The following is a 106119-nucleotide window of genomic DNA, read 5'->3' as shown; positions in this document are numbered from 1 at the left end:
CTGCCTAACCTTCCCAGTCCTGCTGGGCACCCTGCTGGGCCTCTCTGTGTCTTTCAAAGTGGGCCAAACAGGTTCCATGCCCCTGAACCACCCAGGGATGGGCCTGCTCTCTGGGTGGGTCTGTGAACAGGGCAGAACACAGAGCCTGGTGGTACTTAAGAACATCCCCAAACCTCACCCTGTCAACAAAAACGTGATTTTTAGTGTGTGGGACAGGAGAAATCTCTATTTCTCAAAAGCCAGTTATTGAGTTGGAGAGACCCCCATATTAATCTCCAGAGATGATGTTTTTTAACGCAGAAGCGTGAGCTCTATCTTTAGTGCTGTGAACTTCTTTTCTATTAATTTAGGAGAGAACATGAAGCGGCTCTTGCACATCTCAATCTTCCCTGTCACACTTGGTACAGGGACCGTTCTTTGGGCCTCCGCTTTCCCTTCTGTACGATGCATGCAGTGTTTCCCAACGTCTAGTCTACTTCTGTTCTGATGTTCTGCGTCCTTACTGAGGGGGAGTGATGAAATGGACTGCTCAACACTATAACTGGACGTGAAGGAGATCACTTGCGCAAATGGTGAGCCCCTGGTCTCGTTGGGTCCTGGGGTGGGTGTGAGGGCTGCTGTTGACCGGGAAGGAATCCAGTGATAGGCGAAGGCCGGAGCAGGACGTCTGGCTGCCGTGAAGGACTCCCCTAGCAGGGTGTAATTAACTTTTCCTGACTTCTCCTGTTGTGTTGGTCACCAGGGGTCTCTGGAAAGCCTTCATTACTCTGCAAGTGTCGATTTTCTTTTTTCCATTTCTTATTTTTTCCTGTTACCTTCAGACTTGGAAATTATCTCAGTGACTCAGCCATTTGACTTCTTATTAATTCCAGGATTCCATGTCCTATCTGCCCATTTTCCTTCCTGTTTCTCAGAAGCCTGGCTTGTACTTTAGTTCTTCCCGGCAGCCACAAATTAAGGCACTGTCAGTGACTCCCTGCTACCTTCGCCTCGAAAGTATCGCGGTCCAGGGTCACTTTCCACTCCTCATAGTTCCTGTGCTGAGAGTTCTAAGTCCCATTTCTAGAGTGGAAAGAGAATTCTGAAGTTTCTGCATATCTTCTAAAACAAAACAAAATCAAATCCCAAACAAACAAAAAACAAGACCCCAAATAAAGCAGGTCAATTGAACTGTGTCTAGTAAGATAAGTCACAGAATTTCTAGGATGGATGGAACTCCAGAGTCTGTCCAAAGTGATGCTTCTCTCCACCATATAATCTCCAAACGGTGGGCACTGAACGTGTGCTTGGATGCCTCCCACGACGGAGTGCTCATTTCTTCCAAAGGCAAGCGACTCCACCTTTAGACCTCTGATGGCTAGGGAGTTGTTTCCCTATAACTTCCACCTGCTGGCCATGGGTTTAACTCTTGGATCCTCACAAAAGAAGCTACTTCCCACCAACTGTAACAACCGGCGAGTATTTGAGGACAGGGATAACTACTCCCTCTCCCTCCCTTTCACCACGCCCTCGCACCTTGGGTTTTCTCTTCTCTGGGCCAGGCATCCAGCCCCAATGCCTTTAAGTGTGTCTTAAGAGACTGACTCCAAATCATAGCTTCTGGAATTGCCTCTGGAATTCAGCAGCTGCTAGGGACATCAACGCTAATTGCTTAAGAGGCCACACGACACATTTCTTCCCCTCCCAGCCCTTGACTTTCTCAGGTTTCCTTGATCCGGTTTGTAATGATCGCATCCCAGTGAAATGCAAACGTTCACACTGTTTCACTGCCCCAGAGAGACCTGCCCATTCTCCGCACCAGAGAAGGCCATAACCCTTTGTGATCACTTAGGAAGGTGCCTAAGGGCCACTAAAGCAGCTGTGGCCACGCACAGCCAGATGTCAGGGTGGATGGTGGAAGGAGTTAACCTCTGTTACAGAGCATCACCCACCAGTGCCTTTATGGGCCCACCTTGAGGTCCCAGTGTTTTACTTGGCCCACCCAGTGCTTTACAGATCAGGAAATTTCACATAAAAATCTAGGTCTCTGCAGAGAAAACAAACTTATTGTTATCAAAGGGGAAGGGATGTGGGGGGAGGGATAAATCGGAAGTATGGGATTGATAAGATGCACACTCCCATATATAAAATAGATATACAACAAGGATTTACTGTACAGCACAGGAACTATATTCAGCATCTTGTAATTCAGTATAATGGAAAAGAATAGAAAAAGAATTTGGATAACTGAATCACTTTGCTGTACACCTGAAACTAACACAATATTGTAAATAAACTATACTTCAATTAAGAAAAAAATCTAGGTCTCTGGCTTCCCATAAAGCTTGGGGAGTTATGTCTGGCCACCCTGAGTTTTGGAGAGGGCAGGAGCTCTCCAGATCACTCCAGACCCCTTATATCTTGACGGCCGTACTCACTTCCCTCTCTGCCGAGCCTCCGTGGCTTTTGAGTTTGCAACCACGGCCCTCGGCCCTTCCACTCCTTTGTCACCAGTGTTGCCCCCGCGATGTGGTGCTGCCTGGGAAAGAGTTATCGCTTTGCCTCTACACGGGGCTTTCCATGTGCACTGACCTCCCCAGCCATCGCTGGCCCTCTGTCTGAATTCCTACCTATGTCAGTGTTGCCAGGTGATTCCTGACCAGATCAGGTGCCTTTGGGCCATCCTCCTGGTCTAGCATTTGAACCTGATCAGATGTTCTGCTGAAATAGGCAGGAGGGATAGGGAAAGAACCATGGGTTACCAGGCTAATCTGAGTGTTAATTAACCAGTTGCCCTGAGAACGTGTGGTCACATGCTTCTCTGGTGGAGGCCTGGGAATCTGAAGGGCTGTTGCTGAATCTTGTTCAGCGCCATCTTTGGAAACAATACATTTACCAGAAAGGACTGTATGAACTTCCTAGGGCTGCTGTAACAAAGTACCACAAACTGGTGGCTTTAAACAACAGTTACTGTCTCATGATTCTGGAGGCTGGAAGTCTCAAATCAAGGTTTCTGCTGGGCCTTGCCCACTCTGAAGGCTCCAGGAAAGAATCCTTCCTTGCCTGAGGAAGTATGGGCCTTAGGTGTGGCTCAAGGGCTGTCATGTGAGGGATCAAAGCAAAGGAGGTCTCTTCAAGGTACCACTTCTACCCTTATGTGGACTTCACGAGCATCCTGAGCCCTCTCCCATCTCTTGTCGCGTCAGCTTTCTCCAAAGGCCCTGTGTGGTCGACAAAGCCATGATGATGATTTCCTTTTAGAGAGGCAGAAATTGAGCTCAGAGAGATGAAAGTGGCTTCTTGGTGGTGTGTGGGAATCAGAGTTGACCTACGAGTTAGAGGACTTGGAACACTAAACCAGCTTGGTCCCCAGAACTCTGCCCCCAGAGCTGGATCCGGCAGTGACTTCGCCTCATGGGGTCTCAGCTTCCTCATTTGTAAAGGAGGCCTAATGCTTCTTTTGAGACACTGCTAGTAGGACCCAAATAGGTAGCTTCATTTTGATAGTACCTTGAGGATCATTAAAAAAAAAAACCCCAACTTTCTGGACCCATCATTCAAATGATCTACTGATTCAATGAATGAATGGAGACAAAGTTAAGGTATATGTGTGACTATTATGAGTGAGCTCAAGGCAGAAAACAAAATCATTCTCCAAAAATGTCCTCTGAGGGTCAGGACCCCATGATCTGGTTCCTTCACTTCTGAGCCATTTATGGTTTACATTTGAATGTTCCCACAACTGTTCTGCATTTGCCAACATTTAATGCAGGCATTGCAGGGTGATGATGGGGAAAGGGGCAGTTCTGGCAGATTTAAAAGCAGCTTACTAGCAGGTTGGGTTTCTGTTTACACACAATTTAAACAAAGAGTCAAATTGTCACTGGGGAAAGTGACAGTGCTTCTCTCTCAGGATTTCTGTGTTTTGTTTCTTCACCAAGAAACTCTGAGGTTGAGAGTATTCAGTTACTTATTTGTCCAGAAATATCATGGCAGAGTTGAGGAGATAATGCGAGGCCCATAAATGTGGCAGAATTTGGATGAAGAGGAAATGTGCTATGTAAAGATGACATTAATACGGTACGGTAGGGTTGGGAGATTATTGAACAAATGTTGCATTCTATGGCAGGTTGAATCTATTGCCTGAGAAAACACCTTTGTTCAAATAAATTTCCTGTATCGGAAATCCGTTTTAGCCTCCTAAAATTTTCCCTGTTCATTTTATTTGACAAATCATTTGTTCTCCTCCACCCTGTGCATCTGAAAGGAAAGTAACCCTGAATGGAGTGAAAAGTGATTTCAGCAGGCCCCGTCAGTGCTGTTCATAAGGCCTGTGTTTACCTTTCAAAGGAAATTCCTTTTCCGTAACCCGTAACAATTGTGCCGAGCACAGAGATTTTGCTTCAATTATCTCAATTTAATTTGGAGCGCCTTCTAGTTTAAAACACTGACAAGCAGGTGATTGAATCTAAGAAACCTGGAAAAATTTGCAAGTTTATATTATGAATGTTTTTCACTGGAGAAAACTCTGTGTGTGTGTAAAATAAATTTAGGGGAAACTTTGGGCTTTTCTACTATAGAGAAGTGGATTACAATTCAGCAATGCTATTCAAACAACCACTTTGTAAGGGATTCTTTCCTTCCCCCACCTCCAGTTCCCCAAATTATCACTCACTCGAACTTTCTCCATCGGACACATATGCTTCATCTTTCTATATGGCAAAAATGCATCCAACAACTTGTGAAGCTATCTACTGGGAAAATCAGTCTGGGTTAAAACTTACTAATGTTAAGAATAAGAAAGTATATCATTAAGATTGTACAGACATCAAAAGGATAACACAGGAATATTAAGAACAAATTTATTGTAATAAATTCAACAACTTAAGTAAAATAAATAAATTCCTTGAAAAATGCAACTTATACTGACTCCACCAAATGCTAGTGAGAATGTAGAGCCTTCAGGGTTCTTATCTATTGCTGATGGAATGTAAACTGGTACAGCTACTTTGGGAAGAACGTCTTATAGTCTTATGCTTTTGGTGTCAAGTCTCAAAACTCTTTGCCTATCCATAGAGCCCAAAGATTTTCTCACACATTTTCCTCTGAAAGTTTTATAGTTTTTCATTTTACATTTAAATCTGTGATCATTTTGAGTTATTCTTTGTATAGGGTGTGAGGTTTAGGTTGAAGTTCATGTGATACTCTGCAAGTAAATTAACTACGTGGCAGAACAAAACTCAAAACTCTGTTAAGGATGATAGCCAAATCTAGACACTCAATACAGTGGCATCTATAATGTACAGGATATAGTACAAAATTACTTTCATAAATAAACTGTACACATTTGTGTACAAAATAATTTGTATAAAGACACGTGAAGAAGGAAAATATGACCCATTACCAGGAGAAGAATCAGCCAATATAGACCCAGGAATGACAGAGATGATGAAATAGGAAACAAGGACTTTAAAACTACTATTATAAGTATATTCCAAAAGGTTAAGAAATCTATGAACATAATGAGGGAAAGAAATATGGATTTCTCATTAGCCAGGTAGAAACTAAGAACCAAATGAAAATTCTAGAAGCAAAAGTTGCAGTATCTAAAATGAAACATCTGCTGTGCAGATTAGATGAAGAAGAATCAGTGAACCTGAAATAAGAGCAACAGAAATGACCAAAATTAAAGTACACTGAGAAAGACTGAAAAAAAATCCCACCATTTGAGGTCCCACTCAGTGACCTGTGGGATAATCCAAGCAGTCTAACATATGTGTAATTGGAGGAGAGAAAAGAGAAATATGAGGGGCAGAAAAGTTATTTGAAAAATATAATAGCTGAAAAATTTTCCAATATGATGAACTCTAAACCTATAGATCCAAGAAGTTCAATAAACCCCTAGAGGATAGCATAAAGAAAATCACACCAAGGCAAATCACAATAAAATTTCTCAACAGTAATAAAGAAAAAAATGTTAAAAGTAACCTGATGGTGAAAATACATTATATACAAGAGAGCTATGAAAAGAAATATTTCTAACTTTTATCAGAGACAATAAAAGGAAGAAGACAATGGGATCTTTAAAGTACTGAAAGGAAAAAAAATGTTAACCTAGAATTCTGTATCCAGCAAAAATATTCTTCGAAAAGGAAGGCAAAATAAAGACACATTTAGACAAAAGAAAGCTGAGAGAATTTATTGTCAGGAGACTTGCACTACAGGAGTTGTTTAAGGACATTCTCCAGGCTTAAGAAAAATGATGGAAAGGTGGAATTAGAATGCCAGGGACAGTAAATATGTAGATAAATAGACCTTTTTTTCTAAATTTTTAACTTGACTATTCAGAGCAAAAATGATAAAAGTGTCTTGTGGGATTTAAAACACATAGAAGATATATTACAATAGCACAAATGATGGGATGGAGTGAATTGGAAATATATTTGTAAGGTTCCTATGTTATAAGTGAAAAGTATACTATTATTTGAAAGTAAACTATATTAATTTAAAGATATCTATTGTAAGCTCTGGAGAAACCACTAAAAATAAATAAGTACAGCTAAGAAGGCAAAAGAAAATAAGATAATAAATGACCAAAAAATATTGATTAATCCAAAATAAATCAAGAAAGGAGGAAAAAAGATCAAAGAAGATCAAAGAAAGTCAGACAAAATATAAAAGCAAGACCCAAACAGACCACAAAACACTCACTTAAGAGATGCATATTAAATATAAAGTAAAAAGATAGAAAAAGGTAAACATGCAAACACTAAGAAAGTTGGTGTGGTTGAAGTAGCTATGTTAACAGAACAAGTATTACTGGAATTAAAGAGGAATATTCATGATGATAAAAAGGTTATTTTATCAAAACTATATAACAATTGAAAATGATTATAAACCAATGGCAAACTCCAGACAAACTGACAGTTGCTAAAACCACAACTACAGTTGGAGATTTCAACATCCCTCTTCAATAATTAATAGAACAAGTAGACAAAAAACAGTAAGAATAAAGAGGACTTATACAACACTATCAAATAACTGGATCTAACTTATGTTTCTAAAACATTACACCCAACAACTGCAGAATACACATTCTTTTCTAGTACACGTGGGATATTCACCAAGATATATCATAGGCTGGGCCATAAAATGAGTCTCAAAACATTTAAAAGAATTGAAAGTTTTAAAAAAGTTATCAGAGGAGGAGTTTTTCCCCCAAGCTAGAACCCAGGCCAGGACAGAAAATTTCCTCAGAGTCTTCCTTTACCAGAAGATGAATTTTCGCAGTTCATTATTTTACTGAGGGTGTAGCCCTTCAAGTGTCTTTTTTGTTTTTTCCTCCCCTGAGATCTCAGTTCCAAATCCCCACATCATATAAAAACCTTGTCTTTTGTTCCCCATAGCCACAAAATACAACCCTCTTTGTTACTAAGATTGACGAATATCCCCAGGTCAACTATAACTTATGCCTTCACACAGTGCTGGGGTCCAGCTCCCTTTTCATTTTTGGCCTTTGAGCATTTCCCTTAGTATTGTGCATGCTCAGCTACACATTTCAAATACGTTGGTGATATTTTGTTCAACATTCTAGGGGTTTTGTGGCCAGAGGGTTCTCAGATTATCTAGTTTCCACGTTTCTGGAACCTGAAGCTTGTCATATAAGTTTTTACTTACTTTATGGGTTCAGGTTACCTTGGCCTAATCAAAAGTCCCTTCACTTAGGAGCCAGGCAGCCTTGGGTTTGAATTCCAGCCCTGGTACTCACCAATTATGTAACTCTGAGCAAGTGACAAAACCTCTCTGAGCCTTATTTTCTATATTCGTTTTAGGGATCATAATCCCAGGTTTTCAAGTTTGTTGTAAAGATGATCTCTATTCTAAATACAATACAAGGCACAATAAGTGAAAGATAATGTTATCATTATTCATTCTTCAAATACTGAGTGTTCACTGTCAGGTACACCCTCTTAGTGCTATGAATAAAAGACAATAAATACATGAATAATACATTATATAAACATATTTTAATATATAAATATATATTTGTTTTATATATATATATAACAACAACAAACCCCCCAGAAGTTTAAGTGCACTACCAAAAAGGATAATGGGATTGAGACTGCCCATAGAGACAGAGTGAGCTTTTTGATTAGGTGATAGGAGATTCCCATTTGATGGTGTGACATTTGATTTAAAATCTGAATGAAGTCAAGAATAAAAAATTTAGATGAGAGGTGATGGTTGCACAACTCTGTGAATATGCTAAAAAAGCTGAATTGTAGGGCTTCCCTGGTGGCGCAGCGGTTGAGAGTCCGCCTGCCGATGCAGGGGACACGGGTTCGTGCCCCGGTCCGGGAAGATCCCACATGCCACAGAGCGGCTGGGCCCGTGAGCCATAGCCGCTGAGCCTGTGCGTCTGGAGGCTGTGCTCCGCAACAGGAGAGGCCACAACAGTGAGAGGCCCGTGTACCGCAAAAAAAAAAAAAAAAGCTGAATTGTATACGTTACATGGGTGAATTGTATGGTGTGTGAATCATATCTTGATGAAGCTGTTTTTCTTTAAGACTGAAGGAAGAAGAGAAAACAAGGTGAAAATCTTTGGGAAAGAGCACTCCAGCTAGAGGGAACGGCAGTACAGAGACCATGAGGTTGGAAGGGACTTTCATCAGTTGGAGGAAAAGAAAGATTGGGTGGTGGGAGTTTAGTTAGGGAGGAGATTGGAGATGGTGGAGATCTAGACTATGGTAGGGGACAGACCAGGCAGGGCCTTGTAGATCATGTTGAATACTTGAGATTTTATCCAAAGTGCAATGGGTAGCCCTTGAAAACATTTAACTGGAGAAGTGATATCTGGTTTATGCTTTCAAACAATAAACTTGTGCTTTCTGTATGGCAAGAGGATATATAGGAGGGCAAAAATATAAGCAGGGAGACCAGCAAAGGGAATGCTTCACAATAGTTAGAACGAAGGTCCTAGATATTGCAATTCTGGCTTTGTCCTCGGTCCCTCAGACTCTCCTTTATTGATCATAAACTTTATTCTGAGAGCAGAGATGTGACAGAAAAGGCCACTGCAGCAGAGGGACCCATGAAAAGTAGAGAATTCATGCTCTACCACTACCCACAAAGGAAAAAGGTTACTGTAGTACCCTGGCATTCACCTCACCTTTGGTTTACAGTAACTTGTACTATTTCTACAGGAAGGTTTCAGGGTTTTCAGCTGATCTATCCTGGGCCACAATGAAGAGGGTCAGGAGGGTTCACTTTTCTAGGCTGGGGTTGGCCAATCTTTTTCCCCATCTCAGCCACTGCTTGGAACCATTCTGAACTACCTCTGTCTCTCTTTAAGAACTAAGTCAAGGGCTTCCCTGGTGGCACAGTGGTTAAAAATCCACCTGCCAATGCAGGGGACACGGGTTCGATCCCCAGTCCAGGAAGATCCCACATGCCGCGGAACAACTGTGCGCCACAACTACCGAGCCTGCACTCTAGAGCCCGTGAGCCACAACTGCTGAGCCCCCATGCCACAACTACTGAGGCCCGTGTGCCTAGAGCCCATGCACCTCAACAAGAGAAGCCACCGCAATGAGACGCCTGCACATCGCAACAAAGAGTAGCCCCCACTCGCCACAACTAGAGAAAGCCCACATGCAGCAACGAAGACCCAATGCAGCCAAAAGATAAATAAATAAAAAATAAAAAAATAAAAAAAGAACTAAGTCAAAATTTCCCACAAGTAGAAAAATACACGGGCAGATGCTCAATCTATAAATTTTATAAATCAGGCAGCTTTGCTGCTTTATATAAATGATTAGAAGCATGGCCTTTGGAATCAGACAAAATTAGGTTTAATTGCAAGCTCCGCCACTTAATGAGTAACTTAGGGATAGTTCTAAATTTTGTTTAGTAAAACTAGGGACAACAATACCTATGCTTCATTGAGTGTTTAAATGTGTTGATGTCTGTAAATCACTTAGTACAATGCCTGATACATAGTAAGGATGCCAGATTGGTAGTATTATTATTATTACTTATTGTAATAATTAGTAAGTCTGTTACTTTTACAAAGGGAAAAATACCTTCAAAAAGATGAAGTCTACTTACCTTTAAAAGACATGAACCTGTTAACTACTACATGAGGTTAAAACTATGGAATCAAAAATAATCATTTCAATTTTTTCCTGTAATAAAATTAATTTAAAATAAAGTTAATAATTATAAAATCTTTAGCCAAAAAATTTTTCATTTTGGAATTCAGTAAGTATAAATAAGCCCCTTAGCAAACTATTCATAATTATAAACTATTATGGAGTATGGAGTTGATTATTTTTAATAGTCCCAAAATGAAAATCAAACTCACAGTTTCAATATTTGAAGAAAGATCACATATATTATGTTATAGCTATATACTATGTTATAGCTATATACTATGTTATACTCTGAAGGAGTATTAGGTATACTTTTAAAAATTTACATTTCCAGGTAATTTTAATGATACTGGAAAATGTTATATTGCAAGTGAAAAAGCAGTATATAAATACCATCTACATTGTTTATGATATGTATACGTGATATGTATGTTGGATATATGTCAAGAACTTTGTGAGGGCCTTCACCTCTATCAACTCACAGCATAGCATTGATGGAATACTCTGGTATAACAATTTACCAAAAATGGAAAAGTCCATTCAAGTGAACAGAAAAGAAAAAAAGAATTATAAACATGTATGCTTTCCTAGGGGATGGCTTCTTACTAGTGTCCTTTAATCCTCTTTAGTGATTCCTTGATAAGAATTCCACAAGGACCTTTGTGGTCGAGAGCCCACTTGTTCCAATACAGTCAATGGTGTATCAATTAACTGGCATCAACTAACCACCTTGCATCTGTAACAGTCTGAAAGGGAGAGCTCCTGAGTCTGGGAGTCAGATATCTGTACTGCTGTGCCTCATGCAGACAGCAGACCATGTGTCTTCTAAAAGGGGCTCTTTTAAATATCCATTAGAGGTAGCACTACTAGCGATCACACTCAGCCTTCCAACACTCTAAAAGCATTGGCAAAGGAGAATTAAATATGCATAATGCAAGCAACTTGTTCTATAAGCATTCAGTATGCTGTTATCCTTCAATAGAACTGTTCTGATGGAAATTTTTATGGTCTTTATAGGTCTTAGGATCCAGTATTTCTCATTTCAAGGAGTAACCTCGTTTTTTCAAACTATTATATAAAACCACAGTGCATTTAACTGATTTAGTTAAATTTAATTTCTTACTTTAAATTCTAAGAGGAGAAAAAACTCTTTGAAGGAAATCTTTGTTTAGATGGCATAAAAGTAGAGGCCTCGTTGGTAGTAGACTGACAGTCATGACTTGTGTTATTACATACACCCTACCAGTCAAAAGTCAACTTCTTTAGGAATAATAACTATTGCTGCTTTGGCTAAAATTTGAGTCTTTCATTAGAGTAAAATTATGTCTGACATTTCATAAGGCTTAAATGCAAACAAAAATGATTAATCACATTCATAAATATGCAAACTTACGTTCAAACCATGATATTAAAAAGGTATATTACATTTGAGACAAAATGGCAAAACCAGAATTTTTAATTGCCAAGAATTTTATGTAGCAAGTTTGTTCAGTAACATAATAAAATAGGAATATTACATTGGCAGAAGTGGAGTTAAAGAACATAAAATATTACTTTAAAACAGGAAAACAATGGGATCACTTTCAAGAGCCTCACAGCAAGCTTGTAATTTAAAATGCTACCTTTTCATGATTAATGGGATTAATATGTGGGTTTTCTGTGATAAAAATCATGGTACCTGAGTAATACATACATTCAATTGCATATGACAACCAATATTATAAAGATGTACTTTCCTAATTACTTAAGAAATTGTTTTCAGCTTATTCAATGCTCTGTCTAAATAGCTTAAGATATGTAAAAAGCAAACAATCATACTGTTTCATCCTTCATACTTAAGGATGAAACTTTTTAGTAAGCATGTGTGACTATAATAAAATAGCACTTGAGGGAAATTATTGCTTAACCTAAAGGAAAAAAATATCACCGTTAAATTCCTGCCTGGGGGTTAAATTGTGGTCTTGCATTAATAAAGTAGGTTTTTGGATTCCTTAGCTTTCGGTGATAATTTGGAACCTTTCGTATTTTCCCTGTAGATATTTCAGGCAAGCTCTAAAATTTGAGAGGACACAATAAAATAAAACTCCCACTTAGATGATAAAATATATTAATTCTAATAATATATAAATAAAGTAAATCTGATTCATTTACTGGGCAAGGGCTACATTCTAAATTACCCAACTCAAATTAAACTAAACTCTGTGGCAAACAATTTTTCTCGTTAGGCAATTAATGTTACCTTCGATAAGGCAATTCCCACACAGCCTTTGGCCATAGCTGTTGTCTTTAAAACAAAGTTCTCAATCTGTAGATCATGCAAAAGGTTATGATCTCCTTAGCAGGTGGTTAAGGAAATCTGCAATAGGGATGCATGGTCAAGAGAATATGAGTTTTTAAGAAGTCTCATCTAATTAGCGGAGCTCTCCCTTCCAATCCCCCCATGTTTAGTGATCCAAGAAACTGAAATGCAAATGGAAAAAATGAATCTGTGAAGTTAAAGGTATAAAATTCTGCAACGTTCCTCAGACTCTTCATTCTTATTTCTAGAATGGGAAGGGATTAAAGCTAACCTTATTTCTTTAGAGGAAAGTAAATGAAAAATTATTTATACTTTTAAAACTTTTTGCAGCATTGATTAATGCTCATCAGTAAATAAGGGAGACCATTTCATTCATTTGGATATGCAAATTAGCCTGGAAAATCCATAAAAACATCTTTATTGCCAATAAGCCCATCAGTATAGCAAAATATAATGTAAAAGAAAATGAATATTACTTGATAAACACATGTGAATAGAAGCATTTCAATAAGAAAATCTATCATTTTTTTATAAAAAAGCTTTCTATTTTAAACATCATTACTCAATCACAAATAAAATACTATGAGTAAATGCCTTTGAAATTTCAAGTAAAAGCCACCGCATTTTCCTTATTAGGAATGTTTGCTTTCAGTCGTCCTTTTTGTCTGAGGTACTCTCTTCATGACTTTCAGGGCTGACTTTATTACTTACGACTGAGGGAGTTGCTTGGACTTCTTCTGGTAATGAAAACACATGGCACGTCTGGAGGTCTAAGTAGGTTGTAAATATCTTAGCATATTCTGGATGCTTTAGGGCAAAACTTTTAAATTCCTCTAAAAGAGGAAAAAAAACAAAATCCAATAAATTGAGGTGAATCTTCTTTTGGCATGATGCAGATTAACATATGATCTTAATAATACAATGATCGTAAAAGTCTATTACTCAACCCCTTTAAATTATACAACCACTTTGGGAGATAGTTTTTTCCATTAGCTAGTCAAGTTGAAGATATGCATACTTTATTCCAGGGTATATAAGTGAGAGAATTTGTGCGTATTGTGCTCTGGGAGACAGGTATGAGAATGTTCATAGCAACATTATTCATAATAGGTAAAAAATGGAAACAATTCACATGTTTGTCAACAGTTGGAATGGCTAAGTAAATCATGGCATATTTGTGGAACAAAGTGCCACACAGCAATGAAGATGAATGAATAGCTGTGTTGTAACAATGTGGATGAATCTTAAAACCATAATGTTGAATGAAAAAAGCCAGATGCAAAGGAACACATATTGTATGAGACCATTATGTAAAGTTCAAAAACTTGGGCAAAACTAAAATATATTTAAAGATGTGTACTTTTGTGGTGAAATGCTAAAACAAAGCAGGCAAAGATTCCTTTTTAAGTCAGGTCAGCAGTTCCCTCCTTCAAGACAGAAGAAGGGGTTCTATTTGGGAATAGGCACATGGAGGCTTCTAGAGTTATTGAAAAGCTCTATTCCTTGACCTGAGTGGTAGTTACACAAGGGTTCATTTGTAAAACTTTGTTGTGCTCTATGTTTATGTTTTATGTAATTTTATTATTTTTTTGTAATAGAAAATGTTAACAAAATTTATTACCCAGGACTCTCTATCACTGGCTTTTAAAACTATTTTAACCTTTAACTCTGGTAAAGAAATAAACCATCTTGAAAAGCTGAGCCCTGACTTATGATCAGTAAGGGCAAGTAGCGTGTACAATATTCACTAATCATATCACAAGACCCCTGAGTAGTAGGCCTCCTTTTATCTCAGGTGTTTGAGATTTAGGAAGTGAGGTAGAGTATAGAAGGCTTACAAAATTAACCATCAGAATTTGAACCCAAGCCTCCGGTAACCTGGAGTTTCTGAAATATGATGCTACCCTCAAGTTTGACATTTCTCTCTCCTCTTCTGTTTGGACGGAGAAAACTTTATTGAGCTTATATAGCAAAGTGAGCTTGGTCTTTGAATCAGCTTGCTATTTGACTCTATAATAAAAGGTTTTAAACCCAATATCCTATTTCTATCCATTCACTAAAAAAAAAAAATCCTCTGATAACCAAGTGTCTACTTCATAGCACATTAGACTATCTAGCAACTCTTGAAGATAAAAACAGGTCTTAGTGATGAGGAAGTCACCAGATAGAGCCCAGATCATTCTTTGCAATTACAACATTATTTTGCATTGACAGAGCACTTTATATTTCCAAATCAGGCAAGTTATTAATTGTTCTTTCTTAACATCCAAAATAAAGATTTATCTGAATGAGTCTATTTCAATGACAAAGATACAGAGGACATAAGTGACTTCTAAGATACGTGGGCAGGAGTGTTGATCTACTGAAACCACGAGCTTTAATTTTAAGACTTGTGCTCTGGTCAAAAGATCAAGGCTCTCTGTCCTCTTTGGGGATGCTAGTGGCATTAAAGAGTAACTCATTTCTAGAAGTGCTGAGAGCTGGCAATAAGTAGAATTTGGGCATTAATTTGGCTAAAGGAAAACCAAGAATGAAAACAATTTAAACTACCACATTTAAATAATGTAAATGGATACATTCATGATACATTTCTATACCTATTCTTTCATAAAATCATACTTAAATACCTCAAACATTCCTGCAAAAAAAAGTGGGCTTGCATAATATTGGGGAAAGGGAGATATTCTGTGTATTCTAAAAAGAAAAAGGTTGAACTCCAAAAAACAGAGTAGATTTCCCTAAAAACATACTAAAACTGACAGGTAAAAATATGACTACCTACAAATAATTCTTAGTATTAGTTTCCATTGAAATAGCTATTCCAAATACTTTTTCAAAATTTGTAGTTTGGAGTAATACAGAGTATTAACTATGCAATGAAAATGGTCAGCGAATTAGTACACATGGGGTTTTTGACTCTTAAGTTTTTTTTTTGTGTGTGTGTGTGTGTGTGGTATGCGGGCCTCTCACTGTTGTGGCCTCTCCCATTGCGGAGCACAGGTTCCGGATGCGCAGGCTCAGCGGCCATGGCTCACGGGCCCAGCCGCTCCGCAGCAATGTGGGATCTTCCCAGACCGGGGCACGAACCCGTGACCCCTGCATCGGCAGGCATACTCTCAACCACTGCACCATCAGGGAAGCCCAGACTCTTAAGTTTTATATCAGTATCTACTTGCCATTTTATCTTTTTTTTTTTTAAATGAACTTAATAGATAAGTACACTTAATTACCTAAAATAGAATAAGGACAGCCAAAATGACAGTAATTAAAAACAGAAGAGTAGGGCTTCCTTGGTGGCACAGTAGTTGAGAGTCCGCCTGCCGATGAGGGGGACACGGGTTCATGCCCCGGTCCGGGAGGATCCCGTATGGGGCCCGTGAGCCATGGCCGCTGAGCCTGCGCATCCGGAGCCTGTGCTCCGCAACGGGAGAGGCCACAACAGTGAGAGGCCCGCGTACCGCAAAAAACAAAACAAAACAAAACAAAAAACAGAAGAGTAAGAGAAGTCTATGAACTAATTCCCCCATCCCATGAAAGTTATCGGGTTGAAACTCTTTGAACACCAGAAGGAAAAAGGCATTCAAGAGGAATCCCCCTCTGGTCCATGAGAGAAGACTGGGGAAGATAAGCCACGCTGACAACTACGACCATATCAAAGCTAAGGCAGAGGCCTCTCCACTGAGGTGTGTTTCCCAAGGACACTGTGAAACTGAGGAACCATCCCTTCAGCCCTTAGGGGACTGGTCTTCATGTGTGGACTCGAGCCATCAGGAGAAAGGCTGGTCACTGGTGGACGGACCTGCCACTTGGCCACAAGGTCTTCCTCCACGATAGTCCCTACCTCACAGGGGTGCCATCAACATGATGTGAGATAATGAACGTGAAAGCTCATCTAAGCCACTAACAGGAAACATTAATAGATGGTTTAGCTACTGTTATTACTGTGGGTGCCTCAGTCCATATCCCTCTACTGTGGCTACAACTCTGACATTCTCTAGTAGATGATCTTAGGTAAGTCACCTAAATTCTTTGCATCTCAGTAACATAAGAATAATGAAGAGTACTGATTGAATAGGCTTGCTATAAAGAATAAATGAATTAATACATATAAAATGTGTGAAGAGTGCTTAGCATACGGTAAGTCCTCAATAATTAGCTTCTACCATTACACCACTACTACTATTATTACTATCATCATCATTGTTACTATTACTTCTATTGTTAACGTATTAGTGGGGGGAAACAACACTCTTGTATGAGGGTCAGTCATAGTCTGGATGTACACTGTATACTGTACAGTACACCGAACCAGGAGCCAAACTGCCTACTCACCATATGAAACAGAATCCCCCTGGGCTATTTCCTTGAAGAGACCAGAAACATCAAGGTCAGGCACTCCAAGGGAAGCCTGCATAATGGTGGCGAACTCTTCCTCTGTTATGAAGCCATCCTCGTCAACATCAAAGAGCTGAAGGAAAAAGAAAATAAAGCCTAAGAATGAGCTCCTCCAGAGCAATGGTGGTATGTAATAATCTTAAAAAATAAACTGTTTAGTAATTCAGACATTCATTGTGTGGGGGGCTAGGGATATATGTCCATAAGTATGGTATCTGCTGCCTTCACAATACTTATAGTTTAGTGGTAGAAAGAGATAGGATTAAAATAGGGGCTATAGGGACTTCCCTGGTGGTCCAGTGGTAAAGAATCTGCCTTATAATTCAGGGGTGCAGGTTCGATCCCTGGTGAGGGAACTGGGATTCCACATGCCGCAGGGCAACTAGGCCCGCACGCCACAACTACTGAGCTCTCGCGCCTTAACTAGAGAGACCCCATGTCACAAACTACAGAACCCACGCTCCCTGGAGCCTGTGTGCCACAACTAGAGAGAAGCCCGTGCGCTGCAACAAAAGATCTTGTGTGCCGCAGCCAAAAATAAATAAAATAATAAATAAATCTTTAAAGAAAAATACGGGCTACGACCATAGTAAGTACAAAAGCACATGGAAAAAATAGGGGATATAACCATAGTAAGTACAAAAGCACATGGGAGTCCTGTGTAAACAAGATGAATCCTACCCGGAGAGGTCAGGGAAGGCTTTATGACATTTGAGTTGGGTCTTAAAACATGAAGAGATGTTCCCAGAACATACAAGTACTGGCAGGCAATTGCCTGGGGCTCAAGTCAGGAGAGAGAAAGACAAGCAAGGATCAGATCACGATGGCCATATAAGGCCTCATCTACCCCTGCAGGATTATGATGGGAAGGGCTGTGGGGTGATTGCCTGTGAACTGAGGGAGCTCTGAGGCAAAGTGTGGAGGATGGAGAGAGGGCAGAAAGTTGAAAGGACTAGAGGCATGAAAAACAATTAAGAGTCTGGGGTGGAGAAGCAGGAAGGGCAGGAAGAGACAGAATTTATAAGGAAGCAAAGACAGGACTTACATATCAGTTAGAGGTCTGTAGTGATGGAAAAAAAGGAGCTAAAGATGGCTGAGGGATTCTAGCTTGGGCAAATGGGTGAAGGAGGGTTATCTTACCAAGAGTGGGAAAACAGGTTCCCAATGAGATCAAGGGTTAGACCTGGAGAGCTTAAATTTGAGTCAGAAGTGCCAGGAGGAAGTTAAGATTGAGCACATCAGCTCAGGAGAGTGATGAGGCTTCAGATATGAATTCAGGTAAAGATTGAAACTACAAGTGTGTTTGAGCTTCTCTGTGGAAAGTGCACAAAGTAAGGCAGAGCCCTGGGAACAGCAAGAGTTGAGGTGTGTGCAGGGAAGAGGAACCGGCCAGAAAAACTCAGAAGCAGCAGCCAGAGACATGGAGAAGCAGAAAGAAAGAGCATGCATCTTGGAAGCTAGGGAAGGTTTTCAGCAAAGAGGAAGAAACTCTGAGTGTGGTAATGGCCAACAGAGTAAAATGGCATAGGAAGGCCAAGCAAGAAGCAAGAAGGTTTGCTGGATTTGGCAATTAGGAGATCCTGGCGACGGATGGTAACAGGAATCAAGCAATGATTAGAGAGGTGAGGCATGGAGGCAACAGGCATGGCTCTTCTTTTAAGAAATTATGGAATAAAGCACAGGAGATAAATGGGGTAATAACCACGTACAAAAGGAGGCTGCCTTCAGGAAGGGAGAGACAATATGTTTATAGGCAGAGGGGAAAGGGTGGGATAGTCTAAAAGTCAAGCAGCAATGCAGGGGTAACTGATAGATAATTAATATGCCATATTCATAATCCTCTCCAGGGTATTAACATTTTTTCATGATATCAACACTGACTCTTTGCAGGCACTGATCCAACATGTTCAAATCACTTTACACACTCATTGAACCCTAATAATAGTCTTATGTAAGGGGGGGTGTTGTTATTAGCCCTATCTCACAGATGAGAAAGCTGAGCAACAAGGAAGCCAGGTAACTTTCCCAAGGTCACACAGCTTGTAAATGGTCAAGCTGTCGCCCAAATGCAGGCAAATATCTACAGTTCCTGCTGTTAAGGTATCCACTTCTGACCAAATACACGATCAAAAACAGGCATTAGATGAGGTGTGATAATCATGAAAAGAACAATAAGCAAATACTGAATAGTGTTTTAATTGTTCACTAGGGTGGGGGGAGAAGAATATAATTCGAAGTTGTGATTTGCTGCTCCCAGATAAGAAGGCACTGGGACGCCTAGTCCATTTTCTACTACTCAGCCCCTAAATGGACGATAAGATAGCTGGAAAGCGCAAAGTGAATTAGCTAGCATTTGTTTTCACAACAGTAGCCCCGGGGCTCTTTATGGGCCTTGGACTTCAGGCGCTAACTGCCAGGATTCAGTCACAACCTCCCCCCACCTTCTCACAAACTCTAATTTTTCTGTAAAAGTCTTCCATTCCTAAAGAATTCTCACCAACTTATCAAATCATCTAAATTTGGTCCTTTGATGGCTCTTCCGTCTGTGTGTTTCCTTCACACGTCCATTCTGGGGACTTTTACTTCCTCTCCATTTGTCCTTTGTCACAACTACCCCACGAAAACCCCTCCATTTCTCTCAATTCCTCATCGCTCCCAATAGCCTCCCTACTACAGAGTTCCCAGATCTAAGGTAAATCTCATGATCTGGGCTCTGGTAGAAGTTTTAACACCCCATTTTCCTTGGAGAATGGGGGAGCGATATCTCCCCAGTGCACGGAATGCTGTGGGACTCTGCATCAAAACATCCTGTCTTTCCTAGCAAGCACATGGTCCAAGACCATTTGGACTCTGCCTGGAATTTGAATGATGAACAGCGTTGGAGTTTGCTCACTCTAACAGCAGTGCCCAAGGGAGATGTAGAGCAGCTCCCGCAGCTGGGACCTCTGGAGCTGCCTGCTTTGGAGTATTCCCTGGAGGCTGCTTGCTGTCCTCACAACTGATTCCTCCACCAGAGTCTATGCCGACTGCTTACAACTGAAGAATGCTGACTAATATTCTACCTCTAAAGGTCACCGTGATGATGAAATATGATCAAAGATGGGAAGTTAACTGTGAAGTGTTACCCAAATAAAAGGATGTGAATGCATTCTGTATATATACAAAATGATACTACTAAATGAAAAATAGAAGCATGCCAAAATAATTTTCAAAAACATCATACAGGGACTTCCCCAGTGGCACAGTGGTTAAGAATCTGCCTGCCAATGCAGGGGTCACTGGTTCGATCCCTGGTCCGGGAAGATCCCACATGCCGTGGAGCAACTAAGCCCGTGCGCCACAACTACTGAGCCTGCGCTCTAGAGCCCATGAGCCACAACTACTGAGCCTGTGAGCCACAACTACTGAAGCCCACATGCCTAGAGCCTGTGCTCCACAACAAGAGAAGCCACTGCAGTGAGAAGCCCGTGCACCGCAACGAAGAGTAGCCCCTGCTCGACGCAACTAGAGAAAGCCTGCACACAGCAACGAAGACCCAACATAGCCAAAAAATAAATAAATAAAATAAAATAGGCAAATAGATACTTAAACAAAACAAAACAAAACGAAAAAACCAAAACATCATACACCCCTGAGAAGGATAAAAAAATAACCAAAGTAAAACATGACACTTGCTTTACTGAAGAAAAGAGCTAATTATAGTTTTAGGTTCTTCTTTCCTCTCCCTGTCCCCCCTCAAAACCAAGGTCTAGGCAAGAGAAAAATCTCAGGACTTCTTTAAAGACAATAATTACTATGATTAAGGGCCAAATTTTCTATCAGGTCTTTCATTGGTAAACCCAAAGTGACCACTTGCCCAGCTGACCTTATAATCACACAGACAATCTCAGAACAGAAACAGAAATGTCTGGGTTGGAATAAGTTAGCTATGTGTATAATTTTAGGTTTTATGATGAATAAGTCTGTAAAAGTTTTCAGCTTGGAAAGAGTTCTGGCCCTTGCCTTGAGACCATCTGCTAAGCATCAACCTCTTACGTTCTTTATAGGCCTAGCAGTTAACTCAGTTGAAACCAATCTGAAATAAAAAGTCAACCTGGGGACTCCTCTGTCAAGGACAGAACACATGGAAATTCGTGAGGCTAACCCAGGTGGCCTCTAAGACGTGAGAAAGGACTCTGGGAGGAAGAGAGTCTTTCTAGATGATAGAGGGGAAAACACTTGTTGAGGACACAGTGGGATATTCTTCTCAGAGAAAATAAGGAAGAAATAAGAGTAGGAAAGAGGCATGGGGAAGGTCCTCAGCTGTTATGGTGGATGAAGCAGAGACTCAAAGAGCTGTATGATAAGATTCCACATACACAGCTTGGTAAGTGAGATCAAGTTTTTGTTTTACGTGAGAGCAGATCATGTAAGATTAAAATATGGAAGGGAACATCCCATTCAAATACTAATTAGATAAAGCACGTTTCATCTCCAAAGAACCAAAACACACTTTGGGAATGTACTCTTCCCTCTCCTTTTTGCATATATAAGTGATAAAATGGGATCTGAGTTCTCATAATTCAAACCTCCATTAAGTTCTGCTAGGGATGGGGGACATGGATTTTATTCATCTGCCCCTCAACCCCCCATACTGCTGTGACAATATATGTGATATACAGGAAAACACATAGGGTGGAAACTTGAGACATTTATGATGGTATTCACCTGACACCACCACAACAAAGTAAACTCCATCGGGAAAAGATCACCTAAAATATCTCTGACATACAGAGTGAGAAAATAAGGATGGATCAGAACTTTCTGCCTGGTGAATTGGGATGACTATAGACAGGTGGTGTTTATTTATAAACCTCACTTTGGGGCTCCAAAATGGGGAGGCTGAAAAGAAATAATTTTTAAACTAATTTATGAAATCACCTGCTCTTCAATTTTAATGCTGTTAACTAGGCTGCTTCCAAAGACTTTCTTTTTGCTTAAATGGATGCTTGTCTTTTCTTTATTCTCGGTAGCGATTGTCTTAATCACATTGCCCTCGTGTACATGTCACAGCAGATCTATAAACACTCGTAATAGATGCACTGATTTTCAGATAATACACTTAGAGTCAACACTTGTTTACGAGACAGACCAAGATGATTTCAGTGGGGCTGACAGTACCTTAAATGCCACCTGGATGATCTCCTCTGTGTTGGCAGGGTTGCACAGGACAGCCAGGCCAATTACATACTCTCGGAAGTCGATACTGCCATCATGGTTCTGTGAAAGGATGGTAGAAATCAGTTAGCAGGGCCACTGGTTGAATGACTATTAATCACAGCCCACAAGGTGAAATTCAGACATGCCACGCAGCTCAGCCTCGTCATGCACTGAGCCAATTTGGAAAAATGTTCGCACTGAGATAGAACAGCTAGTGAGTGGCCCACCTATTCCCAACTCAGAAGGAAGAAAAATATATTACTGTTGAGTGATCAATATAAACATTTTATCACTGAGGCTCATTTAGACTGGCTCTATGGCACTCATTGTGGGTTCTTGAGCTCAGCCTTGATGGGAGCCTCTCTGGGAAGCAGGATGGGGGATTTCATCCTAGGTGGGACTGAAGCCTTCATTCCACCATCGATGGTGGGCCTGCCATGATGGCCAACACCAGTGGGTCACTAAGAGACTCTCTCCATGTAGGAGATAGAAGGGAAAGGAAAGGGGCAAATTGAGGCAATAGTCACAGCTACATTCTTTCTCCTTTCTGTGCTTACTCTGCAATAAAGCAGGAGAAAGTAAGCAAACCCGAGCAACTTCAAGGGCCCCTTAGTGATATCGGGCCCTGGAAGATCCTGCACTTCTAAGCCTTGGAAACTAAACCTAATTCGTATGATGTTTATATCTATACACTGCAGCAGGTATTTCTTGATGGTATTATAAAAGAAGGGGTTGATAATTCTAATCCATGCTGACCGAATACAGAGTTTTTCCTACACATGAACTACTCACCTAGATGGGAACACTGAGAAGATGAAATGGGGAGAAAGGAGAGAAAGCTTAAGGAAGAGAGGAAGAAAGGGAGAGAGAGGCAAGGCAGAGAAGGAGGGAGGATGGAAGGAAGAGAAAGAAGAGAGAGAACAAGAAGGAAAGGGGAAGAGGAGAAAGGAAAAGTGAGATGGAGAGTGGAAGAGAAAGATGGAGGGGGAAAGAGGAGGAGGAGGAGGGAGAAAGGAAGAGGACAATAAGCTCAATGATTATAATCCCAGGTGTGGAATCATTTTGGCAGCAAGATCTTCATGTTGTCAGATGAACTATGAACTAGTAACAACAAAGCTAAGTGTGATACTTGATAGGTTAGCAGATGTTTGGCACTGATGAGAGCGTAATCTTTAACTGTGACTGAGTGTCTACATTTCAACCATCAAGAGTTCCTCTAGGGCAGGGATTGCCTTCCTCTGTGCAGTGTATTCCCATTGCCTAGCACACACAGGTAGGTGCTAAAAAACGATGCTACCTTTTCCTCACCTACTCTCACCTACTACTGATACTTTGGGTTCACCTTAAGACACTTAGGCAGTGTTTTTCACTGGGGTTTCACAGATGAGCTTGAAAGGGAAGGCTGTGAAGCCTCTGAAAGGGTATGCCTTTTTTTTTGCTTTTTTGTTTTTGGCTGAGCCACAGGGCATGCGGGATCTTATTTCCCTGACCAAGGATCGAACCCTTGCCCCCTGCAATGGAAGCGTGGAGTCTTAACCCCGACCAGGGATCGAACCCGTGTCCCGTGCAGTGGAAGCATGGAGTGTTAACCCCTGGACCGCCAGGGAAGTCCCAGCCCTTTTTATATGTACATTTTTCTAGGGAAAAAAAATCTTGTAGCTTTCCTCAGCTTCTCAAAGCAACCAAGACTCACTGTCACCATACTACTTTATCTTGCTGCAGGGTGGGAACTAAAAAGGAATAATTTACCTTCACTTTCTCATCGGAGAAGGTAGAAACAGAGGATTCAAGATTTCCCTAAAGTAACAGGGTTTCTTCCTAGGATTTAAAACTCAGGTCATCCGACTTCCATTTTTGTCTGATTACCAGCCTCTAAGACAGCTGTTTTCTGCCTTTCCTTTAATCGACTTTATTGAGGTATCAATTACAGTCAATAAAAAGCATCCATTTTAAGTGTACAGTTTGATGTTCTTTGAAAAAATGCAGACACCAGGGTAACCACCATCACAATTGATGGCTACGATATTTTCATCACCCCAGAAGTTTCAGAGTTTTAAGGGACATAATTTTCCTTGTGCCACTAACGTTTAATTTTCTTCTGTACTATGGAGGGCTGTTGTTCATTAGGCCTTAGAGGCTGAACAGCTTATGGTACCATGAATATATGCTCAATAAAGGTAAATTTATTCTGCAATTGGTTTTCTCCACTAAGCAACATAGAAGTCTTGAATAGAAGTTCTGAAGTATAATGAACCAGTTTGCAGGGCAGAAATAGAGACACAGATGTAGAGAACAAATGTATGGACACCAAGGGGGGAAAATGGCGGGGAGGTGGGTGGTGGTGGTGTGATGAATTGGGAGATTAGGATTGACATTTATACACTAATATGTATAAAATGGATAACTAATAAGAACCTGCTGTATAAAAAAAATAAAATTCAAAAAAAAAGAAGTTCTGAAGTATAGATATAAGAATGACCTATGAATATATTCAATATCCTGTGATAAACCATAATGGAAAAGAATATGAAAATAAGTATATATATGTATAACTGAATCACTTTGTTGTACAGTGGAAATTAACACAACATTGTAAATCAACCATACTTCAATTAAATAAATTAAAAAAAAAGAATGATCTATGGACACTGAAGATATGGTCATAGGTAATATGATTGGAAATACGCCTTTGATTTATTGTGAGGCATCCAGTTTTTATCTATATTACCGGACCCTATGTATAATACAGGTCAAGCATTATAGCTTATTTTTCAGATGGAGGAAGAGAAATGTAAAAGACCCTTAGTATTACTGCTATTCACGAATAAAGGTAATATTCTGGACCCCTGGTTTTCTTTAACAGTTTTATATGAGTGGCTTTGACCGACAAAAGAATATTAAAGCAGACTCTTGATACTCAATCACATGAGAAACTATATGTAAGTTTTCATCCTAGTAATGTGAAGGAAAAAAGGCAGCATAGAAATTATTCTGAGAGATTTCATTATAGGACTAATAAAATAATACATTTTAAGGTTCCAATTTCAGAATAATAAAATTTAGAACTGGGAGGAATCTTAGAAATCATCCGTTCAACTTCTTCATTTTTACTAATGAAAAATTGAGATGTAAGTTTTACTTGAGGTCACAAAACTCACTATTGCCACAATGACAATTAACATTTACCTAAACATTTACCTGACTCCCAATCATTCAAATTAAAGCAGGCAAGTTGATAAAATATATTCAAAAACAGATAATAAAAAAGTATACAGCAAAATACACTCCTTTAATTTTTCAAATTCAAATCAGTCCCATGGTAAAAAATTATTCCTCAAAGCTGTGGTTCTTTCCTTTAAAAACTAATGGAACTCCTCAGGAAGAGTATTATTATTCAAATGCAATAAACTCTCAGTTATCCAGGAGAGTCAGGGAAGAGGTGTTCTGTTTACCTCAATATTCTTATTTAGAGCATATTTCTACCCACCTGCATAATTGTATTATCAATTTTCTAGGGATTAAATTGTTTTAATCTACTTAGCATTAAAAATAGACATTTTAAAAAAAGTAATTCTGAAAGCACTTCAAGATTAATATGTACATTAAGTATCAGTGCCCTGCAGGTGCCTCAGCAAATATTTTTTAAGGCCTGAGTATGGGTTAGTTGTGCAATATTACTGATGAAATTTCTGATTGAAGTTGATACATAAATCAACTTTTTTTTTTTTTTTTTTTTTGCGGCACGCGGGCCTCTCACTGTTGTGGCCTCTCCCGTTGCGGAGCCTGCAGGCTCCGCGGCCATGGCTCACGGGCGCAGCCGCTCCGCAGCATGTGGGATCCTCCCAGACCGGGGCACGAACCCGTGTCCCCTACACCGGCAGGCGGACTCCCAACCACTGCGCCACCAGGGAAGCCCCATAAATCAACTTTTAAATCACATGCACTATTACTCAAAAAATATTTTAAAAGTGACCTTTAAGACGATATACAAATTTTGAATGTTTTTGGACATTTGCTGTTCTTAGGTACAGAACACACAGTTCTTTTTCCTGCTATTATAGGTTACAGAATTCAGTGTATTAAATCAAGACTAAGGTGTTTTTCAAAATCATATGGGATATTTTGAAATTAAAAAATGTAGCTGTATAATTTCACATTTAAACAAAATCATTATTATTTTCAACTTACTACATTGATTGTATTGCTTTTAGAAATTTGAAAATGAGATGGAGTTATATTAATGAAAGCCCTTCATCTTAGGCTATCAGTAGTCTTCCATGTAGAAAAGGCAACATTTGAAAAAAATTATCAGGTGAATACTCCCTCTTACACTGAAGATGTGTCTTTAAAACACCAACTAAAACAAACAAACAAACAACAAAAAAACCCATTGGATGGAAATTAAGAAATTCAATCACTTGTTAGGCTATTGGTTCTACACAATGCCAAAGGTTTGTTTACTTGGAAAAATCCAGATTTCGGACTAAATTTTCTGGGATCCACTCTAGTGCCTGGGGATATTTGTCAAATTTTACACAAATTCAGAAAAGAACAAGAGAAACTTAGGTAACTTCAGGATGTTTTGCCCTGTGCATGCAGGAAGAGAATCATAAAAGTAGGTAATCCCTTAACTTGAAGAGCAAGAGAAATACTTAATACCACCCCTAGTGTGAGATAATTGTCTTAACTTTCATAAAACATTTAAAATGAAGTGAGGGGAGAAAAGTGGGGCTACGTTTTCTTTTCCCCAACCATCATGTGGAAAGATTAAATTATAAACTTAATATTCTGAGACCTTAAAAGGTATCTTGGCAGATTTCCCCTTTCCTGGCTATATTACTACAGCCATGCCTAACATACTAGTGGCCATATTCTAAAACAGGGATCCTGATATTAATGTGCGGTTGCAGCCTCATTCTAATATAACCACACCTGTTTTAAGTAGCTCCCCAGACCAAGTTTAAATTACAAGTCCCTTGAGGAAAGCGGATGTGATCTCTGGGCTTGGCTCAATTCAGAATTACACGCATGTGGTATTTCATAAATATTATGTGACGGTGATAATGGTGTCCACAGAGGCCAAATGCCAACCTGTCCTATTTTCACTGGGGATTTCTAACAGGCAGCTGAGGGCTGTTAACAGGCCAGTTACATCATTTCAACAGTTACAGCTTTCCTCTAAATGACTCAAAAAGGAAGGATTTATCTTCAAACTCAGGATGATCCTCCAAAGTAGATTGGGAGAGAGGGAATGAATTAAAACCCAGAGAAGAAGGAGGGTAGAAACCAATTAAATAGGCAGATGAACAGAGCACTTGAAAATGCAGCCTCTCTAGCTGAGTCTACTGGCCCGGGATTCCTGGATTCTCTTTGCCCCGTTATCACCACCTGAATCAAAATGAAAAAGCCAAACTAAGGGCCATTCACAAGAAAGGCACAACTACCCCTGCTTTTTGGGTGGCAGTTTCTCCATACTCCTATCTTCTTTTTTTTGGAAGCTGGCAACACTGACTCCTGTGGGGACCTCAGTTTTCAGCTGAGACTAATATGAAAAATACAGTGAAGACAGACTAACCTTAAAGCTGTGGCTGTCAACCTTGGTTGCTCATCAGAATCACCCGGGGAGCTTTAAAAAATACTTATCTCTGAGCTCCACCTCTAAAGATTTGTATTTAACTCATGTGGAGTGGGACTCAGCTCAAGAGCTCTCCCGGTGATTCTAAATTGCAGTCAGGGCTGAGAACCACTGCAATAAAGACTCAGCAACATTTATATATATTTATACATCTCTCTATCGCTTTAGATAGCAAATAACTGGTTATGATTTGTGTACATTTTCTTTGTTTACTTTTTTTCCTGTCTGCAGTTTTCAAACAAATGAAAGAATATTCTTTGCTCTGAGGCAGGGCAAGACGTGACAAGAGCTGGCTAACATCAGCAGGGCGTGCCTGATTTTGAGGTACATGTAAGAGCGATCACTTTGATTCATTAAGGCAACCAGAGACATTTCAACTATAAGTACACTCTTTCATTCCCCAATGCCCTGATTCTCTTTACAATTATATCAAAACAAAACTGTTACATGCTTATTTTGCTAGAGAAAAGGGACTAAAGAATTCTAGATTTTAGATAGTTGTTCCACCATTAAAAAAAATACTACCTTTTATAAAACTGCTTAATTTCACATTTCTGAACCTGTTTCTATACAGTTAAACAGGTTACCAGGAAAACACTTTTTTTTTAAAAAATGTAATAGAAAGACCTGATGTGAATTAACAGAAAAACAGGTTTTGAATTTCCTGCCTCCTCACCTTTTTTAAAGGAGAAAAATATATCTCCTGAGAGCTTTCTTGATTTATTCCAGGATTTTTTTCAAAATTTCATTCTTAACAATAACAACAACAGCTTTCCTGCTCTTTGGAATTCATTCACCAAATAAGAAATGATCTATTAAAATCTACTCCATTACAGCCTGCCTTGCATTCCCATCACATATATAAAAGTCCATATTAATCCTGCGTCTCAAAAAGCCGACATACAAACCACTCAGAACATTTTTCATGAAAAATCTGTTTAATTAAGCAGTAAAGGGCAGCACAAGTTCAGAAATAGGTCAGGTTATGAAAGAACTCGGCAGGAAATGACAGCTTTGGATGGGGTAACCGCAACCGTGCAGAGAGCATGGCTAAGCTTCCAGCACTCCTGTCCCCCAGGGTAGTCCCGACTTAGTGCCCACTTTAGGAATACATGGTCAGCTGCAGCCATTCTTGGATAGACACCTGAATCAGGCCATCCGCATCTCTATCCAGGGATTTGAAGGCACGAAACATGGCATCCAGGCGAACCAGGCAGCTGATGAAGTTGTTAAAATCCATACTTCCATCCTCATTGGCATATCGGCGGACAATCATTTGGTAAAGTTGTTCCTTTAGCTGGAAGCCTGCTGCCTGCAGAGCCCCCCGCAGCTGAGAACTTCCCAGAGACCCAGAATGGTCCCTGTCATATTGCTTATAAACACGCTGCCATTTCTTGATGTTGCTCCAGAGATACTTAAATTCTTTGAAGCCCAGCTTTCCAGTTGTGTCACTGTCCATGATGGACACGATGCTCCGGCAGGTGTCAAGACTAAAGCCGTCAGACTTCAGATCCTTGTGCTTAGACAGGACTTTGTTGAGAATATTCATTAGGTGAGTGGCATCCACTTCCATGTCTGGTCCAGCCAGCTGTGCAAATTGTTGCCGAAACCGCCTAACTTCCTCACTTTCATTGGCCTCCACGTTGGTGAAATGCTGCTCAGTGGGTGGTGGTTCCGGGGTATACTGAGCAGCTGCAGTCTCGCTGATAAAATTCACAATTCCTCCAAGTATCCCTCCAATATTTCCTGCTCCTCTACTTTTCTGACTGCCTCCTCCAAGAAGGTCTCCAAGAGCTTGTCCAAGACCTTGACCTTGATCTCCTCCTTCCAATAGAGACTTTACAAGAAACATGCTTTTGGTTTACCGAAAGGGTAAAGGGTAAAGGCTGCTGAAATCTTGGAGGTGGTATGAGAGAGATGAAATGGAGTCTAAGTAGTTTACATGTGGAAGAACTGGCTTTTCTGTACTTGCTTGCACTGTACAACACCCTGGGTGCACCTCCTACCCTAGTTGCCTGAATTCCACTAGGTCCTAGCACCTGCCATTTTTCAGAGGGCGTCAATAAAATACTCCTAAGTTATAGTATGTCTGACAAATTAGAAGAAATCATATTTTTAAGTGATATATATTAAACTATACATTTCTATATGCTGTTAACTATTTTTAGTTCTCTTTCTCAGCACCTGAAAGATGATGTGGAGTTTCCTAACAGGAGAAGGTAAATGACTCAAGGTTATCAAGAATTTCTTTTCTAAGGAATATTTATTGTTAGGGTACAACTGAAGAATTCTGGGACACTGGAAAAATATTTACCTAATTCTCTTCCTTTAGCAAAGATCTGAAGCATCCAATGTTCTTAAGAAAAACTTGGAAGGGGGATTTTTAAAATGCAGGGTCCCCAGGTCCCATCCTCAGAGATTCTGGTTCTGTATAGTTTGCTGTGGGGCTCATGATTTACGTTTTTGGAATCTTTTGGAAGTGTAACATTCACATAGAAAACTGTACAAATCACAAATATATAGCTCAAAGAATTTCATATATATATATATATACCCATGTCATACACCCCGATCAAGAAATAGAACATCATCAGGACTTCCAAAGCCTCTTCATGCCTCTTTCCAGTTATTCTCCTCTCCCAAGGGTAACTAACCATTGTCCTGACATCTAACACCACAGATTCATTTTTGTACCTTAAATAAATGGAATCATATAGCATATACTTTTTTGTATCTTGTTTTTAAATTTTTAATTAAAAAATTTTAAAATTGTGGTTAAATACATGTAATGTGCAATTTACCATTTTAACCATCTTTTAAAAAATATTTATTTATTTATTTGGTTGCACTGAGTCTTAGTTGTGGCAGGTGGCTCCCTAGTTAGTTGCAGCAGGCGGCTCCCTAGTTGGGCTCCTTAGTTGTGGCACATGGGCTCCTTAGTTGTGGCACATGGGCTCAACACTTGAGTTGCAGCTCGTGGCCTCCTTAGTTGTGGCAGGTGAACTCTTAGTTGCGGCATGCATGTGGGATCTAGTTCCCTGACCAGAGATCGAACCCGGGCCCCCTACACAGGGAGCGCAGAGTCTTAACCACTGTGCCACCAGGGAAGTCCCCCATTTTATAATAGTTTTAGCTCTTATGCTTAGGTCTTTGACCCATTTTGAGTTAATTTTTATATATGGCATAAGGTAAGAGTCCACTTCATTCTTCTGCATGTGGTTATCCAGTTTTCTCAGCACCATTTGTTGAAAAGACTGTTCTTTCCCCATTGAATGGTCTTGGCACCCTTATCGAAAATCATTTGTATGCACACACACAGGTTTATTTCTGGGCTCTCTATTCTATACCATTGGTTCATATGTCTGTCTTTATGCCAGTACCACACTATTTGGATTACTGTAGCTTTGTAGTAAGTTTTGAAATCAGGAAGTGTAAGACTTCCAACTTTGTTCTTGTGCAAGACTATTTTGTCTATTCAGCATCCTTTGAGATTCCATATGAATTTTAGGATGGATTTTCTGACTTCTGTAAAAAAAATTTTTGTCGGGATTTTGATAGGGATTGCACGGACTCTGTAGACCACTTTGGGTAGTATTGACTTCTTAACAATATTAAGAATTCCAATCCATGAACACAGGGTGTCTTTACATTTATTTGCGTCTTTTTAAATTTCTTTGAACAACGCTTTGTAGTTTCCAGTGTACAAGTCTTCTACCTCCTTGGTTGTTTATTCCTATTTTATTCTTTTTAATGCTGCTGTAAATAGAGTCACTTTCTTAATTTCTTTTTCATATTGTTTATTGTTAGTGTATAGAAACACAACTAAGTTTTTTTAAAAAAAATAAATTTATTTATTTTTGGCTGCATTGGGTCTTCGGTGCGGTGCACAGGCTTCTCACTGCAGTGGCTTCTCTTGTTGCGGAGCGTGGGCTCTAAGCACGTGGGCTTCAGTACTTGTGGCATGTGGGCTCTAGAGTGCAGGGTCAGTAATTGCATTGCACGGGCTTAGTTGCTCCATAGCATGTGGGATCTTCTCAGACCAGTGATCGAACCTGTATCCCCTGCATTGGTAGGCAGATTCTTTTATTTATTTATTTATTTATGGCTGCATTGGGTCTTTGATGCTGCACGTGTGTTTCCTCTAGTTGTGGTGATCAGGGGCTACTCTTTGTCACGGTGCACGGGTTTCTCATTGTGGTGGCTTCTCTTGTTGTGGAGCATGGGCTCTAGGCTCGTGGGCTTCAGTAGTTGTGGCATGCAGGCTTCAGTAGTTGTGGCTTGCGGACTCTACAGCATAGGCTCAGTAGTTGTGGTGCATGGACTTAGTTGCTCTGCGGCATGTGGGATCTTCCCAGACCAGGGATCAAACCCGTGTCCCCTGCATTGGCAGGCAGATTCTTAACCACTGAGCCACCAGGGAAGTCCCCACAACTAAGTTTTGTGTGTGGATTTGTATTCTGCAACTCTGCTGAATTAGTTTATTAGTTCTAACAATTGTGTGTGTGTGTGTGTGTTGTCTGCAGGATTCTTTTACATATAAGATCATGTATTCTGTGAGCAGGGATAATTTTTCTTCTTCCTTTCCAGCTCATATTCCTTTCATTTCTTTTCTTGCCTAACTGTTTTGGCTAGGGCTTCCAGTACTATGCTGAATAGGAGTAGTGAAAGCAGGCATCCTTCTGTGTTCCTAATCTTAGAGGAAAGGTTTTCAGGCTCAAACCATTGAGTATGCTGCTGGCTGTGGGCTTTTCATATATGGTTTTTATTATGCTGAGGTACTTTTCTTCTATTCCTAGTTTGTTAAGTGTTTTTATCTGAAAGGGTGTTGAATTTTGTCAAATGCTTTTTCTGGATCGATTGAGGTAACTGTTTTTTCCCCTTTCATTCTGTTAATGTGGTTTATTACATTGATTGATTTTCATATGTTGAACCACCCTTGCGTTCAAGGAATAAATCCCACTTAGTCATGACGTAAAATCCTCTTTATGTGCTGTTGAATTCTGTTTGCTAGTATTTTGTTCAGAATTGTTGCATCAATATTCATATGGGGGACTTCCCTGGTGGTGCAGTAGTTAAGAATCTGCCTTCCAGTGCAAGGGAGATGGGTTCGATCCCTGGTCAGGGAACTAGATCCCACATGCATGCCACAACTAAGGAGCCCATGAGCCACAACTAAGGAGCACATGTGCTGCAATTAAGTAGCACACGTGCTGCAACTAAAGGAGCTGGCGAGCCGCAAGTAAGGAGCCCGCCTGCTGCAACTAAGACCAAAATAAATAAATAAATAAAAAATTCATATAGGACATTGGTCTGTAGTTTTCTTTTCATGTACCGTTGACACTTGAACAATATGGGTTTGAACTATGTGCCTTCATTTCTACTAGGATTTTATTCAATAAATACATACTACAGTACTACACTTGAGCTTGGTTGAATCTGTGGATGCAGAATCATGGATACATAGGGCCGACTATAAAGTTATATGGAGATTTTTGACTGCACGGGCTTTGGTTCCCCTAACCCCTGTGTTGTTCAAGGGTCAACTGTACTATCTTTTTCTGACCTTGGTATCAGGATAATGTTGGCCTCATAGAATGAGTTGGGAAGTATTCCGTCCTCTTCAATTTTTGGGAAGAGTTTGAGAAGGATTAGTGTTAACTCTTCTTTAAACATTTGGTAGAATTCACTAGTGAAGCCATCTGGTCCTGGGATTTTCTTTGTTGGGAGTTTTAAAAAAAATTCCTCATTCAATCTCCTTACTAGTTAGGTCTGTTCATATTTTCTGTTTCTTCATGATTCAGTCCTGGTAGGTTGTACATTTCTAGGAATTTGTCCATTACATCTAGGGTAACCAATTTGTTGGCATACAGTTGCTCATAGTACTGTTTTATAATACTTTTTATTTCTGTAAATTTGGTAGTACTGTCCTCTCTTTTCTGATTTTGTGTGTCTGGATTCTCTTTGCTCAAAATTACATTTGTGAGATTTTATATTTTTAATAAGTATCTTCCGAAGTCAGTCTATGACAGACAGTCCCAGATAATACTTTGAGAAACCTCACCCTTGATACTAGGTAGAGTCAGGATACAAGCCCTTCAGCAGTCTTTGGAAGTTCTATTGGTAAACTCAGGGAAAAGTGGCCAGGACATAACTAAGTCCTTATATCACTCAGCATTTTGGACCTTAATTTCAATCTGCAAACTGATGATAATAGTATCTCCCCTGCCTACTTCATAATGATTCAATTTCTTTTATTATGTTTCAGGACTTGGACTCAATGTTTAGGAGAGAAAGATGAAAACATCATGATTGCTGTCCTCAAGGATCAAAGAGACCCACAGAAAACTAGGTGTTGTAACTATAATCTGAGGTCTATTTTCACATTTATACTATTAATACTAAACTATTACATTTGTATATAATATTCTTTGGTATATCGATTTTATAGAATTTCCATGAAAGACATAAAAGCATTTGAAATAAGGAAAGGAAAACTCAGAGAAGTTAAGCTACTTATAAAAGGTCACACAGCTAATATATTGTATAGGATTATCAAACCAATATGGGTGCCCAAAAGGGGAACAATAAGTTCTGCTGAGGAAAGGAAAGGAGAACATTTACCTACAGAAGAGGTAATGTGTAGGCCTGACCATAGGCTAAGTCAGAGTTCTCCAAAAAGACAAGATATAGATATATATAAAGGGGTGGTGTAGTGAAAAGATAGAGGAAGTAAAGCATGTGTGGTATTCAAGAGATAATGAGTAGTTCAGTGTGATGAGAGTTTACTGCTGAGAATGATGGGAGATAAAGGCAACTCAATAGAATAGAATGAAATTGGAAAGGACTCTGAACTGCCATGTGACAAAATCTATCTCACAGGTTACTCTGGAAACTACTAAGGCTCAAATATGAAGTCAAAAGGAGATTAAACGTAAAATTACTTTATAAACTGTACAATTCTAGAATTAAATAATGATTATTCTAGCTATTATTAGGGAGAGAATAGTAGCTGGGAGACACTGCTCTGTGTAGGACATGAGAGCAATGTCTCCTGCCACACTTAGTGGTTTATAGAAAACTCTCCATCACCTGGTTTTATGGCACAATGACTCCAATAACTGGTCTCATGGGCACCGTGAAATGGTCTCTGTAAACACCAAAGGCCAAATGTCTGCCTTTACCACACTGAAGAAGCACCACAAAAGGACTTTCTTCCCTTTAGGGGATCACAAGGGGCCATCTGGCCTCAGACAGATTTAAATCCATTCATATAAGCTTCTGAGGAAATTACATGGGCTTTGTTTTTATAATATTGCAAATTAACTTGACAGCATCCATTGTCATATAAAATGTGCCTCCTTATGACCATCTGAAGTGTTTTTCGCTGAAGTTTAAATCCAATTCCTCTCATTTATTTTCTGCTAAGATGGAAAGCATTTGGCTAACAGTTTCTCATAAGCCATCATAGAATAAAAGACTGTTATTAGATTAACAAGCCTTTTCTTCTCTGGACTATTTAATCCCCTAAGGCTATTTATTAGAACATTAATAGGAACTTTGGTTGCTGTCTGGGGGAACTCTACTGTGCAGCTCTGGAGAAAAAGAGTAGGGGAAGAGGCCATATTCAATGGAAAATTTAACCTCAATTTGAGGGGGAAGAGTTATTGAACTTAAAAAGTTAACAGTGACACACGAATGCTACTAGCAACACTATTCATAATAGTTCCAAAGTAGAAACAACCTAAATATCGACTAACAGGTGAATGAATAAACAAAATGTGATAAACTCATATAATGGAGTACTATTTGGCAATAAAAAGGGATGAATTACTGATACAGGCAACAACATGGATGGACCTCAAAAACTTACAATAAGTGATAAAAGCCAGACATGATACTGTATATTATAAGATTCCATTATATGAAATGTCCAGAAAAGGCAAATCTATACAAGTCTCTATTCTAGTCTTTATTCTAGACCAGGTCTAGAACAACACAGGAGGACTTACTATAGTGGTTGCCTAGGGTTGGGAGATAGGTAGGTGACAGGAATTAACAGTTAATGACACAAGGAATCATAATGGGGTGATGGAAAAACTCTAAAACTGATTTATGGTGCTGGTTGCACAACTTGGTAAATTTACTAAAAAAATCATTGAACTGTATGCTTGAAATGGCTGAATGCTATGATATGTAAAATATGCCTCAAGAAAGTTATTTTTAAAAAGTCCAGAGATGGTTTGTAGTAAAAAGAATACTGAACTAGGAGTTCCCAGTGCTGCAACTAACCAGCTCTGTAGCCTTGAGCATACAACTTCCTCTTTTGGGCTGGAAGCTTCCTGAGAAATGAGGAAGATGGGCAATTTGACACTAAACATCCTTTCAGCTCTAGAATGCTGTGAGTCTAGATCTTCACGTGCCATGAAGTGGTGACTGCAGCTTCGTTCTTACCTTGCATTCAGTTTCCTTCTCATGCCCAAGTATTTTTATGTTATATATGACTGTAATTTAATCTTTTTCTTGGGTCTGGTTCTACAACTTTTAAAGACATACTTACATACCCTTATCCTCACTTTGACGTATTGTCTGGTTTTCAAAAGTATTCCGGTAACCTATCAAATATGTTGCTCCTCCAGACAGAACTCCAAGGTGGGGGGACTGAAGCAGGTCTCGAATAGCACAGGACACACAGCTCCCACTGTCACTGAGGGCTCTCTGTCAAGTGGGGCTTTCACCTAACTGCAACATGATCTGGACCAGACCTTCCTAATTTATTGATGAGAATGTCATGTTGGATGAAATCAAAAACCTTTCTAGAGTCCATATAGATAATATCTATTTCTTCTTCTCTATCATCTTGGACTGTCACTCTGTCATAGGAGGAAATTAAATTGGTCTGACACAATTTGCTCCTTATAAAGCCCTGTTCTTTACCTCTTTATGCTCTTGGAGGAGGCCACTGCTCACTTGTTCCAATAAAAAATCGAGGTTTAATCAATGCCCTCTCCTTTCTGTTTCCTCTAAGTGTCTCCTAGGTAGACTTGCATTGAGAAGCCAAAATGAAAGCGTACAATTCTCATGCTTAAAAGGATATTTCTAGTGTAAGAACACTCAGGGAGGGAAAGTATTATGCTGGACTGCATGGGGGAGTTAAGTCACCATGAGAATTGAAGAAGGAAATGGTCAGACAGATAGGCCATCAAACTTGCAGGATGACTGGTACAACTGGATAGGAATGTTCATCTAGCCCACTCAGAAAGTTATAGCTTTCTTCTGTTAATTATATCATATGAGCTTTAGATTTCATATAACAAATCCTGATTAATTGAGATTGGAATCAAGATGAGTTCTTTTCACGTGAGCTATGAAATACTAAAGTACACATCAAACCCGAACTGGAAATTTAAAGGATAGAAGAAAGGGGAAGAGGGGGGTGGAGGAGGGATAAATTAGGAGCTTGGGATTAACAGATACACACTACTAGATATAAAGTAGATAAACAACGAGGTCCTAGTGTGTAGCACAGGGAAAAATATTCAATATCTTATAATAACCTATAATGGAAAATAATCTGAAAAAGAATATATAAATATAACTGAATCACTTTGCTGTACACCAGAAACTGACACAACATTGTAAATCAGCTATACTTCAATTTAAAAAATAGGATAGAAGACTTCACTGTTGCAACTATTCACCTCTGGCACTGTATTATGAAAGCAGCCATAGACAGTACATAAACAAATGGGCATGGTTGGTGTCCCAATAAAGCTTTATTTACAAAATAGGCATCAGACTGGATCTGGTCTATCAGCTGTAGTTTGCTGACTGTCACCTGCTATATTTCCTAAACTGATGAAAATAAAGCATGCTGGTAAAATTTAAGGACTGATCGAAGGATTGCAGTCAAGGCTTATAGCCACCGTCGTTCCACGTCTGATTTAAAGGGGGTCATTCTGAATCTTTATTCTCACCAAATCTGTCTACTTCTTATTGACATCCTCCCCATTTCTAACTAGTGGTATATCATTCATCTTCACAGATGAGAGAGACTGATTTCTAATCACTCAGCTATAGTCTGGCATGAGCTCACTCTCTTTTTACCAAAACCATTATGCACACAACAGACCACAGGCTAAGAAAATTTAGATAGTTGGTTACTATTTCCATTCTCTAAAAAATGTGAAAACTGTCCTGATTTTTCCCATTTCGGCCTTCTAACGGGTACTTGGTTCTTCTGGCATTACTATGTCCTTTGTTTAAATATTAGAACAGGGAAGTGTGTGTATACTTTAGCACTTTGACAATCCATCATTTTTGGCTATTCTGGAGATCTTTTATTACTCTTTTGCATTGTGTGGAATGAATGCGTTTCTTTATCTGAGTTCTTCCTGTCTGCCCTGTTCTTGGCATTAGTTCAAGTGTTAAACCATGAGCAAATAATGAGCATATAATAACAAGCATCCTTGCTTGCCCTTCCCTGTTAGAGAAGGTAGGGTGCTGTATTATGCAGATTTTCAAGCTGAGAGTTAGGACAGGGCATTTATGTGGCTTAAGTGACTGAAAATAAACAGAGAAATCTTTCTGAGTGGGGTGGATTTACTTTTCTATTCAGTTGTACAAATTATACTGAAAGTTTAGGACCAAATGTCCCACAAAGTCAAAAACATTTACAATCCTGCTCTTTGCTGAAAAAAGCCTGCTGATCCCTGAAATATAGCTTCGCCACCAGCGAATATACATACCGTTATGGTGATGTGTGCCAGATGGAACATGACCCTGAATGTATCATGAGATGTGCAGATGAGATGACTTGCCACTAGTAAGAGGTAAGAGGTAGATAACATGGTATACTGTCAAACTAGCAACAAAGATGATATGTGTGCTGCAATATTTGAGGACTTTGTCTCATAGGTATGTAAGATACTGCTGGCAGGGCAGCACATGGCTCTGCTCAATAACACAGCGTTGAAGAATGAATGAAATAAGGTGATGCTGTGTAGATATTCTTATAACTGTACAAATGTGTTATAATTATTTCTGACTTAGCCAGTGTTGTTTCTCAGTCCCATTAAGTGTATTTAAATGCCTTCAAGAGGGTTGGCAAAAAAATCTAGTCTTGAAAACTGAATTATGAATATAAAAAATGTTGAGAAGCCACTGTTTTAAACTACTGTCTCAGCTCTCAACTGTCTCTAACTCATGTGGACTTTTGACTAATCCCTATCAGCCTCTGATTCAGAGAGTTCAGTGTACATTTGGGAAAATAAAGAAGTTGAATGAAACCTAAAGATGAAAAGGGTCTTCTTTTCCTTTTTTTCAGAGATGAGACCTCTCCACAAAAAACTATCCTAATCCAATGAGCCATGCTATGCTTTGGATCATGAATGTCACATTTCTGTTGGACCTTGAAATCATCTGCCATCGCATATCTGACAATCTAAAAGAACACATCAGATTGTCAGAAGAAACTGAATGGACAGCACATTTTCTTTTTTTTAGGACAGACTGAGATGAAAACCATTATGAAGTTTTTGCAGACTTGCCAGGAATGTATGTGGGAAGAAGGAGTAAGGGGACATGGAGAGATATACAGATCTCTCCCCTTCCCCAAAATACCAACCACAATTGCACCAGACCTGGGGAGAGATTGAGAGAAGAAAAGAAGGAAGGGGAAAAGGAGAATAAAGTGGGAAAGGCACATGGGAGGAGCCCTCTGCCCTGCAAAAATTTATAGCTACTGAAATGAAAGAGCAAGAGGAACATCCCACCCTCTCTTTCCCACCCTTCTTCCTCCCCACCCCTCATAAGTATTGAGTTTAGCAAGATAAGCTACTCAGAGAGAAATAAACTATGACGTTACTGAACTTCTTTGTCTTTTCCGTGGAACATTTCCCAGCTAAATCCCTCCAAGAGAGCATGGAAGTGGGGATGTGCACAGGGTGTGGCAACGATTACATAATTCAGCTTCTCAAAACAAAGCAAATCTTCACAGGCACAGACATGCAGGTACGTTAAAAACAAAAAAAAAGGAAAGCGAGAAAGACAGAGAGACAAAGAGAAGAGAAAAGGAAGAGGTAAAGAAAGGTCAAATGCATTAGTTGTTAATTCTCCAGATTATTTTCTCTACCTTCCAGTATGTTGGAGATCAAAAGTGTTTTAAAGACCAACTCATGGTCTATATCTAAAGCTAAGTCTATACACTATACAAAGAAGTGAAGAAAACTTAACAGTTACAATTGATACGTGAGCTGATTGAAGCAGTCCATGCAGAAGTGTGATTGACCACACTGGCCACAAAGGCTCACCAGTCTCCAAACTGCTTGGAGCTAACTGTATTCTTTCGTTCAGAGTGAGTCAATCTGGCTAACTAGGGCTTATTGTAATCCTTGGTTTACACTCTCTTCCCCACTCCCAAATCTTACCACATATCCCAGTGCTATAGAAACAATGGGGCCACTGGCAGGTATCATCAGTCATCAAAAGACAGAACTGGTGTCAAAGCAATCCTGTTATTGCTGTTATGACAGTTTGACACCTGAAAGACAGGGCAACTTCTATGGAGACTATTTTTTTTTTTGCGGTACACGGGCCTCTCACTGCTGTGGCCTCTCCCGTTGCGGAGCACAGGCTCCGGACGTGCAGGCTCAGCGGCCATGGCTCACGGGCCCAGCTGCTCCACGGCATGTGGGATCCTCTCGGACCGGGGCACGAACCCGCGTCGCCTGCATCGGCAGGCGGACTCTCAACCACTGCGCCACCAGGGAAGCCCTCTATGGAGACTATTTTTAATCTTGATTAAAAATCTTGATGAGCATAAAGTCTATGATGTGCTTTGAACTTCCCTCTTGGTCCCTGTTTCATGTCACTTCCCATTTCCCCATCTCCTGTTCTTATTTGTATGTCCCTGCCATATTCCTTCCTGTCACCAAGTTCATATTTATAGAAACTTTATTTAAAATTGCTTGCATGGTTTCCAGAGCCATATTGAAAAATGCTATACAAATCTCACAGAAATACTAGTAACAGTACAAGTGAAAAGTGCCTGTATTTTCCCAACTTGCACTGTTACATACCATAATTTACATCTCCTTTTCCCTAAATCTTCATTACACTTTAAAGTAGCACTATTGCAGTGACACATTACCATTTCACGGACAAGGAAAAAATATTTGTATGCTGCAACAAGCACAGAAGAGAGGCTTGTGCACTCCATACGGAAGAAGGTTGCTTACCTGTAACATGTTAAAGAATAGTTCATCTAAGGGACATCCCTGGTGGCGCAGTGGTTAAGAATCCACCTGCCAACGCAGGGGACACAGGTTTGAGCCCTGGTCCGGGAAGATCCCACATGCCGCGGAGCAACTAAGCCCGCGAGCCACAACTACAGAGCCCACGTGCCACAACTACTGAAGCCCGCACACCCAGAGCCCGTGCTCCACAACAAAGAGAAGCCACCACAATGAGAAGCCTGCGCACCGCAACGAAGACTAGCCCCCGCTCGTCGCAACTAGAGAAAGCCCGGGCCCAGCAGCGAAGACCCAACGCAGCCAAAATTAAAATAAATTAAAAAAAAAAAGTTCATCTAAGAGAATAAGTCACAGAATAAGTCATTAGGAATGTTAGTGACCTCTGGGTAAGAAGAAAAAGAAAAGCTCTGTCCTGGTTTCTGTCAGCAGGCTATAATTTCTTTGCAAAGTATCTTTTCCCAGTGGTTGATAGAGACCTGGGACTTCTGGTGCCAGCCAGGATGGAATGAGCTTAGTTTAGCCTATCTCTCCTTCTCACTACAATTAGAAACTCTGATCGAAATACAAAAAGCACTACCTCTGGATAAAATACCATGGCAGGAGGAACTTGAAAAACAACCAGATAGGCCTGAAGGCAGCAGGATGAAATTATTAAATTGTTGAAAGTGAAGAACTCTATACAGAATTCCATATATGTACAACAAAAATATCCCTCAGGAATGAATGTGAAATAAAAAAGATAACAATCCTAAGTATTTACCCAACCCTAAGTATTTACCCAAGTAAAAGGAAAACTATATTCACTCAAAAACCTATACATGAACGCTTAGAACAGTTATATTCATAATTGTCCCAAGGTGGAAACAAACCAAATGTTCCTCAATTGGGGAATGGATACACCAAGTATGGTACATCCACACAATGGAATACCACTCAGCAATAAAAGGAGACAAATTACAGATACATGCAATAATGTGGCTGAATCTCAGGTGCGTTATGCTGAGTGAAAGAAGCTGGACTCAAAAGGATATACTAAATGATTCCATTTGTATGGCATCTGGAAAAGGCAAACCTATAGGGATGGAGTGATTGCCAGTGGTTAAAGGTGAGGGAGGGGCTTGACTATAAAAGCCTAACTACAGGGAATTTTTTTTTTTGCAGTTGTATTATTATATTACTATTATTATTACTACTACTACTACTGCTACTACTACTATTAAGCTGAAAAACAAAATCATGCAATTAAACAATGGGCTCAGGCTTGCTTCTTCTAACACTGACCTAGCAAGTTTTTCTAATGCCTGCCATACTGATTTATACCCTGTGGGGACTCACGAAATAAAAATATTTGCATGTTAAAGATTAAACTTTAACCTACCCTGTCAAAGAGCGCAAAAAGTTGTCTCAAGACATCTGAAACAGGCAGCTTCAAATACTCCGCAAATTCTTCAATTCCGATTCTTCCTCCTTTAGAGGAACTTGCAATAGCGGCATATTCATCCAAATGCTTACGAATCCCATCCCAATCTAATCTAAACAAAGAGTTATGAAGATGTATTAGCGTTTTACAATCCACATGGACATTTTGTGAGTTTTGTTTTATTCATCTGTCTGAGGGAAAAATATATTCAGTGTTACATTTGAAAAGGAGAAGAAAACGAATTAAAAATTTTTTTTTTTGCAGTACACGGGCCTCTCACTGTTGTGGCCTCTCCCGTTGCGGGGCACAGGCTCTGGATGCTCAGGCTCAGTGGCCATGGCTCACGGGCCCAGCCGCTCCGCGCCATGTGGAATCTTCCCAGACCGGGGCACGAACCCGCGTCTCCTGCATCTGCAGGCAGACTCTCAACCAGTGCGCCACTAGGGAAGCCCCAAAAACGAATATTTTAAGGCACACTTTGAACATGGATACAGACTTCTAATTTTTTAAAGGATATTAACATAACTATAATTATCCCAAATATCTGAGGGAAAGAAAAGTAACTGGGAAAAGGAGCAATGTGGTAAGATAATAAATGACTCATGAGAAGAAAAAAAGAACTCACATTTTAATCTAAATATTACTTAGTAAGTCAACAGTACTTACTGAGTTGTTAAAAAAAATATACAATTCTTGCTTTCAAGCTTTCCGGATGATAATGAATTCACATTTCACAAAATGTTGTGATGGGGGATTCATTAGACTTTGTACACTTCCTCCAATATTAGTTATAGAACACTTTAAAAAACACTGGAAAATATACTGTAGCTTACATCACATCCTGTAGAGTTAAACAGGTGACTTAACATATACTTCTACATCCAATTTCAGTAACTATCTAATTTTTTCAAATCTATTGGAATATTGTAAAAATATAACATCAAAACATTGCTATCTAGAAGATATAAATAATGTTTGCTACATCAGTTATCAAAAAATATTTTTTAATATTGAACTTTAATACAGTAACTGGTTCTGCAGCTCCCTCCTAGGGAGGATGCTAAGGTCTACTGAGTTAATAAATTCTGCAGATCCCTGTCAGGGCTGAAAACAATGAACTGTAATCAGAGAGGGATGTGGGAGTTACACCTTCATACCGGGAAGTTCAAAGGGAATGTTCTAAATGGTTTAAACCAGATCATTAAAATCACAATTTTTTTTTTTTTGCCTTTTCAAAAAAATTATGTACCCAGAAGGAGAAGGTTGATCTAGGGAAGTATTTAAAATTCAATGATAGTCAGAATTGCTGCTCTACAAGTCAATTCCTATTTCACATGAGGAGTTCTGACCACCTCGTGCCAGTACCATATAATTATGCCATCTTTCTTATAAGAAGGTGGCAGGACCAACTACTCAGCTGTTTCTGGGTAGGGAGGCAGATCTGTGCTGACTCGTGTTTACTATCTCATTCTCCTCTCATGACCAACGCACATATTTCTAAGTTAGCTGTTCTTGAAAAAACAAAACTAGATGAACTAAATGGGAGATAAATTCACATCCCTGGCTTTCTTAATAAACACCACGTAGGCTCTAGAGTTTGAGCACTAATGAAAGCAGAGAAAATAAACATAAGAGGAGTTCAGGTCTCTTTTGGACACCTTTAGGAAAGCGTGGTAATTTTAAAATATGCTTACTTCAATTTCCGGCTGATTTTGGTAAATTCCACCAACCCAGCTTCCATAGGCAGTGTTAGCTGTCCTGCTGAAATCATCAATCTGCAGTCTTCATAGGTGTGATCTGTTACTGGAATTCTCAGAGCTCTAAAGTATTAAAAAACAAACAGATTCAACTTTTTTAAAAAGGTGATGGTTTTTCATTAGGCCTGAATTGGTCAACAAACGACAGTAAATGGAAAAGTATTTACTACTTTTTGAACCAGTGGCTTTGGCTTATTATTGCCAAAGAGACATATTTCTCTACTTCACAGACTTATTGTGGCTCGAGTTAATCTCCTTATGCCTGTGTGCTTCTGCCAGCTAGTCATTTTTGTTCTGTGTTTTGACTACAGTGATAATAATAGTTGAGTTCAGTCCATGGAAAGTAATGAGAAGACTTAGGTTCAAGTCCTATGGAGTCTTTTACCAGCTGGCACTTAACCTAAGCCTCACTTTTCTCATCTGCACATGGGAATAATCACTTCCTCCACAGGGTTATTTTAAGGACCAACTAAGAATGCCTGTGGAAGTGCCATTTAAACAGATAAATGGTACCTGTACATATTATAAGTGAATGGTCTATCCATATTGCTAGCTAGCTGCGTCTTTCCATCTTTTAAGACTGAAGATCACCTTCTTGCTACATAGCAATCTTCAAAAAATACTAATGAGGACTGATTATAAGATCATATTTCTTCCAAACCTAAACACCCTCCATCCTCAAAGGAGTGCACAATACTGACTACCTCCCTCCTGCTCAGAGATCTACTTATAGTGAAACAGATTTGGAAAAAATACATATTAACAAGAACTTGAAATAACACTGGAGTGACAAGAAGAAAATCTGTGCTGTACATAAAATAATTTCCTGCAGATCCCTCTTGGCTAAATTTTTATTCACACACATTCAGTGACAATCATAAAATTATGTCATCAACTGTTATTTGATTTTGTTGAATCATGGCTAAGAACATTCAATGAATGCAATATGAATAAACATTTTTTTCCTACCTGCCACTAAGCTGTTTTTGATTAATGACTATTTGGGTGTAAGAATATATAAGGAAAATAAAAATTAAAAACACTTCAGGAATTATGAGTAAATAGTAGAACAAAACAGTTAAGAGCTTGGGCTTTGGTAATAGGAAGTGTGGATTTGAATCCCAGCCCAGAAACTCTCACTACCTCAGAGCCTCCATTTTCTCACTTGCCTCAGAGCTGCTGTGAAGATTATGTTAGGTAACACAAGCAAATGGCCTAGCACAGGATTTGGTAAATATTTATTAGTGGTCGACCACCACTACTTACCTCGGCTTTGCTCTTTACCATTTTCAAATGCTTTTAACATTTCCTACTTGACTCTCATAATAACCAAAACTATGAGAAAAGCCAGGCAAGGATTAGAATTCCCACTTTACACATGAGGAAAGGAGCCTTGGAGGGGACTTATCCAAGGTTGTACAGCTAACTGAGGTCTTTCTTACTCTTTATCCAAGGCCCTTCTACCTCCACGCCTCCAAATCCAGGAAAAGGCTGCTTAAACAAACCTTTCCTGTTTTTAGGCAGGTTTTGGGAAGTCAAACTATCTGATGTAAATTCTCTCAGTTCCTAATACTTATCTTCCTTGCTAAATTTTGGACATAAGCTAGTATGAAAACATAATGGAAGAGGGAAGAAAACAATATCAAAGCAAATTTTGTAGCTGCTCTAGAAACTAGGTAAATCAAGTACATGTAGGGACACGTAGTAACAAAAGTTTTTCAGCCAAACACGTAAACATTTATTCTTTTTTGAAAATAAAGTTAGTCTCCTGTGAAATATTAATATATGCAATATACATATAATATATATAATCTTGCTTATAATGCCAAATTCAGCTATGAAGCTAAATTCAGAGTTCTCATTGCATTTTTACTAAGAGAATAAATACTGCTGGCTTATTAGCTCCAAACCTACAGTTGGGCATGACTGAGGGAGGTGGTGCTTGGGGAGAGGGTGCACACCTGGAGGGTTCTGAGGCTGCCTGGGTGGTGGGGATAGTATAACACACTCTTTCATTGCAGGAGGAGAGGTGATTTATCTAATCAGGATAGTGGCCAGTTCAAACTCCCTTAAGTGCAGGAAAATACTTGCCTTATGTTTTGCAGTTTCTAAATCCTAAATTTATAGCCATCCCCTTAATGAGGGTGACTTTCCCCCTTTTCTATGCATCTATTGCATTCCCTTGCAAACTTTTCCCTTTTTGGTGCTATAATCATTAATGCCTTTGAAACACGCGGCCTTGGCAGCTATATGGAGGCTGAGGGGATAGAAGGTGGGTCACAGCAGGAACCACTCAGACCACCATTAGCTTTGTCTGACAGCGACTGGCCAGCTTGGGAGAATTCACCCTTTGGAGGTCACTGGCTGGTTTCTCCTGGTTCATGTACCCTCCCTGTTCACCTTCTGGCAAAGCTACGTCTGCATTAGTTTGGGGTTACGTCAGGGAAAATATTTATAGATTGTCTTACTGACTGCATTCCTAGGCACATGATTTTTCCTTACCAAAATGAGTTGGGGAATGAGGCCCTCAGACAGAAAAAAACAAAGACAAAAAACAAAAAAACAAAAACAATGTTAAATGCCATTTACCAATAATTTTAAAACTATTTACTGATCATAATCACATATAGATACTTACTCTGCCATTAAATTCCGGACTGTACTGGCAAAAAGGACAGGATCACTTTTTTCTTCATCATTTGGTATTTGAACAGGCATAAACTGAAAGGCAAATATACCTTTCCATTACAATTGTGAGGCCTAAGACTTTAAATGCTAAATTAATTTATAAGCTGTCATTATATGAAATCCCCTGCCTTTCTAGCACACGGGTTATAGGATAGAATGTAAAGAGCACTGTGCTTGGACTCAAGAGATCTGAATCCAAGCTCTGGGTCTTTCTGTGTGTTAACTAGTATGACCTTTAACTTTTCTGAACTGTCTCCTCAACTCTGAAAGGAGGGCTATGACCACCTATGTCCCGGGTTGTGGTGAGGATGAAATGAACCAATGTCTGGAATTCTGGAAGTTGTAAAGCTGAAACTACTCAGATCTTACTCTCAAAGCTGCATTTTCTCCCACCTACCCTCTGTGTGAAAATGTTATTAGTGGTAGTACTTTGTTTTTTGTAGTTTATCTTCTCTATCCATTCCTATATCAGCCATATTTTTATCACTTGATCAAGCTTTATGTTTGATCATTTCTTCTGCTTGTTTTTGAACCCTTATATTGGTTTTCTACCATTTTTGCTTTATCATTTTAAATTTTACTCTTTTTTCTCCACTTGATAATCTGTGATACCTCATTTGTACTATTCTTGTTTTTAATTATAGTTTCCTAACATTAACAAGCTTTCAGTGCTATATTTAAGTCATTGTACATTTTTTGAGCACCTACTATATACCAGGCAAGATGAACAGGACCCTAATTCCCACTCTAAAGAAGATCCATATTTTAACAGGATAGACTGACACAACACACACTATCATTACCCCTAATGATAGGGCTTAAAAGCTTAATTAACTTACTTAAAGTTATATGGGTCACATGACTAGGATTCAGCTCAAGGCCTGTCAGACTTTAAAACCCTTGTTTTTCCCACTAAACCATCCTTCCTGGAGTATGAGCACAAGGGATAGCAAACGATTAATTTGGTCGGGGGCTGGGAAAAGCAACCAAAGAGGTTTTATAGAAGAGCTAATGCTTGATCTTGACTTTCTGAGGATAAACATGATCTTGCCAATTCCTACTGTTTATTAACTGAACCAGGCACCACGCTAGGTGTTTTATATGCATTATTTCATTTTACTAATCCTCCCAATTCTAGTCATAAGGAATTGGGGATCACAAAGATTAAAAGACGTGCTCAAGATTTCATGGCTCATTTCCATTCAACAAATCCTGCTTAAGCACACTGTTATATGCCAGGCATCACACTAAGCCTTGAAAACATGACAAGGAAGTTCTGCCCTCAAGGAGCTCTTCATGCAGTGGGGAATAAATGTGCGATACAGTGAGCTAAGTCCACCATTAAGGGCTACCATCCTTCAAGAACCTACTGTGTACTGGGTACTTTATATAAGGGGTTTTATGTGCTGAAATCTTGCAACAATTTCTTTTGGCAAATTCTACCATTTCCCTTTGATAGGTAAAGAATGTGGCTCCAAGAGGTTAAACGATATAGCTAAGCCACACACAAATGGCAGGGTCACAATTTGAAAGAAAAGTAAGTATCTGTATAAATAACACCACTTTCAGACTCACATGGACCTGTTTTCAAGCTTGTTAACCATGTTTAAGAAGCCTACGGGGGGCTTCCCTGATGGCTCAGTGGTTAAGAATCTGCCTGCCAATGCAGGGGACATGGGTTCGAGCCCTTGTCTGGGAAGATCCCACATGCCGCGGAGCAACTAAGCCCGTGAGCCACAGCTACTGAGCCTGTGCTCTAGAGCCCGCGAGCCACAACTACTGAGCCTGCGTGCCGCAGCTACTGAAGCCCACGTGCCTAGAGCCCATGCTCCGCAACAAAAGAAGCCACTGCAATGAGAAGCCCGTGCACCGCAACGGAGTAGCTCCCACTTACCGCAACTAGAGAAAGCCCTCGTGCAGCTATGAAGACCCAAAGTAGCCAAAAATAAAATAAATAAATATATAAAAAAAAAAAAAAAAAAAAGAAGCCTACGGGCAATAGTGACTCAGAGATGAAGTTTAAGCAAGGGAGTGAAATGACCCGGTCAAAGTTTTTGAGCAGTAACTTTGGTGGCAGGGAGTGGATAACCAAAGAGGAAGAGGCTCGGAGCAGGGAGAACCCCTGGAGGCAACCACAATCACTCTGTGAGTGATGGTAAGACCATGAATAGAGGGAGGCAGGGAGGGTGTACAGGCCAGCATGGACCCAACTGGCATTTTTAGGATAAAATGGACAGAAATCATAGGCTAATGTGCTATTTGTTATTTTACTTCTCACATTTATTTTATTAACATCCTCTCCAAGAGGACAGTGGCATGCTGCGGAGACAGCACTAGGCCTGGGTTGATGCCTTGGCTCTGCGATCCTGGAAAAGTCATTTAGACTTCATAGGCCTCAATTCCCTCTCTTGTCAAAGGAGAAGTTTGAGTAGGTGCTGTCTAAGGTCCTTTCCAGCTGGACTTCTAAGTCTATCTTTTCGCTTAGTATCCAGTCATTCTTTAAGATGGAAAAATAAACTAAGCCACCAGAGGTCCCCACATCACTTATATATCCAGAGCAATGAAAAATCTTTGCAAATAAATATTTCTAAAAATTCCCTCCATCCTGTTCTAGTAAAATCTCTTATAGTTGCTTAGGATGAAATCCAAGGAAGAAAACTATGTTAAAATCAATGTTCATAAAAACCTAACAAAATAATACAATCAATTAAAGTTTTAAATTGCCATTTAATTCTTCATTAAAAAAAGCTAAATACTCATTTATAATACACTTGATTGGTAGGTCATAAAAGTTCATACTGAAAACCCTAAAAAATAAATTGCTGTTACACTGTTAACCAAACACAATACAATGAACTATGGGTTTGGTTCCTTTTAGTGCAGGGAATATTTTCCATAAAATGATTTTTAATAATGCTTATATTGGCATGGCATCTTATTCTTGAGGAAAATAATTCCCCTGAGAGTTCAAAATAGTTAAAAGCCTGGATTTGATACTCACTGGTCTTGGAGGCCCCCATGCCTCCTGAGAAGCAATTCAACGGAAATTCTAATAAAAAGTCATCTCTCCTTGGATAAGATCTTGCCCTCTATGTCACATTTCCAATTTGTACAAAGTCATTCAAGGGTCACAGCATGAACATATCTTTTACTTGGGAAGGAAGATCAGCCAGAGAGAGGGGAACATGATTGTCATTATCTATTACTGAACGCTAATACACACCTAAATACCCCAATGACCCCAGGACCACAAGTTATCCTTTCTACCTTTATCTTCTCTCGTTATCCCCAGTATCCACATTGATGGCCCATCTTGATTTCACACCCCTTCATCTGGCCACAGATATTCTTCTCAACTCTACCTTGGCCATGGAAAAAACATGCATTCTAATTCCTCCTCTGACAAGTTCTTCCATGAGAGTTTCCCCTCATTATCTATTAGTGTTTACTTCACCCCTAACCTGGTCCTGCAGAGACCGCAAGAAACTGACGGTCACCCTCAGGAACTATTCATCCCTCTCTGCCACCCCCTGCTGACAACATCTGTCTGCCTATCTACACTGTACTTTGAGAATCAGACACTTCTCTATGACCCTTCTGTCACCTAGAATCTGTCACTTCTGCCACATACTCGGTCACCTCTCCTGATCCCGCCTCCCTAATCCTGTTAGAGAGTGATGCTAACTGAGAGATACTAAACAAAGGTACAAAATCTTACTGGCTGAGGCTACCACAAATTCATGTTCAGTTCCTTGGAGCTGCTTGAAAAATTATGTAATTTCCCAAGGTGACCATGCTGCCTCCAAACATAAAAAAATACTTTTTTGTTTCTGTTGTCGAACATCTTCTTTTATCCTTCTAATCTGTGTAGGTGGGCCAAAATATGTGATCTTAACATTGGGTCTATTTCTTTAATGTTTATGTGATAGGTGAGGATCAAGTTACTTAAATCGAACCTCACTGCTGCTTGGCAGCCCTCTTCTGTCCTTCTTTGACCTGCTGCCATCATATTTTCCTGTTTCAAACGTGTTCCTTGCTTCTCAAGTTGCAATTCCACTTTCGTCTCAATGATACTTCATTTTCAACTTCAGAAAGAAGACAGTGGAGGAGTTCAGGACATGCAACTGCAAAATGTGCCACTTGGGTATATCAATTATTTTGAGCTGTAGGCACTTAAAAACAGCACTGCAGGGAGAGGTTTTCTCTGAACTCCCCTTATCTGCCCATGACAGATCCTCCAAAAAGAACTCAATTGTCCTAAATGTGCTCCTGGGGAGTTTCATCAAACAGGGAAGACTGACTCTCATCAGAGGGGAGGAGACTAGAAGTCAACATCACACCCAGACAAACTTTATCACACACCATCATGTCTCCCATCTGTTCTAAGGGCCCACTCGTCTTTCTTAAAAATCATTTACTCCCCCCTAAGTGGCCTATGCCCTCCCTCCCCTGCTTCTTTTTTTCTTTTTCTTTAATTTGAAACTTTTATTTCTGCTATAAACTATGTGGAAGCTCTAATTCATTTTGTTTTTAAATTGGAGTAAAATTGCTTTACAATGTTGTGCTAGTTTCTGCTGTACAATGAAGTGAATCAGCTATATGTGTACCTATAACCCCTCTCTCTTGGACCTCTCTCCCTCCCCACCCCACCCATCTAGATTGTCACAGAGCACCAAGCTGAGCTCCCTGTGCTATACAGGAGGTTCACGCATATTTACGTCAAACCTAATCTCCCAATCTCCCTCTTCTTCCCCATGTCCATATGTCCATTCTCTACGTCTACGTCTCTATTTCTGCCCTACGAATAGGTTCATATGTACCATTTTTCTAGATTCCACATATATGCATTAATATATGATACTTGTTTTTCTCTTTCTGGCTTACTTCACTCTGTATGACAGACTCTAGGTCCATCCACATATCTACAAATGACCCAATTTCGTTCCTTTTTATGGCTGAGTAATATTCCATTGTATATATGTACCACATCTTCTTTATCCATTCATCTATCATTGGACATTTAGGTTGTTTCCACATCCTGGCTATTGTAAATAGTGCTGCAATCAACATTGGGGTACATGTGTCCTTTTGAATTATGGTTTTCTCAGGGTATATGCCCAGTAGTGGGATTGCTGGGTTGTATGGTAGTTCTATTTTTAGTTCTTTAAGGAACCTCCATACTGTTCTCCATAGTGGCTGTATCCCCTGCTTCTTTTAATATGGTATATAAGCTCTCAAATCTCACTTTTTTGGGTATTCACTTTTTATTCCCTGTGATGCCCTTGTGCATATCATATTAAAACTTAATAAATCTGTATATCTTTTCCGCTGTTAATCTGCCTATTATCAGTTTATTTCACAGACCCAGGAATCAGACCTGGGTGGGTAGAGGGAAGTCTTTCCTCCCTGACAGCATCCTGTGTAAACTCCGTCAATTCCCTTTCCCGTTGCACCTGAGATGGGCTCCACAGCTCCAGCCCCCTCCTCAGTGCAGTATCCCCTCTTCCCTCACCCTGCTTACTCTGTACCGTCCTGACCCAGATGAGGAGGAGACTAACTGGCCTGTCTCCCACACCAGCACCTCTAGTTTGCACTTTTGGTCCCAGAGCCTCCTACCTCTTCTTGGGCCTTAGACTGCACACAAGATAAAGCCCAAATTCCCCTGCCTATTGTTTAAGACTCTCCATTACCCAGAGCCAGTCCTTTACATGAATACTCACTACCAGTGAGACTGGTGTATTCATTGTTTACTGACCACATCAAGCACATTCTTTTCTATTAAATAAGTGATGATGAGAGGGAGAAAGATTGACGAGTGATGACGCTACAATCAACTTTTTCTTCTTCTAAGGAACAGAAAAGGATTTTAACAGGTGAATCTTAAGAAATGTGTAGTTCTGGGAATTCCCTGGCAGTCCAGTGGTTAGGACTTGGTGCTGTCACTGCTGGGCCTGGGGTTCAATCCCTGGTCAGGGAACTAAGATCCCGCAAGCCGCGCGGTTCAGCCAAAAAAAAAATAAGAAGAAGAAGAAGCAGAAAAGTGCAGTTCTAGTTCTGCTCGTGATTCTCCTTTACAGTCTTCAAAAGGAGAAATGCAAAAGAAGAAAGGTTTTATGAACATTAGCTCCTTCCTTCCCCAAAGAACAGGAAAATCTAGTTGATAAGGTGAATAAAGGTTAATGCCTAACTCACCACATACTACCACACAAGCAACCTGATTAAATCCTCACAACCCTATAAAATAGGTATTAGTATCCCCCTTTGACCAGTGAGAACACAGGCTTAGAGTGGTTTAAGTAATTTGCTCAAGCAAATACAGGTAAGTACTAGCAGAACTGGAACAAAAACCCCAGCTAACGCTCTTCTTGTAGCACTCTATTTCTCCACTTACAAATTCCAGAATTCTACCAAGTTCCAGAAGAAATTACCTCTGTTAGAACAAGTACCTATGGGGTGTGTTGTGTGTGTATGTATGTATGTATTTGTGTGATGGTTTTCTAAAAGGCCCGTTTTAGATTAAAAACTACACATCATTTTAGTGCATTCGGATATTTAAATAAACTATATAAATGTATTTGAAACTTCTCTAAGTAATTAGCTTTAAGAGATTTAAAAAGTGATATATTTCTATAGGTGTTGATCATAACACTCATTATTATAATCCTTTCCTACATCAGAAATTTTTTAATGAAAAAAAAAAAACCTCTTTCTATCACAAGGCAATGAATTACCTACCATTAAGTAATGCCAGCAGCCACTAGAAGCTCACTATAAGCTTTGCCAAGGAAGTTTCCTAAAGCAAAATATGTATGTCTACAGACAAATCATTTTTATGTATCTCTAATATAATGGATGGCTTTAAAGTCAACATATTTTGAATGCAAACTAAGACACAGCCCATGAAAAAGGAAACTGATTGTAGAGTCAATGTGAATGTCATGTTTCCATTCAGAAACTAGCTGTTATCCACAGAGTGCTATATAGTCTGACTTTGCTTATATTCTCTCTCATGAGATAAACTAGAAGGCTCTTTATTTATGTCATATTTTGGGATGTTCCCTACTAGCTAGCTTATTCCCTATGCCCCTAAGCCATATGCTTATTAAGGAATACTTGTGGAGTAGCTGGCTGATAAAAGTGATCACTAAAAGATGCTTTAAGTACACCCACTATGCCACATTATGATTCAAAGAATAACTTTCAGTAGAACCGTTCTGTAGACACACATGGCATCATTGTTCAAAGATGCCACAAGACCAATTACATAGGGCATGAGGTTTGGAACTTGTTGTATTTTTAAGATCCAAGAGTCAAGAAAATAATAACCTTTTCAAAAATAAGTCTTTTTGTTGGGGAAGCAGAGAAGGAGTGGGTAAGGAAATAGTCCTAAATACTATATTCCCTAGATTTTTAGATATCTGATCATTTTGGTAATTAAAGAGATTGATAATCATCATTAATGAGGGGAGACTTGTGAAACTAAAGGATACAGCCTTCAACATACTGAGAAGTCCTTGACTCACAAGAACAAGTGTGTCTAAATGGACATTTTAGTAACAATCCACTCATAGCTCATTTTAAAAACCATAAAGGTAAAGCTATATTCTTGAATAATACATCTTGAATTAGGTTTACCTAATTAATATTCAAGAAGGTCTAAAAACACATGTTAAAAATAATACCTAGGATTTCCATCAATTTTAAGAAAAAGGAAAGCAGAGGAGGTGCTTTTGAATAACCAAGACAACTGAAATTGTAGCAACTAAATGTACTGAGACTTCTGACTAAGCTGCATTGGGGCAGTTCAAGCTGGGCCTCCTTTGACGTGGTGGAAAAGCTGGAGCCTCAGAGCTAGTGCCCAGCCCCTGAGAGTCTTGAGCCAAGGTGTGGGTATACTTAGTGCCTGGCAGTCTGCTGGGATACATTTTCCAGTTACATCCCAACAGTGGGGAATTAAAATATTCAAAAATCATAAAGTAGTTAGGAGTCCCCTGGGTGAAAGGTAGACTCATAAATCTCAAATTAAATTACAGTTAAAATAAGAATACCCAATTTGAAGCCTAAAATTTCCATCTTCTTACTCTGCACCACAATTCTTATGTATCAAATCCCTACCTATTCAGCTTTTTTCAACTGGTTGAAAGCCATTTTGTGTGTGAAGTTATCGAACAAAGGATATATTCTTTTATTTGCAGAAAATATTACCCAAACAGGTCTGAGGACAGGTTGGAGAATGCAAATATTGTAATTGAAAAGAAAGAAGGACAGCCATGACATGGAAAGGAAATGTGGTAATAGTGGTCAGGGCAAAAGCATGAGGAATTTGCAACCTCTGTTGTAACACAATTTGACCACTGACACGCGTGCTAGACAAAAAAATGTACAGTTCTATGTGCATTTCCACATCTATTGCTAGATTTCACCTTAGCTAAAGAGGGGTAAATTCAGAGGAAGGAACAGCATATATATATAAACAATATCTTCCAAATGTGCAGAGAATATGGGTTTTCTTATTTATTTATTTTTTTTTAGAGAAAGAAAACAGGGCTAGCTATCTGAGCAGCTTTTCAAGAAGGAAGAGCAGTGCTCAGTCGAAGTACTTAGAAATAATAAGATATTTCTTTCTACCGGGGTTTCCCAAAATGTATTCTACGGAAACTGGCTCTAGGAGGTATCCAGAGAAAAAGGGGTTCAGTGGTCAAACATTTCAAAGGCACTGAGAAGTCTTGAGAAAAGAAATCTGATTCATTTTATTTAACCTGGTACTTCCTAAACTTATTAGGATACAGATTAGTTTTTTTCTCTAGAAACATCTAACTATATTCCAAGATTTAGTGTTTTCTGGTCACACTGAGAGATACTGAGCTGGTTTTAAAAGTGGGGAGGTGTGGCATATAATTAGTAAACAGGTATTTTCAAGGCAGGCAGACAACCTGCAAGTCTCAAGAAAAATTTCACTGAAGTTAAATTCGCTTTGACATAATTTGCCCTCCTACATCATTTGGTAGTGCTGACAACAACTAAATGGCTGAACAACCAAGCTATCCAACAAAATAAAACAGGATTCTTGTGACTTCCATTCCACAGTCCTGTCACCTGGAGAACTGGCCCCCTGCTCAGAACTCTGAATTACATATGTAAACTTAAGGTTTTCATTACAAAAGCCATGGATGCAATTGGAAAATCCAGGCAAGAGTCTGGAGAACCACTATTCTGACCCTCTCTCTTCAGAGGCTACCTGAGGGTATCACTGAAGCCAACGAGATTCTGAATTCAGGGGTCCATTATTCCATGTCATTCCTGGAAACTAAGCATAGTTCTTGGAATCAACCTTCAGAGTCTTAAAAATCTGGTCAGAATTTTCAGAACATTCTAATCACTCCTCCAGTGTCACAGCCTGCTACTGTGACTTAAACTGAAAAACTGTCCTGTGAACGATGATATGAGCTGCCTTCACGGCTCATACAACATGATTTCCTCAGGCTTTCCAATGTGCAGATTGATTCCAAAAGTGAGGGTTTCTCACTCTGTACCTCTCCCACAATCTCTCAGCTTTCACAGAACATACTTCTTCAAGAAGTTGTGGGGTTCTACCAGCTACTGTAGTCCTTTGGTCAGGATGTGAAGGCATATCATACAACTTGGCAGAGGTCAGCACTAAAAGGATTAAAAGATAGGAACGGGTGATGCAAATCTGGCCAGCCAGAGTGGTGACATGCTGGAAGTTCCCAGAAGTTAGGAAATTGTGTTTCCTAACACAGTTCTAAGGGCTAGGGTTGACAGATGGTTTAGGCACACAATTTGCAAAAGACCAGGGCTTATTTTCAAGGTGGCAGATTTAACTTCCAATCTTTCTACATCTGGTCTCTCTAGACTAAAAATTCACAATGAAAGGAAAGGCCAAATCTTAGGCTCCAAGGCTACATTTTGAACCACTTACCTCAACTTCCACCTTTGTGAAGGGCTGGCAGCAAGTGAGCACACAAAGTTGAATGCTGAAGAGAAAAAAAGAGAAGGCCATCTTTATGTGGTAATACAAGTACCATCTAATATTACTGAACAATCTTTTCTTTACATACAAGCAACCCCATGTCACTCTTTGTATGTATTCTGCATTTATAAATGCCACACTGTAGCTACAACACTTTTTGGGTTTAGAGAACTATTCTTGATATTCAAAAGTTAAATTGCTGAATGCAATACCAAATATGTATTTGTGGGTCAGAGCCACAGCTCAGCAGACTAAACCCCAAATTTGAAGTCTTCTTGACAGCTAAGACTCATAGGCCTAGAGAAACTAACCATGGTCACATCTTAAGGTACATTAATATGTTTATAGAAAAACTGCTGAGTAGAACATTACTAAATTCTTTTCTAATATTAAAAAAAACAAAAAACCAGTGGGCCTTTCCTTAAAAGCAGAAACTTTATCATCATTGTCCCAGTTATTAATAAATGTTTTAGCTATGGGGAAATTTTCTGAAAAGTTTCAGATTTCATTGTAAAGCTAGACGAAGGCTTTCTTTTTTTTTTTTTGCGGTACGCGGGCCTGTCACTGCCGTGGCCTCTCCTGCACGTGGGATCCTCCTGGACCAGGGCACGAACCCATGTCCCCTGCATTGGCAGGCGGACTCCCAACCACTGCACCAACAGGGAAGCCCGACAAAGGCTTTCTTTAAAGTGGTTATAATCAATCCTCTCAAAGATAATTTTTGAAATGGTTCCTATTTGCAGCTTTCCAGTGTATATTTAGACTCTCTGGCTAAGATTTCTACGAGATTTTTATTTCGCCTCATGTAGACGGATGACCCAGAAGTCAGGCAGGGTAAATTAGACTACATGTTTAAGAAAACAACCAACCAAGCTTTTTCTGCTATTAAGAAATTAAAATATGATTTACCTGTAAAAATTGCTTGAAGGGACTTACTTAAGACAAGGAATTTAGGAATTTAAACAAGGAATTTACTTAAAAGAAGGAATTTAGGAAACAGGCTTATTAATTCCATAATTCATTATAAATTGTTAATGTGTCAGTTCTCATGTCTTCTGTTTGAAAGGGAAAGAATCTTTTACTATCAACTCCAAGCCACAAAGCCAATCCATATTATCTATCATTAAGTAAATTGTTCTTTAATGATTTAAATTGAGCTTTGGAATTCAATGACTTGAATACATATTTTGTTCTGAAAATTCTGAATGCTGTTAAAGAAAAAAAAAAAATACACAAATGAAACCACACACAAGATCTCTTTAAACTTGACTTGTCCACACTACAGACAAACCAAACAACACTTCTTAGACTGACATGAAACAGCTTTTCCAAGGCTTTCCCTTCTTGATGGTTAGTCCCTGAGTCTCCTCTCCCCTTAGGACATCTGCTTTGGTGTAAAATCCCTTCCCTAGATCCTGAGTCAGAGTAGTACTTGGAGCCAGGACAATTGAGAAAACTGATTTAGAAGTAAGAGACACAGTAAATATAACATGAAGACCAGAAGATAAAGGTGGAAACAAGAGGTTACCACACGTAAGTGTGATGTGGCACTTGGATAAAACAACGTTGTATCTTTAGAAGATTTTGTGTTTGTTTATAAATCCTAAGAAAACTTTAACTCTGAAAATACTTTTTTTCCTCTCTTTCTTTGCTGAATTCTATTTTTCCCCCTCTGTCACACATTTCTCAGGTTAGAGCCTAGATTAACTCAACCACTCTATTTACCCCTGATCTCCCTTCCAGAAAAGCTTCCTATTTGACCTTCACATCCACCAGCCCAGCTGCAAAACCAAAAAAAGTCACAATGAACCCAAAGTCACTATCTCTATGAGGACTTAACTTGTAAAGGCCCCAAGGATGACACACCTCTGGAAATATAAATATGTTATCCCCTCAATTTTCAGGCACTTCTTTTTCTAAAATGCTCTCATACTACTTGTTTCTCCTACTTTCCCCTTGTATAGAAGTTGAAAACCAGGAATTCGTAATTAGTAATGACAGGAAATATGTATTCTAGCCAAGGGAATAGACTGATTTCCTGTAGGGTTAAAGATAGCATAATGTCTAGATACCTTTTACAATTTATGTTCCTTATTTTTGGTGTTGTTTACTTAACTTCAACTACCAGGGACTGAAGTATAACAGGAACATAAATGTCTCAGGCGTATCAATGTTTATTAACACATGTAATTGGCCCATCTATTCTGATTTAAATGTATCATTTCAAAGCAACTTACATACACAAAAAAATGGAGAAAATAAGTATGTTTTAGTTAAAAAAATCTAATTTTCAGAAGTTGTTTGGATTGTCTACAATGTACTTGAAGGCAAATGATGATTTCTTTTAAATATTTCCAAGTGATCGTCACCTATCCATCAATAATTTGAGCTCTGTGTATAACAGTACCAAAAGGCATTATTTCATAAGTCCTGGGAAAGTCCTCAAATCCAAAACATAAACAGGCTGTCTTTTTAAAATTTTTTTAAGTTTGGGGAAGGTTTATTATTTTTTTTCTCTTCTGCCACCCAAAGCCAGCCAGGCTCCTTGAGGTGAACATAGATGGGTGTCGACACTCTCCATGCAGGTAAAGGACCAAAGGAGGCACGTAAACAGGCAGGGGAGCCAAACAAAAGAACTTCTTGAGAGTAAGTAAGATTCTACATGTTCTGCTCTTTTTAAAAGGTCTAGTTCACTTCAGCTAGCTTAACAGTGAAACTGTATTCTTCTCTTCAACATTTATAGAAACTGCTGATCCTTAGGCTCTTAAAATCCAAGAGTGGAAGTGAAAGTTTGGTTAGCTATTTCCTCAACTCAAATCAGACACATCACAACTATTTCAGGCCATATGACTAAAATGCTCTGGACTGTTTAAACGAATACAGTAAAATAAAGATGGAGACACCAGATAATGCTAAATTTGCAATGGGAATGAAATTACAAAATTTAAGCTGAGTAGGATTCAAATGAGATCACTGGAATGTTTCTTAAGAATAGGTAGATAAACACTTGAGACCCATTAGAACATGACAAACAACTAGAATTCTGCACATGGCAGACACTGGGGTTTAATGGGCAAGATAGTTATGCTCTCTACAGAAACTTCTCAGTTACAAGATTCAAGGATCTGATTAGAAATCTTTACTTCTACAAAAACAAGGCTTTTTTTTTTTTTTAAAAAGAACAAATTCTTTTTCTTCACTCGAAAAAAATTTATATAAACTAATAATAATATAAGCAACTTACAATTTATATCCTTGCCATGTCCATGTCACAGTATCCTAGAATAACAATAGTATTAAACTGTTAGTTCAGAAAAAAAATACCAAATAAAACAAAAATTTTATTTTGATACTGAATATACTTTCTTTCTGAATGAAAAGCAATATGCTGAAAAGTAAGACAAGCATACTATTATTGTTAAACAAGAGTGAACTGATCTATAAATTCTTGGATCACATATCTACATGGCAAAGATCTGTCTTCCATATGTAACCACCTATCTTTTTATGGAATTAAGTTGCTTTGAATTTTTTAAAAAACTTGTGCATGCTTAACTATTTTTCTCCTAATATGAACATATCTGGGTAATTAATTGGCTTACAAAAACCAGAATACATCAGTTCTTAAAAAAAAAAAGTTTATTTGGGGAAAAAAGACTACAGTAGTGAGGTAGTGCACAGTGAAAGAATTTGAGTAAATGACAAATGCAAACCCACAGGTAGAAGTACGCTGAGTAAAAATTTGATGAATTTTAATTTTTTAACTACAAGTGTCCAAGGTTGAGAAATAAGCCGCTGATAGAAAGTTGAATGGATTAAGAACTCAATCTTAAATGACACAGATGATTAATAATTACATCCTGCCTTTTAATGTAAATTCTCTAGTAAAGAAAGCTCCTCTCCAAAACAGAACATCCCTCCCCCTGCCAAAAAACCACTTTTTTTAGGAAAATGGTGACGCAGTCAATACCCAGAAAAAGACAAAGCTCCTCGCTGGAGCAGAAGAGTATTTCCTGAGCCCACATGGACTTTCTATAGGATGTTAGGTTCTTTTCAGATATTTCCTTATTTAAGCTACTTGCCAAGTGTCACACAGCTACGAAGTACTGAGCCCGTAATTAAACACCAAGCCTCTTCCAAATTTATCCTACTACTTCAATCCTTCTCCACCAGTAATGACCAGTGAATCAGGAGATTTCTCCTTCTAAGCTTAGTGAAAACTACAAATTTATGAGAGTTTTCTGAAGTCCAGTCTAAGAGACCCTGAATCTGAGACTTAACCATACCATCACAGTGACTACAGGGTAGAAGCTAAGGAAATATCTTCCTATAGCTTAGTAATAGCAAAAGCAATATGTCAAATTGGTATCAACCAATATGTTCCTATCTTGCAAATTTTTAAAAACTAAATTATAGCAAGGAGAATGAGTCTACCCATCTGCTCCCACCATTTATCTATTCATCTATTTTATTTTTTCAAACAAAAGGGGTCCTAGAGAATTTGTGCTGTTTGGAATGTTGAGATTCTTCCCATAGTAAACTATGATGCTTACCAGCTTGTTTGGGTATCTGAGGAGAACTGGCTGTACTGGAACTCCTGGAATGAAGGCCCCTATAACCATATAGTGAAATTTTATAACATGCTCTTTATATGAACACAAACTTTACAGTGAATTAAAAAATTAATAATAAATGATGTAAATATGTTAAATGTTTTAAGAGTACATATAAACTATTGGCTAAATGTTGGTAAATCCCCAGTGTTAGCCAAAATGACAGATTTTTGAATTCAGAATTATATAAGCAAAATATTAAATGTTATGCCTAAGTCACTTAAAATATTACTTATATCTCCATTTGTTTTCATTTGCCAAATACCTATTATTCAACAGGATTAAAAAAAACAGTAATGATGAAACCAAGACAAAGAGAAAATAAAGAGAAGAAAATCTAGTTGAAACCAAATGCTTGAACCCTAAACTATCACACTTGCTAGAATTGAGTTCTAACTTTGGCTCTGAGCATTCTAGCAGCCAATACGAAAACATTTTAAAGTATTAATAATTACTGTGAAATGACATATGAAATTACAAATTACTATAAAATCCACAACTTCATAATATATATATATATTTTTTGCGGTACGCGGGCCTCTCACTGTTGTGGCCTCCACTGTTGCGGAGCACAGACTCTGGACCCGCAGGCTCCGCGGCATGTGGGATCTTCCCAGACCGGGGCACGAACCCGTGTCCCCTGCGTCGACAGGTGGACTCTCAACCACTGCGCCACCAGGGAAGCCTTCATAATATTTTAAAAAGGAGTGAACCTTAGAAGGAACTGAAGGTATTTTAATGATAATTGAAGTAGGTTTTCTAACTTGATGACACAGGACCCCAAGTGTCTGTGAGGGTTATCTTTGGAGGAAAAGAAAAATCTGCTAGTGGCTTCTGCTCACACACACACACACACACACACACACACACACACACACACACACACACACGGGACATTCCAAGGAAGAAGGGGTTATGATACCAAAAGAGAAAGCAAAGGAGTGAGTTCTGTGGATCCACATCATTCAAAACATTTTATCAGAAAATAAGAAATGCTCCAAGCAAACTGACAAGTTATTTTGTATATTTATTATCAGATCATTGAGAAATCTTCCATACTACTTTGTCACAATACATAATTTAATTGATCTCACCTGGTTTAAAAGTAATCAAACAGGAACGATTAGTACAAGTACCTTCTGGGAAAACTAGTATCTTGGGAGAAAAGGAATAGATTTAATATTTCAGTCTAATTAATAGATTAGCTCTTTACTTGCTTTCTTAAGACTTTGCAAATAGTTGCCAATTTTTATAAAGCAAAAATAAAATAAAAGGCTAACACCTGATTCTAGTGAAAGCTAGAATCTGATTATTCGGTTTTGCTCTAAAAGAAGTGTAGTCTGACCATTAAGATAACTAGAAAATGAATTAAAGCTTTGAAGAGAAAATACACATAGTAAATATTTCTTAATGATGATGCTAATGATCTGAATAGACTTCGAAGAAGATGTAGACCCTGAATCATGGTCAAAGTGTACATTTTAGGCAATATTAAATGCCTTCTTCTACTGCTGTACACCCTTAACCAAATCATTTCCTACTTCTTTGTTTCAGTTTTCCCATTAAATGATATTCCCTCTTACAACATATAGCTTTGGGACGTACTGAGAAAAAAGGAGGAAATGCCTACAATATGCTTTATGCTTACTTCAATTTGTTGACATATGGAATACAATTTAATGTCCTTTTTTGAGGAGATGTTTTTAGCTTTTAATATACTTCTTTATGTTTTCCACACAAAAGACAGGCAGTACAGTTCCTCATTAACTGAACAGCATAGCAACTTCATTTTTCTGAAGCTTTTAGAATTTAGCAATGAGTAAATTGCTAGGCACATAAAACAAAAAAGAAAATCCCTGCACTAACAGCAGTTAGTAATGGGTATTTTATAATAATTAGAGAAGGAAAACATTATTAAGCTAAATTGTCACAATAACAAGTTATTTGTAAAATAAAAATTGTGAATAGGTGTAGTTCCATCCTCCAATTAAAAAAAAACCAGGTTTCTTACCCCAATCGGATACAATATCAAATATGATTCATGGAGTGGATATTCTATATACTATGAACAATAAATTAATATAGAGTAAATCATAAAATCTCAAGAACTGGATGGGGCATTAAAAGTCATATAGCATCTCTAATGCTTGAATTCTTTTTACAATATCCCACCCAAGTTGTTGCTTAGCCAGTGCCTGAACATTCCAGAAAGAGATTCCAAATCAGACCATTCTAATTCTGGACAGAAAACTTGAGATGAGCAAAATGAACTGAAATCTACCTACTTGTTAACTTTCACCCACAAGTCCTAGATACATTCCTTGGAGCCAAGAGCAAAATCACACCCTTATTCCAAATGCCATTTCTTCCCAGTGACTTTTTAAATCATTCCTTACATGCCTTGGTTTCTAAAACCTCCTGGTTGGTCATATGCCTCTTGGTACTTTAACAACTACAAATCACCATGAGTGGCCAGACCACCTCAGGACCATGAGTTCTGCTAGAGATCACTTGTTTTCACCTGGGCAAAGATAGAGGGGTACTTATCAGAATCATCCATGAGGCTCCATTTATGCAATAAATGTTGCCCCTTCCACACCTTCAAAAAGCATTCCAGGGGAAGGAGGTGGTGGGATGGTAAAATGTGAAAAAGTTCTACAGGTGATTCTGATATGCCCCTGAACTAAAAAGGCTGTCTAAATACACTTCAGATAAACTTAAGATTTTAATCATTTCCAAAATAAACCCACCATATTGTTGAGTATAACTGAGCTTCAGTATCTCATCTTTAAAAGGGTAAATAAATTCAGAGGTAGAGAATTACTTTTTATTAGACAAAGTAAAAACCAGTTCAAAGAGTTTGGAGAATAAAAAAGAATGATACATTTAATTCCACAGAGTATCTCATGAGGAAGAGGACTTTTTAATATTCACTCATTTATTCTGCTTCTAGACATCTAGCAGAAGGTGTCCCCCAGTATTGGATCTGTGGATCCAAATGAGTATGTATACAAGTGTACAATAAATAAATTTTCAATATATTTAAATAAACATCTACTATGTTTTACCTGGGGCCATTCCCCTCCTGATGTGGCCCGCCTTATTATTTCATTTATTGTGTTTTTTCGAGAATCTGGATCTACACGGGACACCAACACTGGTTGCAGAGCCCGCAATATTCCTTTAAAACAAATGAAAAGTCACAACTAAGTCATTTTTGGGGCTAAAGCTACGACAGCAATGATACCAGATAAATCATAAAACAAATTGTATGGAAAATTAAAATGACAGCAAATCAAAGAGAACAACTTAAAAAAGCCCTCTAATTTAAAGTTTATTAGAACTTAGCTTCCAGTTTCAAAAGGATAGGTGGATATTTAGACCTAAAAATATTTCACTGATTTAACAGAAGTTAGCAGCAGGAATATGAAAAGAAGCAAATGCAGTTTTCTCCCTAAAAGACTTCTTCCTCAATTGACATTACACATTTGGAATATACTATAAGATTATCTTGTTTTATTTCAGGAATATCCTGCAAACCGATTATGTGAAGTCATAGTACACGTGGGTAGGAGGCAATTATTATTTATCTTACTAAAATTTTCAGCGCAATAGTCTTTTAAGTAGGTAGCTTCCTAGCACATGCAAAATAAACCTCAATTTACCAAAAGACTATTGCTAAACAACTTTTGGGGAAAATGTCATATTACACAAAGCAAGGTGGTTACCTTAAGAAAAAAGAGAGAGAGAGAGAGAGAGTCTGTCTTTCTTAGATGAATGACAAAGCTGTAAGAACTACTATTATTTCTCCAGAGTACCAAGGCAACATCAGGCAGTTTTCACACGCACTTTCTCACCACTTGATGCTTGGCAATAACCTTGGGACAACTGGTAGCAGTTACTTGGAGACTAATCCCCTGGGGAGAGAGCAAAGCATCTGGTGGGAAAAACATTTCACTTGCTTCATTATTTTTTATGGCAGGAAGCATTAATTTTTCCACATCATAATTTTCAAAGAGTTACACATTTGTCCCTCATGGAGATCTGGACAATAATGAAGAAAACAGAGTTAGGAGAAAAGACTTAGTGCATTTATTTATCAGTCTAATACGCTAAAGAGAAATTCACTGAAATAGCATGTAACCAGTGCTTTCACAGATTCTTAGATTAAATTCTCTCTCCAAAAAATCTACCATGTTTGGTATTTAAAAACTGTTCTTTTTGGCTATATTTAGGAGCAGAAAGAGGTGATGGTGCAGTGACAGAGTTTAGACTTAAAAAGAATGATAAGGGTACAGATACGGAAGTCTTTAATCTTTTTTCATAAATTCATTCTTGTGATATAGTACCTCATTAAAAGCAAGGAAATATGTTTGAAGTGTTTTATTATTTTAAAGTTTTTAAAAAGCCTACCAATGAACTATACATGATTTTCTAAATTGAAAGCATGAACATGAAAATATTTTATCTCTGTTATCTTATAAAGTACTTACTGCCAATCAGAGGCACCTGCACATTCTCATGTCGAGATACTATAGAAGGTAACCCAGCCACAACACAGGCAATTCCATCAAAGAATGTTGAATGAGGGGCAACAACAAAAATTGGTGCTTCCACAGGACTTGCGATCTTTCCTTTCACGGTAACTATAAATCCCATTGAAAAGAACATGGCATGGCCTAGAAACTTCAAGACTGGCTGAGTAATTGTCCTTTGGAAATAAATACAAAAAAGGACATAATTAGCTTTGCCAACTGCAGCTAACAGCAGGGTTTTACTCTAAAGCACAATGCAAAAACCAAGACAAGCTGGAGCACTTCATTTTAAAACGTGAGCTAAGAAGAATAGCTAACACTTCAGTGGAGCTCTTTCTGCCAGGCACTGTTCTAAGTAATTTATGCATATTAATTTCTTTAATCCTTAGCCCAATCTTATGAAATAGATAGCATTTATTATTATCCCCATTTTACAGACATGAAAACTGAGTCCCAGAGAAGTAATTTTCCCAAGGCCATGTGGCTAATAAGTGGCTCCTTTATTCTGTGACTATAAAGTAATAAGAATGAATCTTCAACATGTATCCACCACTGAGAAATCCAAATCAGTACTGTCCTTCAAAGGAGTCACCTTGGAAATCTATATTTGTGTAACAAGGATGCTGCTACCTCCCAAAACACTTTTAGAACCGGCATGTGGAAATTGTCCTCAGAATTATTTTAGGAATAAAATTTTAAAAGTAAGCCTTATTACCTATATCATTATAGCCCTTAGACATCATCAAGAATCTTAAGAAGTAAATTTACCATCTCACTTCTCTGGAACAAAGAAATTTCAATTCCAGAAATTGAATTATTTACTCTTTAAAAAGAACCTGTCATTAAAGATTAGTTAATTCATCAAATTGTGCCAGGAATTGTGTTGGACACACAAGACAAGTAAGATCCAGGTCTCTGTCCTTGATAAACTCAGTTGAGTAGAGAAACAAAAAAATAGCCCTGGAAGTACAAACACATGACAGACATCTCAGTATGTGAATAAGCGTTATAGCTTTGCATGAAAAATGTCTCCCATAAGACATCCAGTAGGAGCTTTAAAAAATGGGCTTCCTATAGAATTCTCTCAAAATTCACATAATAATATAGCGAGGCGCTATTAAGCAACTAACTCCTGGGAAGTTTCTCTAACTTTAATTTCACAGTAAGGAGAAGTGAGATACAGAAAACCAAAGAACTTTTCCAGAGGGCACAGGGAAATGACCGATCTCTCCTTGCCCTGTAGTTTAGAGTTGAGATCTCTATTTATTTAAAGATAAAGAGCTCATCCCTTCACAGAATTTCCATACCTCTTATTTTTTATTTTTAGTGACATAGCCTGTAAAAACTATATTCCAAAATATCCTATATTCAGAGTCATAATTGTTGTTCACTGACTAAACTTTGACAAACTCTTCTTTATCTTGATTTTCCTAATATTTAGACATAGTTATTTCTTACCTCTTCCAACCAGTTATTGGGTGGGTCAGCTTTTCAGGACAGCATGTTGTTGAAATTGCAGCAAATAGCCACGCCAGTAATAAAATTAATGCAAGCAACAGGGCACGAATTGGAAGCAGGATAATTCCAAGAAAGAAAATCTGAAATCAAAGTTGATTAAAAAAACAGATGACATTATTTTAATGCTGTAGTTATCAAACAGAAATACATAAGAGGAAAATCTTATGCTATTCATGCATTCATTCAAAGATGAATTGGGCATTACCCTATACCAGACAAGGATCTAAGCACAAAGAAAATAAGACATTGTATCTGACCTCACAAAGCCTACAAAGCAGCAAAAGAAACAGGGAAGAAAACCAAGTACTGCCTGATCTGTATATCAATGAACGTGAATCGGGCTGCTGAGGGAACAAAGAAAAGGTTTGTTGGACTTAGTAGTCAGGGAAAGCTTCCTGGAGGAGTTGAAGCTGAAACGTCTTGCTTTAAGAAGCAAGCAGAAGCTGGCAAGGTAAGAGGGGGAAATAGTTTTTTGAGAGCTATAAGTAGGATGAATATTAGTAAAGGCATTAGAGTGTGAAGAAGTAAATGTATTATTTTATATACCTGCCAGTCCTTTATAACTAACAATAAGGAGATGGGGGAGGAAATACAAGAAATAATAAAAACTAAATAAGAATAAGAATAAAAACTACATAAATAAGAACAGCAAATAATACTGAGTGCTTACTATGTACCAGGCACTCTAAGCACTTGGCATGTAGTAACTTATCTGAGTCTTACAACCTTAAGCTGTTTTACATACAAGAAAGGAGTGGCACAGAGGGAATTAAGTTAAACTGCTTAAGATCACACAGTAAGTGGCAGAACCAGGATTTGAAACCAATGTGGTTATAAAACTCTTGCTCTTAATCCTATCCCATAATGTCTTTCAAGTGAAATAAACTATCCTTATATATCACAAATTGTCTTCTTTTTTTTTAGCCAATTACACTACTCAAACAGTGCTGCCCTTCTTGTCTCTATTGGCCCGTAATGTGAATCTGAGCATCATCAAATAATTTATGAGAAATGCCAAAAATATCGTAGTTATCAGATCTCTATCAAATTATATGTGTACATGTGTATGACTGAATTAAAAATTACATACAAGGCTTCCCTGGTGGTGCAGTGGTTGAGAGTCAGCCTGCCGATGCAGAGGACGCGGGTTCGTGCCCCGGTCTGGGAAGATCCCACATGCCGTGGAGCGGCTGGGCCCGTGAGCCATGGCCACTGAGCCTGTGCATCCGGAGCCTGTGCTCCGCAACGGGAGAGGCCGCAACAGTGAGAGGCCGCAACAGTGAGAGGCCCGCGTACCACCAAAAAAAAAAAAAAAAAAAAAATACAAGGAAATATACAGATCTTAAATGTATAATCAATGAGTTTTGATAAATGTGTACTCTTGTAAACATCACCTCAATCAAGATACAGAACACATCTGCCACTCAGAAAGTTGCCTCATACCTCTTTCAGTCAATACTTATCCTCTTAGGCAACGAATGCTGGATGTTTATCATCATATATTATTAGTTTTGCACGTTCTTGAGTGTCATATAAATGGAATCATACATTATGCATTCTTGTGTGTCTCACTTCTTCCACTTAACATAATGCTTTTGAAATTCAACTATGTTGATTTCGATGTCAGTAAGTCATTCATTCTGACTGCAGAGTATTATTCTACTATATGACCATATGACAATCTGTCTATTCTCCTGTTGATGAACATTTGGGCTGTTTCCAGTTGTGGGCTATTATGAATACAGCCACTACAAACATTCTTCTACAAGCCTTTTTGGGAATAGTTGCTTTCGTTTCTCTTAGGTAAATACCTAGGAGTGGAATTGCTGGGTCATAGATGTAGTTTAACTTTATAAGAAACTGGCCAAACAATTTTCCAAAGTGGCTGTATCATTTTAAAGTGTCACTGGTAGTGTATGAGAATTTCAGTTACTGTACATCCTTGCTGACATTTGGTGTTTGTAGTCTTTTATAAAAATCAATTTTACTAAGGCATAATTTACATAAAATAAAATGCACCTATTTTAAGTATGAGGTTTTCAAATGCATAACCCTATGCAGACACCACTATAATCAAGATATAGATCATTTCCATCATCCAGAAAAGTTCCCTTGTGTCTCTTTGGGTTTTTTTTTGTTTTTTTCTTTTGCGGTACACGGGCCTCTCACTGTTGTGGCCTCTCACGTTGCGGAGCACAGGCTCTGGACGTGCAGGCTTAGTGGCCATGGCTCACGGGCCTAGCCGCTCCGCAGCATGTGGGATCTTCCCAGACCAGGGCATGAACCCGTGTCCCCTGCATCGGCAGGCAGACTCTCAACCACTGCGCCACCAGGGAAGCCTCCCTTGTGCCTCTTTGCAGTCAATATATCCTCAGTGTATAGCAACCACTGACAGTCAGTCTTTCTTTCACTATAGTTTTTGCCTGTTCTATATTTTCATATAAATGAAACCACACAGTATGTACTCTTTTATGTCTGGCTTCTTTCACTTCATATTTTTGAGATTCAACCATATTGTCATATGTATCAGTAGTATATTCTTTTTAATTGCAGAGTAATATTCCATTGTATGAATATATCACATTTAATCTATCCATTAATCTGTTCAGGGACATTTAGCCTATTATAAGTTTTTAGCTCTTATGAGTAAACATTAATGTTTGAGTCTCTATGCGGACATACATTTCCATTTCAAGGGGAGTGAAATTGTTGGGCCAGGATATGCCAAACTGTTTTCCAAAGTAGTTGTATCATTTTATATCTCCACCAACAAAGTATGAAATTTCCTGTTGCTTCACACCCTCATCAACATTCAGTGTTGTCAGTCTTTGTAGCCATTCTAGTGGGTGTAAAATGATATCTCACTGTGGTTTTAATTCATATTTCCTTGATGAACAATGACAGTGAGCACATTTTTTCATGTGCTTATTGGTCATCCCTTTAACCTGTCTGTTCGAGTCTTTGGCTCATTTTTATTGGGTAGTTAGTCCTTTTCTTATCAATTTGTAGGAGTTCTTTATATGTTCTGTTTACAAGCCCTTTTTCAATACATGTATTGAAAATATTTTCTCCCATTTCATGGCGTGCCTTTTCATTTTCTTTATTTTTTTTTTAATTTAATTTATTTATTTTTGTCTGTGTTGGGTCTTTGTTGCTGTGTGTGGGCTTTCTCTAGTTGCGGTGAGCCGGGGCTTCTCTTCATTGTGGTACACGGGCTTCTCATTGTGGTGGCTTCTCTTTGTTGCGGAGCATGGGCTCTAGATGAGCAGGCTTCAGTAGTTGTGGCACACTGGCTCAGTAGTTGTGGCTCATGGGCTCTAGAGCGCAGGCTCAGTAGTTGTGGCACACAGGCTTAGTTGCTCCACGGCATGTGGGATCTTTCCGGACCAGGGCTCAAACCCGTGTCTCCTGCATTGGCAGGCAGATTCTTAACCACTGAGCACCAGGGAAGTCCGCCTTTTCATTTTTTTAATGGTATCCTCTGATGAGAAGAATTTTAATTCTGATGAAGACTAATTTATCAATTTTTATTTTCTGTTTAGTTCTCTTCTGAATCCTTTCTAAGAAATCTTTACCTATCTCAAGATCATGAAGATATTTTATATTTTCTTCTTCTTCTAGAAGATATATGAGTTTTGCTTTTATGTTCAAGACTATGATCCACCTTAAATTACTTTCTGTGTAGTGTGCAGAAGGGATCAAGTTTCTTTTTTTTTTTTTTTTTTTCCGTATGCAGGCCTCTCACTGTTGTGGCCTCTCCCGTTGCAGAGCACAGGCTCCGGATGCGCAGGCTCAGCGGCCATGGCTCACAGGCCCAGCAGCTCCACGGCACATGGGATCCTCCCAGACCGGGGCACGAACCTGCGTCCCCTGCATCGGTAGGCGGACCCCCAACGACTGCGCCACCAGGGAAGCCCGTCAAGTTTCATTTTTATCCATAGATTTATCTACTTGTTCCAGAACCAATTCCATCCCCCCTCCTTTTTCTTTTTGGCTGTGCTGCCGCTTGCGGGATCTTAGTTCCCCAACCAGGGATTGAACCCTGGCCCCAGTAATGAAAGCGCCGAGTCCTAACCACTGGACCGCCAGGGAATTCCCCAGAACCAATTTTTGAAAAGACTTGACATTCCCCGATAAATTCTCTTGGCCACTTTGTCAAAAATTAATTGAACATACATGTGGGCTCTCTATTCTGTTCAATTGATCTATTCATCTGTCCTTCTGTTGATACTACCCTACCCTCTTAATTGCTGTAGCTTTCTAGTAATTCTTGACATAAGGTAGTGTATGTCCTCCAACTTTTTCTTTTTCAAGATTTTTTTGGGCTAATATAGATCCTTTGCATTTCCACATAAATTTCAGAATTAGTCAGTTTCCACACAAACAAAAAGCCTGTTGGGATTTTTGTTGAGATTTCAATGAATCTATAGATCAATTTGGGAGGAATTATCATCTTAATAATGTCGATTCTTCAAACTTATAAACATGGTATATCTCTTCATTTTACGTAAATCTTCATTAATTTCTCACAATGGTGTTTTGTTGTTTTCATTGTAGTGGTCTTACATGATTCTGGTTAATATATTCCTACGTATTTCAGGTCATTTTATTGCTATTATGAGATTATTTAATTTCATTTTGCAATTGTTTGCTGCTAGTATATACACAAAGTTGATTTAAAATTTTAATCTTTAAACATTATTAAGATGACAAAATCAATTCTGAGTAACTCTGTCGAATTAAAAGGATTACCCATTATATTGCCATTTGGAAATATGTCATCTCTGTAGGAAGGCCTTCTTTCAACACTCTATTGGGATTATTTTCCTCTCTGGATTTACTTCATAGCACTTACTAAAACATGGAATTATATATTTCTATACTTGCTTGTTTAACTTTTTCAGTGAAATACAAGCTTTAAATAGGCAGGGTCCTTATTTCTCTTGTTCATTGCTATGTCTCCGGGGATTAACAGTGTGCCTGGCACATAGTAGGCATCCAACAAATATTTTTGGTATGGTAAATGACCCCACAATTACAACCACTCATTTTAATTCCATATTCTGTTGAGGAAATAGAAGTTAGGCTAATTTTTTATATGCCATTGTGTAGCAGACCCTTAAACGGTCAAAAAAGAGAAGGGGAGCAATAAAGCTAAGCCCTATAATGAGACACAAAAGTCACAACAGTCCTTAAGCAAGACGTTGATCATCATTTAGGATTAAATTTAGTCTGATTTAATCATATCAAATCATACTTAAATTCAAGTATATCAATCTTTTAAACTGGATAATACAGACAACATTGTTTTTCAATCATGTCTATTTAAATTTTCCTTTTACCCAGACTGTTCAAGCCATTGAAACTACCTTGGAATCTCTCGTCTACATGCATTTTTAATTTTTTTTTTTTTTTTTTTTTTGCGGTATGCGGGTCTCTCACTGTTGTGGCCTCTCCCGTTGCGGAGCACAGGCTCCGGATGCGCAGGCTCAGCGGCCATGGCTCACGGGCCCAGCCGCTCCGCGGCATGTGGGATCTTCCCGGACCAGGGCACGAACCCGTGTCCCCTGCATTGGCAGGCGGACTCTCAACCACTGCGCCACCAGGGAAGCCCGCATTTTTAATTTTTTAAAAAATATCGAGACTATATTCATTTCTATCCAATCCAAGTGGTAAATTTTAAGTGCAGTATACAATTGTAGATAACAAAGAGCATAACTATCAATATTAAGATCAGCAAACAATACCAGATTCTTTCACACATTATCTCACTTAAATTTTAATCCCTCTTCCATGTATTATTATTCCAATTTAATAGATGAGGAAAGTGAAGTTCAGAGAGGTTAAGTGACTTGGCCAAAGCTATACAACTAATAAATGGCAGGGCCTGAGCAGGTTTTCTGACTAACACTAGTGATCTTTCCATCATCCTACAACTCTTGCAGGGTTATTTGAAAGTGCTCTCAAAATGGTTGCAGGCATGCTATTAAAAAAACCCCAAAAACTCAAAAACTTAATAATTTACTCCAGGTACAATATAAATACTATAAATATGCCACTTTGAGCCTCTCTCCAAAACATGAAGCCAAATAGATGGACATGACTTTCATTTAAGTATGACCGATTTGACTCAATCAGACCAAAAGGAACCTTGAATGATAGTCAATGTATTTATTGTTTCAGAAGTTTTAAGATATAAAGGGAATATCTATCCATTTAAAGACATGAAGATCAAATTTTTAAACATTTAGTTTCTTTACAAAGAGGTATTACTACATTCACTATCTTCCTCTTCCTCTCTCACACCTTTCTTCAACCAGACACCCATCTACCATTATTCTAACCACCACCCCATGCTGCTTAGCCAAAAAGCGCGTATGCGTTTTTTCCTGACTATATTCATTTATATATATACACTTAACCTGCTTCCATCGTAGAGAACAACAGTCTCAGGGCACGCAAGTATGCCGTGCAAAAACGACACTATTTCAAATCCAAAGTAAATAAATGAGTGAGATGGATAGGAGAATATTAAAACCATTTTTTCCACGCAGAACACAAAGGACAAACATAGCTTGCATAGTCTATCTTGTTCTCTGATCACTAACTTCACCAAACAGGAAGTCCAAAGAGCGAGTATTACAAGAAAGAGCAGCGTTTTACAAGAAAAAGGAAAGGACAGGAAACTTCCTTTTTGTATGTAGCTGTTTTTAAGAATGAAAGAAAGTCTGAGCTGCTTCTCATCCTTGAATGTAGAAGTGTTTGGGCGAAAACTGACTCAGGACCAAAAACTCTTGACTACCTTGAGCTGCCCCACAGAATCCCTTTTCTTAGACTGTGATTTCCCGTCCTTGATGCCCCTGCTCAGCCGGAGCATCCCAGCCTTTCTTCTTGTTCTAATTCCAGACCTGGGTTCCCTGCCTTCTCCCTTACTCTTCCCATCCCAAACTGACTCCTCTCCTTCCCTGCGGCAAAGCGAAAACTTCCCCAAACCCGCTCTCCTGGGCTACGATGACCTCCCACTAGACTTTCACACACTCCAGTCGAAGTTCTCCCACAGTCGTTGCCTCTTCTCAGCATGGAATGTTTCCTCTGCCAACGGCCCGCCTGCTCGGCCTCCTCCTGTTTAGGACCTTCCTCCAAGGCCCACCTGTGCTTTGCGTCTTCTTTTCTCACACACGCCCCCAGACCATCCTCCAAGGGCCCTCAGTTTTCAGTCCCGCATCTCTGTCCCCTGCAGACTCATGGCCCCTTCAAAAGCCCTCTCCCCTCAGATCTACATCCCTGTCTTCCTCAGAGCCTCGCTTCCCAGACTCATGCCCTCCTCAGCCACTCCCCTCTGACAACAACCTCCCCTGACAGGCCCAAGCTCCCCTCAGACTGCCTCCTCTCTCAGACCCACGTCCCTCCCCTGAATCTGCGTCCCCTGTCAGACGTCCCTCGCCTGGATCTGCGTCCCCTGTCAGCCGCCCCTCCCCTGGATCTGCGTCCCCTGTCAGACGCCCCTCACCTGGATCTGCGTCCCCTGTCAGCCGCCCCTCACCTGAATCTGCGTCCCCTGTCAGCCACCCCTCACCTGGATCTGCGTCCCCTGTCAGCCGCCCCTCACCTGAACCTGCGTCCCCTGTGAGACCCTCGCCCCGCACCTGGATGCGCCTCGCCGCGCCCAGCCGTGTCTGCTGCACGAAGGGGTTGCGCACGGGCGGAGGGAAGAAGGACGTCTGGCGGGGCACTCTGGGCGGCCGCTGCCCCGCGTTGCCGACGCCCGCGCCGGGTCCCGAGGCCGCCACCGCCGCCGCCTCAGCGCACCGGTTCATGGCCGAGCCCGGCGCCTCACAGGAGCGAAGAGACCCAAGCGGTGCGCGCGAGCTGCCGCTGCCGCCAAGGCTTGAGGGGGATCAGCTTAGGAGTCCGGGGTCTTTGCGCAGGCGCCAAAGTTACCTACCCGCCCTCCGGTCTCGCCCCGCCCCCTCCGGCTCTGAACACGCCCAGGCCCTGGCCCCACCCCCTGAGCACACCCCCACCCTTTTAGGTTGTCCGGCTCTTCCTCTTGGGGTTAATAGCTCAGCCTCCTTGGGGGTGAAGGTTTTTCCTTCAGAGCCAGGCACCCCACAATGAGAGACAGTTTAGGCTGAGTTCTCTGCTTTAGGGTCAGGCGGACCTGGATTTCCTTTTGCTTTTTTTTTTTAAAGAAATTTATTTATTTATTTATTTTTGGGTGCGTTGAGTCTTCCTTGTTGCCCACGGGCTATCTTTAGTTGCGGCGAGCGGGGTCTGCTCATCGCGATGGCTTCTCCCATTGCAGAGCACGGGCTCTAGGCGCGCAGGCTCAGTAGTTGCTCCGCGGCATGTGGGATCTTCCTGGACCGGGGCTCGAACCCATGTTCCCTACATTGGCAGGTGGATTCTTGACCACTGCGCCACCAGGGAAGCCCTTCCTCTCGCTTTTACTGGCTCTTTGACGTTGGTCAAATCACTGTCTCCATGAGCCTCCGCTGCCCCCTTCGTAATCGGGGATAAATGGAGCTCACATAAACAACCTGAATCCAGCAATTCAAGTAGCAACCCCTGGGCTGTTCCTGTAAGAGGGTTAATTATCCAGGGTGGGTTTGATTTCTGGTGTATGTTTTGGTTTTGCTTAAACCCGTTTGGGTGGGATATTTATCAGTTACCGCTAAGACTCCTGACTAATATAGAAATTGGTACCAGGAGTGGAATCTCTTTCACTCAAAATATGGACTGACAATGGGGAGATAGTTCTCCAAAGGAAAATTGAAGCTGTAATTACTAGAAAATGACAAAACCACCACTGCCCTCTGCACTAGATGAGGAACCTGGCCTCAAAAAGGGAAGTGACTTGGGCTGTGGCTCCACTTCACCCTGAAGAAGTTCAAGGGCCCATCTGGACCTTTGTTGGTGGGGGTGAGGGGGAGGATTTTCCCAGGACCTGAGATCAGTTGGTCAAGCCCTGAGTGGCTGAGAGGCAGAAGGAGATGGTGAATGATTTATCTTTACTGGTCAACTGCTCACAGCAGGCTGGAGGCATGATGAGAATCTGACTCTGGGCCCTGGGACAGCTGCTCCTTCCAAGGTGTCCACTGTAGAATCTCAGAATCTTCCAACCCTACCAGATAGATGCAGCCTTCAGCTACTCACTTAACCTCTCTGAGCTTGCATACTCATCTCAGAATGGGAAGACTAATTCCTAACCCATAGGATTGTATTGGGTTGGCCAAAAAGTTTGTTTGGGTTTTTCCACACCACACTATGGAAAAGCCCAAACGAACTTTTTGGCCAACCCAGTAGTATCAATTAAGTAAAATAATGCATGGGTAGTGTTCATAGAAAAGCACTCAAGAAATGGCACCTTTTAGGTATTACATAGTGGAGCAGCTGAATTTTCTCAGTATTTAACAGAGAACCTTAATAACAACATATTACAGCCATGATATAAAGTGCCCCAGCTTTGGGGTCTTCAAGTAGAGGGTGTCAGACCCTTATGGTTCTTTAGCACAGAAGGCAGTCTCTCCAAGAGCCCTCAAGGACCGGAGCGATTGGGCAGGCCACAGGAGAAAAGAGGACTCCACCAAGGTCACTTTCAGAGAGACCTGTGCACTCATCATCCGCTTCCCTAGCAGCCCCACCATGAGAGGCCTGAAGTAATAGTCTATCGGAGCCAGAAAGGGCCTCTGAAATAACCCCAGGCCTTAAGTTTCTGTTCTGTAGCAGCTCCAGAATTTCTATATAGGAAGGGATTAAAGATGGGCCATCTGCTGGAGAGGAAGGTAAGGAGCTTACCCATTAATAGAAGCTGTGTTTAGAAAGCACACACATTTCTCCCCTAGTTGAGTTTACTTAGAGGGTTTTGGGGGAGGTGAAGGTTAATGCTGCTGAGGGAGATACTCAGCTTCCGGCTAAACCTTCTTCTCTAGGTCATCTTTGGCCTTGAGTCAGGATGTTACCCAGTATCTATGGTATCCTGGGAAAATCACTTTTCTCCAAGCCTTAGTTTCCTTATCAATAAAAATTGACTAATAATATTCTCCCTTCTTTAGGTTGGTATAAAGGTTAAATGAAGTGATGCACGTGAAGTGCCTGGCATGTAGTAAGCATTCTATTAATGGAAGGGGTATTACTGTTGTTCACTGTTATTAGTATTAGAATTGGTGTTACTGTCAACAAAGAAACAGACTCAAGAAGAGAGGAAACCTTGAACAAGGACCTGCAATTAAATAACAGAAACGCTGCTGTTCCAGGGCTCTTTCCACGGGACAGAGGGACTCCAGCTCACCCACCCTGAGTCTCTCGCTGTTTATTTGGGCATCTGTGACCTTTCCAGCATATGTTACCTGTATGCTGCAGGGAGCGAAGATTTAGACTTTCTAAGTTTCCTCTTCTGGCTGGGGCTGGGGCCCCTCTCTAGTCTCTGCTAAAACAGCCGGCCAACATGGCCACTCAATCGGTGTCTTTATTCATACTTGTTGATTTTTCCCACGGGGAAACTGCTGAAGGGAGAGGAGGGGAGACTGGGTGAGGAGCCAGGGTTTGGTTTTCCTCCATCCAGTGGAGTAAGTGACAGAGGAGGGACATACTAAATAGAGTGACCAAGGGGACCATCACTACGTGGGCTGAGATGCATTGTGCAGTGACTTCAGATAACCTGAGTCCTTCTGTCAGGAAACGCAATTTCAAAGTGGAAAAATAGATCAAAACAAAAAAAAAAACAAAGTGCATACAAAGCAAACTGCTAATGTAGGGACGGTTCTAAGGCAGCCAGCAGTGAGAAGGCCAGGTGTCTGGCGTGGCCACCAGGCCATGCCCCTCTCCCACTGCCCCATGCCAGGCCAGGCTGTCGGGCCACCAGTGCCCTCTTCAGACAGTCTCTGTTGGCTCCAAGGGTGCTGTAAAGCCACAGAAGGTTGTGGAAGGAGAAGAGCCTGAAGGGTGGCAGCACCAGGGCAGCCCAAGACAAGGCTGCATTGAGAATATCAAAGCATCTCTTTGGGGGTGGCTCTGGAGGGCTGGTGAGGTGTGGAGGGGGAGGGGCACCTGGGACGGGTACAATCAGCACCTTTCTTGGAGCACAGGGCAGAGCCACTCTGTGGTTTCTTAAGTTACCAGGTGGGAGTGAGAATGCTGATTAACTACAGAGCTGAGGGCTGCCAGGCCCATCCGGGTCCTTCCCTGGTGCTCAGGGCCCGGTGTGCAGAAAGTGATAGAGAGGCAGGCCCTGGGGGAGGCAGAGACAGCTCAGCAGCCCAGCCAGTCGGACTTGATGCTTCCAAACTTCACGCTCTTCAGACTTTGGTTCTCCAACTTCAGGTAATACGCGCCCTTGAAGAAGTAGCTGTGACCTGGGATGAGAAAGAGAAGAGGCTGTGACCAAGCCATCCTCAGGCATTATGGCACAGGGAAGGTTCCTGAGAGTTTTACAAGTCTGCCTGCCATAGGGAAGAAGCTTTTAAATCACAGGAGACCCCTGTGAGGCTGGAAGAAGGGAAACGGCTGTGGAATTATGCTCTCTGAGTCTTTGTTTCTTCATCTTTAAGATGTGGATAACGATACCACCTCTTAAGGCTTCTGAGGATTAAATGAGATGATATATGCTATAATTAAGATAAATAACAGAACTCCACTGAGCACAAGCTCCAAACTAGGCACTTTCCTTTTCCAGAGGTGGCAAACCAGGAGGCTGCTAGCCCCATCGGGCCCACAGATTGGTTTTATTTAGCTCACACAGTTTTTTCTTTTGTTTTGTTTTGAATAACTGGCCAACATGTAAACATCTGGAAATTTCATATGAAAATACAGATTTCTCACTTCCTTTTAAAAGAGTTAGAATATCTAATAACACTGCTCCCCTTTTCTTGCAGGGCAGAGATCGCCAGAAGCCGAGAAGCAACTGTCCCCTGAAAATGAGCCATGTGCTCTCTGGTGCTCCACAGACCCCACCACTCCCTACTGTCTGCCCTGCCTGCATCACTTATTCAGGCCACCAGCTTGGCCCCTGTGGGCTTTGGAATTTCTTACTCTGAACATATATGATCTCATTTTCTTCCTTTCAAACCCTGGCATATAGTACGTGCTCAGTAGACGTTTATTTCTGAAGATAATCTTTAACCTAGCACCTGATTGTATACTGCTTTTTCCTGGACATGTAAGACCTTTAGCCCCTGGAGGTCAGGGCCATGTGCTTAGCGTGTGATAGGAACTCAAGAAGCATCTTTGCGAAATTTAATTGAAATCTCCTCTAAAAAGCCAAACTGGACTCATTTCCAGGGCCCTAGAGGCCTCCCAGAAGCCTCCTCAGGAATATGGTTTCCAAACTCCAAACTCTATCCCTCGCTGGTTTGGTGTTTCATTCAGCAAGGGACCAGGGACAAATTGAGCCAATGGGCTATCTCTGCCACCTCAGCAGCAGGGCCTAACAAAGTCTGTGCTGTCTCAAATGGAGCCATCCTTCTGCTAATAGGAAGCAGTCACAAGGCCCCTTGCGGAACCCAAAAGGGCCTGGATCAAACCCCAGAATGAATCCAGGGCACTGAGCCCAGGTTTCTCGCTCCCAGCAGGCCTCCCGCCCTCCCTGCTCCCTGGCTCCAGGCTCTGCAGCTGTGAGGGGCCTTTCTGGGTCTTACTGCCTGGAGCCAGCTGAGTGAGCAGAGGTCAGGGGTCTGGATGCCTTCCCAGCACTGGGTTGAAGGGGCTGGTTTGTTTTCCCGGGGCGCCGCATGCTTTCCTGCACAATAAGGGAGTGTGTGCTTGCGAGGAGCAGGGCCCTGGCTGGGGGGCAGGGAGTCCTAGAAAGTGGACAGAGGCCTGGGCAGCTCACCCCCGCCCTGCAGGTCCACCACGGCATCCAGGTTATCAGGGATGGCGTTCCAGGCATCTGCGATGAGCTTGGGGAAGCCGGGGTCCATTTTCTTCTTCACCTCATTGTATCTGCAAGGAAATGGCCATGGTGAACCTGTGGGAATCCCTAAAGGCCAGCCCTTCCCCAACTTGATGGGAGGGCCAGGATGATGGCTCCTGGGTGAGCCTGGGAAGCCAGACCTAGCCCTTCAGGGAGGCCATTGACTGGAGCTGAGGGGCAGGGAGTCAGACCTGGGTGAATCCTAATTCCACTACTCACTAATCAGGTGACTTTGGACAGCCCCATGAAAACAATCTTGTGATTACTGCTCACGTTTAAGCAGTGTGTTACCCACCTTCCACATACTTTCTCAATCCTTTCGACAATGCTAAGACACAGTCACTACCATAATACCCATTTTACAGACCAGAGGCTTAAAAAGGGCACCCAGTTTCTAAGTGGGAGTCCAACCCTGGCCTGTCTGGCTCAGGGCAGCAAACTGCTCTCTGGGCCTCAGCTTTACCATCTGTAAAATGGGTTATAATTAATTTACTGTATTTAATTAACACATATGTGAAACAGAGTAAAACATGCAAAGTGCCTATCCCAGTACCTGGTACTGGGTAGGTATCTGGGAAATGTTAGTTCCCTTACAAACTCTGATCCCTGCTGCAGTACAAACAGCACTGGCCCAGGAGCCCAGAGACAGGGTCTGGCCCCATCACTGCCCTTCACGGCTCAGCTTGGACAAATACTGCTTCTTCCTCTGTCAAGTGGAGTTGACAGTCCACAACCTGGGCGATGATCTTGGCTGGGACAGTGAGGTTACAGTACAAGGTGGTGTGTGAACCCAAGCCCTGTCAGTCACAGGGCGACTTCCTGCCACCTCAGTCCCAATTGCAGTTCTCAGGGCAAGTTGTTATCTTGGGCTCTGCCTTTAATTTGTGTAAATACCGTAAGTATTAGTTGGCGTATTCTTTCTGGCTAGCAACATCTGTGTCTTTTTAATTTGGAGGGAGAACTTTTTAAATGCTGGGGTTATTTTGATTCCATTGCTTCTCCACTTACACTCAATATATTTATTATTCTGTAAATATTTAATGAGCTCCCACCATGTCGCTGTGGATATTGTAATCAACAAGATAAAGTCTTGCCCTCATGATGCTGATTTTCTAGATAGACCTGTGTTTGAATGCCATCCCGGTGACAGCCAAGCATCAGCCTCATAGCTGACTCTCTTCTTCCCCACAGCCAGCCTGACGACCTCCGCCCCAGATGTCAAAAACAGCTTCCTCTCTGAGTCCCCTTCTACAGGGGTCTTCCCCCTCTGCCCATCACCCTCAGAACTGCCAGAAAAGCCTTTCTAATCCCAGTTCTGTCATGAAACTTCTTCTTGCCAAACCTAGCATGCTTCCTCATGACCTGGGGTACCAAAACCAAGTTTCCCAGCTCAAAATTCTAGCAATCCATCCATGTCACCTGCACTGACCTCCCAAACTACATTCTCTAGAGTGATGATGGCTGAGAGCTATGTGTCCATGAACTTGCCCTCATTTCTTTCTCACTCTACCCACGGAAGGTAGGGATAGCAGGAAGCAACCCCATTTGATGGATGAGGGAACTGAGGCTCGGAGAAGTGAACCAATTTGCTTCCAAGTTCTTTTCCTCCAGGAAGAATACAGCATGGAGCCATCAGAACATGTTGGCTCTGAACAGAACCACACCTCTTCACATTCCTCTCTGTCCCCAGAGCCTCCTCTGGGAGCCTCCTTTCCTGCTCGCTGGTACACTCTTTTGAAAGGCTTCTCTGTGACCCTCTGAACTTCTCCCTCCTGGCTGTAGAATTGCAGTGCAGAGCAGGTGTTAAGAACACAGACATCGGGCTTCCCTGGTGGCGCAGTGGTTGAGAGTCCGCCTGCCGATGCAGGGGACGTGGGTTCGTGCCCCGGTCCGGGAAGATCCCACATGCCGCGGAGCGGCTGGGCCCGTGAGCCATGGCCGCTGAGCCTGCGCATCCGGAGCCTGTGCTCCGCCAGGGGAGAGGCCACAACAGGGAGAGGCCCGCGTACCGCAAAAAAAAAAAAAAGAACACAGACATTTGTGTCCAAGTTTGTTCAAAGGTATATCCTTGAGGCACTTCAGCCTGAGTTTCTACACTTAGAAAATGGAGTTAATAATAGCATCTACCTTAAATGAGAAATACAGGTGACATGCACAGCCCTGGGATGTGGTACAGGTCCCATCACAAGAGCCATCACTATTTTATTTGTATGTGTTTATGTCTCTTCCCCTCACGATATTGTAAGTTCTACCAGGCAGAGAGAGACTATTTCTTGACAGCTGTCTTCCAGCACCTAGGTAATTGTCTGGCACATAGGAGATATTGAATACATTATTGTGGGTTTGGTGGAAGCTTCTAGAAGCAAGGGCTGAGCACTCCCTGGCATGACCTAGGGTTTGCCCAATCTGGAAGCAGCTGCTCGTCCTCTGTCATTCTGGAGCACTCTCTCCTTCTCCAGAAAGGAGGCCTGGGAATTGGCAGACTCCACCAGGACCAATGTCTCGAGCTCATTAACTATCTCTCTGGGGAAAAAGATCTGTCTCCTTTGGAAACCCCGCCCAGATCCTCCAGTAGATGTTTCAGTTTTGCTGCTTTTAAGGAAGATTCACAGAACTCCCTCTGTGGAACAGGCTGTCCATCCCGGATCCAGGCTTTGTGAGGTGGGCTTGCTGTGGAAAAGGACTGGGAAGCAGATAACTCTGCCCAAAACCCAGCAAGGTACCACCACAGCGTGAGCATCAGTGTGTGTGTGTGTGTGTGTGTGTGTGTGTGCGCGCGCGCGCGCATGGACACGTCTGTTCTCATATGTTTACATTCACCGTACGTGCTGGGGGTGATTATAAATGTCCTCTCAACACCATGATTCAAAGGCAAGGGTTCTATGATTCTGCTCTGTGCGGCTGGGCCTCTTGCTGTGCATGATGCTAAGATCCGGAGATTCGGAGCGTCTCCTGTGCCGAGATGCCCTTCCCCAGTACGTGCGCGTGCCTGAGTGTTCTGGAGCCTGTGGGCAGAGTGCCTGCTCCGCGTTTTCCTGGCTGACTGTTTCCCTTCTTGAGGCTTGAGATATCAATCAGCTTAAGTTGCTAAGCATCTTAGCAATATGTCTGGAATTCCACCCTGCCACGGCAGCCTGGGACATAAACAGCTCCTGAATGCAGGGCAGCTGGGGGCGGGTGGTGGGGAGGAGACGGGAGGAGAGAGGCCTTGGGAGGGAAGCAGGATTGTTCCAGGGGTGGCAGACAAAGGTCCAGATGCAGCCACGGGAGGAAACGTGGGGACGCGAGGAGGGAAGGAGGAAGACCACCCCTCCCCCACCGACCCGATGACCCTGAGGGTACAGTGCAGGGGGCCCAGGGTTAGAAACCAGAAGAAGCGGTTATAATCCTATAATCTGTGGCCAACACACTTGCCTATAAATAACTTAAGACAAGTTGGTTCATTTCTATGGACCTCAGATTCCTCATCTAAGAAATGTGAAGATTTAAAATCAAACTCCTGAGGTCTGGGCTGCCTCTCACTAACCTTTCCTGGAGATCAGGCTCCCTGACCCTCAGGCCTGACCGTGGCCTCTCAGAATCAGACCCTTCCCTTTAGACGAGCTGGAGCAGAGAGCTACCTGCTTCCACACTGGCCCCCGGCCAGCCTGTGCCCACAGTTACTGAGCCTGCGGCAGACGGGCCAGAGGGTGCCGCTGTTTTCAGTGAGGCTGAATTTGGATGCTGGCTCCAGTGGACACCCGTCTCAGTTTTCATCCTGTTTGCTATCTGCCATCCCTGCCTCCACGACCCCCATCTCTTGGGACCCCACTATCTCAGGTATAGTGTAGAAAAGTGAAGAATGTTCTCTGGGAGCCAGAATTCCAGGGTTTAAATCCCAGCCTGCCACTACTTGGCTGTGTGATTTTAAGCTAGACACTTAACCTCTCTGAACCTCTTTCTTCACCTGTAAAATGGGAGGAATAGTAATAATAATATCCACCTCATAAAGCCTTTGGAATGGTGTCTGGCACATAGCATCAGAGTAGCAGCTATTATCTTTATTTTTATCACTCCCTTCTTCAGTGATTCACTCTAAAATATGGGGCTGCAGACCAGACGGACATGGGCCCAATCCAAAGACTTCTGAGAAGGGAAAGGAGGATCTAACCAGAATTGTACCAGTAATGTGCCCAAGAATAGCTCACCCTTTGGTGACTTTTCAGAGGGCCAATAACCCTGGCAGATTAGAGACCAGAGAGGGGGCATCCATGGTCCACCAGCCTCCAGACTTAACCCAGGAGGCTCAAAGCCCGTGTCTTCTCTCTGTCCACGCAGCTGGTGGTGCCGCTTTCCTTCGCACCGCCCTCCCTTACCTCCAGAATTTGTCTCCAGCGAAGATGTACGTCTTCTTGTTCTTGCTCCAGTTAAAGGCAGCATCCACTTTTTGGACATCAGGAGGAAGCCCCAAGCTGGTCAGCGGCTTGGGGTACCCTCGCTCCAGGGTGCTGGCTGAATAGACCCAGTATTCATTCCCTGGGGTGGAAGAAGAGGGTGGGCTGGTGGCAGGTGCTGGAGGCTGTTCCTCCCACCATCCATCTGCTAGGGACCCCACTGTGGCCTTTCTCAGCAGGGACACGAGTTCTGCCCAGTTCCGCATTCAGTGTCCGGAATCAGGGTCCACATATAAGGTTTTACAAATCGGTTATGGAAGGTCCCTGGCCAAGAAGGGAAGTGGGAGTGAGTCCTAGCCTGGCTCCACTTACCAAGCCAGAGACTAAGTGCCACACCTGTTGTGAAGAGGCACCTTTTTCTAATTTGCACAAAGGTCCCCTGTGAGCCAGCAGCTGCTCTCATCACTCCGGGCTGGAGGAGCTGGGAAGCCGGCTGGTGGAACACGCACCCGTGGTGCTTCAGTGCCCCCAGGAAGCCACCCCTGGGCCTCCACCGCAGCCCTTCCTGAGCTCCCTCAGAACAGCCTGGTTTTCTGTCTCCCCCACTAGTTCATGAGCTCCCTGAGAGCAGGGGCTGCATCTCTGGCACATGATAGGTGCTCGAATAAAGATTAAATGAGCAGGGTTTCCCAAATGTTACCCATGTGACCCTACCTCGGTGATTTTTACCACTTATAGAGTCTCCTCATATTACTTAACTCGAATTAACGTTTTGCTTTCAAGGAATTCATTTTGAAGTCTATAGAAATACATTTAAACATTAAAAATGAAAACAAATAGGTGTTTAAAAAATTCTAATTAAAATTGTCATCTGCCAAAGGCACTAGCATTAGGAAGGTGTTAAAGACACCAGAACTAAAGTGTCATTTTCCCTCTGGAAAAGGAATCAGAAGGATTGAAAAGGGATTAAAAGTTATTGAAATGGTCGCTCTGTGGGCCAGTGCTAGTTGATGCTGGGTGTCTGAACCCATCTCCCAGATGATGGTTGAAAGAGCGGATCCCTAAAGGAGAGGGAACACCCACCAGTGCACAGGAATCACGGTGCAGTGCCGCCTGGAGCCCAGGGCCAGGCAGCTCCCCTCCCACGCACCTGCAAAGAATACAGCCTTCTCCTCCTGTGGGGCCTCGTATACAGCATCGATCTTTTCCGGGAGCTCAGGCCAGAATGTGGCCACCAGCAGGGGCCCCATGGGCTTGTCACGTGGTGTCACTGTTCGCCAAATGAACCTGGGTGGGGGAAGGGGACACAGGAAACCAAACCTTCAGTCACTCTGCAGTTGTAACTGCACATGCATCTATAAGCCCTCTCAGAAACATCCCTGGATGATTCCCTGGGAGGTGGGGAGGTAAGATCAAAGAAAGGGTGGAGAAGGACTGGAGAATGGGCAGAGCCCCCTCTGCAAGATGCCAGGGCTGAGAAGCAACCTTTTGCTCGCCCTCCTGCTCCCTCCTCCAGGAAGCCTTCCCTAACTACTTCTGTCCCTTACTGTGTTCTCCCTCCTCTGAGCCTCTTAAAATCATCAACACTGAGTGCTCAGAAGAGTAGTTTGATTGTTTGTTTTTTTAAGTGTCTTATCTTTCCTGTCAGATTCAAAGCCAATTCAGGCAGAGGCTGATGGTGCTCAAAAGTATTTCCTGAATTGAAATGATGGATTCAGGCACTTTGGCAGGAGTGGTAAAGAGCCATCGTTTATTGAGGGCCTACTAAGTGCCAAGCACTTTATGTGGCTTGTAAAATGTCGATTTCAATGTCAATATTATAAGATAATATGCACTCTCAGTGGTCTACCCAGCATCTATTATCTTATTTCCCTATCATCCTCCCTCACAAAATTCCCACATTTATGGCCCCTCCTTTCCTATAGGTGGACCCAATCCCCATTCTGATGAGTTTAAGCTACTGGTTCTCAAAGTGTGAGCTCCAGACCAACACCTGGAACTCATTAGAAATGCAAATTATTGGACCCGACTCAGGACCCATGAATCAGACTCTCTGGGCTTGGGGCCCAGTAATCTATGTCTTAAGAGCCTTCCAGATGATTCTAATGCATGCCAAAGTTTGAGAACCACTGATCTAAGCCTATCGGAGCTTAGCATTCCCCGGCAACTGTTATTGATTCAGCAGTGGCCATGTGTCCTATGTTGGCACAATAAGATTGAACACATACACTTATAGTTCACATCTGGAGATCTGTCTCTCTCTTTCTTTTCTGCTGGATGTCTGCAAGGAAGTTTATAGCCCCAGTTGCCACTGGCAGCCATTGTGTGACCCTGAGGGACCCAGTCTTAGGATGAAGACAATGCCAAGGAGAGCAGTGGACGAAGACATCATTGAATCAGTGACCCTCTTTCTGCCCCTGGAGGCAGCCCTACCCCTGGACTTTGTACCACGTGGGAGTAATTTCTTTCCATTGTTTAAGCTGGTTTCAGCTGGGATTCTCTGTTACTTGCAGCCAAAACATCCTGATACAGGAAAGTATCACATCCTTATTTGGCAAATGACGCTCAGAGAGGTAATGGAATTACCAGGATTCAAATCCACATCTGACTCCAAAGTCTGAGTTTAATTATCCTACAATACTGCCTTTCTTGTCCCCCACAATGCCTAGCACCAATTTCTGCATATGGTCAGAGCTTAAATTTTTTTTTTTTTTTTTTTGCGATACGCGGGCCTCTCACTGCTGTGGCCTCTCCCGTTGCGGAGCACAGGCTCCGGACGCGTGGGCTCAGCGGTCATGGGTCACGGGCCCAGCCGCTCCGCGGCATGCGGGATCTTCCCGGACCGGGGCACGAACCCGTGTCCCCTGCATCGGCAGGCGGACTCTCAACCACTGCGCCACCAGGGAAGCCCAGAGCTTAAATATTTACTGATTAATTCAAGGAGTCCGTTAAACACTCATCAACTTCCTTTTGAAAGAAAGTGTGATGTGTCAGGCCAGGGATGGCTCCGACCTGGGCCTAGGCACTGCACCCTTTCCCAACTCTGTACTCAGATCCGCACGTGTGGTCAGGGTTTCTTTAGGGAGAAGTGCTCCAGACCAAGGGTGGTGCTGGGGCACGGGGCCCCTGGGCTCACCTCTTCCCCAGCCCTGTAATGGGGGCTGCAGGACAGCACTGACATCTGTTGTTACATGTCCTGGTTTGGGCATTCATGGCCTGATGGACCTGACTTCTCATTGCATTTTGGGTCTCATCTCACTCTGTATTCTTGCCCTCTCTCTCCCTACTGGCATGTGCCCCCCCGGCACCTAGCCCAGCGCCTGGAGCAGAGGAGCCCCTTCACAAGAGCTTTTGGAACATCTTCAGCCTCACCAGGCTCTCCCGGGAAAAGCCAAGAACTTTCACATCTCTACGGCTTTGTTCTTGCAGTTCCCTCATCTCAAACACGCTCCCACCCTGCCAGCCCCATCACGTCCATCCGCATCTGCTTCTCCTTTAATGTTTCCCCTTGAGCGCTGCTTCACCTGCAGAGCTCTTCCTTCACTTGGACGTGTCCACAAAGCATTTTGCTAATGTCTCTTGCAGTCACATCTCTTTCATTCTGCCATGTCAGTCCTCTATGCCTCTATTCCCTAAACCAGACTGGGGGTGCTCAAACTTTAATGTGCATCAGAATCACTGGGGAAATTTTCTTTTTTTTCTTTTTTGGCTGTGCCACATGGCTTGTGAGATCTTAGTTCCCCTACCAGGGATTGAACCCAGGCCCTCGGCAGTGAAAGCTCAGAGTCCTAACCACGGGACCGCCAGGGAATTCCCATGGGGAAGTTTTCTTAAATGCAGACGCCTGGGACCCATTCCCAGAGATTCCAGTCAGAGGGCCTGAGGGTGAGGACAGAAACCCACACGTTTAACCCTCACACTCTAGGTGGTTTCTGTGTGGGAGATCCACTGACCTCTTTTTGAAGACACCGATTCAGGCATTAAGCAGCCCCTCCACCTCTGGAACAACACCTTGCACCCCCGGCTCCCAAAGCCTAGCAAAGGATTTGGCACAGTAGACGGCAAGTAATTATTTGTCGATAATAACAGCTAGTATACTTGAACGCACTTAGTCTGTGTCAGGCACTCTTTTAAGCACTAAGCTCACCTAATCCTTACAACAGCCCTGTGAGATAGGCTGGAATATTCATCCCATTTTAGAGATGAGGAAATTGAGGTTAAAAAGAGATACACAGGGCTTCCCTGGTGGCGCAGTGGCTGAGAGTCCGCCTGCCGATGCAGGGGACGCGGGTTCGTGCCCCGGTCCGGGAAGATCCTACATGCCGTGGAGCGGCTGGGCCCGTGAGCCATGGCCGCTGAGCCTGCGCGTCCGGAGCCTGTGCTCCGCAACGGGAGAGGCCACAGCAGTGAGAGGCCCGTGTACCGCCAAAAAAAAAAAAAAAGAGAGATACACAATTAACTTGCCTATAATCATGCAACTGGTTAGTAGCAGGTCCAGGATTCTAACCCAGGCAATCTGGCTCCAGAACCATTCTCTCAGCTATTATGCTCTATGGCTGGACAGATGGATGGATGATGAATGGCTTGATGATGGATATGGACAATGGATGATGGACGGACAGATAATGGATAGATGGATGGATGATGGACAGACAGATGAATGATGGATGGACCCTTTAATGTAGTCCTAGATTCTGCCTGCCTTTAGGATAGCTGGGTGAGTCTTAGCCCCTGATGGATTGAGTCGGGGCCTTTATTTATAGCACGAAGGACACCACTTCTTTCTACTCTGTGGTTACTTGCTCCCCATACATAGAACATTTTGGGTCAAGGCCATTCCAGGAGAAGGCCTGTGGTAGACTGGATTATTGTTCCTAATTCTTCCCTCCATCCCTAGTTTAGAAGTATACATCCACGTGTGTTGTCCCACGACTATGCAGTACCATCCCCTAGAGTAGGTATTGGGCTTGGCCATGTGATTTGCTTGAGCCAGTGGAATATGCTCGAACATGCTGAGACTGAAGGCTTTAAATGTGCTTGTGTGGTTTGATTCGGCCTCTTGTGCTCCTGCCACGTGCCACAAGTCGCCGCTAATCCCAGGAGAATGAGTGACACACAGAGCATACCTGAGCCCAAACTGCAGCCCGAAGCCAAGGCACCTAGTAGACCCACAGATTAGAAGAGGGCACAAGACATGCCTGTTGTGTAGCCACCAGGATCTATCTGACACGCAGCAAAAATGGTCTCATACAGGCCATTCTGTGAAGCCCACAGTAGGATCCTTGAGCAAGAGATGGGCACGAGAATAACAGAGAAGGGGCAGAGGGCAAGGAGGACAAGAAGCGAGATCCCGCACTTACCGGTCCTTGAAGAAGAAGATCTCCCCACGGATCTGAGAGATGCCATCAAAGACGATGTCCTGTTTGCAGATCTCAGGAGTGATGGGGCCCAGTGTGGGCGTGGGGCCGGTGCCAGTGTCAATGTCAGGGGAGGCCCCTGGGGGAGGACACCTGACCTCAGACTCAGACTCTCCCCAGCTCCAGGGGTTCTCCCTACCAGGCTGAGCCCCTAGGCTGGCCCACCCAACCTGCGAAGCATCAGAAGAAGAGTATTCTGGCCTCGGTGTCAGCCCAGGGAAGACGGGGGACGAGGCCTGGACTTGGAGAGAGGAGACTGAACAGAAACCGGAATCCTGTGGCCCTTCGCCTTCTACAAATGCTCTTCCCTGACATCGTCAGAATCAGGCCTCTCTACATCCCTAAGAGGTAGGCATCATTATTACCCCCATTTTACAGATGAGGAAACTGAGGCCCAGAAAGGTTGTATATGACTTGCCCAAATATTTAAACCCAAAGCTCATGTTAGTAAGCCCACAAGAGAGTCACGGTGGTCAGAGGGGATACTCGTGTGTCCAGCACTGGGGGGTGTGGTACTTCCTTCACTCCTTAGGATAACCAGCCGCAGTTTAGAGATGAAGAAACTGAGTCGAAAGAGGTAAAGACCGGCTCCATCTTTTGCGGCTGGTGAGTGGCAGAGGCAGCACTCGAACCCACAGCCTCTCACTCTACTGCAGTTCTTTCCCGAGTCCAATGTTCCCCACACTTCATCACTCCAGAGCCAGTTCCATGATTTCAGCTTTGTCCAGGTACCACCAGTACTATTCCATATTGACTTTTCTTTTATTAAAATGGAGTTACTTTGTAAACTCTGGCCTCACTGTAAGCATTAATATAAATAAAATCCCTAGTTTCAGGTACTAGTTGTATTGATCCTATTACACGTTAAAATAGAAGAATCGTTAGGAAGACTAGAAACTTGCACCCCTGTATCACTAAGGGCATTCCAGGCACTGGGAAACTCTACCCTGTGTTTAGCTAATTCTCCTGGATTCTAAACCTCACTTGGATACATAAACCTGGTTGATCTTGGGCCAGAGGGTTACCTTTCTCATATCTCAGTTGACCCGACTAGAAAATGGAGAGCCCATTTCTGCCCCGCCTGCCTCACAGCATGGCTCTGGGGAACCAAGTGGGGCACAGACACTGGTGTTATTTGGAAAGGAAAGGGCTGTCCAAGGGCCCCCTTGGAGAGTTGCTCTGACACACCCAGACCAGGTTAACACTCCTGCCCTTGTCTCCTGCAGTCCTAGACAAATGGGACCTGCATGGTTCCGCTCCCTGGGCCTCCATCCCCGGTGGCATGACCTCCCCAGATCCCTGCCCCAGGGACCCCAAGCTGAGGCTTACCATAGAGCTCTTGAATGCCCTTGATGTCATCATGCGACAGGCGGAAGTTCTTGGTGTAGGTGTAAATGGGGGCCATCAGGGCTCCGGGATCCTCTGAGTGTTCCAGCCCCATTGCATGGCCAAACTCATGGGCTGCCACGAGGAACAGGCTGTACCCTGAGGCCCGCAGGGAGGGGAGGAGGGACAGAGAGACAGGGAGAAAGATGAGAGAGAAGTCAGGCCTGGCCCCGGCGATGGCGACACTTGGGACGGAGCATGGAGGTGACATGTACTGATTTTTCCTTCTCCCAAGAATTCTGGGGTTAACAGACCATGCCTATGGTTTTCAAGGAGAGTCAACCAAAGTCCGCTTGTCCCTTTCCAGGTGGGCTGCACGTGTGCTAGAAAGGGGAGCACGTAGCATCGGCAAATCCTCTATGTAGAGACCCATTTGTTAAAAATCCTGTTTCCTGGCTCTTTGTTTCTCTATAAAGACTTAGGACAAAACCTGCTCTGTGGGTTCTCCAGAGAGGTAACCCCTGGGACCACCATTTCTGCTCCAGGGGAAGCAGTAAAAAGATTCTTACTTGGAGTGGTTGCCCAAGCTCAAGCCAGTGGGCAAACCCTACTGTCACACCCTGCTGTGTATTGAATTGTGTCCCTCCAAACCCCACGTACCTGTGACTATGACCTTATTCGGTAATAGAGTCTTTGCAGATAAATTAAGATGCAAGTTAAAATGAAGCCATACTGCAGTAGGGTGGACCCTTAATCCAATGTGACCCATGTCCTTATAAGAAAAGAAGATACTTAGAGATGAACATATAAGGTCAAATAACAACAGAGGCAGAGATTGGAGGGATACAGCCTCTAGAGGGAATGTGGCCTTACCCACACCTCGATTTTGGACTTCTAGATGACTCTAGAAGGACAAGAGAATAAATTTCTGTTGTTTGAAGCCACCTGGTTGGCGGTACTCTGTTATGGCGGCCCTAGGACACGAATACACCGCTCCCCAGGTGCACCACACCTGCTCTGGAGCCTCAAACCACTCCGGTAGGTGGAGAATCCCACCTTTAGGTAGAGACTGCAGCAGGTAAAATCAGGATATGTCTTAGCACGGCACTTGGTGGAGGATGAGAAAAACTCCTTTGGCCAGCCTCTGTCAGCTGGCGTTCTCCAAGTTCCATCTCATTGAGAGTTAAAAAGAAGAAAAGTAACTTAAAGAGAGGCTGACCTAATTCTGGCTGGCCCAGGACCAGCACTCTCACCTGGCTATCTGAGGTCTTGAACCCAATGACACTGGGCCCTGCAGCCTAGACTGGGCACAGTGCCCCCAAGGATTCTGTTCATTGCAGTGACCACACAGTACGGTCATGACCTGTCTCCTGGTCACTCTCTCGCTCCAGCCTGTGAGTCCTGGAGGGCAGAGAACTGTCCCAGGTAGCTGTGTTTTCAACACCCAGCACTGACGAGGACCCCCCTCCATTCACAACTTGGCAAAGGACGGTGCCCGTGGGGCAGGAGGGCTGTGGACGCTTCCCCGTGCTGCATGGAGGGTGGGGAGAGCAAGGATGAGGCTCCTCCTGTTTTCCTCTCTTCTGCCCACCTGGCTCCCTGAAGGCAGCTCTCTGTTGGAGTGAGAATGCCTCGCAGGAGAATCATCTCTCTGGGGCAGGGCTCCCTGTGCCCAGCATTGAGACATTTTGGGGTTTGACAGACCCACCTGGAGGGGTACAGATGTGGGAGGGAAAAGCAGCATCTCCTCGGGAAAGCTGGTTCCCACCCAGGAATCGGGTACTGGGATGGACGGGGTCTTATTTCGGAGGCCATGTCTCTGCCCAGAGAAACAAGGCCAAGGCAGGGACACTGTCTCCACGAGGAACGGACAGCATCTCTGCCAAGTGGGTGGGTCTGTTGTGGGCAGTGTCTCTACCAGGGTAGGTGGGTGTCTGGGGGGCAGTGTCTGTGGCTGAGGTGGGTGGGGACTCTGGAAGATTTCCAGCCCAGTCGCGGGTGGGGCGGGGTGTGCAGTGTCTTTGCCCAATGGCCAGGGCTCCTACCTTGGTCGGGGCAGAAGCCCCACTTGCGGTCATCGTCGTAGTTGGCCGTGGTCGCGCACCACAACTTCCCATCGCTGCGGCCGGCGCTGGTGCAGCTCTCGTGCTTGTTGCCCAGGAAGGTGAAGGGGAAGACACAGGGGGCACCTTCCGAGTTCCCGCCCACAGTGGACATGGCTGTGGGGTTAGGGACATGGGTCAGCGGGCAGCAACGGGTCTGGGGCCACCGCCAGGGAGCAATGATATGATGCGGCCATTAACAAACCAGGCTTACTGAGTACTCGCTCAGTGCGGGGCACGTGGTCAAGTGCTTTACACACCGCTCACCTGCCTGGCCCCCTCCAACAGCCCTGTGTGGGTGGGACCCTAGGTTACCCCCCATCTCATGGATGGGGTGACTGGAGCTCAGAGAGATTAAGTAACTTGCCTGGGCACATGCTGCTAGGAAGTGGCAGGGCTGGGATGCAAACCCAGGCAGCCCGATTCCAGAGCTTTAATTAGCCTCCCATGGATGGGACCACAGCGGCTAGAGGCAAAGGGGGCTCGGCAGAGCTGAAGGCGTCAACACGTTTCCCGAGACCGGGAGCTCCATCACACATGGTCTCGTGGGAGACCTACCTGTGTCTCCTGCAGAGAGCAGGGACTCAGCAAATGTCTGCTGAAGGAAAGGAGGAAGGAAAGAAGGGAAGGAGGGAGGGAGTCCTTATTGAAAAACAGAGACCAAAGGAGATACAGACTAAGACAAAGAAAGGCAGGCAATAGAGACATTGAGATCAGAGAGAGGAAGAGATAATTGCCAGGGAGGCTGCGAGAGTGTGGGTCGTTCAGAGGGTCCTGGGTGGACCTGACATTAGACATCACCAACCGATTCAGCTGAACTGGCTGTCGGTGCCCAGCGTCTGTCCTGATTTTGGTGTCCGTGCTGGACCAGCTGCTACGCACCCTGACTAGCGCCCCGGTCCTGGGGAAAGGAGGTGGGGACAGGGCTCCCATGGGCTTGCTATCGAAGGACAGGGAGAGGCGTGACACCTACCAGTCTCGGGGCAGAAGCCGTACTTCTTGTCGCGGTCAAAGTCCTCGGTGGTACCACACCAGCGGTAGCCATCGGTGCGGCCCTCCGTTGTGCAGCTGCTATAGGATGTACCCTGGAAGCGGAACGGGAACTTGCAGGGCTGTCCGTCGGCGTTGCCACCCATGGTGAACAGGGCTGGGGTGCAGGAGAGAGGGGGAGGGTGCGAATGTGAGGGAGACCGCCCACCTGCCCACGGGAGCATCCGCTGGGCACCTGCATGGGCGCAGAGCTGCTGCCCACCTGCCCGCTCATACCAGGGAAGTTGTAGCGTTGGTAAAACATTAATTCTGAGCTCCCAGGGTGTAATTACCCCTGCCTACACGGCCAACCCCATCCTTCCCCTGGGACGTTATGGACGGCCCCTCCACACCAGCAATAAAATAGTAAACATCTGGCACACAGGGGGGCCCTCAGATCCCTGCCCCAGCCCCAGGGTCACTGTCCACTCTGCCTGGTTGTTGCCCACATCCCTGCGGATTGCTAAATATATCATCCATGGTGGGCAGGATGGCAAGAGTCTCTCCATTTGATAGATCGGGAAACTGAGGTTTGCAGAAGCTGGTTCCAGAACTGCTTATGGTCATAGAAACGGAAAAACTGGATGAGGGCTGTAACTGAAAACTACAAAACACACTTAACCGCAATTTCTCCCTTCCTCGCTCTGTCACACACGCTCGTGCACACAGAGAAAGCTTCACCTCCTTTCAACCCCAGGCCCTCTCCTGGATGCTGCAGTCCCTGCACGAGGGAGGAGGACAGGAGAAGGAGGGCACGACAGGGAGGTGGTGTTTTGGGGGACCTTTCAAGACACACCCCAGGCTCCCACTCTGACCTCCCCAAGACATGGGCCATGACTGGAGAGTTCAGGGCAGACAGTGGGATTAAGAGTCTGGGCTTGTCTGTCTTGGGTTCTTCCCCTGCTCCCCCTACCCTCATCCACCCTAAAGCTACAAAATGGTGTGTCTTTGGATTTGCCAACTAGCAAAACCACAAGTGCGTAACAAGGACCATCTGTGCACTACAGCGCCAGAGGTGACCTCACCAGCCCCCGTTAACTCCGCCATGGCCAGAATTGAGCCCAGTCCATGGCGCCCCCAGCGCGGGTCTTGGGGCCCCATACCCTCACTGCTCCCGTCTCCCCAGCCTAGTGACCTTCTCCTGCAACGCCAGAAACAACGGGACGAATGGAGAAAGAAACACTGAGGCCAGATGCCTTGGTGACCTCAAAGTGGGAAAGGCAATTGTTAAATGTATCATCCACGGTGGGCAGGATGGTGTTAACCTCAATGGAGGCCAGTCTCCACCTCCGGCCTTCCATCAGCTGCATTTCTACCACCCAGGAAGCCCCCATCTCCTCTCAGATCCTGCCCCCAAAGGGATGGAGAGAAGCAGACGCTGACTCAGCAGTCAGGAGGGGCTGAGTAACCAGAACCTCTGCCCCAAGACCCAAACACGTGCATGTCGTGCGTACTTGCATCTGGCTAAAGACCAAATCAATGGCTAATGTTCAGGGCAGGGAAAAACCCTTCCCTGACTTATGAATTCCAGCTGTTTCTACTTCTATTATCAAGACATTCTGTTCTAAAGACAGGGGTTGACACATGGGAGGGTTAACGCCATCCAAACCCCTACCGGGAAATGCAAGATACATTAAATATTTTTGGTTTTAAATATTTCTGACTTATTGATGGTCAATGCCTTGAACTCTTAATACAAAGTATTGCGTGCACTTTGGTACCAAAAGCGTAAACAGGAACACAGTTAACCAGGTCTTTGTTTTTTTCCTTCTGTCAACATAGCTGGTACTTAGGGTTCAGTTGCAATAAAGTCACAAGAGATTCACAAACATGTAAAATTACAGCCAAGAAGACAGAGGCATCTATAGATCGAGGAGTCTTTATGGGATAGTGAATACTTTTAAAAAGTATTTTAAAAGGTTTTGGACTTTCTCCCCTTTTCCCCAAACTTTCTCAGCTTTCAATTTCTAGAATCATTAAACACGATGACTTGATAGAGTATGAAGTACGTATGCTGTCCTTTTATGATTTCTGATTATGAAGTGTGTCAAGGATAGATAGATGAAAAAGGATTGAGTGTGTATGTCAACACCCTCACCTTTTTAAAAACTTTTCCCTCTATGTTGCTTCAAAATATCTGAAGCTTATGTCTGAAGCACTGACAAAAAGGCACACATGAATACTGCGTCAAACCTAATGCCTCTGCCAAGACACAGAGATGCAGCCACAAGCAAAGACAGATGGAGACCAAGAAAGGCAGACGCAACAGCTCCCAGACACCCCCCCCACCCCCCCACACATACTCAGAGTCCAAATCAGAACCAGAAGTGATGGCTGAAATTCCCCAGGTTGACGTCCCCAAGCCGGGCTGGGTACCAGGCCTTGGTGTCTGAGTCTTGCCTCCCAATCCCACTGCTAGGCTTCTCAGCTACCCCCAAGCCTCTCCTCATGCCCTTGAACCTCCAATCTTGCTGGAGGGTAGAGAGTGGTTCTCTAGAGATCCGCTGGGCATTTAAATCATTCTAAGTTCCTCTAACGCATGTTAGAAAAAAATAATTAGTGCATCAAACTGGTGAGTTCAAAAATATTATTACTAATGATAAAACTTAAAGAAAAAAAGGAATTGATTTAATGAAAGTATTAACTGAATAGTGGAACAGACGAGAGGGGCACAGTGATGGCTCAGATCAGGACATGGGGCCTGAAGAAGGGGACACTGGTTCCCTGGCAGTGCCAGGCCTGGGGAGCGTGGAGGCCAGGAAGGTGGAGGCCTGGGGCCAGGAGGACACTCACCTTCATGGGGGCAGAAGCCGTACTTGCCGTCCTTGTCGAAGTTGTAGGTGGTGGAACACCAGAGGAAGCCGTCGCTGCGGCCCGTGTCCGTGCAGCTGGTGTACTCCTTGCCGTTGAACAGGAAAGGGAACTTGCAGTACTCCCCGTCGGCGTTCCCATACTTCACGCGGACCACTGAGGGGCCACACAGGGTGGAGGGTGAACCTCTCCAGGCCCTTCTTTCGAGACCAGGATTGTGACTCACCAGGGTGTGTGACCTCCCTCCCCCTCCCATCTGAGCAGATGGAGGGGTCCGCAGTTGCCAGGGAAGCCAAAGTCCTTGTTGCTAGGTGACAGGGAGGCATGCAGAGGACCGGCGAGGAGGCTTGGGCACGTGGATGGTCACTTTCTTACCTTGCCCTTCTCCCAGGGTCCACAGCTCATCGTCATCAAAGTGAGAGTCTCCCCCAACGCCAGGGCCTGGGGCGAAGGCGTGAGCCAGAAGCCCGTCTTTGCCGTCGAAAGGGTACCCATCTCCATGCTCTGAAACACACTGGATCTCAGCTTCTAGCTACCCCGCTGGGCACTGAAACCCACGCACATGCCATCCATGGTTGGGGCCCTTTAGCCCACCTAGCATGTGTCCCCTTCCCTTGTCCTGTTGGGTTATCCAGGACTGGGGACACAGTGAGTCTAGAGGATTGCCTACTTGACTGTCACCATCCTATGGTCTACACTACTCCCTCAAGTCTACACAGCCTTCAGAATCTCTGCCACCAACCTTCACTGTCTACACTACTGCCAATGACACTACAGCTATCCACATACCTACACTACCATACCAGTCTCCTCACCACCCACCCTCCTTGTCCACAGTGTCTATACCATCTTCCCTCAATCCACACTGCTCTCTCTTAGCCGTATCACCTCCCTTCACGTCACACTATCCAGTGGCCACAATACTAACCCTCATAACCGCTTTGCCACCCAGGGCCACATGCCTACACTGTCTCCTGTGACTGTGCCACTTACCCTCATCACATACCACTCACAATGTCTACACTGCCTACCTTCGTGTCTACACTACTGCCAGTGTTCCTACCCCAACACACACGGCACCCTGGACCCTGGGTTCTATTCCACTTACTCTCATGTCTGCACTGGTCCAGCTGCCCCACTCCCATATCTAGAGTTCCTCAGTGTCTCTGAGTGTCATCCAACAGAACTTCCTGCCATGATGGGAATGTTCCTTGCCCAACTTAATAGTCTGATATGTCTACTGAAATCTGACTAGTGTGACGGAGAAACTGAATTTCAAATTTTATTGAATTTTAACTAATTTAAAAGTAAGTAGCCCTATGGATCCAGGGGCTACCACGCTGGACAGGAGATGGGGAGCCACATGTTTTCAGGTTCACACCGCCTCCAGGGAGTCACGTCACTGCCTTCCCATCAACGCGGCTCTCCAGTGTCTGCATCTTCTGCCCTCCTAGCTAAGCTGGAAAGGAGTCCCCTGTGGCTCTCTCATGTCTGGATCGCCCCCTTGTCTCTGCACTGAGCCCCCTGCTGGCCCCTCTTCTGCCTACCCCAGCGGCCAAAGTTGATCATGATGTCAGCTTCTCCATCATGGGTCCGAGAAAACCGCAGTGGAGTCACATCACTCCAGACTCGGAAGGCACGAGCGAAGGCATTGTCCACTGTCTCGGGGTCCAGATCAGGGGTGTAGCCAATGATCCTGGAGGTAGCAGAAGTGCACGTGAGTATGTATGGGTATGCAAAGGAACGTGAGCGTACCTATGCATGTGAGTGTGTGTGCATGTGTGCAAGGGTGTGTGCGTATGCAAGTGTGTGTGTACATGGGAGGGGTGTGAGAGTCTGTGTGCACGAGCGTGTGCATGTGAGTGTGGATACACAGGCAGACGATGTGTGTGCATGTTGAGTAGAGCTCCCTGGGAGAGGAGCCCGCCCAGAGTGCCTTGAGGTCCCGCGGTGCCTCAGATCAGCCTGTATGTTCAGGCCCTGCCTCAGGCGTCTCTTCCCTCCCTCTGGCCGAGGGAGAAGGATGGGGGTGTAAATAGTGCATTATGGAACACAGCACAGAGATCTCATCCTTGGAGTCAAACATGAGCCGTACGGAACAGAGCCCGCAGCCCAATTAACAACCAACTATAACAACTCTATAATACAATAAAAAACCCAATTAGCAACCAATCATCAAGTTCCCTTTACCCGCCCCAATGACCTCATCTGATAATAATAGTGACTAGCATTTATTACACTCTTACTACATGCTGGACACTGAAAGCCCTTTATACCTATCATCCAGTTCCCAAGCCGTAAGTAAGGCTTCGTTTTAACCCCATTTGGCAGATTGGAAAGCCAAGGCTCAGAGCGCTGAAAAGGAAGGAGTCCAATGCCGCACAGCCAGGAAGCGTGAGATTCAAGTCCTGGTCTGTCTTATTCCAGGTCCTAAGATTCTGCATGCAAGCTCCTTAAGAGGCCAAGTCCTCCCAAGATAGCTCCCGGGTCCCCGGAGCGGGGAGGCAACGCCCAATGAGACGCGGTGTCCCTTGGCCCAGGGCCCTGCCTCCCGCAGCCCTGCCCCGGCACCTGTAGGTGATCTGGTTCTTGTCCCACTTGGGCTTGCGGGGGAAGAAGTTGTAGTTGGCCACGTCGGGGTTGCCACAGCGCGGCTTCCGCATGGTCTCGATGGTGCTCTGGTCCAGTTCACCTGTCTGGGGTAGCCCGAAGAACTTCTGCATCTTCTTCAGCGTGTCCTTCAGCACAAACAGGTTACAACTCTCCTTGGGGCAGCCATAGAAGGTGTTCAGGTATTGCTGGAAGAAGTAAGCACCCCGGCACAGGCAGCCACGTTAGGATGGCATAGTACTGATCAAAGGAGTCAGGGACCCAAGGGCACTGGGTGGAGTCCCAGGTTCCCATACCAGCCCTGTCACCCACTAGCCGAGTGACATAAAAGCTGTAGAGAGCATGGCTTGGGAGCACGTGTTGAGTGCTTACAACGGGCCCAGGCACTAATGTCAGCTTGTGTTAACTCATTGAATGCTCACAGCAACTCTATCATGTAGACAGTCCATCATACAGGAGGAAACTAAAGCACAGAGAGGTTAAGAAACTTGCCTAAGATCACACAGCTCACAAATGGCAGAACTGAATTTGGACCCAAGCAAACTGGCTCCAGAGGCCAGGCTTAGAACTGTACCTCTCTACCACCCCTCTATACCTCCACCATCTCTTTTAATCCACCAAACTGCTGATGACATAGGGATTACTTTCCTCACTTTTCTTTAAAGAGATTCAAGGGCTATGTGCCTGAGCTCCAGCAGCAGTCAGTCCTGGGTTCAAATCCTGAATCTGCCAATTTCCCAGAAGAAAACAGTCCCGTCCTTCAGGTCCTGTGCAGTGGGCTCTGCCCAAACGGAGGCCAAAACCAAACAGGCCCCTGCAGGGCATCGGGGACCCATCAGCTCACTTATTTGTTGAACAGCTACTTTTTGACACGTACCAGGTGCCAAGCCTGGTGCTAGTGCTGGGGGTCAAGTGGTGAGCACGACAGATGTTTCTAGTCTCTAGGGTTCAAATCCCAGGGTGGGGAGGCTGACGGACCACAAAGAAGTGAAAAGTTAAATATGTGATAGGAATGGTGGGAGAAGCCAGGAGATCTCATTACTGGGGCCCTGACCTTGTTTGAGAGGGTAGTTAGGAAAGAAGAAATAAAGGGTCTAAGAATAATAATGATAATGACAATATAATGACTAATACTTATTGAGCACTTACCATGTCCCAGGTACCCTTCAAAGTGTCTAAGATTACCTCTCCTCGAACCCCAAGACAGGTACCATTATTACCCTCAGTTGGCGGAAGCAGTTGAGAGAAGTTAAGTCACTTGCCCAAGATTTACTAGGCCAGTTGGTTCGTGCACCCCCAGATTTGAGGCCAGGCAGACTAAGTTCAAAGCCTGGCTTCTCAAGCCCCGGGCCCCACTGCATTGCCTCTGGGCAACAGGGACTTCCATATGCTGTAGAAAGCATGGGGACCCAGGTAGCTTTGTCAGTGCTCCAAAGCTCCACCCTCCCCCTCAGCCATAGCCCCCTCACTATGCAGACCACCTCCTATGCAGACCCTTGAGAAAAATAGCCCCCTAAAAACGTAAGGTCTCCCAACCCATTTGTCCAGAGAAGGCAGAGACCTAGATGCTGGAAAGGGGGCAGGGGTGGTGTCACATCCAGAGAAGGGGCCCCCCAGGTGACCAGGGGGCACGAAGATCCTGTCCTGGGCAGTTTGGGGACCACGCTGAAGGCGAATAGGGGCTTTCTAAGGTGGCTGAAGCAACACGTGGCAGATGTCTTGTGCGCTGGAAAGAACATCTTGAGGGGTCCCCAGCCCGAGGCGCTTACAGGGTGAGGGGGAGTGTCCTTCAGCTGCCCGCATCTCTGCTTGTGCAATGTGGTGGCCTGGATGCCCCTCTGGCCAGGCGCGCGCGCCCCCGCCCGCGCGCGCTCGCAAAACAACATCTGAGCCGAAGCTCGGAGCCCCGCCAGGAGGGAGGGCTCCCTGGCCGCTCTCCGACCCCAGCCGGCCTCAGTCCGCCCCCGCCCCACGCGCCAGGGCCCTCGTGCCGCCCCTCCCTCCGCCCTGCCGGCCAATTCTCTCCTTCTGTCCTCCGACCCTTCTGGAGAAGTTCGAGGAAACTTTCTGAGGTCCAACTCTTGACCCTCCTTGACCAACTTGCTCATTGAGCCACTGGAAAAAGCGCTGTCCTCTTCCCTCCTGCCCCCAATACTTGCCAAAAGGTCCCGGGGAGCGGTTTGTCCAAGGCCCCTCTCCAGATGTGTGCCAAAGGTTCGCAGACGTTTGCCAAAGTTCCGCTTTGCCCAGAGCTCCCACCCTCACGCGTGCAAAAACTTATCCAAATTGTGTGCCAAAGGCCCCTCTTCTCTAAGTCCCACAGGGGTTTAAAGGATCCTCCACCGTTTGCAAGAGACCCCTTTCGGCTTTTTGCCAAAGGCCTATGAGGACGCTGGCCAACGGCCTCGTTAGCCAACCCCCCAGATGTGTCCAAGAGATGCATACAAAGCCGCCCCCCTTTGCCAAATCCCGGATACTAGTCAATGTCCTTACTATTTGCAAAGGGGGCCCATTCCAGCGGTTTGCCAAAGCACCCCCCGCGCCCCCCGCTGTGTCCCGAAAGTTGCCAAATTGGGCTTTTCTTACCACAACTCCTCACCCCCTCCTCCTGCGAACCAGACCACCCCATGCTGTTTGCTGAAGCCCCTCCCCCACGCTGTGTGCCCTCCGTGGCGATGGGGGAGGGGTGGCCCTTCCTCTACCTCCGAAGTTTGTCTAAACTCGGTTGGATGAGGCTCGCTTCGGAACTCACCACAGCCAACTCTTTGTCCGTTTTGGGGGCGACATCTCCAGGAAACTTGATGATGGGCGACGGCGCGGCGGTGGCGCGGCCCAACAGGCAGCCCAGGACGCAGAGCGCCCGCAGGGGGCCGGCCAGCGGGCCCCGAGCCACTCGCGCCTCGGTCATTGCGCTCCCGGGCCCCGCGCGTCGCCCGGGGGGTTGCTGGCTCGGTGCGTGTGGCCGCGTCGCCGCCTGGCTGGCGCCTGCTCCCCCGCGCAGCGCTGCGCCCCCAGGGGCTGTTCGACTCGGTCTCCTCGGCTTTGCCCGGCTCAGCGGCGCATGGTCCGGCCCCCAGCCCTCGCCGCCGCCGCCAGCTCTCGCCGGTCCTGGCAAAGCCTTTGTATGTTTAAAGCCCCAGATGCGTAGCTCCAGCCACCGCCGGAGGAAGTCTGGATGCAGCGGAAACAAGGGAGGGCAGCCGCCAGATGTGGCCGGCTGGGCTGGGAGGGCGCTGGCAGTGCGGCGCCGCCGGGTGGAGAGGGAGCGCTCAGGCCCGCCCCTCTCCGCCCCATTCTCCCTCTCGCCCTCCTCCTCTTTTCTCCTTTCTTCTCCTTTCTCCGCCTCTTTTCCCCTCAGCCAGAGCTTTGGGCCTCTTCGAGAACCATCAGTGCGGCGACCTTCCAACCTTTACTCCCCAATCCGGGCGCAAAACCTATGGAACCTCTGCTGGGAAACATCTGGCGCGACCACTCTAGACACTTGAAGTCCTGAGGCTGGAGAGCAGCGGTTCTCGGAGGGACACACGGCGGGGGGCCGGACGGCCTGCACTCCCAGGGGTGTAGGTCAGAGATGGGGAGGAAGGGTCAGGAACAGATGATCAGCTGCACCTGTAGATCGTCAGAGAAAGAGATTTTAGATGATTAGAGATGGAGACAGAGAGATGAGAGAGATAGGCAGAAATGGGAAGAGATACAGAGATGGAAACAAAGTGAAGGCCCCTCCTTCCTCATCTCCCTCCTCCCTCCCCCTCCCCTCCCTCCTTCCTTCCTTCCTTCCTTCCTTCCTTCCTTCCTTCTCCTTCCCCTCTTCTTCCTTCTATGACTATTTAAGCATTTACTTGGCCTCAGGCATAATGCTAGGTGCTAGATAAACGCTTGGAAACCCAGCAGTCCTGGTCTCTGTCCCTGAGGAATGTCCCCTTCCTCCCTCAGGAAGGAGAATTCATTAGGTGCTAAGCTGTGACGGGGAACTCCAGCAGGTGTGGGGACACCTGACCTCAGTCCCTAAACTAGTATAGGTGGTCAGGGAAGGCTCCCTGGAAGAAGGGACTTCTGGGCTGACACCTGAAGAGCTACAAGACTTGAGAGTATTGGGGTGGGGGGAGGGATGTGGAAGGCACAGTCTAAGGAACAACATTTACAAAGGTCCAGAGATGAAGGACAGCAAGAGGCACTGGAGAAGGACGTTCCCTCTATCTGAAAACTGGGGGGGAGGGGGGAGGGTGAGGAGATGGGACTGGGGGTCGGCAGGGACCAATTTGAGGAGAAGAGTCATGGGCTGAAAGGGTCAGCAACAAGCTGCCTGCGAGGGCCTTGGAAGTCAGGGTGATGAATCTAGTCTGTATCGTAAGAACCAGAAAAGCTTCTGCAGCTTGGGTGTCAGTGGGTTTCAGAGAAGTACAGGCTTGCCTGGCAGGCATGTGCTGCTGGCTGGCCAGGAGTCAACCTGAAAGGGACCCCTTGGGAAGGACTTCGCTCCACAGGAGCAGCCCAGCCCAGCATCCTGACCCAGGGAGAAGCCTTGGCTATTTGGGGGAGGGTGAGTCTGAGGTCAGTGGTAGAGGGGGTTGCCTCCTGGCTAGGCCCCATTTGGCTCAGGTCCACATCCTCTGGATAACCAGAGAGCCAAGTTGGAGAGCAGAGAGCTAGGAGTGAAAATGGAAAAAGTTGTCTCACTGAAGCAGGGCTTACAAACTCGTGGCCTGTGGGCTGAATCCCGCCTGAACAGCACTTTGAAACTTGGGACACTTCATCTAAAAATCTGACTTTCTGGTTTACTTTCAGAAATCCCCCCAAATCTGGCAATACTGGGTGCCGATGTCCACATGGCAACAATTAGCTGAGGCATGTACTTTGGTTTGCCACAGTCCCCACCATTCTCTATTGCCTTGCATGTGACTCAGCTCAGTTTTGCTCATTTACATCACTTGTCCCATTTGAGGTTTAACATTTTCCCGAAAACCTTTGTGAGACATTGGGCACTTCTGGCACAGGGCAGCTGTGACTGTGCCTCTTCACAGTCTGTGTAGTTTGGGCATTCCAAGGGCATTGGTGCCCAGTGTAGGTGCTTGGTGTCCATTTAGAGATGGTGACAGCTGCAGAAGCAGGTGTCCATTGTACCCAGCAGAGCAGTGGCGGTGCCCAGTAGTGACTAAGGCCCAGGGGACCAGGAGATCATAGGCAGCATCTAGTGGAAATGAACTTGTCCGCGAGTGCACGCGATACACTCCAGGACCCCTGTGTATCCCTTTAGCTCTCTCTGCCTTGGCAACCTGCCATGGTCACCCTGGGAGCCATGGTAACCCCGGGAGCCCCATGGTGATGTGGCAGAACCACAAAATGAAAGCAACCAGTCCCACTGTAGACTTGGTAAGTGGAAAAAGAAACTTTGACATAATACTATAAACCACTGACATCTGGGGATACCGTTGGTATTGCAGCATCTTTCAGCCCATACTAATACAGGTAAAAATTGTGGGCCCCCCCAAAAGGTATGTTCTACTCCTAACCGCCAGTACCTGTAAATGTGCCCTCATTTGGAAATAGAGTCTTTGCAGATATCACCAAGTTAAGATGAGGTCATACTGGATTAGGGTGGGCCCTAATCCAATGACTGGTGTCCTTATAAGCGAAGAAATTTGCACACAGAGACACACATGTGACCATGGAGGCAGAGTTTGAAGTGACACAGCTGCAAGACAAGGAATCCCAAGGACTGACAGGAGCCCCAGAAGCTGGGAGAGACGAGGAAGCATTTTTCTCTAGAGCCTTTGGAGAGAGCTTGGGTCTGGCAACACCTTGATTTTGGACTTCTAGCCCCCAGAATTAGGATAGAATAAACTTCTGACGTTTTAAACCACCCGGTTTGTGCTACTTGGTCACGGCAGCCCTAAGAAATTAATACAGGCTTCAATGAAGTGACACCAGGACATGGCATCGGTTCCTGCCATGCATTCATTCATTCATTCATTCATTCATTCATTCAGGAAAACGTTAATGAACACTGTTCCAGGTGCTGGGGTACAGCAGCATCAAGATAAAATTTGTATTGATGAAGAGGGAAAACGAGGATGGGAGATACCAAACAGGAGACGACTGGGCCCTGGG

The 106119-nt window shown here is 42.9% G+C and overlaps 3 protein-coding genes across 6 annotated transcripts; all 3 read right to left on the bottom strand.

Annotated features, from left to right (window-relative positions):
• Positions 1 to 10765: 10765 nt before the first annotated feature.
• On the bottom strand, positions 10766 to 75331 carry LPCAT2 (lysophosphatidylcholine acyltransferase 2). 4 transcript variants are annotated; one of them, XM_030832938.3, is made up of 14 exons: positions 75080 to 75331; positions 67374 to 67513; positions 65874 to 66091; positions 64449 to 64561; positions 62475 to 62535; positions 61321 to 61379; positions 60012 to 60046; positions 56717 to 56771; positions 46727 to 46809; positions 44026 to 44151; positions 42290 to 42443; positions 21988 to 22086; positions 16765 to 16900; positions 10766 to 13265 (listed from the first exon to the last, which is right to left on the bottom strand). In XM_030832938.3, the coding sequence occupies exons 1-14, from the start codon at positions 75248 to 75250 to the stop codon at positions 13081 to 13083; spliced, it is 1635 nt and encodes a 544-aa protein (XP_030688798.1). In that variant the 5' UTR covers positions 75251 to 75331; the 3' UTR covers positions 10766 to 13080. The 4 variants fall into 4 exon arrangements, with proteins under 4 accessions (XP_030688798.1, XP_030688799.1, XP_069900338.1 ...); XM_030832939.3 differs by lacking the exons at positions 62475 to 62535; positions 64449 to 64561; XM_070044237.1 differs by lacking the exons at positions 67374 to 67513; positions 75080 to 75331 and adding an exon at positions 65109 to 65297 and having other exon boundaries at positions 61321 to 62535; positions 65874 to 66004.
• Positions 28764 to 29513, bottom strand: CAPNS2 (calpain small subunit 2). Its single transcript, XM_030832940.2, has one exon. It carries the CDS (start codon positions 29511 to 29513, stop codon positions 28764 to 28766), a length of 750 nt encoding a protein of 249 aa, XP_030688800.1.
• Positions 75332 to 78166: 2835 nt separating the features above from the next.
• On the bottom strand, positions 78167 to 103235 carry MMP2 (matrix metallopeptidase 2). The gene is made up of 13 exons (XM_030832941.2): positions 102764 to 103235; positions 99973 to 100199; positions 98949 to 99097; positions 97777 to 97905; positions 97384 to 97557; positions 94535 to 94708; positions 93505 to 93678; positions 91463 to 91618; positions 90077 to 90212; positions 85867 to 86003; positions 84699 to 84858; positions 80263 to 80372; positions 78167 to 78787 (listed from the first exon to the last, which is right to left on the bottom strand). The coding sequence occupies exons 1-13, from the start codon at positions 102917 to 102919 to the stop codon at positions 78684 to 78686; spliced, it is 1986 nt and encodes a 661-aa protein (XP_030688801.1). The 5' UTR covers positions 102920 to 103235; the 3' UTR covers positions 78167 to 78683.
• Between the last annotated feature and the right edge of the window lie 2884 nt (positions 103236 to 106119).

This window comes from Globicephala melas, chromosome 19 (assembly GCF_963455315.2).
Source record: "Globicephala melas chromosome 19, mGloMel1.2, whole genome shotgun sequence".
Classification (NCBI taxonomy): domain Eukaryota; kingdom Metazoa; phylum Chordata; class Mammalia; order Artiodactyla; family Delphinidae; genus Globicephala; species Globicephala melas.
This window is presented reverse-complemented; position numbering and strand designations above follow the sequence as displayed.

What these genes read in the sequence shown, in the direction of transcription:
- CAPNS2 (XM_030832940.2), bottom strand. Translation starts at nt 29,513, where the DNA reads ATGTTTCTTGTAAAGTCTCTATTGGAAGGAGGAGATCAAGGTCAAGGT.
- LPCAT2 (XM_030832938.3), bottom strand. Translation starts at nt 75,250, where the DNA reads ATGAACCGGTGCGCTGAGGCGGCGGCGGTGGCGGCCTCGGGACCCGGC. An exon ending in TCAGATACCCAAACAAGCTG is followed by an intron (nt 60,047 to 61,320) that starts GTAAGCATCATA and finishes TTGTTATTCTAG; the next exon opens with GATACTGTGACATGGACATG. An exon ending in TCATCCAGGTGGCATTTAAG is followed by an intron (nt 16,901 to 21,987) that starts GTACTGTCAGCC and finishes TTTTTCCTTCAG; the next exon opens with CTCTTTGATGTTGACGAGGA.
- MMP2 (XM_030832941.2), bottom strand. Translation starts at nt 102,919, where the DNA reads ATGACCGAGGCGCGAGTGGCTCGGGGCCCGCTGGCCGGCCCCCTGCGG. An exon ending in CGGCTTCTGCCCCGAGACTG is followed by an intron (nt 93,679 to 94,534) that starts GTAGGTGTCACG and finishes CTAACCCCACAG; the next exon opens with CCATGTCCACTGTGGGCGGG. An exon ending in ATCTTCTTCTTCAAGGACCG is followed by an intron (nt 86,004 to 90,076) that starts GTAAGTGCGGGA and finishes TCCCCCACCCAG; the next exon opens with GTTCATTTGGCGAACAGTGA.